Source organism: Larus michahellis, chromosome 2 (genome assembly GCF_964199755.1).
Source record: "Larus michahellis chromosome 2, bLarMic1.1, whole genome shotgun sequence".
Lineage (NCBI taxonomy): Eukaryota > Metazoa > Chordata > Aves > Charadriiformes > Laridae > Larus > Larus michahellis.
This window is the reverse complement of record NC_133897.1, coordinates 142,010,089-142,150,044: the sequence shown is the minus strand read 5'-3', so window position 1 is coordinate 142,150,044 and position 139,956 is coordinate 142,010,089. Positions and strand designations below refer to the sequence as shown.

At 41.3% G+C, this 139,956-nt stretch overlaps 3 protein-coding genes across 4 annotated transcripts in view; 2 read left to right on the top strand and 1 right to left on the bottom strand.

Moving 5' to 3' along the window:
* The first annotated feature begins 15,076 nt into the window (after positions 1-15,076).
* On the top strand, positions 15,077-33,033 carry C2H8orf88 (chromosome 2 C8orf88 homolog). The gene is made up of 6 exons (XM_074577408.1): positions 15,077-15,154; positions 19,413-19,505; positions 20,344-20,414; positions 24,327-24,411; positions 28,066-28,172; positions 32,995-33,033. The coding sequence occupies exons 2-6, from the start codon at positions 19,427-19,429 to the stop codon at positions 33,031-33,033; spliced, it is 381 nt and encodes a 126-aa protein (XP_074433509.1). The 5' UTR covers positions 15,077-15,154; positions 19,413-19,426.
* A 3,058-nt stretch (positions 33,034-36,091) lies between these two features.
* Positions 36,092-107,876, bottom strand: NECAB1 (N-terminal EF-hand calcium binding protein 1). 2 transcript variants are annotated; one of them, XM_074577406.1, is made up of 13 exons: positions 107,732-107,876; positions 102,665-102,689; positions 89,609-89,717; positions 72,461-72,486; positions 69,968-70,065; positions 54,326-54,462; positions 51,806-51,915; positions 49,382-49,458; positions 44,642-44,695; positions 42,689-42,801; positions 40,500-40,577; positions 39,370-39,461; positions 36,092-36,454 (listed from the first exon to the last, which is right to left on the bottom strand). In XM_074577406.1, the coding sequence occupies exons 1-13, from the start codon at positions 107,771-107,773 to the stop codon at positions 36,426-36,428; spliced, it is 990 nt and encodes a 329-aa protein (XP_074433507.1). In that variant the 5' UTR covers positions 107,774-107,876; the 3' UTR covers positions 36,092-36,425. The 2 variants fall into 2 exon arrangements, with proteins under 2 accessions (XP_074433507.1, XP_074433508.1); XM_074577407.1 differs by having other exon boundaries at positions 69,968-70,103; positions 107,732-107,809.
* Positions 107,877-135,200: 27,324 nt separating this feature from the next.
* TMEM64 (transmembrane protein 64) overlaps positions 135,201-139,956 on the top strand; it is a 12,855-nt gene continuing 8,099 nt past the window's right edge. The window contains exon 1 of the mRNA XM_074577405.1: positions 135,201-136,233. Coding sequence (XP_074433506.1) covers positions 135,469-136,233 — 765 coding nt within the window. The 5' untranslated portion in view covers positions 135,201-135,468. The remainder of the gene's footprint in view (positions 136,234-139,956) is intronic.

Below are 139,956 nucleotides of genomic sequence, written 5' to 3'. Positions count from 1 at the left end.
AGATATATTGACAAAGTAACTCATTTTTGTCTGAATCAGGATAATAGCACAGTATTTGCTACTGCTTCCTTTTGCAAAGTGAACCATTGTAGTTACTCCTATAAAATATGAAATGTATTGTGTCATGACAGTTCAGACACATCTGGGGACATAAGAATCATGATATTTTGACCATGTAAGAAAAATAATGGTAGAATCTGAAGGGCCTCTATAAAGGACTGGAATAGATCTGACTGTTTGTGGAGCAGGCTTGTTTGCAGCCAGTCATGACGTTCTGCGCTGGACTACTTCTCGCTCCGTTAAACTTCTCTAAGCTTTAAGCCAAAAAAAGAAAATTAACATAATCCTGTCCTGTCCATACTGACCACTAGAAGAACCTTCAGCTTTTATAATCATTCATTTCTTTCAATGACTTTTAATAGTCTTTTCCTCGATGTGTTATTTTTGTGTTAGATGGGGGAAGGAGTTACCCAGCTTCACAGTGAAGGGCTTCTGCGCTTTCAGGTTTTATCTTCCCCCTTCCCTGCTCTCCTTCCACTCCGTCCCGTCAAAGGGGTTTTTATACAAACTTGAGCGTTGTTGACTAGGAAACACTTCAGACCTTAAACCGTGTTTTTTAATTACGAACCTACTGATGAGTGAGTGTTTCACTGGGTCTTGCTTGTACGCATCATACATCTTGATATGTTGTATTTTAAAAATAAAGACTAGAGGGTAGTGGTTTTGAAAATTAGATTATCGGGAGATCTTTGTCAGGAGTAGCATGTTGAAAGAAGCTGGAGGTTTCAATTGGCCTGATAAGAAATTCACTGTGAAGTGCTTAGAGGAGATGCTGAAGCAACCGTGGGGTCATTAGTGGTTATTGCTGCGAGAGGGATGATGAGCAATATTTGCTTTTTCCTAGTCTTTCAAACTGTGTACGGCTTCGCAAACAGAGGGAAAGCCGGGGCAGCAGCTTAATATCAAGCGTTAGAAAATCCCTGTAACTAACAACAGGGACTTGAATAATAAATAGGTGAGTAGTAGCAAAGATGATTTGTCACGTTAGATCAATCTAACTGCCTTTTCTGATGGCAAAAATTATGCACTGAATGCAATATGCTCTCTAAAAAAAATATCTGTGAAATGTTCTTCCAAGCAAGCTTGAGAAACATATCAGTAAAACTATTCAAAGATAGTGATTATCAGACTAGGAGGACGTGGCAAATACATGCCAGCAATTTGGAAATATTTAATATTTTTATAAAGTTAGCGTGCTGTTTACGTCATCTACTTCAAGCTGGTAGAACTGAGGGCAAGCTGAATGGTTGAATTAAGTTAACCCATCCTGTTTTCTTACTTGTTTTTCTTATGTGTGACTCAGATTTACAATGCCAGGGACTCAGCTTTCCCTTTCAAAAAAACCTGTTATGAAGAAATACGTCAGTGTTGGAGAAATGGGTGTTGCTTAACTACTTGCAATAGAAAGTTCTAATAACATGTAGTATAACGTGTCATGTTCAAGAGGTGGACTCTCATTATACTCAAAATACGCTCAGTAGCCATATCAGGCTAAATTGTCTCCATTCCTCACCCTTCCAGTTGTATCCATCCCTGTACCGCGGCTCGGCAGCAGAGCCGTACTCCCGGAGAAGCATCAGCGACTGCACTGTACACCCATCACGGGACGGGGGGGAAGCCTGCTTGAAAATAACTTTAAAAGTGCCTCCTTAAAAATCACTGAAAGAAATCTGAATTATTGGTACAGTCGATGCGCAGCAGGTTGCATGAAGGTGAAGGAACAAAAGGCTGGAGGTCATGAAGGAGAGAGGGGAGAGGGAAACTTAATCCGATTTAAGTTATTTGCAAGATTTTGTTATGGTTATTTGAGCCAACAAGAAAAGAATATCTAGGCTCAGTTTCCTACAGTTTTAACCACAAAAGGGCTTTTATTTTAGAACAATAAAACTACTTGTTAGCCCGATTATCTAGCAACTCATCATGTTATACTTCACTGGAATCTGGAGAGGTCGACCAGGGAGGTATCCCTCTATCACTCTGCTTTTAGATTCATCTGTGGGCATTCCCTCTTCGCTGCTTTTGGGTGGGGGGGTGGAGTGGGGGGCAAGGACATCGGGCTAAACGGATTTTGGATCTGGATCTGTGCAGCTGCTTTTATGGTTCCTTTCTAACAGGTTATTAGCGAGAAGCGTGTTCAGCTAAATCTTGTGAACAAAAGTAACAGCACAGAGTGTGGATTGGAAATTGCTGATCCAGATGATAAGTTGTATGTCGTTGATAATGACTTAGTAAAATGATTATCAAATGGGTTTAAGAACACTTATTATAAATAATGGCTGAAAGATAAAACTGGATGAGACGAATGGGACAGTTGCATATTATGGTTTTGTCCAATAATAGCATAGCTTGTAATGGAGAAACAACAACATATTTCAAAGTGTATTTAATACTAGCTCTTTTGCATAGCTTTTTATCAATTTGTAATGATGTGGTTATAGTTCCAGCTTGCTTAAATTCAAATGTGTTGCTTAGTGTTTAAAAAAAAAAAAAAAAAAATTGTGGGAGGGACAAAGAGACTGAGGTTAGAAAAACACCTCTGGGGACATGCCGCTTATTTTTCTTGCAATATTTCCGAGGGAAAATGATGTGGCTGATGAAATTTCAAGGCCGATTCACGTTAAACTGCGTGAGAAAGAAGTTACTAGCAGACTTATGGGTCCAGGCCAAATGACTTACAGCATATTATTTTCACAGAAAGATCAGACTGAATTTCTAGTATTTCCAAAAGAACATCTTTAAAATTTCACTGTTATTTAATGAAGTCTCTTACCCACGCATAATACATCTTTCTTGTCATACTTTCCATTTGTTAAAAAAATAGCATAGTTGCCTAGATAAGAAATAGGTAAAGTTGATTTCTATATTATTTGCCTTCAAAATTTTGCTTATGTAGTGTTATTGGAGTATTTTGGGTCCTCTTCAGTTTTGTAACGTGATTAGTTTCACAAGTTAAACTTTTGAAATCCTTTGAATTCTTGTCCGTTTAAGGGGTGCCTTTACAACATACTGAACGTAATTTTGAACCATTTCAGAGAGATAAAACCTAAAGCACCTTGAAGAAACGAGTCATTTAGTACGGGATTTCTACTGAGCATCCATTTGAAAGGTGTAACACACCTCCCGAGAAGCTCTGCACCCCGAGCTGAACCCCACGCAGCCAGCAGGCGGGCCATCGAGGGACGCGCAGGTTTTCACAGGCGTTCTCTGGCCGTGTGTCACTGAGAATGCAGTCACCCTGCGAGCCTTCTCTTCAGAAATCCGAGTTTGACAAACTGGCATTCTCTGATTATTATTTCTCTTTTTTTTCCATCAAAAATTACTCAGCTAGTTCTAATCAGTGCTGAAGAGGGCTGAAAGAGCCTACCGTGCTATTTATAGTTTCTGTACCGTTCTTATTTAGGAGTAAGAAAACAGCACTTTACATTCCTGTTAGCATAAAGGCACACTATTGTTATTTTGATGGAAAGGTCAATGAACTAGAAAGTGTGCTTTAAAAAAATATTTAACTTGCCTAACATTTCCATTCTCAGAGCTTTAATTGTCTCTTATTTCTATTTTCATGCCTATAATGTCAAATATTAATCTTTTAGATCAAAACTTTCCATCCCAGGTGTCTGTCTCTGGTATATTTTCTGTGCAGACTCAGTTTAAATAGTAGTGTTTTTCCAGGAATGAGAGCAGGGGGAAAAAATTGTTTATTTGTTTACGCTTAAATAAAACCACACAGCCAGAAAATTCCAGCCATCCCTGCTGCATGCATTGGAGCGGTTTGGCAGGATCAGTTGGCATTATGTCAGGCACGTTTTCAACTCTCCTGCGAAAGCGAGCTGAAATATGGCTGAGTTACAAGACTCGGAAAAATTTCACCTGTGTGTGCTCAGTAGACGTTTGTTAGAAGTAGCTAAAAAATCTCAGAACGTCTCTCTTATACTGGTTTTTTGCTTCCTCTGAACTGGTCGAGTTGGTACTTTCATTCTGGAGGTGCAGGAAGTAACACGTGGCTTGTCCATAACTCCTCCTCCTCCTGTACCTGAAAGAAGAGAAGGACTCTCTCCTCCAGTACCGCGGACCACTTTGTTGGCATTGGGCAACATGAAGGAAGAAAAAAACGTAACAAGGAGTCAGGATGGAGAAGCAGCCTAGAGGGGGACAGTGATACAGAACAGATGCAGAAAACACAATCTGCGGGAGTCAGAATCAAGGAAAGAAGAGAGGAAATCACACCATGGAAAATGAGGAAGAAACACCTAATAATTTCTTAACAACGTTAAATTCTCTTTAAACCAACCTTTATATACAGATTGCTACTTTTTTTGTGTGTGTGGTAAGCCTTTTGGCATAATACCTAGTCCACAAAGGATTGCAGCATCCCTGAGAAGATGCTTTTAGTACTCCTGATCGTTTTCCATCTGACTTCACAGCAACAGGGTGAGAACGGAGATAACCTGGGCTACGAGCTGGTCTTCTGGGCTTACGCTGACGTTGTCACTGTCTGCATCAGTCTATGCTGTATCAGGTAATGGGAGCTGGAAGACCTGTAGAAGCAAGACAGTCCCCTCTCAGATGAAAAGCACACTTGTGATCCCCTCAAGTTGCCTCCATCAACACTGTCCTATGTGACCAAGGGACCTTGGAGTTCCTGGCAGGAACGCCCTGAGCTTGACAGCACCCAGGGACATCCAGCATGTCCCAGGAAAAGAGGGAGCCAATGTAAGCTTTAGTGTGAAATCCACCCCCCCAAGAGCCAAAACAACTAAGAAACAAAAACTACAAGGGCAATTTTAATTTTTGCATATTTTAGATTATAAATGAGTAAATGTCACTTATAAAGGTGTTGTTATTTAATGTTATATTTAGATTGTCTAAACTGGACGCTAGGAAACTAATGGAGCTAAGCAAAATTGTTAAAAATGCATGCACAGTACAAAACAAAACAAAAATAAAATCAGAGCCTGCTACGAAATAGCTTAGATTTTCCTCCGAAGATCTGGCTCACAAAAAAAAAAAAAAAAAGTTTATCATCATTGTTATGTATTTTTCTACGTTTGTGTGCTGTCAGCCCTCTTCGCTAGCCCTGAGAAAGCTGATGAAACATCGCTGCCGGCATCACTGTGTACCTGCTGTCTCATGCAGTGCTAGCACGAGAACTGTCCCCAAATTCATTCATTTTATTCTGATTAGAAAAACACTACAGTGGTCTCATTTACATATTGCTGAACAGAACAGATGCTGTGGGTTTCCTGAAAAAGTGTGAGAATCTGCATTTCTATTGAAAATACTTCCAGTTTTGTTTAAAACGCCCTGTCACCAGTATCAGAGGTGATACGCAGTAGACTTCATTGACTGGTAGGCTTGCAGCAAGTTAACACCTTTTGTGATGGCTAACAGTGAAAAGAAGACGCAACCTCACAAATGAGTTTTTCTTTCCAAATTTGGAAAACACAGCATAGCAACTATTATTGATAATAAAACCTCAGTTGTACAAACATACTGTAATTTACTTTGTGGAAATGGCACAGTTCTGGTATCACATCTATGGCAGGAAGCTTAACAAGAATGCTTTTTCCGCATTACAAAGTAAAAATGAGTGAGAATAAACCTTTTTTCTTCATCTTTGTTTTAAGGTAAAATGCAGAAACCATAATGTATTAAATATAGTGATTTTAAACCAATGTCATTAAACCAGAACAAAACCACTCTGCAGTCCTTCTCTTTCAGTTTAGTTTAAAACAAAGATTTAGTGCAAATGGCTTGGAAAATAATAAAATACTTTTTTTTTTCTTTAGAAAAGGTTGGGATATATCTCATTTTGGGAGACATTAAGTGGAAGCTTTCCATAGTTCCCTACCTGATGAATTACAGAGGCTCCTCTCATTCAGGCTTTGTCAAACAAGCTATTGAATTTTCCTGTGCCTTTAGCATTCGGAAGACAGAGCATGTCAAGAGCATGGAGACCTCAATGTCACGCTTCACTGCGCGTGGGAAAAGCAGCGCTGCTGTCACGCACAGACCGCGTGGCGCTCTGTCGGCCGTGAGACTGCCCTTCTCCACAGCAGAGAAGTAGCCCGGCTGTAACAGTAGCCGGCCATTAGCACAGCGACCGGAGCAAGAACTTCTAGCACGGACACAAAAGACGATATTATCATAGCACAATTTATAATCTTGTTATGCCCAAACCAGCTCATGTATTTTTAATACAGCATTAAGTGTATTGGACTGTTGCTAATACTGATTTGATTTCTGAGAGCAGGCAGAGGAAGAAGAAAATGATACGATTTACAATTTAAATGTTTATATTTGTGAAATTTAATTTACTTCCCTACTAGGATTATCTGCTTTTAGTTGCACACTTGTAAGCACAGGCTGGCTGAGCGAGAAAGCTTGAACGGAATTTTCAAATAGCAGCAGATCCTAATCTTGGCTTGAAGGAAAGCTTTGGTGTGAGCTGATTTAATGAGATATTTATGCGAGCTGACTGAGACCTAAGTTTCCTATTTCGTTATTATTTATGGAATCTCTGTCATTCTTCTAAGTCTACAATATTTTCTAAATTGATGGGGAATATATATTTTAATGAATATATCCATTTCTTCCTCTTTGATACTCTGACTAGAGTGACATAACATTTTCTGTTTAGTACAACTACCTGTAACATAGTTTCAACGATGGCCATATTGCTAACTTTGCTTGCATCCAGGACATCAAAAGTTAGGATTTACTTATCCTGCAAGAAAAGGTATTGCTGATAAGAGCGACTGATACCACTGGAGTCCTTGGAAGTCGCTTTCCAGTAGTAAGATCAGACCGAACAACAAATTCCTGACCCAGGGCAGCTTAATGTTCATAATGGGACACCGACAGCTGGGTTTATCTTTCAAAATACGTGTATCTACCCCTGGCTGGAGGGGGGCAGGGGGGAGTGAGAGGGTCCCAGCAGCTCACGGGATGATTTCTCATTGACACCGATAGCCACGTAAGAGACTTCTGGGAAGAACGGCTGGGGAGACCTCCTTCAAATTCTCAACTTCCTAAATGCTTTTGTGCTTAATTAAAAACTTTGGATTAAAAACGAAATAAATGTGAAAACAGTTTGTATTTGTTGATTAAGCTGCGGTTAATATGTTATTAAAAAGACTATCCCAGAAAAGTTCAGGTTTCTTATAAACCTTGGTTTTAATTGGCAGTGGCAGTTAAAAGACAGCATGAAAACTGAAATACTCGCCTAAAAATCTTTTTTTTTATATTTCCAATCTTTGAGGAGAAATGTCATTTTTTTGCTACCTCTTATATAAACAGAGACTTTCTTTTTGCAAATTTCTTTCACTACACTTGTATGATAAACATTAAATCTAGATTAAAGCTCTTTGCAAAAATGTTTTTCCCAAAACATTTTTTAAAAAACTTGTAATATAAGCTGTGGTAGAATAATATAAAATAGAGAGATACGATGTACTGGTATAAATTTGTCCCAGACCAAGGCATATTATTACTCTAATACCTTTAAAGCCCTAGAAAATAAGATTTATAAATGAAAATAAAGGAATACCTGTTAACTACCTTGTAAGGCCAAGTGCCTCTGTAAGCATATGCTCAGAGACTGATTAACAAACAGTATTTCCTACATAGAAATAAGAACTTGTTCTAATATTTTTTGATGTTTCCTTTTTATATTTAGTAAGATGAATCGAAAATCCTTTAGTTGTTTTTGCCAGTTAGGGGGCCACATTCGGTGCTTATTCTCAATGTCACAGAGTTCATCTGTTTATTTGCAGGCAGCAAATTTATTTTCCAATTCATATACTAAACAAGAGACTCTTGCATATTAGAAAAATCAAATTAATTTTGGTTCCTGTGGTGACTGTATGGCTTCAGTTCCAGAATAAGGTTTCTAGGCACTATTTTTGGTTTTGTGTGTTGTTTTTTTTTAAACTATGTTTGGTTAATGTCAGCAACAATTCTTTTGTTCCTGGCCTGCTCTTGTTCTTTTTTGTCATTTGCTCTTTGGTGACCTTTGCTTTCCCCCTACTTTTGCCAGTGTTTAAGAGGCACACAGTAAATTACAGGATAAGATCCAGAGCATCTGGGTGAGAAAAACAATCTTCTTGGCCAGAAGAACCTGCTGTCCCAAGTTACGTAAACAGCTGAAATTTGATGGGGCCATTGCTACAATGAAGTGGCAAGCTTAGATAACTGACAGTAAGTAAACCAGGAGTGTACTGGAGCATAAACTGTACAGTTTCTGGCTTCTGTTAGCAGGGTAAGCTCCAGGAAGCAAAGCCAAGCCAAGCCCCACAGTGGATTAACTCCCCCTTGATGCACCCTAGTGCAAATCTTCACTTGCCAGAGCATTCCTGCTTCTGGCAATTAGTTTCTATTGCACAGAGTCCCTGCTCCGGCAGGAGTAATTTCACTAACTCCATCAAACTGCTATTTCTGGCAGAGAAAAGGCAGCCACTAAGTGAGTAGACTAAACCTCCAGTGCTAGACTTCTCTGTTGCTCTTAACTGCTATTTCTCAGATCACGTCAATGCAGCGTGTTGGTTCTCTCGTGCTAGTTTGCATGGCAAGAGATCGCAGTTCCACACAGCCAAGCAGAGAATGATGTTCTTTCACCGTCTTCACCAGCACACACAGCAGCCCGCTGACCTCTACGCTGTAGGTGGGTGCATGCTCCAGACTCTGTTTTAGGACAAGACTATGGTTCATCCCCTGCCTCTTCCTTGTCCCGCTTCCAGGGAAAATGGGGAGTGTGTACTGCTAAGAAGCTGCAGTAGTTTTCCCTGTCCTTTTCCACAGTTATAATGTCTGCTGGATGACACATGAAGCATTATCTGTCCTGCAGTATACATACGGGTGCAAAGACAGAAAGGACTGGAAAGCACATTTGCTGTAAGCTTTTAAAACCCTGATACACATACACACAGAAGAACACCAAAATGGAGACAACTCAGTACATAATGAAGAAACATCAATATGTGCTGAAGTTATACTGACTGCTGTCTTGGTACTTCATCATTACAAGCTATTAGATATACGCTATCACCTAGAAGAACAGTGAACTGGCTCAAGACAGATATCAACTTAAAAGCTATGGAAATATTAATCTCTTTCTCCTGTAAGTAAATTAAAATTTAAATGATAACACAAGTAAGAAACTTTATTCTGATTCCTTAGAAATCAGCTATACCTTGCATCTAGAAAAAGCTGAAGGTGGTCAGAATTATTGCATTCTAACATGTGGTAATTCACATTTAATAATTTTAAAGTAATATATTTCAAGCTGACAAAGCAAATCTGATTTCCCAGGGTGCATGGCAACGGATTAATTTGCAAAGGATCGCTAATTTTCACTTAGGTCATTCTTACCCTCATATGTATGTACATATATCTGAACACATAACAGTTTTATTATCTTGCAATCATATTTGCTATTTGGCATGTAAACTAAAATTGTCAACAATTTTGATAACCATTTTTCCCCGCAGCTGTGACATAAACAGATTATCTCAATCCAGAGAAGCATGAATGCATAGTTTTAATGTGTGTAATTTTTATAATCACTACTCTTTTGCAGAGCTAATACGTGTTTCCTTGTGTCACATTCCAAGCTTTGGTCTTTTTTTTTCCTGTTATGCTCTTGGTCATGACTCCTCTATCCCATTTTTACTGTATCCTTATTTATCAGTACAGGTTTTGGTGGCACTTACTGAGTCATGCTTTATTTCATCTGAATCCAAAGGTAGCAATGTCTTAGTCATAAGACACTATATATACTTCTGGTATTAAAAACTATGACAACCACCTCAGTCAGCACAAGAACTAAATCCAATCCCCATGACTGAAATACTGGGAAGCAAAATTCTGCATTCTATTGGAGCATGGGTCGACTTCTCTTGAAGTTTCTTTTCAGGTTCAGAGACTAATTCCAGAACATAGGATTTTTAGGCCTTTTAATTCAGCTATGATAGATATATCAGATGTAAGAATTCAGAGTAAAGGAATCTATACAAATAGCAGGTGATATTCTGGCCCAAACTCAGAAAAAAATGCAAAACTTGCACTAAATTCATTAAGCCATGATTTCAAAATTCTGTTCTCCTGAAGCAAATCGAATGCTTCTGGGATATTATTATCAACTATTAACTGTGTGAGTCTCTTTTCCTGTATATATATATATATTTTTTTTTAAAATCTGGCTATTACTAAGTGTATGTATACCTAGATTATAAAACTTTGTTGTTCTGGATAATGACAGATGTGGATGAATTTTTATTGATTGATTCATGTAGGACCACAACCCTTTCTTACCTTCTTTTTCCTATGCTTTTGGTAATACAAAAAAATAAGCAAACAGCAGAGATCTTGATACTCTGTGACATCCTCCTTCATATACAAAGTTAGTTCATCACGCTGTTAGCTGCAGTCTAGCAGTTTTCCTTCATAGGGATCAACTGCCCCATGGCATCTTCTTCCACTATCCAACACAATCACAGCAAAATAAAGCTCTGCATGTGAGATGTGCCCTCCACATGCTAGTTCCTTCAACAGAGGCACAGTTTAGCCTACCAAAACCCAAAAGAACAACTCTGAGAAGCTGGTCCGGGCAGTAAGAGCAGACCTTGCTACCGGGGCAAAATGCCAGTGACATAACAGAGCCTACAGGTTCCATGGGCGTTTCTGCCTTTCCATCCTCCTGCCAGTAACTTCTGAAATCCCCTTCAAGAAGAAGGACGTGCAGGTGGTTTTTCAGAGCATACAAAATAACGTCAGTTGAAATTTTCTTGTTTGATGTCTGCAGTTATTGAGAATATTCAGTTCACGCATCCTGAATGCCCTGTTCAGTTTAGCTGCGGTAATTGACCTCTGCAATTCAGTACTGCCATCTCTCAGGGATGAGAGACGAGCAAGGCACTCCTCCCCCCAAATAATGAATGCTTAATTTTGGCATTTATTTTATATATTTATTTGTAGCATTCATTTTATTTGCTATTCAGGGATTTTTTGTTACTTGTATGGTGCTTTTGATCCTTGCTGTCAAGCTTTTTCTCCACATTCACAGAAATCAAAATTTTGGAAGAAAAACGATGAGAATCTGTTATAATTAATGATCCCAGAAAATTAATTTTAAAGAAAAATACAAAATCCTTCTCCTAACAGAAACTTGACAGTTGACAGAAGTGAAAGAAGTTTTGCATGTGAAGAAAAGATATCTGCATATATTAATGTACATAGTATTACATGGTGATCATAAACATTCAAACCTCTTTTTAGTTACACTTGGTAAGCACTAAATACAGCAAAATCTTCCCACTTTTAATTCAACAGTTTCTCTAGTCAAAAAGAACAAGATTAATACCCATGATTAATTTTCTGAATTCTCAACTCTATTGAAAGAACAGCATCAATATAGTAAATAGTTCAACTTCAGGACCAGGCAGGGGGTAAAAAAGCTTTTGCATTCTTTCCCTGCGCTGCCAACACAGGACAAGTCACTAGGTTACCTGAAGTAGCCACTTCACAAACGTGCAATGAAAATATTCTGTGTGCACACATAAACATTTACATGTACATCCTTGTCTCTCAGTGTTTGTTCTATTGACTAATAAAGCATGTAACACAGGAAATAATGCTTTTTGCTTTGTGATGAAATTCCTTTGAAAGTGGCTTTAGAAAAAGTCTCCCCCTAAAGTACTGATAAATAAATCACAATTACATACAAAAATAGGCTGATTACATTTGGCTGCAAAACTGAATGACAAATTACACTGAAAATGGCTTTTTAAACTTGCAACCACAAGTCTGCCCCCAGGCTGACCCAAGAGTCCTTTCATTTCAGCACAAAGCCATTACTTTGCTATCAAGTGCCATCCATTACAAAACTACAGTCATGTGCAATTACAATTACACGCTCATTTAGATGTGCAATTGCTCATTTTTACACGTGCAATATTGATATTGTCTTCCATAAATGTTTTATGCTTTCCTGAACCATATCAAGTAAAGGGAGTAAGTTTCTGCAATCTATAGCCTTCAGGAGCACAAGCAATACAGTAAAAAAAAAAGGAAATAATCTCTCTGATTAGTTCGCCAATTAGAAAAAGCCCGTTGGTTTTGGGGTGGGTTTTTTCTACTTATATGCATTTTGTTTACACAGCAATAAAACCTGTAGTATTTATATTTTGCTATATATAATAAATCTCTCTGTCCTTAGCTCTTTCAATTAATTATTGTGTATATATCACATATTTGAGAGAAGACTAGATTATCATCATGTAATGTAAGAATATAAACAATACCAAATGAGGGAGAAGTTTCCAGTAGGGTAATAACCAGCAGCAGGCAAACTGGGAGACAACTGATAAGGCAGAAAAAATGTTAGCTTATGTTTTCATTTCCCACAATTGGAAGCAGGATTCTCTGTAGGCACAGGCAAAGTTGCTTAAGGCAGCAGGTTGCTGGGATCTGCGAAATGGCTTCAGTCCAGTGCTCCCTCTGCCTACGCCAGACGGTTGGAAATCTGGCCTCGCTGCTGCTGGTGGTATTGCCAACTCATGGGGGGCAGCGTGTGAGGCGATAACTATTCCTGCTGGGACAGTCAGTGCCTCAAAAACCAGCCATTACCAGCCCTAATATTCCCATCTTCCCAGCAGGCCCAGGAGCAACAAGCATTCAAAATATCTGGCACGCTCCATTTCTTTCCTCTTGCCCTATTTGTGCTCCTGCCTCTTCTTCTTCCCTTATATATTAAAAGCAGCTGCCCAGTTTACAGCTCCTATGAAATACACAAGTGAAGTTTTTTACTGTTTAATTCATCCTTAACATATTTAAATGTGCAAAAATACTGGAAGGATATGTAGTTCTACATCACTCTACGTGGTATCATTTCGGTGTGTCAACCACAAGAAGGGTGGTGTTGATCTTGTGCAAACCTGGTTTGCAGCACCTGGCATGCTTCTTTCAAAAACCACAACAGCCCCATGAAAAAACATACTTTTATCTTGGGTGCCCCATTGACTTTCCTGTCAGTAACTGTTATGGAGTAACAGCGGGCATTTAATATTTATGTGCACTTACATATTAATAATTGATAATTAGTGCTGATTTAGCTAAGGGAAATGGTTGACATGAATAAGGGAGTAACTGTTCTACATGATAATCTTCCAAGAATAGATGACGGGTCAGAAGCAGCATGATATGTCTGAGCATAAACTAATTCACTTGGGAGAAATTACTTCAAACCAGACTTTAAATGGCAGCAAGTGGGTTAGTGGGTATGCAGATACGCTGCATCTGTGTCTGCATAAAGAAATGTGATGGTGCACCATGCACCATCAATACAGGAAACTAACTGGAAGATGATGTGTTCTGAGAGAAGGCTATAGGAGCATGACATCTATATATTAACCTCTACTTCAGGGACGGTATTCTACTCTGCATCCGTGACAACAAAAATAACATTCAGAGATTGCAGCAAAGAAGAACAACAACGCCTGGTGGAACAAAAAAGTCTTTAGGTGGAACAAACCAGGATTGTAAATCTTAACATTGGATATTAATAATTAAATACCTATTATTTAAGTACTTGCTATTTATATAAATAAGTTACATACTTGATGTTACCCACCTATTCTGAACCTCTGGAGTCAGAGTTAATAGCTGCTATGAAATATTAAAAAAAAAAAAAAAAAAAACCAAAAAAAAAAAAAACCAAACCCCAAAAAACCTGCCCAAAATTTAACCAAAAAGTTAAAAGACTTTTCATTATCGTTATGTACTATAGTAAGTAAGGCGGAATCTAGCAAATTAACATCAGGGAATTTTAGTCTGCCCCTTTGGGAGCTAGCAGGGCGTATCCATTGTTATTGCTGATTGCATGTTTTTAGAAAAAATACATTTAGATTTCCAAAACATGCAGGATGCCATCACTTATATAAATGAAAAGCCAGTGGCCATTCTCTGGTCCATCATACTTGTGTAACTGGTTGGTGCAATTGGGCAGGTTGGCAAGGGCTGTTTTCTGGTTCACAAACCACACTTGACGCCTTTCCCAGCCCTGCGGATTTTCATTTTCTTTCTGGATGAGTCTAGTTGTGGAGACCTCACAGCTGTGTTCCAAAGTCACTTACTTTCTCCTAATTTCCACTGTAAGGCGTTGACGAGACATGACTACACTCTATGGGATGCAGTAGTTCTAAGGATAAACAGACTTAATTTTTGAAAGAGGGGGGAAATCTCATTAACTACCAACAATGGTAGGGAGGAAGAGTGCGTGGAGAAGTGCTTTCTGTTCAGCCATTAAATCACCCAGATGCAAGCTGACTCCTAAATTGCGCTTTTTATGGGCATTATAGTGATTGAGATCAGAAAGTACCCACAGTACAGGCCTCAGAGTAAGAGCACAAGCCGTACCACCCTCCCCTCACATACACCCTGGGTTTCCTGCTGTTTTCACGCTGGTGGTGCACTAGCTGCGATAAGGTAACATACACTTTATCAAAAAAAAAAAAATAAAAAAAACACATGAAAAATACCCTTAGCAAAAAAAACCAAAACAAAACCAAACCAAAAACCCAACAAAAAAAACGCATAACCACAAAGCACTCAGCGACCTGAAATGGCAAAACTTGAAAGGCGAAGGGAAAAAGAATCAGCTAAAGCTTACTTTACAAACGACCCCACCTTTTATTTCCAGCCTCTCTCAGTCCTGACACGAGAGGGAGCTGTCAGTAGCACCTCACCTTGCCTTTTCCACCCCCCCACCCTCCCCCCGCCTCGGCAGGGCCGGCACAAACCCGCCACGCCTCGTAGGGCACCCCGAAGGGTGAGGTTTGTACCCCCCTCCGTAAAAGGCGGCGGGAAGAGAAGCAGCCCGGGCAGCCCCGCTGAGGGACGCCCAGGTCGCCACAAGCCCCGCTCGTTGACGGCGCGACCGTTAAACGCCCGGCGGCACGCGGCTCTGGCAGGCGCCGTCGCGCGAAGGCCAGCCCCGCCCCGCCCGGCGCTGAGGGAGAGCGGGGCCGCAGAGCCCGTTCGGGGTGCGGGGGGCGGAGGCACTGCTGGCGGCCGTGGAAGCGGCCTTGGGAGGCGCTTATAGGTGGGCTGGGGCGGCCCTTGGCATTTCTCGGCCCAAAGCGGGGCGGGAGGGGCTGGCGAGCGGCGAGGTGACAGGCCGGGGAGGGCGGCCGCGGGCTGCGGAGGTACCGCGGATCCGGGAGGCGGCTTCTGTCAGGCGGGTTTGTTTCCTTGCGGGTTGTGGTGGGTGTCCGGGGGCTCTGACTGAAACAGTGCGGTGCCTCTTCGGGCGAGGGGAGATGGTCAGTTTCTGGTTACTCGTGGGCCTGCTGGGCTCGGGGGATATTTCATGAAAAAGTGTCTTCATTCTCTTTCATGTGTCCATGGAAGAGTCTTCCACAGAACGTTTCTGATGGGCCCTTGTAAGCTGTCTACTGGGAATGTCCCGACTTTTTAAGATGCTCAAAAAAAAAAATCATACAGAAGTCCTGCTGGGCCTGATTGCTGCTGCAGAGGGCTTGCTCTCTGGTGGGCAGGTCACAAACTGGAGTAACTCTTGAGAAGCAATATGGGCTTTGTAAGAGGCAGGGGAGGTCTTGGAGTGCAGGAGGTAGCCTGTAAGCAGTTCGTTTCTCATCTATTAAAACTATCCTTTCTCCACTCTTCTTGATATTAGTCAGATAGAACACTGTATTAATGCAAAAGGTTGGGTTGGATAACTTGTTGAGATCTTCTCTAGCCTCTTCCTTCAATTTAAAGGAGGAAATAGAGTGGTTAGAACACTGTACTTGATTTCACTCCTGTCCAACTCCCCTCTTCCTGTCATATTCTCATCTGTTTTGCATTCTTTGGAAGTATGTGGTTTCTTAGACATCCTCCTTGTGGAAATTGGGGGGAAGGGAGAAAGTGGTGTCTTGCTGTCCCCACAAGTCATCTTACTTTCATCGACAGGAGAAAGTTTTAAAAAATACAGGTGTGCTACATTCTAGAAGCTAGCCAGCCTCTTAAACAGTTTTTCCTGTTTTTTTTAAAGAGTGTGTGTGTATCATTTGCAGTCGGGGTATGGAGGAAAACTTGCCTTTTTTTAATCTTATGAGGCAAATATCATTATTGTATTGCTTTGTATGGAAATTTAGTATGTAGTATAAATATGGCTGAAACAAGCATTTCTAATCTGGATAAAATGAAATACATCATCCATGTCAGTAGTCTCGGTTCACTGACCTGCAGGAATTTTCAGTGTTGCTTTTGATTATAGCTTTCAAATCTTTCTTTTTTAAGTTGAGAAGGTAGGAAAACCAGAGAACCAAACCAGAACTTTTTTCCTAGCTTTAGCTCAACTGTTCTAATTCAGACATTAACCCTTTGACAATTGGTTTCTAGACCTGAATGGGTTCAGACTGGCTATGTTGGAAAACTGTTACTTGAATATAGTGGAAGTTCAGTGTTCAAGTTCAAAAGATTATAAAGTAGTAAATAGTTTTTTTTTTTCTATAATGCAAAGACCAAGTAAAGTGGGGAGTGATACTGGGTCCTATTTTAAATAGCCTAACTTCTGTTTTCCTGTTCCATACTGGAATTGGATAATCTCTTTAGTTTTAACTCTTGACGTCATGACAGTTTCCTTCGAATCTTTTTTTGTTACAATTCTTCCCTTGTCTTGTTTCCTAGAGAAAATGGAATTTCAGTACCATAATTATTGCATTGATTGTTGTTTCTGCTATTCTTTTTCTTTAAAAGAAGATGAAGTTCCTTCAAATCATGAAATCTTGCAGTTGGCAAAGGAAGTGGGGGTGGGAAGGAGAAGAATTAAGATATAGATATTACAAATTAAGATATTGTGACTGCTGGTTTATTTATGGGGGAGATTTGTCAGCCCAGCACCACCTTAGTAGGTTTTGGTGCTTCTATAGCAGCTAAACTGAGCGTGAAGATGCAAAACTGTATTAATTTAACTAAAGTAGATATTAAAAAGAAATTATGCAAGTTTATGTATATATAAGGAACTCCTGGACAGCCAGTAGACTGTAAAGGGTACACTGATGAAAAGAAAGGTTTATGGCCTATGGAAGAAGGGGCAGGCCACTCAGGAAGACTACAAAGATTTCGTGAAGCTATGCAGTGAGAAAATTAGAAGGGCCAAAGCCCATCTAGAACTTAATCTGTCTACTGCTGTAAAAGACAATGAAAAATGTTTCTATAAATATATTAACAACAAAAGGAGGGCTAAGGAGAATTTCCATCCTCTGTTGGATGGTGGGGGAAACATAGTGACCAATGATGAAGAAAAGGCTGAGGTATTTAATACCTTCTTGTCCTCAGTCTTTAATAGCAAGACCAGTTGTTCTCTGGGTACCAAGCTTCCTGAGCTGGAAAACAAGGATGGGGAGCAGAATGAAACCCCCATAATCCAAGGGGGGATGGTTAGCGACATGTTACAGCACTTAGATGCACACAAGTCTACGGGGCCTGATGGGTTCCACCTGAGGGTACCGAGGGAGCTGGTAGAAGTGCTCACCACACCACTTTCCATCATTTATCAGCAGTCCTGCCTAACCGGGGAGGTCCCAGTTGACTGGAGGTTAGCAAATGTTATACCCATCTACAGGAAGGGCTGGAAGGAGGATCCAGGGAACTACAGGCCTGTCAGTCTGACTTTGGTGCTGCAGAAAGTTATGGAACAGGTCATCTTGAATGCCGTCATGAAGAACATATAGGACAACCAAGTGATAAGGCCCAGTCAGCAGGATTCTTGAAAGGCAGGTCCTGCTTGACTAACCTGATCTTCTATGACAAGGTGACCTGCTCAGTGGATAAGGGAAAGGCTGTGGATGTTGTTTACCTGGACTTTAGTAAAGCCATTGACAGCGTTTCCCACAGAATTCTGGAGAAACTGGCTGCTCATGGCTTAGATGGGCATATGTGTTGCTGGGTAAAAAACTGGCTGTCTGTCTGGGCCCAAAGAGTTGTGCATGGAGTTAAATCCAGTTGGTGGCCAGTCACAAGTGGTGTTCTCGAGGGCTCAGTACTGAGGCCAGTTCTCTTTAATATCTTCATCAATGATCTGGACGAGGAGATCGAGTGACCCCTCAGTGAGTTTGTAGATAGCATCAAGTTGGGCGTGAGTGTTGATCTGCTTGAGGGTAGGAAGGCTCTACAGAGGGATCTGGACAGGGTGGATCGATGGGCCAAGGCCAATGGTATGAGGTTCAACAAGGCCAAGTGCACCCAAGTGCACTTGGGTCATAACAACCCCATGCAGCGCTACAGGCTTGGGGAAGAGTGACTGGAAAAGCTGCCTGCCAGAAAAGGACCTGGAAGTGTTGGTCAGTAGTTGGCTGGATATGATCCAGCAGTGTGCCCAGGTGGCCAAGGAGGCCAACAGCATTCTGGCTTATATCAGAAATAGTGTGGCCAGCAGGACTGGGGAAGTGATCGTCCCCCTGTACTCAGCACTGGTGAGGCCCCACCACTGTGTTCAGTGTGTACTGTGTTCAGTTTTGGGCCCCTCACTACAAGAGAGAAGAGCAACGAAGCTGGTGAGGGATCTGGAGCACAAGTCTTATGAGGAGTGGCTGAGGGAGCTGGGATTGTTTAGCCTGGAGAGAAGGAGGATGAGGGGAGACCTTATCGCTCTCTACACCTACCTGAAAGGAGGTTGTAGGGAGGCGGGGGTCAGTCCCTTCTCCCAGGCAGCAAGTGATAGGACAAGAATAAGTGGCCTCAAGTTGTGCTAGGGGAGGTTTAGGATGGATATTAGAAAAAATTTCTTCACTGAAAGGGTTGTCAGACATTGGAACAGGCTGCCCAGGGAAGTGGTTGAGTTACCGTCCCTGGAGGTATATAAAGGACATTTAGATGTGTTGCTGAGGGGCACGGTTTAGTGGTGGACTTGGCAGTGCTAGATTAACATTTGGACTTGATGATCTTGAAGGTCTCTTCCAAACAAAACGATTCTATGATTCTAATTAAAACCCCACTGAATTAAATTAACTGTTAGAAAATACCTTCATTTCCATCACGTGTTCCCATCTCCCTTCTCCAAGTGTACAGACGTATATGTAGGAAAAAATCTTCTTGAGAAGAAGCTAGGGTAGGTCAGTTGGAAGGAGAAATGAGAGAGATGTCTGATTCTGTCGTTATGCAAATTGTATCCAGCATATTCTGTTATTTAAGAAAACATGTGTATTAGGCCTTTCTTCTTTTTCCTGCCCAGATAGTAAAAAATAGTATATTGTCTTGTCCAGTGCAACTAACGAGTGGTAGACAGACTGCTCTTCTGACTTAACATCCATATGTGAAACTGAATGCTCTGTATGATTTCTTCTGCCTTTTTAAAGTGTGATGCTTCAAAATGTTAAAGGAAACTAAAAAGTTTATTGGTAAATCCCTTCAGCCAGCACGACCTGTGCATCATCTGCCTTCTAAACAAGGTGAGTAGCATGGCTAAGATACAGTTTACTCTGCCAAAGCTTCAGTTGCTTTTACGGAAATAGCAAGGATGTGTAAAGTGATGGATTTTTTTTCCAAATGCCTTTGTGCAAAGACGATGATGTATAAATATCTTGCTGTGTGTTGATCATCTCTGTGATAAAACCTGAATTTGAACTGCATTAGATTTATGCAGAACTCTTTTTTGTGTTATTCTTCTAACTTGACATCCGAAATTCTGGCTTCAGAAAGCTGGATCAGGCCTCTCCATTGAATTTGGATTTCTTGAGTTAGTGGACTCCTGCTATTGAAAACATAAAATACGCATAATTTAACAAACAGGTTATTGTTTAGGTTTTATTGCAAGTACAGTATACTGCATTGTACGGTTCTTGTGTAGCCTTCATTCGAGTTTAAAACAAACAAACAAAAAAGCCTAAGGAAAAAATCATGCAGTATTTGTGTCAGGTGTGTATATTTTGTTGTTCTTGTTTTTTTGTTTTTTGTTTGTTTTTAAATCTCTGTATCCCTTCTGGATATCGCAGTATTACAGCTTTTATTATTGTTAAGTTAGAAATTTTTGGTGGCCAGGGGAACGATGACAGCAGTGATGGTGTGGACAGAAGCTAAGTGACATGATAAATTTTTATTTTGTTTAAAATTCATGGAAGAAATGGAAAGGTGGTACTGTGGTGATTTAGAGCTTTTGTGAATAAATGCCTGTATAATATGAATAATTTCAGCAATGTTCTTGCGGCAAGTATCACAAAATAAAAATGTGGAGTCTGTTTATTTAAAATATTTTTTCTTAATTTTTTCTCTTATCTTCACCGGCATCAGGCATTCCGTTAAACTTTCAGACTGAATTACCTAGCAACACTGAAGTACATTTGCAGACTAAGGTTGACTGGGTGAGTATTGAGTAAATAGTAGATGACAAAGTTGATGGAATATGTTCTGGAGTGCTATAAATTGGAGGTCAGCTGATCCCTTATTTTACCAAATGAAAAGTAAACGGTATTTTCAGCTAGGAGTGTCCTTGAATCCGTATGTTATAAACCAGTAGTGTTAGAGGTGTTAAAAATGAGTTTCATGAATGTGTTTCCCTGATATTTGCATGCACTGGTAGCTGAAAAATACACCTTATGAGTTACTTAAGACTCTTATGAAAGTTTGTGTGGTGTTTCTTTAGTCTTAATTGAATTGAAGACAGCTATTTTAAACTTAAAGTACACATATTCAGTTTTTGCTTACTATGTGTAAAGAGTAACATTAGAAAGAATTATTTTTTTTGTTAGCACATGCACAAATGGATGTGAGGCAGCAAACGTCACAAAAATAGATAATTACACAGTTCCAGTGCATTCTGTAGTTCTGTTTCATTGACTCTGCTGGATTGGGCAATAAATGGGCCTTAGCATTCAAAAAACCAGAAGCACTGTAGTGCTTTATTGACAAAAATACTTGGTTTTAGACATGGTACAATGTGTTTTTCAAACTTTAAATTGGTTGTAGCCACTTGCTGCAAAATGCAGTTGGCAGTGTTCCAACTGGAATTCTTGATGTTTCATAGTCTGAATTTGATTTTCTGTTGATAATGATTTGAATGTTTTTCAGAGTGTATTGGAAGTTTTTAATTATTTTTTGTTTTGTTTTGTTAGGCCAAGTGTCCATTTTTTATTTTAGAAGAGGTCTAATAATCCTGAAGTCCTTAATTTATTGTATGAAGCTTTTGGAAGCTACCTTTGACTTTTTCAGAAATCAAGATGTTGACTGCCTATCCTTGATCCCATATGGAGAAATTAACAGCTATACTTGTCTTTTAAGCAGTGTGTATTTAGAAGAACAAGCAATTCCCTTTCAGAATAGGCCTGTGGTCAGCAATGTTGTAGTACTCAGTTTCATCAATATTTGGCTACATGTATAGCTATATCTACTTTTTAAACTTTTTCTTTGGCATAGGATGTTGAGAAGGCTTTTTAATACTTTTGACTGTCAAGCTGTTTCATGGGTACCTCCAAATACCAGCTGATAAGTACCCTGTGAACTTGTTGATTTTAGTTGGTGGGCAGCATTGGCCTGGAGGCTGGCATAACAGCTTCACAGAATATTTTTCTAAGCAGAAACATGCAGCAGCTAGTTCTGAAGATACTGACACCTGAATCTGAGGATACAAAGTTGTGTATTACCACTCTTGCCAAAGTCTTGCCAAACATCCTCTGTGTCTAAAAAAGCATCAACAATGATCTGAGAAAGCTGTGCATTGTTACCCATTTGCTCTCCCCATTCCTTGAATCATGTATGTATATCACTTCAGGAACCTGTTCTTCAAAATTGTAGTTGTATTTCAGGTGCTTTAAATCATACTGCTTTTTCGATAAGACAGAAGTAGTGCTCTGTATGTACCATCATAAAACTTTAATTATCTTTACTCCGTTTCTTCCGCCTCCAATATGTTTTACAGAAGATAAATGATCACAGGATGAAACAGACTGTAAGGTGAAAAACAAGAACAACTGTTGACATAACACTTGGTTTTCCTTTCAGCAATACTAACTTTTTACAACTTTTTATCCCGGTCATGGTCTTATGTAGCGATGGTCTATTAAAGAGAGAATAAATATTCAAGTTGCGATAGGTTAGGTTACAGGAAATGCAGGTTACTTTTTGGAGAGCTTGGTGAACAGTGAAGATTTTTTAAAAATAAAGCAGATTGTATGTGCCACTAACTTATAAATAGATTTAAAAAATAAAATAGGCTTTAGAAACAAAAAAAAAGCCAACTCTGACAAACCAGGTTCTTAAAGCAGTGAAAGAGCTGAAGAAGAATCTGGCAACTGAATTCTCCAAACTGCTTTACTCTGTGATATTCAGTATGCATGCTTAAACCTGCTTAGACTTCTGCCAGAAAAAAATAATCATCATTATGGCACATCAGGGGTGCTACTGAGTGTTCGATTCAACTCTGCATAAACAGTGAATTAAAGTATTAAACCTACTGTCTGAAGAGCTTATAGTCTAAAACTTCTAGTCTTAAGTCTTAAAGGAAGTGGAGAAGAGGTAATGCTAATAGTGAGCACAGTGATAGTGCTTGTATCTAAGATGTTAGCCTTGATTTCGGGGAATTTCCATCAAAGTGGTGTTCAGAGTGAGAGTGCCTGAATACTCACTGTGCCCTAACCAGCTAATGTAAAGCAAAGAATAATTTTTATTCCTTCACGGTATGCAAATGATACTAAGCTTCAGAAATACATGCCCTGCTCTAGGGATAGTCTTTATAGACGGATTCCATTCTTTGTAGATGGATTTCAGATAGGAACACATATAAGAGTTTTGTTGTGAGTGGTGATACTCAAATGTTAAATTTGGACCAAAACCCAAGCGTAATAGAACTTCTGATATTATAAAGCCATTGGCAAGATGATGTTATGGGAGATGGTGCAGGAAGAAATGTAAAAATATTGTGGTGACATTGTCTGGCACATGGCTGTAAATTCTGCTTTATTATGCATGTCTTTTTCTTGTGGATTTGAGGACATGTTAAATCCTTTTTTGTACTTGGAGAAAGCGTTTGAATAGCTGAGACCTGCGAAGACTAGTTGAACATCACAAAGCAGTTAGAAGTATGGCCCTCTTCATTCTCTGAAATCCATAGATTTTTCAGATATTTTTTCCCCCTGTAAGTTTTAGGCAAATCAGGAAAAGGTAACTACATTTGAACCACAGAAAATGGAACTGTGAGCAGGGTGGGTAATATACTAGAAATATTTTACCATTTCTCAATTTGTCTTAGTGCACCATGAAAGCTGGTGGTGCGCTTACAGTACAAAGTATTAACCGGTGTCTCTGTCTAGACAATAGGATCTCTTCCACTTTTGACAAACGCTTCCCAAAATTTTCTGTTCTTCCTGCCAACAACCCCCTCCCCCCCAGTCTGTTTCAGAATGATTCAGAATTCAGTTTTCCTCAGCCAAACATTTTGGGAGCCAAGACAAACTGTTGAGGATACACTTCTTTCCTACTTTCCAAAACGCTCACTTCAAGGTTTTGGCAGCTGGAAGGAACTCAGTGTTATATTGTAGATGTTGAGTCTTGATGTGTATGAAACCTTTTGCTGAGTGAGAGAATCCAAGTCTCTCTTTTGGTCTTAAGGATTAAGTCCTTCCTGCTGTTATTGTTCCCCAGTGTAGCAGCTTCTGGCTGTGTTCTGGGTGAGATGAGAGAAAAGGAGGAGATAATTGTGTTCATTTTGAAAACTAGAAATAGCACTGTAAAATTCTGTCTAAAAAATTGCTGTCTCAAATGTGCTTACCTATACTGTTTTGTAGGTCGTTGAACTATTCCTTTATAGTGTGTAATAAAGAGTAACAAACACTCTACAGATTCAAATTAAACTTCTCAGGCATTTTACGTTACCAGTATTCCTATTTACAGTTAAAATTATTTTGCAGAACCTTCATCTTTCAAGTTAGAGATGCATCAACTGTTATAAATAGCTACAGTTCTGACTATGGTTTCATTGGTGCAAGAGTGTTTCCTTTCAGACTGTTCTTAAATTGTAAAGAAGATGGTGATTCAATTGCAAGGACTAGAAAAATTGAACAGAATCCAGTTTTCTTCATGCATAGAAAATACTAATTGCCCAAAATCTTGGTGACTGGTGAAAGCAAAACTGATTACTGAAACTGTGCTACAACTGTTATTTTTAACTAAGAAACCCAGAAACATACATCCTTGTTTTAATATGGTTAAAGGAAACAAGCTTCATAACTTAATTTTGTGAAATATATAAAAAAAGTTTAACTCTTTCCTCCCTATTTTAGTCATCTGAAATGACTGAAGTGAAGATTTTAACTCAAACTATGATGCCTTGTCAACCAAAACAACATGAATCAGAAGCAAAAAAAGGTAAAATACTGCATGGAGATCTGTGTCAGAATTGTAATTTCTGTATGGAAGACAGTTGAACTTTGAAGAGATATGGGCTGCATATTATTTTTTTCCGATTAGCCAGGGCTTTGAGAGTCTGGCTTCCTTCTGTACCACAATTTGAGAGCAATATGAAACCTTCCTGTTTTTCACATAATACTCTAGAGAAAGTATACAGTTTGGCCCATAACTGACTTGCTTGCGTATAAGGGTGTAGCTGTCTTGGGTTTTGGTTTTTTTTTATTAAAAAAACCCCAACGAACCAAAAAAACCCACAAGAAAACCAAGTAAAAACAAGCGCCAAGCATAAAAAAAAATCTGCACACAAACTCCTGGTTTTGTGTAAACTTTTTCTGTGTGTAGAAGTACAGGTTTGGGTTGCGTCCCTGCCTGTTGCGGTCATAGCATACTATCTTTAAGACTATTGCATGCAACCAATGTAAGAATTCAGTAATTTGGCTTTCTTTTACTCCTCTTACCACGGTTCTTCTGAAATACCTATTTTCTGATGGTTAGAAATCACTTAATTTCTTTTATGATTAGTCCTGGACAGTTTGTTCTTGTGTCAACACAAGACCTTAACACAGGCCCTCTGTCCTTAAGGTTTGCTCCTTTTGCTTTTCTTTCTGTATGCCTGTCACTTAGTACTCATAAAGCATAATGGTGTTTTTGTCATGGTTTGGTAGTTTAAGCAAGCCAAACTTCTACTCTTTTTTCATTAAGGGATAATCTCAGATTCCAAACATATTCTCACAGTCGTTCTTTGCACTGCTTCCTGCTTGATTCTTCATTCTTAAACATGTCACAGAAACTGCGATAGCGATCACAATGAAGTCATCAATTCATTGAGACAATTTTTTCTGTTAATGTCTTCCTTTAATTGGGCATCTCAAATCTCTATTGGTAATCTTCAATCCTTAAGTAATCTCTGGAGACTCGGTTTGTTCTGTTGCTCTTCGTACTCGAGAACTGAAAGAATTCTGTTAATTTTCATTGAGCCTTTCCTACTTTTCCTCAGTCTGAGATTACCATCATCCAGGTTCTTCAGCAGTAATTCTTCACTGTTGTGTGTTACTGGCTTGAAAGTAAGCTTTCTGTGTTTTCCCTTTCAGGCTCAGGTTCATTATTTGATTCTTGATCTTGGTAAATAGAATAATGTTCTGTTCTTTGGATCTAGTTCGGTGTCTGTTTGGTGGTGACTTCGGTCAAGTTCTGTCTGTTTGGTGGTGACTTTCTGATCCATTCTCATTGATTCTGCTTGTGGTGTGTAGAGGTTACTGTGTTCTACAGGATTTTCAATGGCTTCTCATCAGATCCTGGTCTCTTGTATAAGCCAGCACTTTGGACCCTTTTTAGTGGTTAATTGCTCTGTGATGCCTTCCTGGCTCTTCTCTGCATTTGTCCATAATGTCAGAATTTTTTCAGCACTTGTTTTCAAAGGGCTTTTGTTTGTTTGATGTTTGTTGTAATCCTTTCTTTCAGAGTAACACAACTTTAGAGGTCCTGTTGTTCAGCTACTGCCTATACATAAGTCTCTTTTTTTTTTTTGTAATTTTTTTAATTTTTTTTATTTCCCCCTTGCATCACACTGTGAAATTTCCACTGGAACTCCATTTTCATCTCCAGCTGTAAATGAAGTTCTAGATAATAATTTCCATTTGATATCTGTTTGGTGGTAATATGCCCTCAATTACCTGTCTCTACAGTTGTTAAGTGCTTTTTACTGCTATCTCAGTCACTTCCTTGCTTTCTCTTAGAATCATAGAATAGTTTGGGTTGGAAGGGACCTTTAAAGGTCATCTAGTCCAACTCCTCTGCAATGAACACGAACAGCTTCAAGTAGATTAAGTTGCTCAGAGCCATGTCCAACCTGACCTTGAATGTTTCCAGGGATGGGGCATCTACCACCTCTCTGTGCAACCTCTGCCAGTGGTTCACCACCCTCATCATAAACAATATCTTCCTTAGATTAGGCTGAATCTACCCTCTTTTAGTTTAAAGCCATTACCCCTTGTCCTATCCTGAGTCCTTCTCAGCAGGGCTGCTCTCAGTCCCTCATCCCTCGGCCTGAATTGATACTAGGAGTTCCCCCGACCCCAGGTGCAGGACTTTGCATGTGTCCTTGTTGAACCTCATGAAGTTCATATGGGCCCACTTCTCGAGCTTTTCCAGGTCCTGGATGGCATCCCATCCTGCAGGCCTGTCAACTGCACCACTCAGCTTAGTGTCATCTGCAAACTTGCTAAATGTGCACTCGATCACATTGTCTGTGTCATTGATGCAGGTATTGAACAGTACTGATCCCAATACGGACCCTTGAGGGACACTACTTGTCACCAGTATCCATCTGGACATTGAGCTGTTGACCACTACCCTCTGGATGTGACCATCCAACCAATTCCTTATCCACTGAACAGTGCACCCATTAAATCCATCTCTCTCCAATTTAGAGAGAAGGATGTTGTGGGGGACTGTGTCAAAGGGCTTAGAGAAGTCCTCTTCTTCATATGTTTTTAAACAAGAGGGAAATAAAGCAAGCTGTAAATTTTCAGGTATGCTCATGTTCTTTAAACTATTCTTTTTAAAGTTCCCTCATGCTCTCATGTAAGTTCAGCAGTTATTCCAGTCACTTGTGGTCAAAGGCAGGAAAAAAATCCCATTCATGATTGACTTTGTGGCCTCTCTTGTCAGCTGCCTACAGCCTGAAAAGCAGAAACCGTAGTCACTCAAGTGACTGTATAACTGTTACAGGAGGCCCATTATTCCTAAAGGAATAAAATTCTTTGTCACTCAAGTGACTGTGTAACTGTTACAGGAGGCCCATTATTCCTAAAGGAATAAAATTCTTTGTCACCAAGGACCAGAGATAACATTTGTCCCTTCTTTGCCTTATTCCTTTCCTCTTGTTTCTGCTTTTGTTTGAGAATATCAGCTTAAAATAGACATGGGTAGACATATTATATCTGAGGCTACACTAGAGTAGAGATAGTTGTACAAACTCAAATGATAACATGCACATTCTAAGCAAAGACCCTGACTGTTGTTGATTCTGTGTAAAACCCTCAAAACTATTTAATTCGTGTTAATCCCTTTGCTAGTTTCATGCAGCAGATCTCATAATTACTTTTAGCCATTGAAAAACATCAACTTAATAGCTCCAAGAAAAGATACACTCAGTTTTTGTTATCTGTCCCATTGAAACATGTGCTGCTTTGGTGTAAGTTATAAACGTATTTTCTTCTAGGGCTTCAAGACCAGTTTGTGGTGTTTCTGTTAATTAGAACAAGTTATAGGGAGTCTGTCTGTAGTGTAAGGTTGGATTCACCTTTTTGTGTTCTTTTGTATTAAAACAACAAACCCTTATTAGCTTGGAATAGTCCTCCGTATTTACTAAGTCAATTTGATAGAGTTAAAGTGAAATGCTCTGTAATTTACTACAAGTTGTCCTGATGCAAGATATAAACATTGTAATATCAAAGGTCAGACTTAAATTAGTGCTGGTTTTAATACTGATTTTTATATTCCACATGCAGCATATCCACCCTTCTGTAAGAAACCAAATCAGTTTTCTGAATTCACAACCTTAATGCCTTAAACAACAATGTTGAACTTGGTAATTTTGTATATTCACAGAAAGGATCAAATACAGCAGAGATTTTCTTCTGAAACTTTCAAGTGTTTCTCTGTCTCAGAAGAAGCCAGAGTTTCTTCCTGATCATCCAATTGTACTTGAAAAGCCAGTAAGTGCATTTTTCATGTTAAGTGAAGTTATAAAAACAGTCATGGAGGTTTTGACAACCCATTTGATAGGAGACATTTTTCTTCAGGCTAGCCTGCCAAATTGATAAAACCTTCAAAGACAGATTGTGTAGTTTGGTTCTGTTACTTTTGTACATACCTTCCCCAGTCGGTATTTGGCATGTTACCATGGCAAGTACCATATAAAGGAAATGCTATTTTCTTTGATTTCAGGAAAAAGATCAGGTATGTTTACAAATTTAAAGTAAGTATGAAATTGTATTAAAGCTTTCTACTATGAAATCACAGTACATAGCTTTGGTATTCTATGTGAATTCCATCCCTGTCTTTTCAGAATAAAGGAGAAGAATTTTCATGAAGTTCTGTTTTAGTAAAGGTCTGATTCCAGTATTTAAGTTAAGTTGTCCATGCATCAGTGTCCACCACAAAACTATTAATGAGCTTAATGTAGTTCGTGGTATTCTCTTTGGTCTGTGTTGTTGGGGAGAAATTAATAGAAATGAAGTGCCACCTTAACCCTTGAGATGAAATAATCCTGAAATATTTTGTATGCTAAGAGAAAATAATCTAGTGGTTCGCATTCCACACACCAAGTGTGGGAAAATGTTCTTGGGTATAAACATTGTAATATTAAATCAGGCTACGCAATGGACTGCTTCCGCAGCCATCAGGGTGTGGTTCTAGAAATAGGATTCCTATCCTGGAGAAGTGTAGAATAAATCATAGAATTGTCTAGGTTGAAAGGAACCTTTAAGATCATCAAGTCCAACCGTTAGCGTAACACTGCCAAGTCCACCACTAAACCATGTCCCTCAGCAGCACATCTACATGTCCTTTGTATACCTCCAGGGATGGTGACTCAACCACTTCCCTGGGCAGCCTGTTTGAATGCTTGACAACCCTTTCAGTGAAGAAATTTTTCCTAATATCCATCCAAAACCTCCCCTGGCACAACTTGAGGCCACTTATTCTTGTCCTATCACTTGCTGCTTGGGAGAAGAGGCTGACACCCACCTCGCTACAACCTCCTTTATGTCCAGATGATTATGGTGTTAGTCACAGTTCCAGGTGGTTTTAAACTGTTTAAATTTCTACTCTTTGGAAAAACAAAGTTAAACTAATATGACAGTAATCAGCCTTTCCTGATCTTACTTTTTACATCTTTGTTATATTTTTCCTCAAGATGAAAGCTTTACTTGTTTGAAAACCTGCCAGCAGATAAGGAAGTTTCAAGTCCTGAATTTCCTGACTTTTTTCCCCCCTCTTCCTGTCGCTTGAGTTTGTAAGGGGAGAAAGTTTTGACAATATATACATTCTCAAATGGTTATGTTCATAGGTAAAGGAGGACACACCCTCCCCTCCTCCCAGAAATGGAATCAGTGGACAAATGAACTCTAAAATTGCTCATAACATGGCTAAATTGCAAATAATTTGAATAGAGGGAAAGAAGGATAGTAAAAACTGATGCAAGCCAAGATGGGTTGCATGTGTCCTAAGAGATTGTTTTGGGGCTGGAGGATCTCTGTCTGTAGGATGATGTCATAAATGTTTTCAGTTATATATAGTCTTGTCTTTAGAAATAAGAGCGTGTCAATGATTGTGAGGCCTGCTTTTAAAGTCTTTCCTCTGCTTTGTGTTTGTCATATGTATGTAAGCCCCTACCTGCAAATGCTAGTTTGTCATATGGATAAAAAAGCAGTGAGTCTTCTCATTCTATTCAGCTGCAAAAGGGATGAGTAAATTACAAACTCTTATTAGTCAGGATCTTGTGTTAGAATAACATAAAGCGTATCACTTAGCTATCATTATAGGTGTCTTAAGCACAAAGTATGGATTGTTGAGTAGGCTGAAGGAAAAAAATCCTGTTCTCATTAAAAAAAAAGCAAAAGCTAGCAAAATTGCTGTGTGGTCTTGGAGACAGTGTTGAAAAAGGTATTTCAAGTATAGTTGTCTCATTAGTATATAAAAGTGATATTATTAGCTTGCCAGTTATACTTCAGAAGTTAGTTCCACATTATAAGGATGAAACTTGGTCAGCGATAGTCTGTATTTTTTTTTTTTCAGAATTGACTAGCATAAATGTTTTGGTGTTAATATAGGATAAAACTATCCACTGTTCTGGTGTAGAATTTTAGTGTAGGCATTGCATTTTTAGTACTTGGGAGTTTGTTTAGAGGCATATTAACATGACTCAAACATGTAAGCTCTTTGGATGTGGACTGTCTTAAGATGTATTTATTTTGTATGCCAGTATGGGTATACCTTTTCACTAAGCAGTTTTCTTATTGGCAAGGAAGAGGAAAAAATTAACATTGTTTCCAAGAACATTTCAGTTAAAGTATATGAACCTTGTTAGAAATTCCATTGCCATTTACTGAAATAAAAATGTTATTTGTGGGACACATGTACCCTACCCAGCTAGTCACTTTCTATGAAGAGATTAAAGCACCTGGGGATGTTAAGTTTTTCTGTATGGTAATTCAAATATGAGAATCTTTGAATAAAATAGAAGCTGAATCTTACCCAGGAATGCCTGAGACTTGACTCGGCCTGTCAACTAATGGATCTTACTTTTACATCTTTCATATTACTGTGGAAAGTTTCATGTTGAATTTCAAGAATGAGGTGTGATAAATGAGGAATGATAAAACACAGTTCAAAATTAGAAGAAGAAACTCCAATTACTGCAGATGTTTTATGGGACAAAGGTGTGCGTTATTTCCTCTTCTGAGTAGCTGCATCTCTTGGAAAACATTACTAGTGAGAATTTAATGAAATACAGGGCTGATTAGTCAACATGGAAATAGGAGAGGCCCCTGTTCAGAATATGGGGCTCATTGGTGTAAAGCTTCTCTTAAAACAGTAAAACTGAATACCCCATTTTTCTATCCATGAGAGTGTTTATCTCAAATGAGAATAATCTGAGCCCAGTATCCCATAAAAGGACTGAGCCTATTACTTTTTTTTTTCTTAATACTTCTTATAATACATAGATTGGAGGAAAAGCATTTCATAATTCTTGACCATGTAATCTGAGAAGGAGCCTGGGATCAAAGAAAAATTGGAGATAAATTCAAAACTAATTTATCCAGAAAAGGCAGTGATTTCAGGCTTCTTCTGGTGCAATATGGTGGCATCAGTCTGTTGTGTTAAATTGCCTGCTTTGTGTGACAACTTGGTTATTGAGACTGGATGTCAGAGTTTGAGCCTTCCACACTGAAGTAAAGAACAAGTTGATTAATAGTGGAAAGCCTATGGGACAAGTACAAACAGCTTTAGTTTTGTTGCAGACAGTGTTTTCCTGGTGCTGTTTCTTTCAAATCTGTTTAGTGATGAGACAGAATTATAATCTAAAGCCTTGTTTTGGGTTTGTTTTTTTTTTTTTCTTGTTTGTTTGGTTTTCTTTCCTAAGTATTTTTTTTTGGTAGCTTTTAATGAAATTTCCCATAATCTTGTAGTTTGGAAGGGACCTTTTGAAATCTAGTCCAATCCCCCTGCTCAAGCAGAGTCAGCTAGAGTAGGTTGCCCAGGATCATGTCCAGTCAAGTTTTGGATATCTCCACAGGCAGAGACTTAACAACTGCTCTGCGGAGAGATTTCACAGCCTGTTGCAGTGCTTCACCCTTACAGTGAAAAAACAATTGGTTTGGGGAGGCTGTGAAAGCTGTGTCCCTTTCATCAGATCTTACTGGATGTTCCCATTAGTTAAAAAGCAAAAATAAATCAAAAATCTTCCTTTGTGGTTTCTAGAAGGGTGGGAGAGATACAATCTAATTTTAAGGACATCCGGTAGCACAGCTGATATGATAGTGAGACATTATCTGAATGTTGCTGTTCCTGAGATCTCTAAGGTAAGGGTTCAGGTGGATTTCTGTGCAGTTTTGCTTGTGGCATCCTGATAACAAGTCATCTAAAGACAGTACTCTTTTGGTAGCGGTAACAGAAATTATAGTAGAGCATTTGTATCCTGATGATATCATTATTCAGGACTTGTTTTCAGTGGAGTGTGGAAAACCACTTAATTTACTTAAACTGAACAGTAAGTGGTGTTCAGTTGTTCTGTTATCCATCTTCTTTCCTCTGCACTGTAGTTTCCTTCATGCAGCAGATTCTGTAGTTACATGGGAAAATTCCAGTGTGTTGATCTATCCCATGTCACCCATTTTTTCTGCATAGAAACCAGAGGGATCGATGAGATGCATGCTTAAATTAAATGAATGATGCTTACAAGGGGCAGGAGGAGGCCTCCAAATAAATTTCTAATGAGGAACAGACAGTCCTATAACATGACAGTGAACTTGTATTTAGGAGCAGGTGGTTGTCAACAGTTTGCTGACGAATTGAGTATTCGGGTGATTCTTACCCATCTTAAAACTTCCCTCGTTCTGAATTTTTGAAGTCACTGCTGAAGTAGACGTGCATCTATGAGTGAAAGCCATATTTTCAGATGAAGAAAGCTTCCTAGAGTGACTTGTACAAGGGAGATGTTGTTACAGTTAGTGGGCTGTGGGTTGTGTTTGTCCCAAAAGACATTTGGGTTTTTTGAGATGTGGGGATCAGGCGTACCTATACATAGCTCAGCATTTGAACTGAACTGATGTTACTGTGTTAAGAAAGTATGCCAGGAAGACCTCACATTAAGTCTCTCTGATTAATGAAGTAGAACTGTTTGCGTTAATTAAAAAAAAATATCAAATTGTTAAATATATGTGGAGTAGAAAAGAGTTATAGGCAGACCCATGAAAACTTCGTTTAAATGATCTCTTATAACTGAAGTAATTTGAGGGTTTTTTTGTCTTACAGGAAAAGAGCAACCCTTTTATTGACATATGCAAGAAATGACAGGTTGTTTGGAAATGACAAATCCATCAATGAAGGAGCTACCTATGATCTAGATCTTTATGATTTTTGAAGGTACTTGGGTGCCTACAGATGGAAGTAGGACCCTATGAAACTTACGGAAATGCCTGTTTCTTCCAGCAATTGCCTGAATGCTTTAAAAGTCAAACCTTTAATTTGTAATGCCTGAGATGGTAATACAATTACAGTGAAAATAAATAATTTTACATTTTGCTGTGAGAGAATTTTGTCCCTGAATTGTTTGTGTTATATAGCCATATAGTTTGACCATAAGTTCTAAACCAATACTTGACTGGGTCTTTTGGCTTGCTCCCACCTCCTTTCTTTAGCAGTAATAATGGAACAAAAAAACCTGCCTGTGTCAAATCTCAGATGTCTTAGGGTATGTACTCCTCTACCTTATTTCTGCCCCCGCCCCCTCAAAAACCCCACAATCCGAACAAGCAAACCTTCACTTGCTTGCTTTCTTCATTTGAAGTCTTCATCTTGACACAAAAGATTCCTTAATATTTTGTGAATACATACCTTATTTCAAGGTATAAACTCTCTTGTTACTAACAGTTTCACTAAAATGGGAAATCTTCTCTCATCATGGATCAGATCAGACCAAGAGAACTGTCTACGTATTCCAGTCCTTGAAGTTCTTTGTAAATAATTGTCCAGTGTTTTTGACTTTGAAATGTGTACAGAATGGGCAAAATTGAGGAACAAGACAGATTTTAATCACATCTTATAGGAGTAAATGGGTATACCAATACATAGTTAATTCCATAAGTTTTTTTCTTAAGTTAGAATAGTATTTAATAGTGAAGTGGAAAGCAGTAGTGTGAGTATTTCCTGAAAGTATCTTTCAGTTGACATGCATCAATAATAGTTATTTTGTAGGAATATAATTACCTTCAAAACCGGTATTCACACCTACAATAATGTCATTTGGGCACTGAATGCAATTTTTTAACCTCTGTCACAAATGATAATGGAAGCTGAATGAGAATGTGTTGAACAGTAATTGCAATACTGCAGAAAACTTTCAAGTTGCATTCGATAGACACTGAAATTCTTTCCCTGAACTATGCAAATAAACTTGTTTGAATTCAGTTTCTTTTATGTTTAGCATCAGTTAGTCAATTAAACGAAGCTTCCAAGTGTATTCTCTTTGCATGTTGTTTACAAGTAATATTACAAAGAACTAAAATCTTTTTTGCTTGTTTGGTAATCACTGGGAGTTTTTTGGAGTGAGTCCTACAGATCGTTTTCCCCAGTATGTGTTGAAGGCAATTTCTGTGTGTAGGTCTCGAAACTCTTCAGTGAAACTTCTTAAACTTGTTCTTGTGTATGATTCATCAAAGTGGTGTTTTTACTAGTAAATATACAAAGGCGAATAACTGTTAGAAGGACATATGACCTACTAGAAATTTCCCCCTCCTCCCAGCACCTAATTGACATGAAGTTCTAAAGCAGGTTATTTTAATATGTGTTATCTAGTGAAAAGGAAAAATGTCATAAGCCTCAGCATAGTGTGTCAGTTTTCACTTACGGATTTACCCTGTAGCAGTGTCACATGTCACTGTGTTTCCTCTGTCAGTAGATCAGTAGTGACAAAAGAAAACATGCCATACACTAGACTGACATCTTGTCATAGGAAAAATCCAGCCAGATCTTCAGGAATATGAAGCAATTTTAGCAATTACTTTGCTAAAGATAAGAAACCTTTAAACTTTCACTGCTCAGTCATTTGTGAGTGTAGTATGTCTATTTGGGTGCTTTTTTAAGAATGAGCAGATCTGTAGCTGGATCATGTCAATATGGAAGGCTTTGGACTTCAGCATTAAAAGCATTCACTTTTGCAGTTACTCTAAGAAGATTTAAAGGTGAAATTTGTCTCTAACATGGGCACCAAATTTAGGTGTGTAGGTATGACTTTGATATCCCCGTTTGCTTAGAGAACCTAAGCTACATTGACTTTATTGGCAAAGGGTTTGATTCAGTTGCCTGAAGGTAGGCATCCGGTGTCATCTGAGACAGGTAGGATATCTGAAGGAGCTGCATGGGGCTGGCATAAATGACACACAACCTAGAGGTAATTCATGTCCCTCTCAGCTGGGAGCTGGAGACCAGTTGGGATACCGTAGAGCATCTCACGCATACTAGATGCCTTTGTTTAGCCACCTAATTTTGCCTCAGAGCTCCATTGATACAATAGGACCTAAGATGGCTTGGTCGCATGCAGGTACCTAAATGTGACACCTTTCTTAATTTTGAGCTCAATCCTGGTCATGGTTTCTAGCATACGGAACGTTACTGCAGTGAAGATAGCTCGTTTGTAGTCTAAATTCCCCACTTGTAATTACGTCGGTAATGTGCTGGTTGAGTTGAAATAAAAATAGGGAAATCCTACAGTGAAGATTTTTTTTTTAATTGAATATGACTTTCATTTTACTTTTTGTGTACTGTTTGTAACTTTGGACTGCTGAGATGAGTGGAGAGAGTGGTTATTTAGCATGTAGCGTTTGTCAACCTGTCACAGAGGTGTGAGGTTACCATAGTCACTTGCCTTTCATTCTTGGTCTGGAGGACATACCTTCTGCTCAGATGCAGGGCACAACAGCAAGACTTCTTAGGGAAGAAAGTATTTCTACTTTGAGGTTTATGGCTATTTATGCTCTAACAGCAGTTTCTCTAATGACTTTTCAGTGAGCTGATGGTGATAAAATATTTTCTGAGTGTTCAGGACGTAGAGTTCAAAGCAAATTGGTTGTGAAATGTTAAGTTTGTGGATCTGAAGTGGGTTGGCACACAGGCAGATGTGTTTCTTCTTGCGAGGGTAGGGGCTAGAGGCTGTGAAGGGACAATGGTACTGCCTTGTCTTGCCGTGGGCAGAAAATTTCCTGTATGAGTGAAGTTCTGTATTGACACAAAAATTGTCCCTATGTTTATTCTCCTAATTAATGACTTACTGCTTCTCTGAAGCACAAGACATTTTGAAAACGTGTGTTCATGTTCATACCTGTTTCTTCTATAAAAGGAGAAAACAAAAGCATTAAGTAACAATTGTTTATTAACATAAGACTAAAACTTTTCACAAATATTTAGTCATACCAATCAAGATGCACTTTTCTGTGACAGTGTTGACTGAATATACACAATAAACAGTTTAGCATAGTTGTCTTATTTCAGCTTTTAGGATGCATCATTTCACTGGAGAAGGTAATAAATGTGCAGTTCTCCATATTTTAAAATGGAGAATACCACATCCATGATAACAAACAGTATCACAACATAAATTCATAATCCAGCACACCTGTACAGTGCTATATGGAAAGTTACTGTAATGAAGAACAATGTGACATTAACAGTATTTGGAACCACAGCTTCTAGTTGTTATTGAGGACCCACCACGATGCTGAAAGAGAGGAGAATTTATTTATTTATTTGTTAATATAAACAGTATTTCTTTCTCTACCTCTTGTAAAAAGCCTAAATAAAATAGCTATAATGTATATAAAGGAACATTAATTTATATATGAAGCTAATACTACTTCATTTGAAAACTGCATGCTTTCAAGGATGAGACCTCTCCAGGCAGGAGAGGAATACTTAAAATCTAGCAGAGCTGAATATAAGTGGTGGTGGTGGGTGGCTTTAGTGCAAGAATTTATATCGCTTTTTGATAACATACAAGGAAGCACTAACGTGTCATAGGTGCAGCTGCACAGAATGGAGTGCCCAGATCCCCAGAGAGCAAAACACATAAATCCTCGCTCCTGTTTGGCGGTGTGTGTCGGTATTTTCGCTGAGCGCTGTGTCCCCTGGGGGGTTGTGCTGCCTGTAATGACTTTCTTTCATGGTGACATTATTCAAACCTGGTGCTGTTCTTTTTACTCAACTCTAGGAATTAAGAGCGGTTTGCCCAAAAAGTAAGAGAATTGATGGACTTGTAAAATGTCATTGCCATAAAAAAAGGTCTGTAATCACCAGATTATAGTCAGGGCTGGAGTGAAACACGTGTACTTCTTCCTCACAGTCCCTCCCTTTTGCCCTTTTGAAATTGTATTTTATGCAAGACAGGAACCACAAGATTTATGGAGAGAGACAGGAGGAAGGAAAGGAATTGTGACTGTATCTGAGATGCCAAGGCCTGTTAGCAGAGGGGTGTTTGAGGCTCAGTAGGTTTTGCATTATTTGGGGATTAAATTCGTTAACGCAGCTTGTTTCTGTGAATTTGTCCATAAATCCTTCAATTTATGGCATTTTTATGCAAAATGTTATTTTCGAAGAAGAATGTTGAAAAGATACTTAAGAAGCCTACCTGAATTTGGCCTAGGAGTGGATTAATCAGTGGATTAATGAATTTTGGCCAAAAAAAATGCCAATTTAAGAGTTGATTTCATGGATTACATTGTCATAAATGTTTAACGGTTTTGCCCTAGCTTTTGTTTTCTTCACCAAAAGGTTCTCTAGTGTCCTCAGGTCCAGATCTTCTGTATAGATTAGGCATTCACTGAAGATGAACTGAGTGATTGATGCCACCCTGGTAGATTGGGCAGAAGCAATTTGGTGGGTTAACAAGTGTGGAAGTGATAATAATAGGTTTTGGTTGCTATTAACTTATGGTAGATGAATTTACTTTAGGATAATACTGGATCTTGAAATTCCATGTCTTCCTGAATCATTCTTAGCCAGGTAAGTGTAGCCTTATTAATTTTAATTAATCATGTGAGTGAAGACTCTTGGGTTGTAATCTTTGAATCAGATGCACGTTACAGTTTAGAATTGTTTCAGTTCTTAGTTAACCAGACGAGTGAAAAACTGTAGATGCATCTGAGCTAGGGTAAATTTGGTTTTAAAACAGAGCCTATCTATGTGCTAGTTGCAGACAGGTTGGGCTTTTTTTCCTGATTTTACGCTGGTATTACTTTACGGTGTCTAAAATCCTGTCCTAAAGTATACTGGTAGAGCTGAAGCCATCATGTTTTACTTCTTTCATATGTCTACACAAATACGATTTGTATAGATCACATATGCAAAGTACTTTGCATGAAACAGAAGTTCAAATGTCTGCACAGATTTCTAAATAACAGATAATCTATAAAACTGTAAAAATAACCGTGAATGCATTACTTACATTGCCCCCCCAGCAAGGACCACACAGTGAGAAATGCTGTTTCTATGGCAACCGCCTGCCAGGATAGAGCGCTGCAGACTGAAATCCTTCTTAGCAGGCAGGCGATGCTTTAATGAGCATTTTGAACCCAATTTCAGACACTTCTATATTTAGGCATTTGTAAATGATGTTTACATTTTATTGTATGTTAATTGTGCTTTAGCTGTGAACACTCCTGGGTCATACTCAGTCAAGCTCTTGGACACAAGGAAGTTTGGGAAAAGACCGCATTGTTTCCTATATCCGAGTTTGTATTAAATCCAGCAATTTCCCAGTAAGATGCAAGATTTGAAGGGATTCCTGCTTCACTAAGTGCAATCTCCTGACACTGCAGGAATCCCGGGCATATAATTGTGTGTTGAGATTGGACTCATGAGATCTAAAAGCGTCTTGGCTGGTTTCTTTTAAGGAGAAACACCAGTTATAGGACTATGTATATATTTTTTTCCTATTAGATGGGGTTTTATTATTTTAAATTTAGTCTGTACTCAGACATAGGGGAAATTCATTGTAATAGATTTGTGTTGCCTGAGATAAAAATTTTGCTGTCGTCTCTCTGAAAATACGGCCCTGATGCTTGCTTTGCCTCATCCGGCACTGTGTCTTTTAGCGGTCATTTCTCTGAGGACGAAGGTGTTACGTGCTCATTGGTTTGTATTAGAAATAGCAATTTGGAATCGTTAACACCTTGCTTTTTCAAAGTAGTTTGTTTTTTCTGTGTTTTAATGTAGCACAAAGCATGTACAAGAAATTGGTTTGTAAACAGAAATTATTAGTAATTAAGGTTCATGTCAGTCAATGTAAATATGATTAAGTTGAAGTCTTCATCAGCAAGCGATTTTTTGCCTGAAAGTCTTAAACAGGGCCTATTTAACTAATCATAAATAGTATTGTTTATTCTAGATACTTTCTTAAATAGCATATGCTAGCCGAACTTTCCATTGTATAAAATAAAGCACTATGGGTCTTATTCTTGCTGATGCATTTACATTTTGATGCTTAAAATAAAAACATTTGGAGTCCCTTTCTCCATCATACCTTGCCAAAGAAAATCTAAGGGTGATATTACACAGTGGTCCTGCATACGGAGCGCACTAATATAGCAGAACTCTTCACATGGAATAAACCAAAGAACGTGAAAAATTGGTATTTACCAGGGACTAGCATTGTTGTGATGAGCTCTGGAGTTTCCAAGAAGTCCACGTTACTCCTTTGGAATGTCTTGCTGTAATTCATTTGAAGGTGCCTAAATAGTTGTAAAAAATAAGAATGAGAAACAAGTTTTTTAAAGGGGCTAAAAATCTTTATGAGCATCAGAAATTTTACAATTAATGCTATAACAGAGATTCTGTGCTTCAAAACTTAGAAAATTATGACAGTGGGAGAGGAGACCAGTTCAGCTGTGAAGTTCCTGCATGTTATATTAAACACGCTTTTTCTTCTGCGTGCTTAACTGTTACCCTGATGCTCGTCTCTCGGTTGTGACTCCGTACAGCAATTCTTGTTCCAAGTGTGTTGACGTGTTACCGGTGTTCTCAAGTCCTTCTGAAAGTAAACTTTGAACTGGGGCTTTGTTCAAAAGGAAAGAAACTAAGCTTCAAGAGACTTCTCTGTCTTCCTTCAGAATGGTTTCTGTCTACAGGTTTAGGATTGTGGGGTTGGTTTGGGTTTTTTTTTAATAGTGAAAGTGGTTAAGGCAAATGTTTTTATTTCTACTCAATTTCTTAGCCATCTGCCTGCTGCAGGCTAGAACTCAGCTGGTAGGACTCTTAATCATTATAACACTTATTTTGGGCCCAAACCAGACATTCTTGGAGTCTGTTGGATGGGGTTTTGTGATGTGGATTTGGGAAGCTTTGGGACAGCCCCCCATGACTGCTTGCAAGCTTGAGTGTGTTGCTGGATGGCGTGCCTCCCGCCTCATTCATTTATTTTATTGTCATCATTGCACTATGGTAATATTGCTGTTTCTCTGTTCTTTTGTCTCTGATCACCTACCGTACATCTGATGCCGTACCTTTCTGTGTTCACTTTCAGGCATTTGCTGTTTCAACTAGCTGTGTTTTTCTGACATTTTTATTTATACATTTCAGTATGTTTTAGTCTTTAGCGATTGAAATATTGTTCTGAGGTGTTAACTATTACATATTTAGCAAGAGATGAATTAGCAGTATTTAAAGTAATTTATATTCAGTCCTTCTATGCAACAGCTCTGTAACTTTTAAAACTTTCTGTAGTCCAAAAAAAACCCCAAAACAAAAAAAAAAAAAAACCCAAAACTTACCTATTCCAGGCATTGCTGTTCTCCCAGAACTCATAAATAATGAAGCGGGAATCACTTGGAAGCTTCTGTATGGAAACACTAAGAATTGTAGGATAGAACTATTTAATCAAACACAGTTATTGGACATATGCATCTTACTCCAAATTGCTTATAAGTATGAACCAAATGCAGTGATTTTTGGAAAAGCAAACAAATTAAAACCCCCAAATAATAAATTTAACAAATAAGTGATTTGGGGAAATATACTGTGAATTATCTGAGCTTTTTTTTTTTTAAACTCCTGGAGTATTTTCACGGCTTTTTATTTATTAATATTTTATCTCAGTACACTTACGATGGACTCCTGAGAAACTAGTTTTTCATATTGCTCCAATAGCGCCATTTATCTAAAGAAATGCTAATCAGTAATACAGAAAATTAATCAAACTACTGTGGTTCAGGGAAAATCAGCTAATAGAGCATATTGCACATAGAGAACAGTTCAAGTAAGTTTGTAGAGTAACTTGTGCTGGTTCATTGAAGAATTACACTGAGAAGTCATCCTTTTGTACTAGAGATGCATCAAAGCGGCATAGAGTTTAGGTGCTTTGGAAGTGGCTAGCAATGGAGTGTAAAGACAGACAGGCTGATGTCTGCTGCAGATTCACTTTTAAAATAATACCTTTTGGTACTATTTACTTGTCCTTATGTCATTCAGCTACCAATTTATCATGGGTGAAAAATGACCCACAGAATATCTGCTGATCCTCTACACAGAATCATCTCGTTTATTATCCTGAGCAGAACAGCTTTCTCGCATTTAGGGTACTTAGACAGTTGGGTACTCAAATTGGTGTTTAGATGTATATCCCCCCCAAAATAAATATATATATATATGTGTGTGTGTGTGTGCGTATTTCTTTGTGTCCCCAAGTGTGAGATTGCTGATCTTGCTACTGATACGCTTGCAAACTGGCCTCAGATTATATTTCATGCTGCAATAAGAAATTCCATGCGATTTATTGGTTTTCTCCAGCCGTATGCAAACATACATTGTAAAATAGCAAAAATATCAAGAACTGTTGGAAAAAAGTCTACCATAAACAGCTACACTGAAAAGCAACCGGTAGGTGGCATTATAGACTTACCAAATGCCTGTGAACTTCGGAAAGAGTAATTTTTTGCCATCCTTTGTTAAGTTCCATTCCAGAGTCATGCAAGCTCTCCCCCCTGGCGTGTTTGCAATCACTACAGTATTTGGCTGGATGTTCATTTTTGGAAGGGGGCTACGGGGCTTCTCTTCTCTGTTTTTTTCCGGCTCTTGGCCCACAATAGAATTTTATTTTCCTCATCAGACTTCCTTTACAAGTGAACCACTGCAAAAAGGTCACTCGTCTTCCAGCTTAACTTACTTTTTCTGGTCTGTGTGGACACTAGTGATACAATCACCATTAAGTGTGATGATCTCCCAGCGACAAGGCTCATAAATTAGGGATGTGATGGGCAGCCTTTGAAGCCTTTGTATATATAGGAAGATCCTGTATTGTGTATACATTATAAAAATATTTATTTCATAATGGTCAGAGTGTGTACGGTAGTAGCTTTCTCAAGTATGTTAAATTTAGAAATTCAGTACAGTGGTGAGTCCTCAAAATTTGTTCTTAACCCAGTTCTAATATTTTATTTAATTCTAAAAGAAGCAAAGCAGAAATACACTATTTCATTGAAAATTTTGCTTTTTAATTTTTCACATTCTTTATTATGAATGAAAATTTTAAAATGACAGCCTCCCCTTGAAAGCTTCCAAACAGAGAACTGTCAAACAAGTTGATAAGTTGCTCTCTTGCCAGGCAAGCCCAAATGAAGGATGGCAAATGAGTTTTCCAATAAAGTGTCAGCCAGCCTAGGAGTGGCCATGAATTGATGACCTGCAGAGCTGAGAAGTCTTAAAAGATTGTTTAGCATCTTTGGGATAGCCTGTGTCATCATTTCTGATACTACTTAGAGTCTGCACATATATTTTGACATCTCTTTCTGATTTTAGTTGTCTTTGAAAAGCTTTGTCTTAAACACATACATAACCAGCCAGGAAAGAAGATGTTACAGGTTCTTTCTTCATAAATAATCCCGCTCCACTTATAGGTTATTCAAGAAATCGGACTACATTCCTTCCTTCAGCCCAGGGGCTGTACTTTGTACGTTGTACTTACTGCAAGCAGCCACCCTGCGAAGAAGCAGATTCCACGTACTGCTTCAGAGCAAGCCGGAATTCCTCGATTTCTTCTTCTATCACAGACATTTGACGTTGAACAATCATTATATGCTGATACAAAAACATTACAATATTACTGCCATGTCATCTTCTGAATTCCTTGTACTTTAAACTCCGAAAAGTCTGCCATAAAACAATGAAGCCCACAATCATCAAAAAAACCTCCACAGAAGTTCCTTTGAAGTTTGCGGTCCCTGTTTTAGTGCTTTGGAGTGGGTAAGTAGAAACACTTGAGTGTAGCTATTACAGAATCATAGAATCACAGAATGGTTTGGGTTGGAAGGGACCTTAAAGACCATCTAGTTCCAACCCCCCTGCCATGGGCAGGGACACCTCCCACTAGACCAGGTTGCTCAAAGCCCCATCCAGCCTGGCCTTGAACACTTCCAGGGATGGGGCATCCACAGCTTCCCTGGGCAACCTGTTCCAGTGCCTCACCACCCTCACAGGAAAGAATTTCTTCCTAATAGCTAATCTAAATCTCCGCTCTTTCAGTTTAAAACCATTACCCCTCATTCTATCGCTCCACTCCCTGATAAAGAGTCTCTCCCCATCTTTCCTGTAGGCCCCCTTTAGGTACTGGAAGGGGCTATAAGATCTAGAGCCTTCTTTTCTCCAGGCTGAACAACCCCAACTCTCTCAGTCTGTCTTCATAGCAGAGGGGCTCCAGCCTGCGGAGCATCTTCGTGGCCCTTATATCTCATCAGGCTGAGGCACAGAATGGAAGCTCCCAAAATTAGTGTTGATCTTAGAGAAACTGGGAGTTTTCAGAAATCTGGATGAGAGAGTCTTTTCAGAAGAGTCCAAAGCAAGTGTTTATCTTTGGAATATTCAACAATAAAGTCAGTGTGTTTCCTTGGATTAATCCTTATGCAAGCAGGGGTGAGTTTTGAGATAAGAACAATCTGTATTGGATGGAGTCTTACTTCCATAAAGTGCTCTTGTAGTCTTTTACCTCTCAGAGCTCTGACGCACGCCTGAATGAGATGCCTAAGGTAGCCCATGTTAAATGATGAATAGAGAGGGTTTTTTTTTCCCTCCACTGCAAAAACTGAACAATCTTTATAAGCAGGACTGTGGAAACATTTGGCAGTACAGAAGTCCTATTTATCCTGAATTATTATGGTTATAATTTAGTTAATGTAAGTACTTTACATATTGATTAATCCATTGGAGCATGTCAGTTTTTTTGCTAATGAAATATATAAAGAAACACCAAGTGCTGCTTAATTAATAAAACCTCCTGTCTTGTACAGCTTTTTAACTTGTTTCTGCCTTGATTATTGATACTGTTATGGCATGGATTATCCCTCCATCATAAGCAGCAGGAATGCTAGTGTATTTGAAAACTGATCTTGGGACATGAACTTAAGTTGATTTATGGTTATGATTTTGGTTTTCTAAGTTGTAATATTGATTACTGCTTAAGAGTAGAATAGATGCTCCCCCGTCTTGCCTGGTATGGCTTCCTATAGCAGTTTTAGGAGGGAGGGAGGGAGGCTGATTGTACAACCATGATTTAAAGCATGCATGCAGCATTAGGTGATCATGAGCTGAGAAGCTATCACCCTATAAACACTGCTGCAAAATTTGGTAAATCTTACAAATGACACCTTTCACTCCTTATGTGAGCTGACGTTTTGGCTCACTGTATCATTTGAAAACAATGCAAAAATGAATATAAAAGTTTCTCCTGCGTATTCTAAGTGTTGGTGTGTTTCATCTTACACAATGTCTTCTGCTGACTACAATGGATTCTTACCACTGAGAAAAGGGAGGATGGTCATTTTTTTATTTTTATTTTTTAACAAAAGAGATCACATGAGATTGTCGTCTCAATAGCTGGCATGGAAATCAAATGTCAAAAGTCATTATCTGGAAAAGCACTTACAGATTTTGCATTTTCTTCCAAAACTTCCTCTTCAAATGGCTCAAGCTTTAGGTCCTTTCAGGCAGTTGAAAAGAAAATAGAAATATGAGGCAATACTACAGCTGTATCCTGGTCTTACCTTTTTAACATGCTATTCTAGTAGCTAGATTCTGTTATATCTCCAGAAGTTATAATTAAATCCCTTCTTTATTAGCTGTAAGTCAAACACAAGCACTGTTTGCAGAATCTTGCATGTTTCAGTGGTTAAATCCAATCCAGGCTGTTCTGTAAAGTTTTATTTATAATGCTGAGCAGGTAATTTTTCATTTGTAACAAATCTGCTTGCTCACAAATGTACGTTGGACTGAATTTAGAAAGGACAGATACCTTCCCAAATTGACACATGGGCTATGGAAATGCAGAAGGACGGTCATTTGACATGAACGATCAGCTGTCGTAAAATTTTATACAGAAGAAACTTCTCAGGGGGAAGGGGTATGGTTGCAAGGGACTGTTTTCTAGCATTGAAAAAGATCCAGGTCAGGTTTCCGAACTGCTGCGCTTGCTTCTGAGGACAGACTGGGCAGCAGCAGCACAGAGATGCCCCTGTGAGGCAGGACTATCCTTGCTTATCACGCACACTGGATGCGCACTTCGTGAATCAGTGATTCATGCAAACACCACCTAGTAGCGCACACAAAATTATCACTTGCATGCTAGGCACGTGCGGTATCCTCTAACCCGGTGCCATATGGATACTCTGAAAAATATCCATACGCCTGAAAAAAAGCAGGTCGATTTGCAATAGGCGGTTGGAGCAAAATGTACTGTTACTGGTGCTTTGCTTCTCATTGCAAACTGTTGTTGTGTAACAAAGATTAAAAAACATTCTACTTGCAGAAGGGTGAGGATTGATTAACCTCAGAGCGGCGGGCATTTTGCCTGCACAAATACTGTACTGGCTGAAAAGCCAACAAGAGGTGCGCAGGTAGAATTCAAACGAGCAGGGGAGCTCCACCAGCAGCGGGTGGCAGAGCAAGGCAGGCGTGAAGCAGCGGTCACACAGCAGCTGCCGTGCAGCTGCGCCTCGCCTGCAGAATGCGCATAGAAAGGCACGAAATGGGGGTTCTATACTTTCCGTGCAATTTTTTTTCTAGGGCTAGTTATGGAAAAAGAGAGGAAAGGAACGACTCAAGCTGTACTGCAAACTTTCTTCTATGGTAGCAAGAGAAGAATATTTTTTCCGGTATATATAACTTTAGAACTTGAGGAGAAAAAGACAACTTATGAGACTGATTCATGGTTAAATTCATGTTTAACAGAAAACAGAAGAGTTAGATAACACCAAATCAGTCATTCACCAGGTAATTTTCTGGTAGAAACCACAGATGGATAACTTGCTGGCCCCCTCAAGAAGCTAAAAATACTCTATACAAGTTCTCCAGTAATATTATGTCATTAGACAGGGCAGGACTACACAGATGAGGTAAGTCTACACAGACAGCTTGCTGTCACCTCGGAGCATGCGAGCACTGGCACAGAGTCCTCATCCCTGTGGAAGGAGCACTCAGGCATCGGCCAACTCAAGAGAGCCCAATGCAGAGATGAGAGCTCCTGCCAGACAGTAACCATGCAGCCTGGAAATGAAAACTGACCAAGACTGCAGCTCACAGCTGAGGCTCTACGGTCCCTCCTCAGCCCAACCTCACCTCTGCTGAGAAGCAGTAGCTTCTGAAATTGCCTCTTAGTGTGACCGTGTGATCCTTCTGCTCTGCTTCAGGGCAAAGTCAAAAAGAAGAGCTTCGGTAGCTGCTGAAAGACAGCTGAAATGTAACACTTCTGTGGATGTGGTGGGCTAACCTGGAACATCAGCTGGGCTAAAAATTATTAACTTACTGCTGAGAGGTGGCATGTGTAATGGCTTTATCCCAGGTGGGAAGTGATGACCAGCACTTGGTCGTCACTTGATGTTTCTGTCTAATTCATTTCAGTCTGAAGTCCGTGGTGATCCATGCAATCAGCTCTTTCTTGACTTTGCCTTTTCTTCACTTTGCTTTGGAACAGAGTAGATGGGCTGACAGTCTCCTACTGCTAAGAGGCACCGACATCCTTTCTGCAGTCCATGTCCCAGTCATGACCCAGACACTGTTTTGCTAAATTTTGTTTAAACATGGATCACAGGATGCTCCTACTGTCATAAAGTGTAAGATTTAATAAAATGAGGACAAGAGGGAATGTCATTACTACAAAAGAATTCTCACAGTCTTTTTAATATGCCTTAGGACACTTTATAGGACCAGAAGTTTTACGATTTTTAAGTTGCATGCCTAATAAATTGTGGTTTTTTAGTTCACAGAGAGAAGTGCCGAGAGAAGAAAAATCAAAGGAGGTGGTCCTAGAGAAGCTGTGGAAATGGTGAACTTCTCACCTCTCACAGTTAGACCTGGCTGTGAGATACAAAGTCAAGCAGATGCAAAGTTAGGCAAAGGTGGATATAGTCTATCTATTGGCAGAAGTAGGTTTGTCTAGTTGCAATGTTTTATTAATCAAGTTTTATATCAATAAGGAGATAATTACGGAAGGTCTATGCCCTGCCCCTGTTTCCCTTTGGCACTGAGCTCCTTTTCAAACTGAGGTTCTCTGTCATCTGTAGCAGATTGGATCATTTTATAACATCCTTGTTGTAAGTTTATTTACTACAAAATAGTTGACTGCTTTTTGTAATTCTTGCATTACCAAGTTTCTTTTTCTTTTTTTCACTAACATTCGTTTAAATGTTAAGTTTCCTTAAACTCCTTTTGGGGAGGTCGCTGTGGCAGGCCCAGCGAGCTGCTGCGTCCAAAGCAGAGCTGGGAGTAAAACTGGACCACAAGCGAGAGTTACATTTCATGATGGACTTTGACATTTCAAAATCCAATTTATAGCTGTTCAGAAGAAAATCAAGTTGCTGCTAAAATGTCATTAACGTGGCAACTGCTGTGTAATTGCTTTTCTCATGCAGAAATGACCTCCAGGAGAAAGCTGGTGTGTGCAGGCAGAGGAGTGTGCCCTGGCCAGAGGCTTAATGGACTGAGCAGACCACGAGGAGCTGCTGAGCATAGCAAGGCACAGAGTGAGAAGCTGACAGAAGTTACAGACAGTGCCACAAGGAAAGGCCGAATTTCACAGCCGAATAAGGAGAAGCGATGCAAGAGACTGTCAGACCTCAGGGATAACCAAAGGGACTACTGGGCTCCTTTTCGGGAGCGGAGCCTTGCAAGGCCAGCAGGGCTGGGGGTGACCGTATCAGTAATGCAGCTCATCAGTAATAAGGCTGAGATGACAGAAATACCTAATTTTGGTCCCAAACTGGGACCAAAGGGGAAAAAGTAATTAGCGGCAGTTTGTTCATTTGGAAGGGAGCAATGGCAGAGAAAGGTCAGCGTGCTTGTCTTGCTGAGCCTTGTGTTGGATCACCACTGCTTATTCTGTCTTCTTGTTAACTCCCTTACTTAACTATTTTCTAGGTGTATAATTTGCTCAAGTTAGACTAGCGGGTGAATAAGAGGAGACACTTCTCTGTCAGGACCCAAGGTCTGCGCCGATGCTGAGTTACAGGTCATGAGTCCAGCCACAAATACTAGATGGACTTGAAGCCCATGATAGCGTTCATGGGGTGACTGTCCATCCTGATCAGCTGGAAAGAAGGAACAGGATCAGGCTGTTGCATGTTCATGTTTCCGCGAGTGCTGCCGGTCTGTTTGCGGGTGCTTGTGAAGGCACCTGTGCTGGTGTGTGTGGATCCATGTGTTTGGAGCACATGCAGAGCCTTGCTGGGATGGGCAGCATCAGCCTCACCAGGACTTGGACCAACTCCCGCCCTTCAACGAAAAACCTGGTCTCTTGTGGACCTGGAGTAAGAAATACCCTGGGGCCTAAGATCCACTGAATTCAGCCACTCCCTTAGCACCTATCTGAAATTGTCTGTTCTTCAATTGGGACATTTTATGTAGAGAACAACACAGGAATTTATAATCTTACTTTTTCTTCTGCTCTTCTTTCTCAAAAAAAAAAAGTCACCATACACAGACATAAACCACCTTTTATAACAAAAGAAATAGACATTTTCTGTACAGACAGCCATAACTCCAGTTTTTACAAGCCCTGGGAAGCCTTGGTAGTGTTGGATCCGACGGGTCATTTGTCAGACTGCCGGAGGGCTGTGCTTTGGCGTGGGAACTGCAGGCAGCCTCAGGCCTCTGGGGGCCAGTGCAACCCTGGAGCTGGGGCAGCTCCCACGACTCCCAGGTGGGATGGTGGGATTTGCATCAGCTTTTGTTTGAACTGCACTTACTAGGAAAGTGGTTTAATCTTTATAAATTAGTATTCTCTGACAAGGACGGAAGAAACAAAACTTTTTGTCAAGCTTTAGTGGGAAAGTTTGGAGAGGAAGAGAAAAAAATCAGATCCTAAAGTGAGAGGCTTGTCCCATGTTCCCCAAAAGAAGCGTAACTAAATACAATAACATCCTCCAGTCATAGAGTAATGTGACGTTTCAGTTCTTTATGAAAAGTTGGATCTGTGGTGACGGGAAAGGGAAGCCCAGGAAAACCACATCATGGTCTCATGAAATAGGAAAGAAGAAGGTGAAAGGAATAGGTGGTGTTGAAATTTTGCTCCTTATTGATTGGAAAGACTGCAACGGGGACATCGAAAGCATTTGTGGTTTAAGGATTGTCTTACTGAAAGTGAGAGAACAAACAGGTGAAAAGAAAGACATACCTTCTTTTCCAGCCTGTCAATCAGCTTTTGGAGTCTGTTTATCTGTGTCATCCACTGGCTGTCTTCCTCAGTCCAACCTTTGGAAAATATAAATAACAAACATTTATGAAATGTTACTAAAAGCTGGAACATTGTTTATTCATTTATTTTATATTAAAGTGTTTAGCTTGGCTTGCAATTTATTTTGCTTCTTAAAGATTGTGCTGTAACTTGTTTAATGTTCATTTAACGTAATGAAAGCATGGTTTTGACTACATTAATTATTTTCTTTTTTTTCAAGATACAATAGAAATCCAACACAGAATGAAAACTATATTCTAGATTAATGCCAGTGCTTTTGAAATCATGCTGATACCTGAAGAAAGGAATGTTCTTCTCTGCAGATGGAACCAGCTCATAACTTGAGCACCTCCTGCTCCAAATGCAAAATCATCTTGGCGGGGTGTGTGGGTTAAAGCTTTCTCTGTCTTAATATTTTTCTTAGTTTGCCATTTCTTAATCTTCTTTACATGAAAGTTTTTATAAAAGTAAGAGTTAGCTCTTCTGCATCATAGCAAGCCTCTCCCTGGGTCTCCTTTCAATTACATCCCATGGAGGGACCATGTGCTGTGTCTTTTCTGCAGTTCACCCCTGAGAGCACTGGTGAAGGTGAAAGAAATGCAGTCAAGACTGACTTAAACATGCTGGCATGGGCAGTACAGCTTAGGCGGTAGGATCTTTCTTCCTCCTGTAGAGAGACAGCAGACCTGCTGTAGGGCCCTGACTGCAAGGACATTGCCGCGGCCAGCCTCTTGGTGACCCCAGGGTTCCTGCCACAGTGCTTCTCCCAGCAGGACTCCAGAATTATTCAAAGGTTCCTTCCCAATAAAAATTACATTCTTATCATCAGCAGAAAAGAGTTAATTGGGGGTACATGTGCAGCTAAATGATTTAGGTTTCTGGCATGATATGTTGAAGGATCTGCAGGAGCCTCCTAACATCACAGAATGTCTCGTATGCATTAGGAATAAGGGGCTTTCTCTTCGTTCAGAAAAGTTCATTTAGCTGCAACAGATGCTTTTTACCTACACGCTGAGGGGTTTTCACTTTTGTTAGTCATCAGCAATATGATGTCTTAAGGGTTTTCTCGTGTTCTTCCATTAATTATGGATATAATCTTGCAGTGGACTCCATGGCTGATTTAATAACATTAACTTCTTCGCTGGGTTAAAAACTGGCTGGATGGTCGTGCCCAGAGAGTTGTGACTAATGGGGTGAAATCCTCCTGGCGGCTGGTCACCAGTGGTGTCCCTCAGGGCTCAGTTTTGGGGCTGGTTTTGTTTAATATCTTTATCAATGATCTGGATGAGGGCATTGAGTGCAGCCTCAGTAAGTTTGCAGATGACACCAAACTAGGTGGGAGTGTTGATCTGCTTGAGGGTAGGAAGGCTCTACAGAGGGACCTGGACAGGCTGGATCGATGGGCCGAGGCCAACTGTATGAAGTTTAATAAGGCCAAGTGCCGGGTCCTGCATTTTGGTCACAACAACCCCAAGCAACGCTACAGGCTTGGGGAAGAGTGGCTGGAAAGCTGCCCGGCAGAAAAGGACCTGGGGGTGCTGGTGGACGGCCAGCTTGACATGAGCCAGCAGCGTGCCCAGGTGGCCAAGGCCAACAGCATTCTGGCTTGTATCAGGAATAGCGTGGCCAGCAGGAGTAGGGAAGTGATCGTGCCTCTGTACTCGGCACTGGTGAGGCCTCACCTCGAGTGCTGTGTTCGGTTCTGGGTCCCTCTGTACAAGAGGGACATTGAAGCGCTGGAGCGTGTCCAGAGGAGAGCTACCAGGCTGGTGAGGGGTCTGGAGACCAGGTCATATGAGGAGAGGCTGAGGGAGCTGGGCATGTTTAGCTTGGAGAAGAGGAGGCTGAGGGGAGACCTCATTGCCCTCTACAACTACCTGAAAGGAGGTTGGAGAGAGGTGGGTGTTGGCCTCTTCTCCCAGGTGAATAATGACAGGAGCCGAGGAAATGGTCTGAAGCTGTGTCAGGGGAGGTTTAGATTAGATATTAGGAAGAATTACTTTACTGAAAGAGTGGTCAGGCACTGGAACAGCCTGCCCAGGGAGGTGGTTGAGTCACCATCCCTGGAGGTACTTAAGAAACATCTGGATTTGGCACTTCAGGGCATGGTCTAGTGGCAGAGATTGTAGGGATTTTTTTTGTGTGTGTATGGTTGGACTCGATGATCTCAGAGGTCCTTTCCAATCACGAAGATTCTATGATTCTACGACTCTATATTAAACTGAAGATTGATTTCTGTCAGTAAAGTACCTGAGTTAGTCACCATGTCTAAATTAAAGTTTTGAGAGGAAGATACATGTACATTTTTCTGTGTGTGTGTGTATGCATGTTTTTTAAATATATTTAAAGTGTAAAATACCATACCTGTGTTAAAATGAGGGCTATTTGGCAACAGGCTGTTCTTCTGAAGCCTTCGAGCTGAGCGTTTTCCTGGCCATTGAACCGAGAGCACTTCTGGTTTTGTTGGGCCTTGTCTGCACAGAAACACAGGAGACTTCACAAGGTAAAACATGTGGGAGAGCTCTCCTCTCTCTGCTCTCACAAAATGTCCTGGCGTGTTCCATTTTGAATTAAAAAAGGACAAATACCTATTAAGACCAACTGAATTATTTTCCAGATTTTCACTATTAATAATCAGTTGTGTTTAAGTTGCTAGTCATTAAAGAAGTAAAAAAAAGGAGGGTTAAACTGGTGTAAATGTATCTTTTAGGCAGAGAAAGCGCGAGGTCAGTGCCTGTCCATGATGTGGTTCTGACCTGACCTAAGGAACCCTTCACGCTGTTTCTTCATTCGCGACAGTTTTGTAGCATCTCTGCAGAAGAACTGAGGTTATAAGAACAGCCAAAAGTGAGATATGAACTTTAAACATTGACCTCTTCAGCTTAAAGATTGAAAAGATAAACAGCAACATGTATCTGTTAATGAAAAAGGAAAACTGATGAGAATTGGCTACTACTGGGTGGAGGGCAGACACATTTCTGGGAACAGTATTGAAACACAGCGGATACAGAAATGACTTATGTTTGTACTGCAGCAGCAGAGATGTTGAAGCCTGAGAGTTTGTGTGGGGGCTGCGGGCTGCCTCCACTTGGTTCTTCATCATCCAGATGGAGAGCAGTGAAGGAGCAGGGCTGCGGTTTAAGTTTTGAACAGTCAGTTGGACGAGTGACTGCAAGGAATATTGGACAAAAGTCTAAAAGTTCAGTATATAATTCAGATTCTGGTCACTGCTTTGGAAAGCTCTCTGGTCTCCTGAAGCACACAATGAAGGTCCACCAAAAGCTCACACGCTATATTAAGCAGATGTTTTAGGGTGGTATTTTCTGCAGCAAAAAATTCCTTCACGGTAAGCCAAATTATGGCAGTTCCCCACTGTGAGCACTCTTAAATTAGCTTAGGAACATCTTAATGGGATTTTGATTCAGACAGTTACGTTAAACATAATTGAAGACAATTTTACATGGGGACCAGGGCATCTGCATTAGGAACTAACTAATTTTCTCCAGAATAGTTGTAGTTAAAGTGCTGAGTTTGCCTGGGTTTTCCATTGCTACCTCAGAAAAATGGGGAAGATGGTATTTGGCTTAACAGCGGCATACCTCTTTCTCATATTTTTTTTAGACATAAATAGCGTAACTATAAAAATTCACCATCCAAGAGGATATTTCTGAACAGCTGTACTAATAAAACTGGAGAAAGAATTCTCCACAATGCCCTACCAGTCAATGTGGACAAGAAAGCTGGCAGCAAAAGGAAGGTTCATGTCACCCAGTTCTATGCACCCAAGTGAGTGGTTTGAGGTGATCTTTCCAGACTGTATTCCTAGTGAGGCTATCCTCACTGAAGTCAACTCAGAGAAGAAGCCAATGATCACTCCAGAGGATGGTTTAGATGACCTAAGTCAGGCTCCAGCCCTGAACTGGCCATTCGAGACTTCTTTCTCTCCCATCAGGTGTGGGGAACCTGGAAAGAGGTACGCATGAATGGAGGGGTACATGTACTGTGCACACTCCGTGCTCCCTCAGCCTTTCAAAACCTGTTTGCTTCCTGCAGTCAAGCTGCCAGCAAAAAAACCCCAGGGTGTTATTCATGTACTTCAGAGATTGCACAGCCATCAGCAAAGCAAGCAAGAAAATTACGTTTCCAAGAGAAAGACTGAAAAAGCAATGCATTTTAAAATGTTGAGATCTTCCTTGTCCATGCAACCCAACACCTTGTATTTTGCTTTCCTTATCATCTTTAACAATAATATACTGAGGAAAACAAATCCATGAAGCCAAGTACCTTTTCAAAAATGCTTTGATCCTTGATCTATGAGGTCATGATATTAAATTGAGCTAAACGCCTTGGATGGATATAGGTTACCCAGGTGATTGAGAATTTATAGAGTTATATGTTAACCAGTACTATGAGCCCTGTGGTCTAGGAAGCAGCTGTAACAAGCAAGAGCCTGGCTATTTCTCCTCCTAACATTGGGATGTTGTGCATGCAGGAATTAAAAGAAAATCATAAAGCTGGAAGAAACAAACAAGGAGACAGTCAATATTCTTAGTAATTTCAGAGCCCTTCACGCTGCAGTGGTCTGGTTTCTGCATTTGATATTAAATAGTCGATGGATTTTAAAAGAAGTCAAAGGAGCAGAGCCTCAGATGTAACAAAATGCTCCTCCTACATGCAACCCACCACAGGATCAGATTGGAACCTGCTCGTATTCAATTTCAGGAAAACTGTTAGTGAGTTCATATATGGAATAAAAAGCGTATCCTTATTTCTCCCATTACTCCCTACACCAGGTTGCTGGGTGAAATGTAAAATGGTCTCGGAGGTTCACAGTGACCCCATTCTTCGCCCCCTTCACCGCAGCTGGGCAGAAGTTTTGCTCACCTCTCCTGCCGAGTCTGCTCCTCCGTGGTTTCCATGGCACACTCCAGGGAGCTCTGCAGGGACTGAAGCTGGTTCAGTGTTTCCTTCAAAAGGAAGCGAGTCACAAACTGCTCCAAATTAGAAGCTTCCTGATAGTCCTAAAAATTACATTGGAGAAAAAAAAGAAAAAAAAGGTAAGGATTTGCCTACTATGTTAGAAATATGGGAGGGAAGATTCAGACTTAATTCAGAAAGGAAGCAGCTTGGATGCTTTGGTGTTTTTACACGCAAGCCACACAGGCAACCTTTATGTTTCTGGACAAATTTTATACATATACTCTGAATTTCCAGGTGTAGACGCTGATCCCACCCAAGATGAGAGAGGCCCAGCTGCACAATTGCACAACATAGTTCCTACTAAAAAAACCAACCCCTTTTCCTTGCATTTCTCAAGTCCAGTTGATGGCAGTACCACATTACTTTTTAAGCATGGAAAAGCCAAGATGTGATTGACAACCATAGCAGTGAAAAGGCGTTTATCTTGCTCACTGGTCTGTCTCTGACAGTGATTATGGGAACAGTCTTTGATCAGGAAATACTGCCCTGGAAAACTCCACCAGCAGTTTGGCTGAAGGACTGCCTCTGCCAGAGATAGTGCCTTTTGAATTTAACACTCTTTGACTGATTTTTGTTCCTTTAATTCGTTTCATTATTTTTGAAACCAAATATCTATCTATTCCATAATCACATGAAATGCAGCTAAGTGTTCTTTGTGTTGGAGCTTGGCTATTAGAAAAGTTTGCACCTCTATTTAGCGGTCGCTAAGGTTTCTTTCTGTAACTACATTTCCAATATATTTTACGTATTCAAAAATATGCCTATTTTGCAGAGATAATTTCAGAAAGAAATTCTTACGCCTGCTCTCTCCCTCCCTAATATGAGGTAAATAAAGAGTCCCTCCCCAATATGCAGGTAAATGCTGTATGAGGGGGTGACCTATACAATAATATAAACATCCCCTTTGTTGTCTTCTTAGTAAATGTAACCAAGAGGACAGAACAGACTCCTAGAGCCTCTGCTTACTGTGTACAGCTCCCATCAGGAGCAGAGAAGGAAAATGGACTTTCATCTCCTAAACTCAGAATTACTTTGTTGGCTCCTACTTTGATGAAAGCATGCTGATATTCATGTTTTTGTATACTCTGTTTATGTGTGCAAAAAAACTATTCAGATGATTTTGAAAGCTTTTTGGTACAAGCCCATCTAAAATGGTTTCATAAAATATGAGGGGCACTGAAAAAAGATTTCTCTAGTCACCACATCTGAAGATAGATTATGGTCTGTTATCTCTGAGCTTTGAAAAAAACCTGTCGTTTAAATGGCGTTGCCTCCTACTCTAGCTGAGAACCCACTGAATACTTTTGGCAATGCTTGTGGGGTTGTTTTAAGCTCTTCCCTATGTGAATTACAGCTGAAATGCCTTTTTCACTTTTAGACTTCTCTTTTCATGTATGTGTTTGCAATCAGAATACAAATACGAGATGTTTTGAAATTTAAATGTAAAATAAAAGATTGTAAGATAATAGCTTTGAAGCACTTTTCTCTCAAATGAGAGCAATCTTTTCACAATATATGTTATTAAGTTAGTTCTTATTGGAAGACTTCTGCTACAGAAATCTCAGATGTTAAACCATCTGTGAATCATCAGTTACTTATGTAGCCAGGAGCTTCACGGTCTTCTATATTTACTTCTGTCTTCAGATTAATCAGGTGTGAGTCACTCTCCAACAAATAATTTCTTACTTATAAATTTTTAAAATACTCATGAGAGATTGTTTGTCTGCCTTTTAAGTGAATACCTGAGATTCACACCAGTCCTGTAAATAACTTTTATGGCAACCTTTATAATTAATACATCTTATTTTGCAATAGGAAAGCTGATTTTTTTTCTTCTTCTAAGATGTCTCCATTGTAACCGATTTAAAACTTTGGTGCACCTGGCAGAAATAATTTAATTTCCAACAATTTTGATTCTCTGTTGCATGTTAGAACAACGCGTGTGAATCTGTGGGGCACGGACAGCCAAATAAAACCCTGCAGTAGAAATCCAAGATGTGTTTTAATTTTTCAGCTTTCACCAGTGCACTTGGAAATAAATGAACAAAACATGACAGAACTGACCATTTCTTGTAAGTTTTTAAATGCCTAAGCAATCTCACAAGAGAGGATAATCAAAGTTTTTTTTTAAATTCTGGGCATCCAAAAAGTAAATGCTACGGATACCTCCATATGGCTTCCTGCTTATAGTCACGGTAAATCTGATTCTGGCATGCTGAATTACGACTTAAAATGTACATCAATACTGTTTTCATTTTGCAAACTGTTCAGGTGGGCCCTGGCTGGCAGGAGGATGGTGTAAATACGAGCTGTGTAATACTTGCCACCCCCTGAGGCTGCTTTTTGACTCCTGCAGAAACGCTTTCCTGCATCTGAGAGTTTTTAAGGTTGTTTTTTTCGTTTTGTTTTTTGTTTTTTTTTTTCATCAGAACTACTCCAGGTTTGTGCATTGCACCAGAATTTAGTCTTTTTTCTTCTAGTTCTGTTGTCCCATAAGTCTTTATGATCTTTAAATATGGCGTAGAGTTTCCTTATCTGGTACACAGAGCTTTCAGGTAAAGATGGGCTAGGGAGGCAAGATGCTAACATCGTCTATGGGAGACTAGAATTAGCAAAGACTCTTTCCTTATGTATATTTTACGCAAATATTGATTGTTTACAACTCTTCTATGCAGAACTACTGAACTCGCTTAATGCACCCAGTTGGGCAAATGGCTACTCAATATTTTTCTTTAAATAACGGCTCTGAGGCCAGCAATTCTGAGCTCACAGCAATGTTAGATAACTTCGACATCTTCCTGCTGAAAGGTAACTACTCCTACCTGTCCTTCTAAAATTCTTTGTTATGGAAGAAGGTATTCAGCATATATAAATTATTGGCATTATTATAATTTAAGTCATGGAGGGAAAAAGATTGTCTTTTACAATTCAATTTAAACCTCAACTCCAGTTCTTGGCAATGAGGAATTACCAGCTATGCTTTGTTATCGTTACACCACCTTACTTCCTACAGAAAAGTGCTTTCGTTTGCATTTTCTAAAGGCACACTGGTACAAGATTTCATGAGAAGAAGGAATATGTTAATTCTGAATTCAGAAAAATATGCATCAATTTATTAAGCCTATGTCATTGTAGAATCAGCTTAACTGGCATGCCCAGCATTTGTATTGTCAGTACACTGCACCACCACTGAATAATGCGACCCACTGGTGGTGTCTGTACATAAACTAGAAAAATTGGCCTGTTTCTTGAATTTCATTAGCTGTAAATTACTGTTCATTAGCATATACATTATACAGCACAGCAGTTTGGGCAGTCGAGATGAAATAAGTCTGTGTTAAGGTATCATTCTGCTTGTTAGTTTTACCGGTTGTGAGTGAATGAGGGTAATTTTCCACGTCTTCCTCATCAAGAGACAACTGCGACCTTTGTAAGCAGCTAAGATTTGTGTTTCCATTAATGCAACTGAAAATACACATAATTAGTGATTTCCCTGTGGAAAAGGTCACTGTGGTCTTTAAAACTGGCTTACGGCTGCCTTAGAAGGTGCAGAAGAGGTTGTCCTTCCGTAAAAGTGGAAGAGGCAGGGCTTAGGTGTCGCCTAAGAGAGTTCACATCTCAGGGCTACCATGGGTTCAGCAACTCTCTTGATTGTCTCAAGCCCTGGTGCCAGCCCCGATCCTCTCCCCTTGGGTGACCTGACACCACGCTGATCCACTTATCAGGAGAGCAGCTCCTTGAGCTACTCATGAGCTGAGGAGTCAGATACCCGTGTTTGCTTATTTGGTGCTTGCAAACTAAACCTGGTTGGGACAAAAAATAACTCAGAAAGGGGTGTGAGTTTAGGCAAGAGCTCCACAAACTTAATGGGAAAGGATGTCTGGCTGTCATCTAGTCCAACCCCCTATTCATAGCAGGGCCAACTATGTCCACCTGAGTTTGGAACACCTCCAAGGACGGAGATTTACACCATGTCTATGGGCAACCTTTGTATCACCCCCTCTGTGCAAAGTATTTTCGGTTATGTCTAGTCAACGTTTTCCCTTGTCAAGGTGTAGCCGTTGATTCCTGTGCTTTTTCTATGCACCCCTGAAAAAGGCAATGTTGTTTTGTTGTCTCTGTAACCCTCCTTTAGACAGTAGGATTACCTCTTCCCAGAGCCTCTTCTCCAGACTGAACAAACCTACTCCTCTTGGCCTCTCCTTCCTATATTGCTATTTTGCTATATAGTTGTTTAAGTTATATAACACTTTACAACTTATTTATTGTACTTTATTATTTATAATGTTACTTATAATAATTATTTATTACTGTTCTATTACTTTGCATTTTTCCGTTTCTTATTTTATATGTTGTATCAAAAAAATTTCATAAAAGTTATTTATGCTTATCTTTACAGAAAATATCCCCAAGGCAACTGAAAAGTAGTTATCATTGAATAAAACTCAGTAAGGAATAATCTACTTCAATGTCCCTTGACTATGGAACATCTCCTGCCCTGTGTGTTTAGATCCTACATTTGTGGGACAATGCCCTGGGTTACAACTTTAAATTCAAGAAATAAAATTAGCCAGAATAACTGTACTAAAATGATAAAGAATTCAAGCCTTTTTCATTTCAAACACTAAGATCTAATTCTTCAGACTGTAGGATGGAATCAGAACAGAGTCAGAATAAAATTATAGTTTCAACAGAAGCCAGATCCAGAGGAGCTCACTGTGTTGACTTCACACAAACGGAACGTTTACAGCATCCTCGTTGTAAGACTGAGCAAGGGCATAACAGGCCAAACTATTAAATTCATTCAACTTCCATTTTAGAATGTGGCACAAACTTTACAAGTTTATTGAAGTATTACATTTGGAATAAATGGCGTGTTTAAATTCTGCCTAGAGAACTGGAACAGTGGCAGTCCCTGCCTACCGCTTGCAATGCTGACAAAAGCAATGAAATAAAATAGGTAGCCATGGGTGACTGTGGGAGAATATCGAGACACGCTTGTAATAGCATCCATCAGAAGAATTCATGCATGGATAAAAAGTAACTCCTATTTAACTGCTCTTAAGTGCACCGTGTAGCTTAGAGACAAGAAACGGTGGTTTGGCTGTGGTTTCTATCAGCAGGTAGCAGGGATACGTGTAACGCCATTGCTCCCGGGAGAAGGTTGTAAGAATACAAGGAAAACATCAAAGCTGCTGGTGGTTTTGATAGGTATTGACATGAGAATGGCTAGGTTAAATGTTTCTTTTTCTGCTGTGAAGTTATTTTTATGTACTTTTATGTTTAAAGATATGGATTTAACTTAATTAAGGCTATGTTTGGGGTTTTTGTTTTTGTTTTTTTTTTTAATTTCTGACTATTTAACACATCATCTCTGCTACCAGCGAAATTCGAGTGATGTCTTTTTCTTATACCTGTAGGTATAAGACTTCCACAAAACAGATCAAAGAAGTTCCCAAGAGTTTTCATTACTCTGATAAGGAGCTCGGAGGAGACTAAGGGGGTGAATCTCTGGAACATCCCTGCACGACTGCTCTGAATTTATCACTTGCAGCTTTTTGAATTTAGCTGTGTTTGACTTGACTGCGCCAATAGTCACCATCTTGAATAAATTTTAAAGATAGAAAATCCTATGCAATGAAATCCCCAAATTTCCTTTAAGAATGTCCCTAGACATCACCTCTTCAGTCATAGGGATCTCTGCCTTGTGGCAGGGTGCAACTGGTGATATATTTAGCACTCCCACCAGCATTGCTCTCTTCAGGTGAGTTTACAGCAGAGAGCCGATGAACAATTGAGTACATGGATTTATGCAAAAAGGATCCAGGTTCCAACTGTAACCACTGGGAAGTCTGTCTCATCAAAAATTAGGGAGTGCAAAAAAACAACAAACCAACCTATGGAATTTAGGTCAAGTCATCCAGGTTCAAAAGCAAAACAATTTCTGGAGGATTCTTTTTAGGAATTTACAGACTGCATTTAATCAGTTTTATAGGTATTTTTGCTACAAAATAGACTATGAGAAACAACTATGCCTGCAAATAGGAACAGTTTTTAAAAGCCGAGTGCAGCTAGAGCTTAGTAACAAGTTCATTTATTACTCTGATATTTTGATGTTACTACTTTTTATCCTTTTGTCGATTTCTGATTACTCAAAAAGGATTGATTGAAAAATTCCTACCAAAATTTTAACTTGATGAACCTTTGAAATTTAAACAACACAAAAATGCGTTGAAGGCATCTGCTTTTTTTTTACACTGAAAAACCTTTGACAATTCTTCAGAGTTCAGTCAAGACAGTCCAGTCTTTAGGACTTCAACAATTGCTTTAGAATCCTCTCTCATTTTGTAGATCTAATATTGAACACTGATGATCAGAGGGCTGGAGCACCGCTGCTATGAGGACAGGCTGAGAGAGTTGGGGCTGTTCAGCCTGGAGAAGAGAAGGCTCCAGGGAGACCTTATAGCGACCTTCAGTACCTAAAGGGGGCCTACAGGAGAGATGGGGAGGGACTCTTTATCAGGGGGTGTAATGATAGGACAAGGGGTAACGGCCTCAAACTGAAGGAGGGTAGATTTAGATTGGATACCAGGAAGAAATTCTTTACTGTGAGGATGGTGAGGCACTGGAACAGGTTGCCCAGAGAAGTTGTGAATGCCCCATCCCTGGAAGTGTTCAAGGCCAGGCTGGATGGGGCTTTGAGCAGTGGAACTAGATGATCTTTAAGGTCCCTTCCAACCCGAACCATTCTGTAATTCTATGGTAATATTTTAGGGGGTATGTTTGGTCTGATATTAGAGCTGAATTAAATGCCTGTGAAAAATGGATGTGGTGAACGGCACCATACCTGTCATTTCTTTGAAAGAACAGTATGAAATTTTGAAATTATTGCTATATTTTTTCTTAGAGTGAAAAGCAAAACTATTGTTTTGATTAAAAGAATCTTCTTTTGTTCTTCTTTTGGCCCAACAATTCATGCATTTTTTGCTGCAACATAGCCAACATCTGCCCGGAAGGGCAGGATGTTTTTTTTCCTCCATTCAACTTTTATTCTTGACGTTGGGAACGGGCAGCACAGGGCATGTAATGTCTAATCTGTCTTCTGTTGGTTTTCTGGCTCTGTCTTTCCCTTTGTCTCCTCTGTGAAAAGCATGAATTTACAGCAAATCTTTCAGTCCTCGTTCCCCTCCATGGTATTAACTTATAACATCCATGCTAGTGGTGCCTAGCCACTGAATGTACCTGAAGACAGCTGGTAGGGTGTGAAAACACACCGTTAATGCAAGAAAGACAAGTCCTGAGTCTGCAGTTTGCTTGACTAGCTGGATGATAAATATTCTGAGAGGATGTTTTCTGATGTGGAATTCAGAAAGTACCCACTCTCCCTGAAACTCTCTTCTTCATCTATGATCTTTCAATCAGTATCTTACATCTTCTAAGTAATTATGAGAATCAAACCCCTTAGACACTGTAACGGAAGAAGATACAGTATATGTCCTATTTAACTAGTGCAATAGAGCTAACTGTCATTAAAAGACAGCCGGAAGCAATCAAATGTACAGAAAGAATTTACTGTGTGCAGCTAAGAAATACATTAGATTGCAGTATTTTTGTCAGTTGGCTTACAGTATTAAAAATAATCATTGCGTGCTGCAGTATGTACCATTGCTGTCTTGAACCAATATCTGTCTGCCTTCAGTGTTTTGTGTAATCTTCACCCTGAGCAGATTTCTATTTCTTTATAAGGAATAATAAAATTAATAACTCCTTTTTGTTCTGGCTTTTCATTTCCAGTGGAATCTGGATATTTTGTCCACTTTAAAACATCAAAACAGGAGCTGGCTATGGTATTTTAGACTGATGCTCACCTGAAAAAAACTTTGTGATGAACGCAAGGAACGAATGAGCTGGATTCAAAGCCAATGCATGAAAATTAATAATCAGGATAAACTGAGTAATACCTGCCTTGAATTATTCTTTGGGAGCAGCTATTCATTACATTCATTCTGCAAAAGGTGCACTTGTAAAATGAGATTTCAAAGACAACTAAACTAGATTATGTGGAAACTGTTAATAAATTCTAATCATGTGCAAAAAGTGGTGCCAGCCAATTTAACACAGATTTTGAGAAAACAAAGCAAAACAATTTTAAACCTCATTTTTTGCTGAAACAGAATGTTAATTGTGGAACTCCATTGTCAACATATGGTTGGATAGCTTTTTTTCCAGTTGTTTTGTTTTGTGATACAATTTACATAATCGCTACTTTTACTATTACTTAAATATGCAATTAAAAAAATCTGAGATTTTCTGGTTTAGAATGGGTATCAACCCTCCAGAGTGCAGTGATTTACATAATTACTATAAATGCACCATCAGTAACTAAATTGCACATCCCTGTGTTACTCTTTCAGCTCCTGCAATCTTCTCTCTGACTGGCTCCTATTTTTAGACTATTCAAGAAGCTTTCCAGTAATAACCGGCATTGACTTCACTTAGGTTTGGGGTTTTTTTGAGCACAGCAGAAAAATGAATGATTTCATAGGAGCAAAGGATTAGACATGCTGTGTCAGTCACTGAATCCAGCACCTTGCTGTTGCACACCACGCACTCCCTTTTTCTACGTTTTTCCAAGCAACATGTAAAAAAACACTTAGGGTTTTTTTTGCCCCCAAATGCTTGGAAGGCCATTCCAGAACCTGACTGCTCTAGTGAATGAGAATTATATTTCATTTCCATTCCAAACTTAATGAAGTCTGAATTATGTTTTGCATATTTAAATGCTGGGTATAAACCACTCATGGTTACTGCTGCTTAAGTGATGCTTGCTAGTTCACGAGTCTGGTCCCCAGCTGTCACAGACAGATCATTTGGTGTCCTTCATAAAATAGTTGCAAAGGAGGGAAGAAATTCTCTCCAAAGCAAAGAGCATGAGACTTTAGAGTCTGGAAAGGAGACATTTGGTAGCGTCTCATCCCTCATTTCCTATGTTTGCCAGCCATTCCTTTCCATGGAAGTTTGTGGTGTTTTGTCTCCAAAGAACTGCACCCTCTGTAGCGACAGGAGGAGTGTGCACTCAGAGGTCGTCTCTCTCTTGATTCAACTTTGAAAAAGTGTACCTTCACTATTCCAGCCAAACCACTTTCTGGCCTTCATCTATGGAAGAAAGATCTTGCTGTAATTTTGAGGAAGAAGAGAGATGTAAAGAAATGGAATGAGAACAGAGAAATAAAGATGATGAAAAGAAGACACAGAGGAACAGATTAAGGAGGGATCTTCAATATTTGTTTAAACAATTTCCTACTGTGCTGAGAGTCCTTCTTGGTTATTTTGATGTTCCCTTTACTTTAGATTTGAATTTTTCATGTTGCTGTTTATAGAATCATAGAATCATTCATAAATGTTTTCTATCGGCTGTACAAAAGCCCTACTCAAGTCCATCCAAGAGGCTGCTGCTGCATTATAGTTATTGGATTTGTGCTTCAGATATAAAGTTTATAGGGTCCAGCTCCACTCTCATTCACTGGATCAAAGTTTCATCTTCTTAGCACTGTTAACCATAAAAGCCAATTTCAGTTTGCCTTTTTTCTTTTTTTTTAAGTCGCTTTTGAGACAGCTCATAGGGTGGCCTGCATTTGCAAGGGAAAAAGAAACAACTACGTGGGCACTTAGTGCCACTCTCCTGAGGAAGCATCTCTGCCGGGATCAGTTGTTCGCAGTGATTCCCAGTTCCCATCCTTTCACCAATGTATCGATGCAAAAAGCCTGAATTTTGGTAGTTACGCCAGTAAGTTAAGAGCTGGTACGCTGCGCACCAAGACCATCATCAGCTCTATGATAGACTAATGCATTAGGTGACGCTCAAGCCAACAGCCACGGAAATCATGGAGCAGGAAGCAAGTCCCATCCTGAAATCCCCTTGGCACAGTCGCTTGGCCACCAGCCAGCTGTGGTTAGACTTTCACCAACACTGCAGCACAAACTGCCCTGGGGAGCAGGGTCTTTAAAATAATCTGCAATGGTCCCTTCTTCCCCCCAGGCCTCTGCTGCCAGCCTGCACTGTGCGGGTGCCAGCAGTCCTAGCTGGAAAATGGGGATACGTCCTGGCTGGAAAATGACCCCGTGCTGTTGGCAAATGGGAAAGAGGGAGGCAGGAGAGGAGGGGCATGCGCTTCAGCTGGTGAAAAAAAAGTGAACTTCAAATGGGTGTTATGACTTTGATAAAAGGCACTGTTGGATCAGGGTAAGCCATTGTCAGCTTTTCCTCTATGAGACAGTTCCTTGGGAAAAATCCTTTGGAAACCTCCAAGTTCTTAAAGTACCTTAACTAGAGTTTGGTGCCAAACCCACCTGGTTTCCAGCTGCTGACCAAGAAGGATGTCTCCTTTTGCCCATAGGTCTCCCAGAAGTCCTGTATGCTCTTTGTCAGGCCTGTGCAGATATCTTCGACACCCTTGAACAACCCAGGTTTTCTAAAATACCACTAGGTGCCTATGCGTGAACTCATGAACACTTCTATATAGTCAATTCCATTTCATATGAAAATTACACTTTTGGTGATTAAATGGGCTAATTTACTGAGTACAGAATAGTTCACCACCACCAGCAGGTTGCATTTGCAATAAACTATAGCAATACCAGAAATAAAAAAGATAGAGCAAAGCTTGTTTTTACTGAATAGCTGACAAATAGCAACAATTTTATGGCTTGATAACTTAAGGGAGACACGTTCTTTGGCCTGCCAGTTTTTGATTTTCAGTATTCACAAGTCGATATAATCCAGATGTCAAGCATCTTAAAAAAAAAAAATGGGCCTATTTTTATCTACCTACATCATTACTCAGTGGCAGATATTATTTTCTGTGCTGTGGGTTGCAAAGCTTCTCTTCATTGTATTTGTATGTGACTGGAAGCTATGGATTGGAATAAAAATGCAGCTTGCTGAAAGCGTTATGGTTATTTGGCTAATAAAAAGGTTAAGATTAAATATTCTAATTAAATATGCTTCTGTGTTTTGTTATAAAAGATGTCGGGAAAAAAAAAAGGCTTAAAGGAACAAGCCTTCCAATGCTTTTGTAAAGGTTTGCTGACTTTAATTTTTAATGTTTCCCATATATGAGATGAAGAAGAAACAACATAAACAGAACTATCCCAGCTTGTACTTTGATCAGGAAAATAACAACCTGGCAGGTACAAGAAAAACGACTGTCACCAATGAATAATCCTTCCTAACCACTCCTGCATAAGCAACTCATGCAGACTCTCCACCCTAAGGAGACAAATGATCAAATGCCACAAGTCCCTCTAAAAATCCTCAGATATACATTTCCCTTCCTTGCATAAGGATAAATAAAACACAAGAGACCAGCACCAAAACAAAAAAACAAAACCAAAGGAGATGCCCCAGCATCCTCTGGTAGGATGTTTTTTGTATTAAATGTATGTTCGTTGCAAATGCAACTCAGTCTTTTCCCTGCTGAAAGATGTTCCTTTCTATGTCTATTTCTCTGCATTTTTAGCTTTGCACCTTCCCACCAAGCAACAGAGCATGAACCATTCCTACACCCACGAGGGCTTCCTGTCTTCTCATCTGACATGCTGCCCTGTAAGTTTACCTTAGTAAAAGAGTCTGCAATTGGGATTTTGTTCCCCTCACGCTCATCGTACAGCGTCCAGACTTGGGAAAACCCCTAATTGTTTGAAGGAGACCACCAGGCTGGAGCGATCTGACCCTAGGATGGTGAAAGGAAGTCTGGTTTCAAAGTGTCCTGAAAGTGCTGAAAGACTGGAATGTTATGTCCTCTAGATGACTTGATATCTTTGATTTCAGATAGCACGCGACTGGAAGACTGGAGAAAAGCTTAGTTCAGGAAAGCTGTGCTTTCAAACCACAGAGGGAAATAAAGTACACAGAAATTATCCTGTCATTACCTTGCGGGAGTCAGTTATCTGCTAATCTGTTGGGCTAAAAATACCTACACATGGAAATACTTTGGAGCGATGAGGACAATTTGGTTCATCCAGATTTAAACCCAGGAGTCCGTACCCAAGCCAAACTCAGGTTGCTCTTAGTGATAGACCTTTCTGACTAAAGGCTGAACAAGTTGGGAATATTTGTAAACAAAATCTAAGGTATTTGTTCATTAATGTTTGTGATTTTCAAAAAAAAAAACCCAAACAAGGCAACATGAAGAGTCAAATCATGTGCAGAAGCTACTTGGTGCACACTTGCATACTAGATTTATGGATATGAGTCAAGTAAGGCCACACACTTTGGTGTTACCAAACTTAGATTAACATATGCCAAAAAGTAAAGAAAACTATATTAAACACTACATTTTAGGGGGGTTTAATTGCTAGTTATGTTTATATCTGGAATAACTAGGCTTTATAGATTAGGGTTTTAGATTTTTCAGACATGTTGATCCACTGTTCAGCTTTTTGTTGAAGACTGATCCATCTTCATTCTCTGGGTTTTCCTTGGAAACTGAAGCTGAACAATTTGTCGAGGGTTCCAACTCCACAGCTGCCTCTCATGCAAAGTACGGCAACATAAATTGGTATGAAAGCAGGAATTTTCTATAGGAAGGACTGAGTGGTGACTGTTTATCTGACTCTAAAGTGGATAAATAAAATGAATGAAGTACCAAGTTTCTCTTTTTTCCCCCTAAATACCTAAGACTGAATGAGCTGCCTATCTGAAGTGGCATGCACTCTGGGAAAGTTTATCAGACATTGATAAGAGGTGCTAAGCTTTCTCAAATCCACGAAAAGTCGGAGGGGACGGAAAGCTCACAGCAGCCCTGAGGACTGGGTCCGTAATCAGCCCAATGCTCTGCAGAGCAGAGTTCAGGTTCAGTCTCAGCAGTTTTTACTTTTGCTTTTTAATAGGAGAATTCGGTCCTTGGAAATTTGGTCCTAATCATTGGAATACACCATGTCTTTGTAGGTGTCAAAGTGTAGATCTCCAATTCTGAGCTTTTTTCCTATATATGATGGCTTGGAAGATAGTAATAAATGCTCCCATTACCCAGTGACTATTCAAGGGACTAGATTGCTGCAATGGCAGAGCAATGACACAGTTTTAGTCTGTACTAGGAGGGGAAAGCCAAGCCTTGCTCTGCATACATGCCAATGGCCACTCATAACCAAACCACCCTTTTCTGAGCATCTGCTTGTTTGAGCTGGGGAGTCAACTTGGGCTACGAGCTACATCCCATTTTGTGTGCGTCCCTGGCAATGAACATCATTTATACATGCTATGTCAATATGTTAACTAGCTTTTGCTGCACCTCCAGCTCTGATCTTAGGTGGATATGTTCCAGATTTTAGACTTCAATAAAAGCGTGGACTAATTAAGATGGAAATTTTATTATTTGCACTCCAATGATTTATCAGGTAGTCAGGTCACATAACCTATTTGTTTCCTGAGAACTGAGTTCCTCTTGCCAATAATCCCAAACTCAAATTGTGAATTTAATTTCCATACAAAGCCATCGTTGCTGGGCATATTTGTAGTAGAAAGCTCTATGTTAGAATATTTGAGGACACATTTTTTGTTTGACTGTGTTTACACACTGTGTCTACTAACTGGAATTAAAACTATTTTTTCCAGTGTTAGCCTTGTTCTAGTTCTATCATGTCTAACAAATAGTCAATTGGGATATTCCTGCAAGACGGAAAGCCCATTAAGCTTGAATCTTCAGTCAGGAAAATAAAATTTAAAGAAATAGTGTTGGGTTTTTTGGTTTATTTGATTTTTTTTTTTTCCAGATAGGTACTTCAGGCAGACAAATGAAACACTTATTTCAGATTTTCTTATCCATTTTCTAGTCAGGCCAATGCTTACTTCTTACAAGTCTGATTAGTCTACTGGGCCTCCTCCTCTGTAATTAACTTCTGAATTCTTAAGTGCTGTGTTCTATTTACTTCCAGTAGGTATCAGATGACGTGTCCTGACCTTTAGCAGTAGTTTATACACATAGGTAATTTTTTTTTAATTATGCATAGCTAGAATAAACTAAGCTGTTGGTTTTCAGTGTCCAGCCCAATGAGGCAGTGAGTCAGTGTACGTTCACTTCATTAGGAGTGGAAGATGCACAGCACGAACAGAGAGACATTCAGTTTACTGGCTCGAGCTCTAAATAAATAAGCTACACTTTCAGGTTTTTATTTTGGCAGTTCATGTAAAATGTATGAGTACTGCACTCTTGCAAGCACCTGAATGCCAAAGATAACAGCTTCGTTAGAGAAGCACAGATTTCTCCCCATTGACTGACTGAAAAAATCAAGTTTTTTTCCCTTTCATGGGATCTTACTGGAAATTTTTGGCTGCAATTTCTATTGTTGACTGCTCGCCTTCCAGTGAATACCCTTGTGGTGTGGGCCTGGGGTTGCGTTTGGAGGATCTAGGTTCACTTTCTTCCCTGATTTGTGCTTTCCCTCACCTTTTGAAGCTGTTCCACCTTGCACAGAAATATTTAACTGTTCGGTCAGGGAAAAGGAGCATACTACCCAGTGTCTTGATGCAGTTTTGATCAGACATTGAGCTGGGGTGCGGTATGAATGAGCAGGTCTGAACATACGAGCAGGTATGACCATAATGAGTTGAGTGCTGAGTGAATTGGCCACCTGTCATGTCCTGCAGCACAGCTACATCCCTTGTCAGATGGATGGATGGATGGAGAAACCAAGCTCCTCCTCCTGAGAAACACCTCCTCCCTCTGGGGTGAATGCTTACTTGCTGTGCTGGTGAGCAACAGCCCTAACACCTCCTCCTTGTTGACTCTGTGAGCGCTGCTTTTGTTTAAAATGCCTGAAATGGAAATCTTGTTCTTTGTCAGGATGTTTCATTCAACCCACATTTATATGTCTTCTGTTGTTTACTATCAGAAATACCTTCAAGTGATTTTCATTGGCCAGTTATATTTTGGGACTAAGTAGTTGGGACACACAGATGCTGCCTACAGTTTTTATAATCATAAAAGTACTGGGGTTCAGCTTCAGGGAACATGGGGAGAGATATTACAGCCCTTTTAAATCTTTTCAAACTATCCTGGAAACTAAATTTAACAGTAACATAAATACAACTCTTCAGTATGTCTCCAGATGACTCTCGCCTAATTTAATGATAGTTGTCAATATAGTTTAAGTCGTTAGCATCTTTTACTAACATGTTTTCTACTTAAAAAAAACCTTGGATTATTTTTTTCAAATTCAGACTAATTTCAAATGTTGATATGCTGATAAAACTTACCCACATTTGGCACGGGACGTGGAACCCTCTCTTGGGATGACAGTATGAAGAACCATCCTTCAGATCATTCGCAAAGACAATTTTGGTTATATCCAAACTGTAATACTTTGCAGACAGAGCTTTACGGCTTTGATACTCAACCTTTTCCGACTGAACTTTTGCTACAAACATATATATGTGGAAGAATCTAAATACAAATTAGTAACTTTATCTAGATAAGAAAAATACTGGCTACATGTTCAAATAAACAAAATATACAATGTAAAGAAAATTTCACGATTTTTACTTACTTTCTTTGTTTTGTCCATTGCCTTCAGTATGGTTATGTTTAAGTCTTCCAAGACAGATAGAACATTTTCATACTCTCCTAAGTGCTGAGAAAAATATTCTAAAAGAAGAAGAAAACCCATGTCACCTATTCATGACCTGAAAAAAAAAATCACTATTTCATTAAATATCAATTTTATCAAATTTGAATTCAGCTACAGTATTATTAATTATATAAATATATAACATGAACAAGAGTTACAATGACATGGGTGAACTTATTTTTAAATTTTGTTTAATTTCCCTCAAAATCATTCCTGGAGTACTTAAAATCTCAAAATCACTGTTTCAAAACATTTTTTTTAACAAATGAGTTGTCAAACTGACAAAAATTTTAAATATCAGTTTGAGAGCTGAAACAGACATAATTTCAAAATATCTACATTCTCTTTCTAAACTGGATTTTCTGTCCAATAGTCTATTTTACAGTTACCAGTAGGAAACACAGTTGTCATGTGTATGTACCAAATCTGATTACATTGATACAAAAATGAATAATTCTGGTAAAGCGCTTAGAGGAGGTAAGATCAAGTGGGGGCTGTTGCGAGTCAGGGTCAGCTGAGACCAGCTGTTTTGCTCTGAGATGAAGAGACCATGAGTTCGCCAGGTAAGCTTCTAGTCCCAGGCACCGTGATTATATTTTCAACAAGTATGATGTATGCAAGATACTGTTAGCAAAAATCATGGCAATAACATAAGTTGCAGGATGTCCTTGCATAGCTGCTTAAAGCAAAGGATGCTTTAATGGAAAGAGCTGATGTAAAACCAGGGGGCATAATTCAATCAGAGGGATTACGGCAAGAGTTGGAGGCAAACCTGGGAAATCACGACCCGAGTTCCCATTTTGTCGATGGGGCGAAATACAACAGAGGGAGGCACAGGAAGGGAAAAGTGTGGGAAAAAAAGAGACAGACAATTATGTTAAAGCTAGAGACTGTGTTAGACAAGGCATTTAGACATCAGCTCAGGTGGAAGAACGTGAAAAAACAACACCTAAATGGCAGACAGGAAGAACAAGATTAGACAGGAGCTTTTTGAAATAATAAATAGCAATGCTTTGAGGCTTTGAGGAGGTCAGCGTGAGCTTCTCAGGGGAGTCGCGAGAGCATAAGGTCTCGGGAGCGCTGCGACATAACTTGGTATTGCTGAGAGGCTGAATGAAATGATTTAGAATGAAAACAAATTGTGAATTAGTATCCTGGAAGTGAAGCATCGTTTCCGAGGAGAACTCAGGCAAGTCAGAAAAAGCTGTATAATCAATAGCTTAAACATGTGTCGAGTAAACTCAGTACCAGATTCACAGATGAGAAACACCCTAGCAGCAACCCATGAAAGATTTAAAAGGCAGATAAAACAGCCCATATTTAATCAAAACAGCCAGCAAACAGAGCCCCTCTGAGGCAGCCACTGGGCTCAGGCGTGAAGCAAACCTACAAGCCCCCAGTGCAACATCAACAGCACAAAATCCCTTGTAGAACAAAATCCCCTGTCTTCCTTGGGCAGGTTTATATAATTTTGGCCAGACTCTCAACCAGCAGAAGTCGTCACAGCCCGATTCACTTCATCTGAGTCTCTTGTCATGCATTTATAAGCCACGGGCTGTGGTGCCTCTTAGTGGGTTCTTGAGCTATGGGTGGAGCTGCCTGTGGGTGAGTAAGTGTGTTGGTGTTCAACTTGGCAGTATTTTCAGCTTTTAAAGGTCTTTGACATTGTTGACCATTGGGAAATTTATCAGACTACTATATTTCTCTCAGAAATAGGCTGATTTTGTCAAGTGTAGCTATTTTTTTTTTTGATGCTTTGGGGAAAGAGTTGCAGAATTTTTCTGTGAATTGTTTTCTGCTGTAAGCAGCATTCCTGAATCAGGTGCTGTAAGGCCAGCTGGAGAGCAAACAGGGTTTTGGGGAAATGACTCACAGCTCAGAACAAGGCATGGAAATGGGTAACTGGGCCAAACTTTAGGTCTTGTGGGAGGTTGTTTTTTTTTTTTGTGATGAAGGATGACAGAACTTGTCAAACTTCTGTTCTTACTGGATCAAGTTAGAGCAAAGTAATGAACTTTTTCCTCCAGTGGGATACTTTTCAAAATTGTTAAAAGACTCACAGCCTTGAAAGTGATGAACTAGCTAGAAAAAAAATATCTCATATGAAAGGGAAAGGAGATAAAAGTTATCTATCTATCTTTACATCAGAACAGCACTTGAAGCTCAGAGAATGTGAACTATGGATTAGGAAAAACATTTTCAAAGTAATTTCTGCATGTAATGGATGACAAGAGTCTGGAAAGATTATAAGCCATCTGCATTCTCCCAGGAGTTCTTTCAATGGAAATTATTTTCTGTTTGAGCTATGAAGATTAAACAGGAAAAAAAGTCATGTCATGTCACATGGTATGTTCAGTTGCGCAGGGCAGCTGCAGGCATGGATTATGTTCTTGCCTAAAAAAAGGAACTTACCGCAGAGCTCTTCTGTGTCAAGATTGCTGGAAAGATAAGAGGATAGAAGGTTAGTGAGCTTAGCAGTGTTTTCTGTTGGATTGGTAAATAGTAGGAATCAAAGATTAGCCTGACTGGCATATGAAGCCTGACTGGCATATGAAGCCTCCCTGCCCGGTCTGTAGCAGATGTGAGGGCCTGGCCCTTGCTCTGCTGCCTTAGGGACAAGAGCCTTTGGCTGCTTCTTTGAAGTGGAAGGCTGTAGCTGGCTGCAGGCACCCTTCCGAATCATCTTCTCACCAACAACCCCCTTTGAAGTTCCTCACCTAGCCTTTGTGCATCATGGTGCAGAGCCACCGATCCTCAGGCTTTACATGCTTGGTCCCAGTGCTGGCAGAAATCCATCTAAACACCAGAAACTGTTTTTTTTTTTTTCCCACCTTTCTGCCTGCATTCCTCTTCTGTGGCTGCCATGCTGGGTAGTGTGTCCCGGAGACCTCAGCTCTCCATGCTAAATGAGGGGAAAACCCAATGCATTTCTCCTGTTTGCAATCTGCAGTAGTGCTCCACAGGAGAGACAGTACAGCAGGAGGATAAAACCAGACATAGCCCATCAGCACGCATAATTTCTAACTTGTCCTGGCCATGCAAACAGTTTCACCAGTACTAACTTCAGTCAAATTAGTGACATGAAAAGAATAGTTGCATTGCCATATTCCCATGCCAACATTATATAAATACATAAAGGTTTGCAAGTTTCCATACAATACAAAACTGTTCATTTCAAACAGATTTCATCTTGATCAACTCTTAGGCAATATTTTCTCTCTGAGGCTTTAATAGGCAAAAGATAAACCACTTCACTTACTGCTCAATTCTGAAAGTTAGCATATTGACTTTCTTCCAAGGAGGAGAAGAAACTAATTATTAAAGAAACTTAAAAGCATGAATGGCTTTTGAATGTTGCTGAAGGGTGAATATTGAATGGCTGATTGCACTTAGGATTTTTTCACTTATCCTTTTAATGGGCTTCCTTGTTGACCTTTTAATAAAATGATGACACAGTATTATTTTGAATTCATTTTCACCACTTCTAACTTCCACACATCTGGCTTTTATTTCATAAGGGGGAGAGACAGAAATCACAGGATCCTTGGTTGTCAAAAACTTGCATGCTCAGGGCTATAAAAACTTCTGAATACTTTTAATTGATGATGTAGATGAGATTTTTCCCACAACTTTTATTAACGAAAGGTGACCTGATCTATATTTGAATGGGCCAGTTTGGATGGCTGCAAATGGGTCTTGCATCTGATTTTTCCAATGACCTTGGTGGCAGGTATAATGAAAATTATAGTCTGTAAGAATCGCTGCTGATGCTGAGAAACTGCTGAGAAACTTAACTAATGGTCAACAAACTATGCGACGGGAAAAAGTCTCTGCAACTCCTTAAGGCTGTTCACCACAGATCACTATGGCATCAATCATCAGATGTGTCTGACCAACCACTTCTGCAGTTCAGCAGTCATTTTTGGAACAGTCCTGATGTTCCCTCCTTGAATGCAAACTGAAACCCTGAAAGCTGGAAAATTGTCCAAGTCAAAAAGCAGTGACAGAATATGATGATGTTAAATGACAGGAGTTTGTTGTTACGATGCATACTCTTTGTTCGTTGTCCCTGCGTTTTCTGCCCCTTCACATCATCTGCCCTGATACCTTCTCTTTGTAAAAGGCATTTCTGCATTTTTTAACGTACAGCTTGATAACTGTGTTTAAAACAGCCTTTCATATTGTTAGCCAGTCAAATTCATGCTCTCTTTTAAAATCTCATATCAAAATCTCTTCTGGTCCTTGTTCTGCAGTATCCTCAGCAGTGTGGTAGTGATAGAGTAAGGGAGCGGCTCAGAGGTTTTGTCCTGGTTTGAGTGACACAGGACTAATTTCTCTTCTAATGTTTGGGGAAACTGCACTTTTAGAATACTCTAGTGTCTGAATTCCTGAAACTATTTGCTTTATAGCCAGCTAGGCTATGTGGGATTCAAGGTCTCAGTGTTTTCACGCCTTGCCAGGTGCAGGGATGAGGAGGAGCCAGACCCGGGCACTTGACCCAGGCTGGCCAATGGGATTATTTCATACCGTGAACGTCACATTGGTATAAATTAGAAAGTTTGCTGCGTAGCGCGCTCTCTCCCTTGATGGTGGTGGTCCAGAGGACTTCCTGACCCAGTGCTTTGGGCCCTTCCTCCCAAAGCCGCGGCACTCTGTGTCCGACATTTGCTGTCCCCTGCTGGGAGTACACAGCTTCCTGTGATAGAATGGGCTGAGTATAATCCTTGTATATTTTATATTGGCTACCATACTGGTTCTTTAGTATTATTAATGTTAATTATTTAGTCTTATCCTATTAAATCTATTTATTTTTCAACCCTCATGTTTCTTTGTTTTTCCCCAATTCCCCTTCCCGGGTGGGGAGGGGTCATCGGGTGATAGAGTAATTATCTAAACAACAATAAGTTGATATGGGTTTCTCAAACCATAACAGGCTTTCAGCATTGCTGTCATCAGAACATCGCTCTTAGTCCTATTGACAGAAGTGATGCAACCGCAAATGGACTGTGAGTAAAAATGGAAAAGTATTTAGGTGCTGAATTCATTTTCAGTTAGAATTGGGCACCTGAATAATGAGAAAGTTATTGTGCAAAGTGATTTGTGCAGCAGCTTTCAGGAAGCCTGTGACAGAACACAGAAATTACAGAAAGAGCATGGATTTCAGTCTAGCATACTCACAGTATTTCCTTCTCTATTATGAATACCATCTGAGGCTCCATTGTTCTGGGCATCCTATTTGAAGGGGATGCTGTGCTAGGCAGGGGAACTATAATTTTGTGTCACTGATTATTTCATTCTTCCAGAAATAATAACATGCTACTTCAAACACAGTTGTGAACAAACCTAGAAATCCTTTTTTCTGTATACAAGCAATTTTGAGCTCCCTGCTATGGAAACAATTAATGAAATTTGGAATATATTTAATTGTGCAGGAGTAAGGTGCACACCAGAGGGCTGTTTCTGCAACTCAGTACACAGGCGGGCACCTGTTCATCATGTCGGTGGGGACATCTGACAAGGATGCTTCTGCTTAAACCTATAATCTAGCAATGCTGAACATGTTATTTGCAATATTTGCTGATGACTCACATCCAGGCACCAGCACTCCACTCCTGATAAGCACCTGAAGCACAGAGTGCTGCAAAATGCGTTCGCGTCATGTCAGCATGATTATTTTTTAAACTTCTGCTCTTAATTTGCTTTCTGACTACTAAGTGCAGTCCTTTTACACGTCTGACTTCATGTCTAAAATGTTCCCTACCTAGTACCATCAGCTGTTGTTAAAGAACTATTACAAATATTGCACTGAGCAGTCCTGCTCACTGCAAAGTTGCTCATACCTGTTGCTCAGTGACAGAAACATAAGCAAATTCACTTGAATGAACTGTGGCAAAAGTGCCTACTTGTGGTACCTCTGGAAGTGGCCCAAAATGTAGGAGTGCGAAGCAGCTGTCATCACGCTCTAGTTGTGCCCCCCATAGTCAGCTGTGGACTGGGGCCAGCCAGGGAGGAGGGAAGGTTAAAGATATTTTCCACCGATCCACAACACCATCCACTGGCCTGACACATACAATTCTCTGGGATGAAAGGCACCTCTAGGCAGAGGTACCAGCAGAAGGTCCGTGAATATTCCCTGGACCACAAGAAGAGGCAATGACATACAGGAATTATATATAAAGAACAGACTCTGTCATCTAAAGCAGTTATTTTATTGAAGAATCCAATACTATATGAAAGACTTCATCAACTAACTTAATTTGGGAAAATCATTGCCATGACTATCATAGCTGGAGAAAGATAATGCTTTCTTCTTCAATCTCTCTTCATTCTCAGATATGAGAAGGATTTATTTCAGAGGCTTGAACCAACTCTTTTTTGTGTCCCATTTGCACATCTCTTTGCTAAATTTGGTTTTAGGGAGGAAAGTCTGAGGCTGGTATCTCCAATTGTTAAGTAGAGGCGTATAATTTGTGACTGAAAGGGATTAAGCATTACATAGACTGTGCAAGGGTCACTGACTAATCATCCATGGACAATCTCTGCCAAAAAGCTGTAAGCTCTTTGCAACAAGAAAGCCTGCACACCATCCCACTTCTAGTCAGCAAAATGAGGTAAGTGCTCCAACACTACAGAGGGTGTTGTGCAAAGGAGTTCTTACGTGTGCACGTCCATTTTAAGGATATTCTGTTTCACAGCTCCTTTGCAACAATGAAGACCTTTTCACTTGGGTTTGCTCAAGATTTCTTATCAGTGGAGGCAAAACTGCCTTTTGCCATCAGTAGGATATGGACTTGGGACAAGCCCAGGGGCTGGCCTCTTCCCCCAGAAAAAGGAGAGGAGGAAGAAGGGGAAAAAGTGGGATAGAGCTCCTGGGGCTGGTCCATGGGAAGCCAAACTTCCCGCTGCCCTGAGGATGCCGCTGGCTTTTCAAGCCCACGGCTGGCTGGACTGTGCACCCTCTGGTCTTTCGAAGGCAGCAGCCAGCTCGGCTTTCTGGGCTCTGGTACAGGCGGTGGGGTCACAGTTGTTTTAATGTCCCACATTTTGCTGCACTAAATAATTGCCTACTTTGCTGATGCTTAGCTCCGGGCCAAGTGACAACTTCAGAAGCATCACTTACTGCTCTGCGTGTGGCAAGGCTACAGGAGACAAAGGGTTTTTTTACTGACTAACAACTCATCTGAAAAAAAAAAAACCCCACAACCTAGCCCTTTGCATCAGACAATGATTCACAGGGATGCGATGACTACATATCTGGCTAGCCCCTTAATCATCCCAACTATAACAGTCTCTGTGTTGCTAAAAGAGTCTTAATAATACTATTAAAAGTTGCAGCGCTTGCTAAAATCTGTAGAGAACTGTACAAGGGCTGCAGAGCTATGATTTTTTTAGCAGAGTCTGAATCACACCAACGTAAACAAGGAGATGGGAGGTACCGTTGTGGTGGCTCTTGTGCCACAAGGAGCAAATTTCAGAGTGTGCACCCCGTAGAACATGATAATGTTTCAACTTCTGGTTTTGCCCCAAAATGATTATTTTTTAAAATAATTGAGATTAAATTATATATTGTTACACAAAATAAAGTGTTTATTTTGCTTTATTGAACTCCTTGGAAATGCACGTGTTGATAGAGATGCCAAAACTGCTGTGGTTCACTGAGAAACCCAAATTATGGAAGGGTCTAGGCCCTCAAACTACATCTACCATCAAGCAGTGAGCTCACTGCTAGGAAGCCAATGTTATCTTCTGAAGAACTGAACTGAAATGAAACAGTCTAGGTCAGCTCCATTTAGGTCAATGCAGTTGAAACTACTCATTATGACTTGACTTTCACAGTATGACTGATTCTCATTTTTTTTCTGCAGAAAGCTGAATTTCCCATTAAAAATAACCACTCATATGGAAAATTTCTAAGCAACTCTATTTGCAGCTTGTCTGGCTGATCAGAGGATCCATCAGCATCAAGACTGTGTAGATTGTTCTCAGTGAACTCGTTTTGTTCAATCATGAAATACTAAACTGTGTAATCAGCTCATTCTGACCAGTATCTTGCCTTTTTCTCTGTACTGCATTTCCAAACTGATTTCTGTAGCTCTTGTCTTGAAAAGTCTGACAGTTAAAGTCAATAGCTGCAATTATCTCTCTTAAGGAGCAGCAAACACACCTTTTTGATGTCAGTGCTGCACCATGTGCCTGAAATTCTTATTTAATCTAAAAGATCTAGTTTCAAAAAATGGTCAAAACCCAATGTATTATTTTCCTCACACAATTTTTTGCATTCAATAATTCATTTTTAGAAAAAAACCCCACTTTTTATTCACCTGCAGTTCACCTAATTAAAGAGCCTGTCTGTATCTCATTCTGGTTTTAATAAATCATTTTTTTTTCCTCATTGTACTTAGAAGTTAATTATTTTTTTCTCTGCACTTGTATTGAACCCTGATAAATCAGCAATAGCATGAGACTAAAATATGCCTTCCAAATGAAACAAAAGCAAGCTATCCAAGACATGGGTAATTACTATCCTTGGGCTACTATCACATTACTGAGGGTTTGTCATTATTAGCTTTACGACCAGAGTCTCGAAGGAAGCACTGTAGTCCCATGTAATATGCATTTTGGTTTAGTTTCAGTGCACAGTACTGGGTTGCAGGCTGATGCAGTCGGATGGGTTCCCACAATGACAAGGACAATGCTAACCAACCTCTTGCTCTCAGACGTCGAATTGGCATCCTTTTGGAGTTTACTATTAGGGCAGATGGTCTCAGCATTTCTGTTTTGACACAAGGGAGGAACGAGGGCTCTGCTAATGAAGACCTGGGCAGGTGGGAGGGAGGTGGATTCACTTTGGGGGTCAGAGTCCTAAATGTAGATGACCATATGTGTACAAGGGTATTCAACCTCCCTTGCCTGGCAAATGAGCCCCAGTGTATTCAATGGAGTAGGTTTTTTTTTCAGTGGGCCAGCTAGCAGGAGCCTGAGCAATTGAATATAACGCAGGCATCTAGTGTTGTTTCAGATGCTCTGGCATTTCTCCCACCACTCATGTCCCAGCTGCTTCTCCTGTGCCACCCTGTCCACCTTGGGCTGGTGTTTCAGGTGGGGGTATCTTAAAGGCCTTATGCCTGGGCAACGCAGCTGAAGCCTGGGTGAGCAGTATTACTTCTTAGGCGACTTTATTGCCTATAAGGGAGCCTTAGACACCCTGCTGATACATACACATGCAAGAGTAGACATCTCTCCATAGTGCCAAGTCCCATTCTTACATGCAGCATGACAGACTCTCCCAAATGGCCAGCATAAGCTCAGAGCTGCAGGTGGCCAAGACTGTCAGGTCCTCACCAAACTCATCTCCGGTTTGTGAACAGTTTATCTTTAACTCGTGCCACACACAAAGGCTTAATGGGATACCTGCCTTTGGGAGGTTGCTGGTGCCCCAGGTCTACCTCAATAGTCCTAGCATCCCTCCTACCCTGTAACTAAGGTCCTGGCCAAGGATTTCATTTTACCAATGAGAAAAGCGAGAAAAACAAGTCTGATTCCCCACTGACTCATATGAGTCAGTAATCAGTGAAGCATTTATCGCACTATCTCTCTGACAGTGCTGCAGACTGAATCCCCTCGAGATCCTCTGCAAATCTCTTAATTTGCAACTTTGCCAAATCTTCTCATTATCTTCTGACACCTTTTCCCTGAGGACGCCATTATGCAAAAACAATTTCCGTGGAAGTTATGAGGGGGAGGGAGGGAAGGGAGAAGGATGAGAGTAAAAGGGAGGTTTACATTTGCAATGACTGCTAAAACCTATTCACTAAACCATTAACCGTGTCAAGGATTCTTGTTCTGCTGAAACATGGGCTCGTCAGAGTTGACATTAAAATTAAGCAGGGGTAGATTTACCAAGGAAATGAGCTGTAAAAGCATTTACCCCATAAGCCACAAATTTTAAACTTTTCCTGCATACTTCTCTCCATGTATATAAAAAAAAAAAAAGCTGTGCTGCTGATGCTTTTCTCTAATTTCAGCACAATTATTCAGGCAATGACACATGTAAGCAAAACAGCTATATTTCCACCGAACTACCTCCCCTGAAGCTGAACTGTGCTGCAATACTGTCTTGCATGCAAGCTGTTTAGCATTCAGTAAGGGCAGATATGAAGTCCAGGTAATGCAATCTACTAACTGTTTAGAGAAGGCTAACCCCCCAAGCTGGGGTTTTCTGAGTTGGGATCATTGGGAATTTAAGTAGTTTCTTCAGCAGTATTACAACCCCCAAGCAGCTGCGCCGAACATATGCACACATTGGATTTAGAAACCAGATGAAAGCTCATAGAAATGTTAAGATACAAACTAGGCAGTAGAAATGATGCTCACATGTTAAAGAACTTAAAATACCAAGTTTACAATAAAAATACCATTTTTGTTCCTGATTAAATGCAAATATGGGAGGAAGAAGATTTTCAGATTTGGGTTTGGAGTATATGTTGTGATTTAGTGATTGAAAAGAAATGAAATAGCAATGGAAATAACACTGAAAAATTATTGAATATTTTTCAAGTTGAAAGTCAGCAAAAGCCAGTCACAGTCAATGATTCTTCCTCCTATTTAATCTGTAAAATATTCTTGGCTCCAATCTGCTCCTAAAAATAGTGCTTAGGAGAATATGTTAAGACACACAATGCTTAAGGTTGCAAGACAACTCCCTCCTCAGCCCTAAAATTCCCAGATACTGCTTTGCAAAAGCCCGCAATTTTTGAAAACATACAGCATTTCTTGTAGGTAACATCACCAGCTCACTTCTCCTACCTTCAGATGGCTTTGAGCATCAGTGACTGATAGCCTTCGCCTTGAGCTGTGTGTATTGATTTGCACTCGTGCCATGATTGTACAAATTGCTACCCAGCCAAAATGGGTGTTTCACATTCACTTGATCAAGGAGTTAATAACTAGGATGCTCCAAGACAGCAGAGCATGTGGCTCTTCAGCTTCAAAATTACATCAGCTATGACCTGCAGACCACCTCCTCCATGAGCTGTGTGTTGTCCCCCTGTTTGTCAGCCCTGGGAAAAATTTCTGGTGCTTCTGCAGCAGATGCGTTTGCCTCCAACACTCTGCCTATTGCTCCCACCACCCTTGCAGGCCTCGCTGAACACTGCATGGCTTGGACATGAGGTCGGGAAGGGGAGAGAGGAGCAAAAAACCACGTGGCCTTCCTTCAGCCTCCCAAAACTCCTCCAAAAAGGTTACCTCAGCTTTCACAAAGACTGCATTGAGGTTTTCTTGAGGGCTCAGGACAAGCACTGACAAGGACAAGCACTGACAAGTGCCCAACTGTGACGTCACATATGTATAACATAGATGTTGTGTCAAATACATGCCAAATCAGGAGGCAAAGGTAAGCTCTTCCTCTTGCTCCTTCCCTGCTCACAGCCATGATGTCACGTAGGTCTAACTTGGGCTGTGGTGCCTTGACTCCTACCCAGCACACTGTGGGGATCTACCTTGGCCTCCTGATACCTTCAACAGAGCTTAAGATGTTGCCCAGATGCTTATAGTGTGTTTATTTTGATGCTATCTGCAAAACACTTAAACCACTATGAACAATCATAGAATCATGGAATGTGTTGGGTTGGAAGGAACCTTTAAAGGTCATCTAGTCCAACCCCCCTGCAGTAAGCAGGGACATCTTCAACTAGATCAGGTTGCTCAGAGTCTCATCAAGCCTGGCCCTGAATGTCTCCAGGGATGGGGCCTCCACCACCTCTCTGGGCAACCTGTTCCAGTGTCTCAGCACCCTCATTGTAAAGAACTTCTTCCTAATGTCTAATCTAAACCTGCCCTGCTCTAGTTTAAAACCATTGCCCCACGTCCTATGGCTACATGCCCTTGCAAACAGCCCTTCCCCAGCTTTCTTGTAGGCCCCCTTCAGGTACTGGAAGGCTGCTATATGGTCTCCAAGGAGACCTTGTAAAGGGAGAAGGATCATTGTACAACTCTCGATTGAAGCTTAACACTTTAATAATCACTGCTCTTGATTCCTTGCCTATACGTTCATTTTTTTAAGGGTCTTTAAATACAAGACACTGCTTTGCAGTAGATGCAAGTGCTAAGTGTTGCATGCTAGGAAACGAGAACCTGGAGACCTAGCTGTAACAGCCCAGACCTAATCACTGCTGCCTCAACACAAAGCCTTTTTTTACAGAGTGAGAGCGTTTGAGTGGGGACCCCCCATAACAGCTTTGTTACTGTTCTCAGTATTTAATAGTAAGTGATTGAATAGGGATTGCCCAAAGGTTCCATGAGATCCTGGAAAGCACCAATAGAAGTGACTTTCAGTGGAAGTCAAATGCCTAATTGGCTTTCAGCTTCAAACTGAAGTAACGACAATACTGGAAACTGCATTTAAGGAAGAACAGTTAACTCCTACTCCCCGAAAGCTGTCACCTTGTGTTAATTACACATCAGGAATGCTGGTTGTATGGCCTAATCAAAGCTACTGTCTATGTAGCTTTTGAAGCACAGTATCTCTGAATAATCCAAACTTGCTTGTTTTACCGAAGAACACTAAAATTAATTTAATGTATGACTTAATTCTTGGTATTATCTCCCTGCATTGATTAACAAACAGGGGACTGGTATTCACTAGGTCACCACAGTGGCCCATTGGTCCAGTGTCCTCTTGTTTCTTTGTGGTCATAGTAGACTTTTTAAAAAAAATACACCTAAGTTCTTGTTGAATAGGTATGAGCTAGTCTGCCCATGGGGGGAATTTCTGTGTAACTCTGTGTATCTAGTAGTTGGCCTTTAAACTAATTATTATGTTGGCTTATGGTTCAGTGGACAGAAGACCCTTCCACAAATTTAATTGTTTACAATTTCTCTTCTTGATCGCCAGCTCTTACAAATATAATTCTTATATTAAAACACCTTCAAGAAAGGTAAAACTTTGTAGCAGTACTAGAATATGGGAAGAAATACTTCCTTTTTGCATGGACACACTACTTCACCTGATCTGGTTGTCTACGTAGCGGTAGCATCATCATTCATCTATTTTGTACCTGATGTATATTAATTTATGCATTTGTTTCAGGCTGTATCAAAAGGAAAAAGGAATGGAAGTTAAAACAATCACACAATCATTTTTTACAGTGTGTCTTTACTGGTATTGATTTAATGTTTAAAATGTTTAAAGAGGTAATGTAGATTTTATGAAATAGAAAGAAAAAAATAGCCAGTCTACACACAAGTACATTCATAAATTGCAAAATATATGTCCAAATGATGTATTGAGGAATGATCCTTAGCTAATGCAAACTTTCAGTAAAAGCAATGATCTGGCCTGGATGAATAACCTGTACTTTAGGGCCTAGACAAATTGTAAATATAAATTCTTCTTGGCATAACCAATTCCTATTCTGCTTATCTTTTGGAAACTTTATGTGGTCGTAACTGATTCCTACTCATCTTTTTTTCCTGGTGATTCTGGTCACTGCAGTACCAATTGACTCTTCTCTTACTTTGTAAAAAGATAACACCTGTCTGCACCAAATAGGAAGGTGCAGGGATCATAGTGGGTTAGGCAGACACGACCTTAATTACTGCGAAGTTAAACCCTCTATTATTTGCCCTGCTATCACACTGAAAATGGCAATTGCTCGTTTTATCAGTCTTCCGTAGCCTGTCTGCACGGTAACAGGTATGTTACATTAGCTGGGCTTGGTCTTTTTAAAAGTTAATAACAAGACTGACATTAGGACCTGTGTAACAGGGGGGTTTAATACCTGGTTAATTTAGTTCCCTTAAAAGTGTTAAGCCAGTGTAAGTCTTCCATGCTTTGAATATTTTTTGAAAGATTGCTGCACCAGAGCTGAGAAGGGAATTCAGATTTCCTGAGCTTGTGGCCCACGGATATTACCCCAAGGCCATCTCTCCTTTTTTATCTTCAGGCTTTGAAGTACATGGACTCATGCACACAGAGAGTGAGGTTTTGAATGCTGGCAGAGCTAAAAGATCTAATGCAGGTGGAAACAACCCAAAATCTGCTCTTGTGACAAGCTAGATACGAAATCTTGAGATACTCCAATAAATGGTCCAGCAGATCATGACATGCTTCCCTAGCCATTTGTCCTAGGCATTTACAAGTAGTGTAAATCACTGCATAATCTCAATGCTTACAAAATATTTCTGGGATAGGGCACTACAGTCTGCATTTTGTAAATAGTGAAGTGAAGCAGAGAGAAGATAAATGATTTGTCCAGAGTTTGAGTCTGTATTTTAACTGGATAAGAGAGACAAAATAATCTGTGCAAATCTTCTCCTACTAGATACACAACAATTTCTCACCCTCCCCTGCTCAAAACCAGCCATAAACTACTTAGGAATTATAAACACAAACCGTGATTTTAATTTCATTCCCTTGGGTAATTTGCAAGTGAAAACATCACAAAATAGGTGATTTGGAGATTGTTTGATATGTAGATCATCCTCCCAGTGCTTGCATTACAAAACTTCCCAAGGTTCAGTGAACATTTTGCTGCTTTTCTTAGCCAGCTGGTTAATTTGAGACATTTTACATAATCTGCCCTTTTCAGCAAATGCCAGTGAGTAAAGTTTTCACCTCCTTATTATATCTGCTTCATGTGATTTTTGCTGGAAAGCTATACTAACAAGGAATTCATATTATACTGTCCATGCTGTCTCTCTTTGCTATATCCAACATTTGGCACACTCCATCTTGCTGCCTGCGTGACGGCAGGGTTCTCAAAAGCTTTCAAAGGTACCAAAGGAAAGCTTTTAAAATGTATTAAAAAGAAAGATCAAGCAGCGTAGAAAGCTTTTCAGCTGCAAAGTCGGGCACTAAGCCTTTTACCAGTTGAAGACTTCATGAAAAAACACTCAAAAAAGCATCTTGTTGCGTTTCCTTATTTATATCTAGGTCCTACTCTATAACAAATGCTAACCAGTCAATAGAAAGCAGCCTTTCTTCTGGTTGGGAAAGGTGATTTAGTAGGCTTTCTTAGTTTTCCACCTGTTCAATTCCCTGAAATACATGACAATATGATCCTTCACAGTACGTGTTCTCTGTGACTTTTGCGCTCTGCTTTTTGCCAGGCTTTTCCTGAACAGTGAGAATGAACTCTCTCTCAGATGGCTGCTCTGCCAGTTTCATTACTTGTTCTCAGCACTTGTTCTTGAGAACAAGTTGTTCCTGAGAACAACTTGTTCTCAATTGTAGCATTCGACAAAGTTGCACCTATTCTTCAGGTATGCCTATCTCCTAGGAGGAAAAATGTAATGTTTTTAAACTTTTCAACGTATTTTTCAGGCCCAGATAGTCTCTGCTAAAGAGAAAAAGGGTTATAAATAATAAAAAATAACAAATAAAAATATTTTACAAATTAAAAAAAGGTTTTACAGGTAAAAAGAAAGAAAAAAATAGACGTAGAACATCCGTCTTTTTTCTTAGAAATCTTACATAGTCATCGAGGATATTTGCCCGTATCAGCATGCATCCTCACAAATGCAGACACATGGAATCATAGTACAATAAAACCGCTCTCATGCAGATATGTGGTGCACATGAGGAAGGCCAAAGGTGTATGAATCAGCCTTTTGCTCTCAAATGAGTCTGACTGTGGGTTAAAAAAATTTTGTGAAGGCCCTTAACCTGCTAAGCAAATTCCCATGGTGTTCTAAGAAGCACGTGATTCATTTTGCTAGGAATAGGTAGACTGCATGTATTGTATTTGTCCAAGACCATATTTGTTTCTCAGTCTTTGCCGCTGATTTTAAGAAACCAGAGGAAATTAAAATGTTACGCTTATTTCTTCTGTACACAGCACCTATTTATTTAGCAGCATTTCTGCAACCTTCTGCTTTATAGCATGTAAATACTTTTGACAAATTAGAGAAATATGGGAAATTAGGGAAACAATGATAGTTGTCTCTTGTTTTCTTATGATAACAGATAAGCTGTTTATATTGCTGCTCCTCCTGTGTTGTCCGTTAAAAAAATGGTATATCTGGGAAACCTGTTTCTCTGTTGCTTTCTAGTATCAATAGTCTTCAACACAAGATGGTTTACTGGATGCTTTGGGATTAGGAGTCCAATTCCATACTTCCATTATGTGCTGTCTTAAATCTAATGACTCTGGGGAGGTTACACCTGATTTACAGAAACATAAGTGAGATCAGAGGTAAAAAACAAATCCACAGAGTTATTTAGGCATTTACTCCTAGGGGATATATTAGTCTGTTTATATGAATTAGGTGGCTATGTGAATGCTTTTAGGATGCAGAGAACAGATCTAAAAGAGGATTCCTAACTGTAGGCATTTTGTGGGTCCATATAATCACACAGACAATACTGCGCATGGAAAGTACTTCAGACACCTTCATAAAAAAAGCAATCAAGCTCTTAAGAAAGCAAAGAAATGTGGTTCTGCATACAGACTGTATTTTTAAATGGCTTGAAATAAGCAACAGTTTAAATAGTTTATATCTGAATTAATTTAATTATTGATTTTTTTACCAAAATATATTTGCATATTGACTAATGAAAACCTGGAAACTTTTCTAAAATTTTAATGTTTTTCTTCCTGGAAGATGTTCATAAATGATCGTAAACTGAGATACATGTTCCCTAGCATACACATAAGGGCATGCTCTAGTGCCCAAGATTATTGGTTTGTGGTGGGGTGTTGTGTGTGGGGTTGTGGGTGTGGAGTTTAGTAGGTGGGTGGTTTTTTGTTTTTGTTTTTTTTTTTTTTTTTTTTTTTGTTTTGTTTTTGTTTGTTTTTTTTTAATGTGGTTGGACTCGATGATCTCAGAGGTCCCTTCCAACCACTAAGATTCTGTGATTCTGTGATTCTGCAACATTGATCCGATTTCAGACTTCAACTGATTTCTTTCTTCACACTTTCTGGCAAAGGCGAAGCGGTTTAATAATTCCACCTGGATTGGAGGGAGGCAAAATTTGCAAGGCAAGAATATATTCATTAGACTACTTGGTAATGGTGGAAAAAATGGACAAGCTTCCAAGCACACAAGGCCTTCTGTGAGGCTTCTTCTGAAGAATGAGCTTTGAGATGGTTCCCAAAAAAGCCCTCAGCTGGGCTTCCAGGCCTTCTGCTACAAGGGTAGTTGTCACGTCAATGGCCAGCATCATGCCTGGTCATTGACAGGCCTGCAGGGTGATGGGCCTGGGCTAGGGTCTGCTTTGGTGGCTGATGATACACAACTGTCACGAGAACTGGGTGTTTGCAGAGGAAGCAAAAGCCGAGGAGGAGGGGAAGGAGGAGGGATACAATGCTGTGACACAGACATCCAAAGGTGAACAAGCCATAGGAGAGTCACTGTCAGGAAGAGCTGGCCAAGGGGAAAGGCCTGTCTGGAGCTACCTGGGGTAATGGGCAAGTCCTGAAGTATTGCGGTGATGGCCAGATTCATGTGTCTGAGGAACAAGGCTACTAATATCTTACTGTGACTTAGTGTTTGGATGTTTATGAAGTACAAGATAACAGCATGTTGTTTTTTTTTCCTTGTGGGAAGTAAAAAAACACAGAGTCACAACAAAGTTTGGCATTGGTTGAGATAAGACCCTGTTACACTACTTCTACCTGGGAGCCAGGCTGTGATAGCATTTTAGTACTCGTTGCTACACTGTATGCAGCTGAGAAAAGCAATACTGACTTACTTTATACTCACTCCTTGTAAACAGAATCACAACACACGCTGTGATTGCTACACGGTGTCTTCACAACCTTTTTGCAAAAGCAATAAATGGTCTCTCCTCAGGACTTTCTCTACCCCAGGAACAGTCCAATTTAAAAAAAAACCACTAGCTTAGTAACACATTCCTAATTAACAATAAATGGGAGACCTGCTGTGAATAACTGCTGATGGCCAGAAAGCATATAAAAAGGAAATCCATTCTCGTCTTCAGTCATAGAATCACAGGATGGCTGAGGTTGGAAGGGACCTCTGAAGGTCATGTGGTCTAACCCTCCCTCCTCAAGCAGGGCCACCTAGCACCAGTTGCCCATGACCATGTCCAGGTGTCCTTTCAATATCTCCAAGTATGGAAACTCCACAATCTCTCCGGGTTACCTGTGCCAATGCTCAGTCACTCTCACAGAAAAATGTGTTTCCTGATGCTCAGAGGTAACCTCCTGTGTTTTATTTTGTGCCCATTGTCTCTGGTCCTGTCACTGGGCACCACTGAAAAGAGCCTAGCTTTGTCCTCTTTGCACCCTCCCTTGAGGTATTTATGTACATTCATGAGGTCTCCCCTCAGCCTTCTCTTCTTCAGGCTAAACAGTCCCAGTTCTCTCAGCCTTTCCTCATAGGAGAAATGGTCCAGGCGCTTAATCATCTTCGTGGCCCATTGTTGGACTTTCTCCAGTAGTACGTCTATGTCTCTCTTGTACTGAGGAGCCCAGAACTGGACACTACTCCAGATGTGGCCTCACTAGTGCTAAGTAGAGGTGACCCCTGACCTCCTAGAAATACTTTGTCTAATGCAACCCAGAATCCCATTTGCCCTCTTTGCAGCAAGAGCACACTGTTGGCTCATGTTCAACTTGGTGTCCACCAGGACCCCCATGTCCTTTTCTGCCAAGATGCTTTCCAGCTGGGTGGCCCCCAGCATGTGTTGGTGCATATATTTGTTCTTTCCCAGGTGCAGGACTTTGCACTTTTTGTTGAAATTCATGAAGTTCCTATCAGCTCACTTCCCCAGGTCACTCTGGATGGCAGCATGACCTTTGGGCATATCAGACACACCTCCCAGTTTTATATCATCAGTACACTGTGCCCCATCATGCAGATCATCAATTAAGGTGTTAAGCAGGACTGGGCCCAGTATTGACCCCTGGGGTACAACACTATTTACTGGCCTCCAACTAGACTTCATGCCACTAATCACCACCCTCTGGGCCTGGCCATTGTTCCAGTTTTCTATTCACCTTAATCACTGTAGATGATAGGAAAAGTTAGCCTAAGAGAGCATGCAATGGCACAAGTTTGTCTCTGTTGAAAGCAATAAGTAAGGTTCTTCACACCCTCAACCTGCAGCCTTGTTACACCAAATGGTAATGGGGATGTCTAAACAGCCTAAGTGACAACACCAACACAATAACCATGCCAGCTCCAGATAGGATGGCTTTTTCTGCTCTTTACTCTGATTATTTCATTTATTTTTTCCCTCTCAACATCTGCTCCAAGTATTCATCTCAGGTAGTAGAGTCAAGAATTGAGGAACTCATATTTAAGCCTCAAGGAAGCCACAAACCCTTTTCTTCACTATCATGGTTGGGGAACATAAAAGGCATCCAGTTTCCACCCTGCGTTCTCAGTACCCAAATCACAGTTATTGGAACATGCAGGTATTTCTACAAGGTCTAGAAACACTTCTCTCATGCAGTTTAGAGCCATTTGACACAGCCTAGCTTCCCTGAAGAAGCTTTCTTCTTAAACTTGTTTTCTAAAATCAGTCTGATGTCTTTTTTTTTTCCATTTTCAGGTACAGAGAGTAGCACTCTGTAAGAAGAAGACACTTACTCAGTATTTTGTGTATCGATTGTGTGGAAAAGTTCACGCAGTTCTTCTCCACTCAGAACTCCGTCAGCAAAGTAAGCTTTGAATTCATCAAAGGACAGTTTTCCATCATCTGAAACAGTGAAGAAATAGAAAGTGCCTTAGTTTAATTTATGGTTTTGCTTGTTTACTTCATGCAGTAGAAGAGGAAGTTATTAAAAAACCCTAGCTCTTCAGATTTAGTGTAGAAACTTTACATATTATACCAAGACGCATAAAGAACATGATGTTAAATGCATCAGTTGTTGCATTGGAGTTCTCCGTTTGCCTGGTAACTGTTATTCTTCCTCCTTCTCATCTTTCAAGCAAAGATAGTTGGTTTTGGTGAGTCTCTATTGACAAACACATCAATATAGCCCTGTCTTTGCCCTGATCCCATTCACTGCAGCTTCTCCCTGTTTTGCCCCGTGCTTCCCCTGCTTGCTCCCTGCCAACGTCCTCACCTCTGCACAGAAAATCAGGGACATCCTCAGATAGAGGGGGACAGAGAAAATCCAGGGAAATGCAAAAGCAAATATTTGTGGAAGGAACATATTAGTTCAATGAAAACGTCTTCAGCTATCTAGAGCTATCCGTTTATTTCCCTTTCCTTTTCCTCCTCTTTCTTTCCTTTCCCACGTGCGAGACTGAGACTCAAGTGCACAATTCAATAGCAGTGGGGATCTGACCCTGGCTCTCCTCTCTAGCTAAGGACACTAATCAATACACTGCACCGATTTGCAGCATTTTGATTCTCTCTTTCTTCATAAAATACATCTTTCTCAAAAAGCTCTATGCTTGTGGTGGAATTAACAAAATAAATAAAAGAAAGTTTGACTTTCATGCAATAGGAAGCCAGCTGCCTGTCCTTTTCTGCTGGAAAGAATTTCGGCTCATTTTCTTGGTTAGCATAGAAAATAAATTTCTGTTTGTCAGCATGTAATTTGTCTGGAGATCACACCAAAATTTAGGAATGAGAAAACTGGTTTTGGACATATATCAGAGGTCATACAAAATCCTCAAATGGATTTTCACATGGAGTTTGGATTGGCCATGTAATATACAGTGAAGCCCAACTATGAAGAAGTTGACTTTATCTTCTGAGTATCTGTTGTTCTCATTTATTTGGGACAAAACCAGTCATCACCACATGGGTCCTGATCATCACCGATGACATGTTCATATAGTTAGGAAGTGTCTACAAGACTAATGGGACTCAGAGGGAGGGGTAATACCATGTGATAACATTTAGAAGAACAGTAAAGGGTTATAAATTAATTCAAGAGGAGTAAGTCCTTCTTACAATCTCTACTACATTATTTAGTGGAGTCTGTTTCATCTGTTCCTTAATTTAGCCAAAATCCTTGGCTGAGATGTGTTAAGCAGAGATTAATTCATCCGGTATTTTCAGGATGTCACCACTTAAGACTGAAGCTTTACCCTCCTTTTGTTAGATCAAACTCTGCACAACCATCAATGCTTTCTAAAGGGCATTCCAATAAATACTACAGCATTTCATTGAAGAAGGGATCATACTTGTTTCTCACCTCACCTATGCATGTCTGAAAATCCCGGAGGAGATGCTGTACTGCAGGCTTCCCATACTTTTCTTTTTTCTTTTTTCTTTTTCTTTTTTTTTTTTGAGAGGTAACATCAGAAATGGATAATATGTACCATGACTTAGACAGCCTGTCCCACCCACAGGGTGGCCGTAGCTGCACTGACAGAAATGTCAGACTTAGGCTGTTGTCTGTTTTTGAAGGTTGGACCTTGAGATGTGAGCAGCATTAGACTCTCTTGACTCTGGCCTCTAATCATATCACAATGACTATTTAAACAACATACGACAGTCAGCACAACTAATTTGTTCCTGTGTATGTGATTCAAGGCTGAGAAGAAGGAATGAATTAAAAGAAGAAATGTAAGATAATTATGTCTTCTGAAATGAACTAGAGCCTGGATGGGACTTTGAGTGATATTGTACAGAAGGGAAGGTGATGCGAGAAACCAACCAATGCTTCCCAGCAGGATGTAAAAAAAATGAAAAAAATAAGTTTGTAAATGGGGATTTCATCGTGGATCCTTGAACAACAGCTGATATTTGCTTCTGTCCTGAAGAAAAGGTGTCCTCTTTTCTTTGCTGTACAGGCATGACTTCGGAAGAGGTGCATGGGTCAGGATAAGGCAAATCCGTAATTTCATTAAAACAGTTATGGGAATTTGTTCCTCATTGACTAGTGTATCTGAGTGAGCTTTAAATGCAAGATTGGTAATCACCAAACAGCAGCCAAAGAAAATAAAACACCATTTGCTTTTACTTAGAAGCTGGAATATTTAAACAGTAGTTACATAATAATTTATCTAAACTGATTGACCCTTTCCATGAAGCACAGAGAACATTTTCAGAGCTTAACACTTCATAACTCTCTTTTGGTTAGCACTAAATTTAAGCTCACATCATTCTTTCTCTTCCTTCAGTGACATACTGAATGACTCTCAGGGCACTAAACAACCATAGAAGATAAGACTATGATGCCCTAAGCACCAGAAAAATCAACAACATATTGTGGCTTAATTTTACAGTGGCAAAGAAACTGTTATAAAGGCAGTATCTGAATCATGTAACTACCTGCTGTACTACAACATAGAGATTTGAAGAGTAGAGCTGAGGAGTTTCCTCAGTCTTTTACTTGCTCTTATTTAATAATTTCTTTGACTTGAATATATGGCTTCAAATATGTAATCTTCAAGAGGTTTCAAAATTGGACAAATCGAATGTCTGCTTCAGCAGAAACATTTTGAAATGTTTAATATGAAAAGACAGATTGTAGCTGGAGATAATCATCATTATGATCAAAATAAAATGTCAGGATCTACAAGAGCTAAAAACCAAGATGGCACAATACTGTGTTGAAGGTAGGCAATTTTCTTTGACAGCACTGCCATAATTACCTAATTGAGAATCTAAAAACATCTGCCATTTGGCAATGGCTACAGAGAAGGAATATCAACTATTGAGTGCGTTGAAATGAGCTTCTTTTCACAGCCTTGCTTCCTTTGGCTCGTACAGATGCAATTGTTTAATCGAACTGCCTCTGCAGCTTTAAACTTTGCTGGGAAGGGTGATTTGCATGCAAGTTATACACATATTTAAGAAACTTGTGATTTTTGGCAACTTTTCTGATATAAACATATTAAGAGTTTACTTACAGAAAAGTCTGGGAATGACAAAAACCTGAAACATCTGTCTGTTTATCTCTGTTCTTCAGGATCATTGGCTTTACATCAATCCAGAAAATCAATGATCTGTCAACAGCCGGATTGGGCACTTCAGCTGTTTTCTTTAAATTTTACCATCCAAGAGCAAGCATTGCCTTTTGCTTCATTGCTATTTATTCGCAAAAACATTGTGAATGTTATTGACACTGACTGACACATCCCTGAGCTTGTTGCTGGCAAAAGCCAAGGAGATTTGAACCTATTTGGTTACTTACAGAGTTCATAGAGTTACGTTTACTGAAAAAAGCTCTGATTCTCCAGTGTATTTCTCTGATTTCGTATGAATATAACTGCTTTGCTAGTGCAGGCAGAGACTCAGCGGCCAGTGGCCCAGGCCACCCCTGCACTTCCTCAGTGCTCAGATGAAGCTCAGACCCAACCCCTAACAAGCGCTCCTTGTGCTGTTTAATTGAAGACACATTTGCCTAGCCAGGATTATTTTCCAAGTGTTAAGAATGGTTTTAATTTTAAAGGCTGCATTACGTATCCCCAGCGCTGCCTCCCTGGGGCACACCTCGCTGCCCTCGGAGCGCCCGGATAAATACTGTCTGGTTTAAGTGCTTCAGAGCAGCTGAGCAGAAACCTTTATTATAGATGCTTCAGTCCTTGTCACTGGCAAAGTGACAGGGGATGGATGATTTGTGACAGACAAACTTCTCTGAAGCCATGCATCCCTCAGACAAATCAATCTTCATCAGCGTTTGCCTTGGCAACGTTATCTCAAAGAAGCTGTTTGGCAAGCCTTGCTTGCTTCTGTGTGTCTTCTCTGATGTCTTTCAAAAGCAGGGTTTCTTCAAAACCAGGCACAGTTGCCCATCCTCCTTGGCGCCAAAACACTCCTGACTGGCAGACAAAAATATAAACAATAAACTGAATCTCCCCGTGTAGCACTTGCAGGTTTCGAAATGTATTTACATGGTGTTTTAGAGGAGCCTTCCTTTGGGTTACAATTGCATTCTTACATTTATTTCAGTAAAATTCACCTCTCTATTGAATAGATGGTTTTATGTGTAAAATGGGCTCAAGTGATATCAAGTGGTCCACTCCAGAAACACTATCTCCAGGACACATTTTGAATAGCTTATGACTTCAATAGACAACAGCATATCTGACAAAGGAAAGCCACACACATGCTCTCTTTTTGAGTTGAAAGATGACTTCAGTGAGTGAAAAGATATCAAGCAAATAATGGACAAGAGCACGTACATATTTGGAGTCTATGTGCCCAAAGACAATGGCAAATGTGAGTCTGCAGCCAGTGAAGGACGCTACAGTGATGTAGAGGAGCAGGATGTCTCGCAGATGCCAGCAAATGCTGGAGGGCAACAAAACAGCTTCTGCTCCCACCTATTTCAGGCTTCTTGTTAGGACTGTGAGCCTTTCCTAGCAGTTAAACATGCCTGTGGGCTCCACGGAGGACATAGCAGGAGCCACACCAGAGGGAGCTGGTATGGCTGAATGGCAGCCCTAGGGCCTATGGCAATTGGAAGACCCACATGGAAAACTTATGGCAATTGGAGGGAAAAACCCCACTGGGCTAAAGCTCATCCTGGGGTTCACCTTGGTGGAATGGAATATGGAAAGCAGAGCCCATGGCACTGTCCCAGCTCAACCAGACAGTGCCCAGCCTGCCTCCAGGCTGGCAATATGCACACTGCCAGGGCAGTCGGGTGATTTGGGGTCTGGGGCTCTATGAGCTGTGCCCTTGTAGGGCAAAAATTAGCAAAAGGAGAAGAGATAACAACAAGTGAAACCAATAAAAAGAAAAATCCGCTGTGGCAGAAAGTATTTACTCCCCAGGAAGGTGCAACAGCGACTAGGAAATGACAGTGCTCAAAATGAAGCAGTCATGGGAAAGGCAAGGGCCAAAACCATAGCCCCATCCAGGCCCTCACAGTTCTCAATGGGAGCCGACTTCCTAAATGCCTCGTGGGAGTTGTGACAGCCCTTTATGTCTTTTTGAAATCTGGCTGCCTTTGAAGAACTTAAAGCCTTACAGTGCCTCACTCAGGCCACAGTGCCCTGCATGGCTCAAGCAAACACAGTGGGAAGGCAGCGCAAACTTGGGTCCTCCTCCCAGATCACCTGATCCTGGGGACCTGCTGCGTGACTTGCCTTTTTGGAAGGAACTGATAGTCCATACCTGCTGTAAAAGATTTGGATCAGAGCACTTGAGTGCTAAAAGATATTGCCCTGTACACAGAGAAAATGAGGTAGTGGGAGGGGGCACACGACAACAGACACAGATGGACTGAACCAGATGCAAAAAGTTGAAAAAGACCTGTTTTATTGGCATATGGCACAGAGGCTGGAATCAGGCCAAGGAAGAGCTGCCAAAATAATAAATTTCAGTGTGCCAAAGAGTATGCTGGTAATATGTACCAGGTCCCAGGCATAAGGAGTTGCATAGGAAGAAGCAGAGACATAGTCTGAAGCTTTAAAGGTTCTGGGCAAGTGCACTAAGCTTTCATTGACTGATCTGTACCGAGTGTTGATATAACCAGAAATAATGATTTTAAAGCCATTATTCCAGCTGTTACGCTGGAAAAGCTTAGCACATGTAACGAAGCAGTCCCAAAGGGAGCAGGCTAACAGGGAGGGGGGTTAGGTTTAAAAGCAGGCATTTTATCTTTATGGAAATAATAACATTTGGAGTCTGGAGCACAGAGTTCACCCTGAAGCACCTGAAGGACCCAGGGAGGTGGGATGGGGAATCCCATCCCAGACAGAGGGTATCTGCAATGGATCCAGATGGTCAGGAAGCAAACAGCAGCGTGGTGAGGGTCCCTCAAGCCTGTGCTACAAGGGTTTTGCCTTATTAATCTATTTTACCAATACTGATTCAATCATTTGGGACAACAAACCAGTGATGCTGCAGTTCAGAGAACTTCGGTGCTCTGGCTCCCATTCAGAATATACATTCTGTAAAGTCATCCAGTAAATGATGTAAAAAAAACCCTCAACGTCACCACTATGGCCTGCTCAAACCTGTCCCTTATGGGTATCATGGCACACAGACCTTCCCTGAGGGATTCCTGCACATAGCTGTTTTTCTCAAGGAAGGGCACAGAAGAGATGGGTCACCCTGTCATGCTGTGACACATCTGGCCAGTCCATGTGTATGGAGGGGAGAGCCCATGCCACCAAGCAGCGCTGCTAGGGACAATCTATGGGCTAGCTGAAGACCTCGTGAGATGTCAGGATGTTGTGGTCCCAGATTAGGAGGTACTGGCCTATGAAAAAATGCTGAAATCAGGAACTTGGCACATCTTGCTTTGGTGTAACTCTAAAATTTTCCCTGGAAATAAGTTTAATCCCCTAAGAGGCAATCTTCAGAGAGCCTCCAGGCCAACTCTGACAGTCCGCTTTAGGGTGATTCAAGAGATCCCCTTCCTGAGGTGCTTCCCCCGCCTCTCGCAAGCATATTCACTCAGTCCTCTTGGATGGCACAAATTAGGTCTCTGGGCTACAAACTAGAGCCCCTGAGAAGTCATCGTCTGAGGCTTGCTGTAGTTGAGACAGCTATCATCCTGCCAGAGCTCACCCTGGAGACACAGGAGCAGATGCAGCAGGTAGAAAACTCACCTGCAAAGTCAGTGTTTGTCCTGCAATGGCACTGTCAATAAATAATGAATATGAAAACACCTATTTTGATTTCTGCAAAACTGATTCTAGAGTAAGCGTTGCGAGATTTCCCCTTGATCATCGTACAGGTGCGGCTTGGTGGTTTTTTGGTTATTCTGTGGAAATCTTGTCAGGTGACTCACCTGTGTATGCTCTGTGAATCCGTCCCTTTAGTCACTGACAGCAGTGGAAGCACTAGGATGCTACTGCTGCACTTGCCTTATTTTAAAGAATCCTTTATTTATGACCCACAGATTTTTTTGTTGGGCTAATGTTCGCATGCTTTTAGAGCTGGGCTGAAATCCCCAGATCATTGCAATCAACAATCAGTTTTGCTACTGGATGTATTATCGTGCTATTTTACACAGTTTTAGAATTCTACATTTAAAAGTGTGATGTCCCTGCTCTGTATCATGGACATCACGGGCTGCTGAATGAAGACATATGACAGAATGAGAAGATTAGTCTTATCTGACTGTATTTTTCATTTTGCAGATTCTAGTTCAATGACATTATAAAAGATATATTTTTAGGAGGGGAAAAAAAACCTTTCAGTGAGTGCTTGTTGGAAATGTCAGGGAAAAAATGAAATCAGACATAAATGCGCTGGTTCTGGCATTAATAACATTTTGTTGCTGGTCTGCACTGGGTATTTGACATCCAGGTTTGGCCACCTCTGGAGCTCTAGTCTTCTTTTTTTCAGTCAGTTTTTAATTTTCCCTTGTTTGGTGGCAGTCATTCTTGACTGCCTGCAGCATACTGTTTACTGTGTTCCTTGTAGTTAAGTTTGGGGGTTTTTTTGGAGAGTCTCTGCTTCTATAGCAGACATTACCTATGATGTTTTCAAATATCTTCCCCTTAGGAGCTTCAAGGCTGTTTGAGATAAAGCTAATACTCAGTGCTTTTTCATAATAGATGACTTGTATTTGCAAATCAATGACAGCATCTATATACAAATAATCTTTTCTAAACACAGAATCATAGAATGGTTCCGGTTGGAAGGGACCTTAAAGATCATCTAGTTTCAACCCCCCTGCCATGGGCAGGGACACCTCCCACTAGACCAGGCTGCTCAAAGCCCCATCCAGCCTGGCCTTGAACACTTCCAGGGATGGCGCATCCACAGCTTCCCTGGGTGTCGTGGTTTAGCCTCAGATGGCAACAAAGAACCACGTGCCGCTCGCACGTCCCTTCCTAATACAGGAAGGATCGTAAGAAAAGGCAAGACTCTTGGGTTGGGACAAAGGCAGTTTAACAGAACAGCAAAGGGAACATGCAAACAACAACAACACGGATAGGGGAATATACAAACGCGATTACGGAACCGCCGCTCCCCGCCGCTCGCCGACCGGCCGGACCCGGGACGCCCCAGCCCGCTTTTAAGCAGCAACTTCCTGCCCCCTCCCCCGGCAGCTCAGGGTGGGCGTGGCTCACATGGCATGGAATACCAGGAAAAGTTAACCCTATCCCCACCGGAACCAGGACACTGGGCAACCTGTTCCAGTGTCTCATCCCCCTCACAGGAAAGAATTTCTTCCTGGTATCCAATCTAAATCTACCCTCTTTCAGTTTGAAGCTGTTACCCCGTGTCCTATCACGATACTCCCTGATAAAGGGTCCCTCCCCACCTTTCCTGTAGGCCCCCTTTAGGTACTGGAAGGTGCTATAAGATCTCCTTGGAGCCTTCTTTTCTCCAGGCTGAGCAACCCCAACTCTCTCAGCCTGTATATTATTCTCTCAACCTGTCATACTAGAGCTGCCCTTTTTAGGGCTCCAGCTTGGAGCTGCTCCGAGAGCCTGGGGGCAGGAGCTGTAGGTTTGGAACAAGGCTGCAATCAAACACCAGTTCTAAACTTGCGGAGGAGAGAGACAGCTGAGAGGTCCTCCTTCTGGAGGACACAGCTGGGGGGTCACTCCCTCCTGCCTCCAGGTTTGACTGGCTGGCTGTTTTCACACTGAAAAGTGCTAAGGGGAGTTTTAAACGCCAGGAGCAGGAGTAGGAGGCTCATGCCTTAAAGGGCGGCTGTTGTGCTGACACACAGCAGCCCACAGCCAGGCAAGCCTGCCGCCAAGCCACTGGGCTCACAGTGATTTGTTTCCACCATCATAAGAGAATAGATCTGCAGCAGCAGCAAGGCTCCCCTGAAGAAAAAGCTGGAGATGATAAAGCAGAAAGACTCTGATAAATGGGAAGAGCAGCCCTCTTCTTCCCCAGGAGGATGGCAAGAGAAATGAGCCCCACCTTGATGCAGGCAAAGGCAGGGCACTGCTCTCCAGTTATTTGGTGGTACGCCTTGACTCTGCTCAGTGTTGAACCGTCAGTGTTGAAGCACTTTCCTTTGGCTGAAGGAAGACTGTTACGCTTGCAAGATTGAGTTGCTTTCTCAGTAGATTATTACCTTTTTTTTTTTTCCTCCATTTTGACAGTCAGACTGTTTGTGATTGGATTTCTGCAACATCGTCTATATTTGAATTTCTATTCCTCTGCTAACAGGAGGGAATTATAACATGAGGCTAAACTAATAGGGCACGCATCAAAGCTGCGTGGTCAGGAGAGGCCCCTGGGTGACCTTTAACTACACCGGATATAATTTCACTTGACTGCAAATCACTTCAAGGCTAATGGGGTGTACCGTGTCCCTCTTAGCATATCAGAAGATATGAGAAACACCTCATGCAGACAAGCACGTAGGGGTGCTGCAGTCACATGTGCGTGGGGCAATGACTGTTGCCTGTGAGGTTAGGGAGGTAAAAAATTTTCTTCATTAGGAAAGACTGCATTTGGCAGTTCCAGTTTCCCGTACTTTACTCCCTCTCTTGCAGGCCAGGGACAAGATTTTACTTTTTGAGAAGAATTTAATGACTTTGATTTTGTTTGAAATAGCAAAAGGAATGAAATAAATGAAGAACTTTCCTTTTATCTGGAATTTTTCCAAATTAGTTCTGTGTGAAACTCAGATGCTTTCCTTTGAATACATGGAGTTTTGTAAAGTAAACCTGAACAAAATTTCATTTTGACATGCAAACCTGAAACTTCTCTTTTCCAAAAAGGTCAATGTGCAACATCTCACCTTTATGAAATTGCTTTTTTTTTTTCCCCTCTCAGGGCTTTCTGTTGCTTTTGTCAATATTATGAACCTTATTTCTTAGAAATGTGATATTCCTTCCCTATACCTTGTTCTCCCTCTAAGAAAATCACATGACCTTTTCCATTATGGGAGGAGTGTGGATCTGCTCCATACAGAGCAGAGGTGCTCAGCCATGAAATAAGAACTATAGATAAAGCTTATGAAGCTGATCCTCTTGTGGAAGCTGTGCACAGCTGCTATTTCCAGAAACAGGAGGGTAACAATGATATATGTACCTGGGCTGGCAAAGAAAGATGCCGCCACCCCAGAAGAAACAACATTTATATGCCTTCTTTCAAACAGGGGAATGACTGTTCGATGAAAAAATTTCTCAATTAAACCCAGCTGTCACAAATCATTGTAGCATTTTTGAGTAACAGCAGTTCAGCAGGATTTCTTGGCTCTTTTCGTCTCTTATTTTGTATTGTCTTTGCAAGAATAGTTGTCTTTCCTTGTTGCGGAAGGCTAACTGAAGTCTCACAGTCCCTAAATTCATAGTAAGAACGTTATCTCCTATAATACTCCTGTTTATCAGCCTGATCCACTTTTTTGGATGTATTTTTTTCTTGCTGTTAAGCAAGTACCTAGTAAGGTTTTTGATGATAAATTTTTTGGTGGTATTTTAATCCCACAGAGAGAATGAATATGGCAGATCTCAGACAGTCCTACTAAAAGTGTATGGGAGACCTTAACATGGCCATGTCATAGACAGTAACATAGTATTTGTTACTTTAAACCAATACGTGGGTTTCTGTAGCACAGAAAGGTGACACTGATCCTAGTCATTAACAAAAGCTAATAATCTGTGTTGCCAGCAGTGTAAACATTTTAGTTAAGTGTTCGCATATCCACTAACCTTTCTGGGAAGGTACTTAACTTCCCAGCCTGAAAACAAATCTCCTCCCTATTAATGTGGGACCAGCCTCTGCAGCGCTAGATTAGCAAACTGGAAGTCCCACGGGCAATTGGTGGTTGAGCAAATACAATTAAGCACGTAAGAGCTGAAATCATTTCAAGTTAATGGACTTAAATAAACAGAACTAAAGTGACTGAACTTAGCCACTTTTCTCCCAGTAATGTTGTAAAGCATCCATACACAGGTATGGATGCCAGTGACCAAAGTCTCTGGGGCTGATGTGGTTTCGTATTGTTCTGGAACAAGCAAGTTTGTCACTGATCGTGTGAGCTGTCTCCCCTATTTTAATAGCAATGTATAAATAATAAGCTGTGGGGTAACCCCAATGAGGGCTGGAAGTCTTCCTGACCCACCAAAGTGCTGTGGATCCATGAGAGCTGGGACAGAGCATGAGTTCAAAGTCCAGGACAGGACTCTTTTTGAGTCCAGGGGGATGACGACCACTGCTCTGCACCATGTGCTCTGACTCTTCAGGGTAGACAGATAAACATCTATTCCAAACACCAGGAGAAAGTCTGCGGGGGACACCAGCAGAGTCTGGCTGTGGTTGGCATGTAGTTAAGCTGGAAAAGCACTGCTGAAGGGACAGGTCCTTCTCCTCCCCATCCCAACGCTCACCTTGGGATTCAACTTGTACCACCGCTGCCCTTGCATGCCACTGGGAAGCTGACTGAGGGAGATAACAAAAAAAACTACCAAAAAACTCTCATAGTGATGGATTTTGTAGCTCCAGAGCTCTTTGAAGGAGCCTGCCATGGTTTCGTGGGAAGTGCCAGCTGCCACACAGGAGGTGGGTCAGGAATATGCAGGTGGAGGAGGTGTGCTGTGGATGGGACTGCCCTCTTAGCAACAGTAAGCGGTTATTCAACAGGCTCAGCTATACCATCAAACTGGATGGTGGCCCCTTACTGTCCAACAGTTCTTCCTTGAAAATTATTCTCTCTGATTGTCTCAATGGTATCCATTTGCCTTCAGATACCTGTGAGTACATGTTATTGAACGCACATAATACCTGTTTTCTGAGGATTGACTGGGAATTGCTCATCAGGGTTAAACCTGTCTGAGCTGTGGGTTTGACACTGTTCAGTGCCTTCAGGAAAAGACCGAAGTCCGGCCCGTGCTTCTGCAAGAAGTCGCATCTCCCTTCTTCCCGTACTTGGGTACGACAGTGCTAAATAATTGCAAGCGTGTATTTCCTTCTCGTCCTGTGAGATCTAACTCCGGTTATGTGAGTTAAGTATAAATACTATTACGATAACTTCGGAGCTACAGAAGCTCTTTATAGCCTCAAACATACTGAGTCTCACACTCTGTGTGACACAGGGCCGTGGCAGTGGCTTCATTTCTCTGCTGGGGTATGTGGCACAAACCCGACAACTTAACTTGCCCAAAATTGTGCAGCAATTCTGAGATGGGAAAAGGAGTTAAAGCCAGGTTCAAGACCGTGACTATGTATACCAGCAAAAAAATCCAGTCCTTACAGCAAGGCCCTTCCCCTGCTGAGGCCAGACTGGGAGCATCTGTGAAGCCTTGCAGTACTATGCTCCAACTTACTGAATTCAAGGAAGGGAAAAAAATGTATGTGGAAGGAAAATCAGTCAGTAGCACAAGGGAAAAACTTGAGATAAAGAACATAATAAAAAACTCATTACTTTTGTGTTATGTGAGTTGAATTCCAGGCTTTATTCTGCCTACTGACATGCTGAACAAATACATAACTGCCAAATGTAGGAAACAAGCCTAATTGCTGGATATAGCCCATGGTGTTTTTAGAAAGTAATAAGATGGGGCTACTAACAAGTATTTCAAACCTTCTTGTAAACACAATGTCACTAAGAAAACTCCCACATGCCCCCAAAGTGCAAATCAAGCACACATGCCACATTGCGAGAGCACAAGATCTGCCCTTAAAGAAGCTGTAGGGAGGATCAGTGCACAACAAAATACATTGCATTGAACCTGTAGAAAACATAAAATGACATGAGGGATGGCTGATTTTTCTGTTAGGATATTTAAAGCACGACTTAAAATGCTGAATCAATGATGGATTGTTTTTTCCCGAAGGGAGGGGGGAAGACACATGACCGCTCTTACCATTCTTGTCTGCTCTTCTTAGTATCTAGACAAAAAGAGAGAGAGAGAACAGAATCACTTTTTTGGTACAGATTAATAGCACACAATGCTGTATGTAGTGGGCATTTACAGTTTGAGCTCCACATCGTATTTTCATAAGGCTGCATAAAATTGAAAAGCCCTTAGTGTGTCTCCATCCTTCCCTCAGACTATTGCTTTCTTTAACTCCTCCTGTGCTGTGCTCACTGAAAACCAAGACCCTAGTAAGAACCAGCTTTGTTTTCTAGTTTGTGCATGGCTTATAAGGATGATGTTCAGGCACAAAACCTGGTACCATATGGCTACCATGGTACTGGATTCGGGGTTGAGAGAAGTGGTTTAAAGAAGCAGAGCAAGGATGACAGCTGGGAGGACGCGCTCAGCAGCCGAGATGGTGAGAAAGGCTCGGGGTTTGTGTGGGTGGAGGAAGCAAAGGGATAAGTCAGGAGAGGGGACGGCTGGCGTGAAGGGATCGCGTGTGGGAGGTGAGATCAGGTGTGTGGGAGCAAATTTGAGGACTGCTCTGATGGCGAGTAGAAAGCAGATACAGAAGGAAGGGGAGAGGGAAATCAGAGAGGTTTATAAGCTGGGAAGGCAAAGGCAGCGCGGGGGTCCCTGCTGTCGATCCTTCGCGGCAACGCCTCTGCCATGCAGCCTGTGTGTGACCCCAGCTTACCCGCGCGGTGTGCAGGGATGCCTTTTCTCCCCGCTGCAAATGGCACCGGCTGGAGAAGCTATTTAAATACGTAGGTGAGAGTCTGTAGCTCCTCGTGCAAAGAAGAGGGTCCTGGGGGGTGGTGCATCCTGCAGGGAGAGGTGGCAGAGCCTCCCAGGCCCAGGAGGCACACAGCACGAAGCCACCCGGGGCTGCATGTAGGTGCGGTGGCCCTGCCTCACTGCTGGTGACACGCCAGTGTGCCCGCCTGTCCCTGCTGGAGCCCCACCGCAGGTACCACCACATTAGTCCGCGCTTTGAAGAAGGGATCAGGGATAGGTGGACTGGAGGCAACAGAGGGGCTCTCCTCCAGTTTCTTTGCTCCCTGCTCTCCAGATGAGGTGGTTTTGCTGTGGCATCGGTCACCATTTGGCATTTCAGACATGTGCGATTGCCATCTGTTGTCACCCTGCTGAGTTTCCAGAGGTAGTCCCCATCGCCACTTCAGCCTAAACTGTAATGGGGAGTCGTCCAGGCAACAGTATATCCAGCTTAGGCAGGCGAAGAAAGCAAATATTCCGAATATAGTTTCTATTGCTGCTATGAATATCAGTAAAGAAAAGAGTTTCAAAATGGGCACATATATTTTTGAGAGCTGACAGCAACAGAAACGTTCTCTGGTTTGATAAACAACTAGTAGCATTTAAGCAGCTTGTCCAGCACACGCCGTAACTGCTCTGCTCCTAGAGGTGAAACCAAATGAGAAACACAAGGATGGAGGTGCCAAGCTCTGTCAGAGCATCTTGGTGACAGTATTCTGTAGGTTGGGGTTTGTGGGCAATTAACAGAACTGTGACCCACATCCAAGACTTCACTGATGGTCCCTAAGCTGAACTTTGCATTGGACCAAGTTCATAGCATGTAAAGTATGAAATAAACTTAGTAAGATGACATCTCCCCTCCCTATATATACGAATAAATCATACATTGCAACTCAATTTTTGGTATGAGGATTGGAACATTTAGGGGTTTTAAATTTTCACTCTTAAACTGGAAATTTTCTCCTAATGAGAACTAAAGACTAAATGGCAGAGCAAAGGAAAGATCATTAAAAGCATTATTAGAATAAAATAAAAATTATTTGTATAATCCTTAACAGGCAAAATACAGTTCCAGATTCCTGGAGGGTTTGGCTTGATTTTTTTGGAAACTGTTGTTGACCTTTCTCCTTTCTCAGTGGCAAGCAGCCTTGTTGTCTTTTTGTGTCACCTGAAGGACCTGCTTGTCAAAGGACCCACCTCCATGCTGCCTGTAGGACTTGGTGCTGCTCTGGGGTTAGTAACTATATGTTAGCAGATGGCAAAGCCAGCGTGCTGAAAGGTTCTGCAGATTTTCAGCTGGAAGTGGAGAGATTTGTGAAAATTGGGGAGGGCGGCGAAACACGATGCTCTGAGATTGAATGGCTTCCTTCTGCCCGGTTGCACCTGATAAAAGGGAGCAGGGGGTGCCCCCGAGCAGAGGGATGCTGAAGGGAATAGCGTTACGTGCCTCGCAGATGCTTGGGCTGAGCTGCACGCTGTGGGCAGGCACGCAAGCATCTCTGATGGGACAGAGCAAGGTGTGCTCCAGCGAGGTGATAAATACGCCCAGCATGGACCCAAGCAATATTAACAGATGACCGGTGACTTGTGCCACGAACAGCAAGGGCCTGTGAAGAGCCACAGGGGTGACACAGCCACACCAGGTGACGCGGAGCCACACGGATGGTGTCACAGCCACACCAGATGACGCAGAACCACACGGATGGTGTCACAGCCACACCAGGTGACGCAGAGCCACACGGGTGTCACAGCCACACCAGGTGACGCAGAGCCACACGGATGGTGTCACAGCCACACCAGGTGATGCAGAGCCACACGGGTGTCACAGCCACACCAGGTGACGCAGCCCACACCTTGGGCAAGACTTCTATGCAAGCAAGAGCGCTGGCTGCTCAGGCTTGGCTTACGGATGTATGGGCCTGGGACTGGGACTGAGCGCCCCATAAATATGGGTCAAGGGCGGCAAAAGTTTCTGCATAAGTAATTTTTCTTTTTTATTTTTAAATTAATTTTAATTAGTTAAGCATTATGCACTTATTGATTTATTAATTATTATTTAAAATTTGGATTAATTAATTTTAAATTTTTTTTTCAACCCCAAAACTTAAGGAAATCTTAAAATCCTTCGGATGCTTGATAGGGACTTTGAGACAAGAGCAGGGAGGAGGTCGCATCAGAAATCAGGTCTAGCTCTCATCAGGTCTCTGCCGATTCCCCAGTGGGACCAGGACCTCAGTGCCTGCCCTTTCTGGGCAGCCTTACAGGCAGTCTCTTGTTGCCTGGTCTAATTTACAGTTAGGTGTTTATATCAGGTGGAGGTACTTCCCTGAGGGGTAATCACAGAGCTGCACACCCCCAGATATCTGTGACATGGGTGCACTCTCACAGGAGGAAGGGCCCCCAGGGTCCAGACCCTGCTTTGAAGCAGGCAGAGACAAGGTTTGAATTTCGGGTTTTTCTCTAGATGTAGGAGCAGAAGTACGGCAGCAGCCCTCCTCTCTCCTCTTCACCAGTTTTGTGAAAGGCATCTGCTTTTCCATAAATATGAACCTGACGCTGGTTTAAGAAATTGCTGAAAATTAAACAAATAATTTTCATTCTAATTATTTTTTTTTACTTTGTGTGAAATCGAAAGTTTTAATTTTACCAGATATTCTGACCACGTGCAGTTTTCTAACCCAGTGTGCTGAGTTAAACCGGGGAGTTGGCTGCATTTAATGTTTTTTAACTCTTTCCTGGCAACTTAGCTTTCTCTTCTGTCTTGGTGATATATGCCTGTTATTCTCCTGTTTCTCTTACAAGTGTTATTTATAAGACAAAAAAGCTGCGTTTTCGTTACACACTTCAATGGAAATAATAAAAATGAACAGAGTCTAATTTAAATGATTTCTCATGGAGGTTAGAGAAATCAGGAGATGAGCAGATGGGGGCTGCTTGAAATAATTTGGGGAAAAGGCTCTGGAAGTTAATGTGGGAACATTAGAGAAAAACATCAAGATAAATGGTCCTTTAATACAGAATATGTAATTTCTGGTGACTAACACCGGTACAGAAGTTGGTTTGAAGTAGATCAGAGTTGATAGTAAAGCTGTTCTGAAGATTTGTAGGTCTCATTAAGGACAGGGGATACTTTGGAGATCTTTGGTTGGGAGTTTGCCTTCTATCAGGACTTGCCTTGGACCAAAGAAACGCCCTGTGCCAGGCAAGTTTAGACAAAAAAATTTACAGCTGCATCTTGTGAGATGCTGAGCCCTTGGTGATGGTCTAGCACAGCACTCCTGAGGGGCAGATGGCCAGATGCACAGGAGGGCACCTTGCTGGGCTCCCCCCAAAAGGCTGAGGGTTGCTCTGCACATCAGCCCTGGGCACCTCAAATCATAGAACCATAGAATCATAGAATGGTTTGGGTTGGAAGGGACCTTAAAGATCATCTAGTTCCAACCCCTCTGCCATGGGCAGGGACACCTCCCACTAGACCAGGCTGCTCAAAGCCCCATCCAGCCTGGCCTTGAACACTTCCAGGGATGGCGCATCCACAGCTTCCCTGGGCAACCTGTTCCAGTGTCTCATCCCCCTCACAGTAAAGAATTTCTTCCTAATATCCCTCCTAAATCCATCAGGGTCTAACGGGATGGGAGAGAGCCTGCACAGTTTGGGAAAAAAACTTTGTCAGGGCGAGAAACTCTTCAGTGAAAAGCCCGGAAAAAAAAATTAAAATAATATAAATCCAAGCAATGCATTTTGAAAAGTGACAGCATTTTTACCCAGCGCCTCTCCTAACCACCCCCAACTGCTAACCTGCTCTCCTCACATATGCACGCCATCGATGCAAACTCGTTCCCCTCATTAACATTTTAAATGGTAAAAACAGTTAAGAAAAACGAAAGGGAAAGGGAAAGGGAAAGGGAAAGGGAAAGGGAAAGGGAAAGGGAAAGGGAAAGGGAAAGGGAAAGGGAAAGGGAAAGGGAAAGGGAAAGGGAAAGGGAAAGGGAAAGGGAAGGACTCACAGCCTTGCTGGCCTTCGCCCCCTTCAACCCCAGGGAGCAAATCACGGCTCCAGAAAATAAGAACAAAAATAAAGAAAAAAAAAAACAAACAGAAGAAGAAAAGAAAGCGGCGGGGGGGGGGGGGGGGGGGGGGAGGGGGGGCGGGGGGGGGCGAAAGAAGGAAAAAAAAAGGGGGGGGGGGGAAACGGGGGGGGGTGGAAAAAGACGCCTCCCCCCCCACCCAGCCCCTTGCAATTGCTGCCTGTGCTGGAGGGAAGGGTTGATGCCACGGACGCCGCGTACTCACATCGCGGAAGATGCGCAGCCCCGCTCCCAGCTCCGCCGCCATCCGCCCGCCGCAGCCGCCGACACCGCCCGCAGCGGCGGCGGGGCCGGGGGGCGGCACCGGGGAGGGAGGCTTTGCCTGGGGGCTGCGCTCTGCAAAAGCGCTCGGGCTTGAAAATAAGGTCCTTGAATATAATTTACCCCTCAAAGTGGCCTGTGGGGACCTGGGAGTGCTGGTGTTTCTGGGGGGGAGCAAGACACAAGGTGATGGAAAAGGTGGCCTCTAGCACCCGCTGTTCCTGCTCACATAACAAGCCATGGCCACACGCATACCAACTCTGAAATTTATCTTTTTTTACAGCTTACAATCAAGAAAAGTCACACGGGAGCGAATACAGGGGACAACACTTGAGTACTCAAACCAGAGGCTGGTTTGGGGTTGGGCTAACCAACAGAGCACCAGACCTGGTGGTCAAACCGTGACAAAGACAAACCGCGACAAAGACAAACCGCTCTCAAAACCGTTTTGAGAGCAGAAGGGAGACATCGTATTATGCTAACTTGAGTCTTTACACAGGTACCAATCAACTCGTATGGTGAAAAAAGGATCGTAAAGCAGATCCATTGCCTTAACCAAGGGCAAATAGTACTTCTCGCTCCAGACCTGTGGGACACCCGAGCACGAAAGCTGTTCTTCTGCTGGGAAGGTTATATTTTGACATAAGCATTATAGAGTGTTTTTCCTGTCATTTAGAGGCAACACACATAGCTAACCATCATGGAGTGATTTAGAAACTTGATTAGACAGTTAGGCAGCTTGCATTTCCTCAGTAAAAAGGAAGCTTTGGTGTCTGTCTGCCTCGGCATCGATGGCTCTTGTTGCACAGTCCACTGCACACCAAGTGTAAGGTAGCTCTTGCTGCCATCTTTCATTTGGTTGTTTTTCCCAGATAAAAGGGCAAAATCATTTTTGCAACACAGCTTACACTAGAACACGATCCCATTCTTTTTGTTTATTTGCATGCTTTTCCTATAAATATTTGGCAAAAAAATCACTGAAGACCTACTCATTCAATCCAGTTTTCATGTAGGCTCCCAAGCCTAATTTTTCTTAATAGTTTGGTGCCTTTGACAGGCTCTTCCCAGATGGTGGGAAACACCGAGCCTACGTTCTCCTGGCATCTAAGGCAGGCTTTAGACCAGCAGCTATGAACCTCAGCCTCTCTTTACCAGCCCCCTTTCTGTCCGTAAGGGACACATAATACTCCTGGGATGGATAATTATCATTATAAAGATAAACATAGTAAAGACAGAACAGGTCTGGATGTGAACAAGACGCACAGCGGTGCGTTAGAAGTGCCTAAGTAAACTATATGCACGTCACTGTACACGGAATATTGGTTGTTCCCGGCAAGAGGTAACACACTTTTTTTTAACACACTCTTTCACGTAGATCCAGACAATTTGGTAGATTCTAGGAGAACTTTTTAGGGACACGTGAAATGTGTAAGATGTGTGGTGATAACTAATACCATGTAGACTCCTCTCCTATGCACATTCCGTTTATGACCAGCTCCGCAGGAGCATTTTGGAAGCAAGCAGTGTAATAAAAATGACTGTAATGGGGCATCCAGCAGAGACTACAGTTCATGTTGAGCAAAAGCCTGCGGTGTGGCTGGATGGTTAAGTCGGGTATTTACTTATGAGATCTAAGACAAGAAACAAAGGCAAATGTCAAAACAGAGAGTCGGAAGTGTAACAATGCAACAGCACAGTAAAAAAGATGCAGCTTCATTCTTTGTATTTGCAACATTCACAGAAAAAAAGGTACAAGAAAGCTGCTGTTGTTAGTCCGCGGCTAAAAATAATTTCATATTTAATCCAAACCCAAAGAGGTCCAGTTCACAGTACCCGTCAGACTCAGATGTGAGCAATCGTCCTGGGCTGGGTCTATACACCCCAGCTCCTTTCCCCTTCAGAAGGGCAATCATAAGGTTAGTGTTGCAAAGCTTTAGTCGCTAATTTTTTGTCAAACCTGGGAGGGCAGTTTTCCACACAGCTGAAGAGAAGAGTGAGGCTCCACCACAGGGTTAAGTCCAGTCTTAAGGGTCCTGGTCTATATTGGCTCTGAAGAAGCTGATGACTACAGAGTAATGTTAGGAGCCTGGTTAATTTATTCAAGTGCTTGAGACTTGCTGGGGTGTGTAAATACTTACTGTTTCTGCTTCCATGCCTGTGTACCCTCCCACCAATGCCAACCTATGAGTAATATGTTTTGAATTAGGAAGCGTTTGAGGACTGTCACTAAGAAAATGCCAAAGGCTTTTTGCCTCAAAGCTGGGCCAAAAGTAAGCACTTATATACATGTAACAGACAGCACAGAAATCTGGGAGGGTGTCTGAGACCTATGACATGGAGTCATGGCAAAACTCCTGTGCCTAAGCTCTGCTTCAGGTGCTCAGATATTTTTCTAGGTGCAGGCCATCATCCTTCATATGCAAGAGAGATTTAATTACAGTAATCCAATAACAAGATTATAGATTTGAGAAGGGTATCTCACATTAATTTCTATAGCTGGATTTGAGAAAATTTGAGTTATTTTTTTTTTTTTAGAAAAATTGTATTATTCCAATGGTTTTGTGAAATGAAGAATTTTCCCTCTACCATTCCCAGGCTGCCGCTGCCGCTGCTCCTAAGGTTCATATCTCCCATGAAGTAGTAACTGATGTGATGATGCCAGCTCTTGTCTTTGCTTTTCAGTTTGAAACCCCCCGGCAGTCGTTGAAATTCTGCTCTCAGAAATGGCTACCTGCCTTATTCCAGCTCAGTGATTTCATCACTTACAGCCACGCTTACAGAGTCTGCGGGCAACCCTCTCTCCCGCCGCGGGCAACGCTCATGGCCTGGTGGCACATCTCCTGGTACTTCCCAGCTGAAGGAAAGCCAAGGGCTCTTCGATGTCTTTTTGACTGACATTTGTGGTCGTACTGTTACAAGCAAGTGTAGCTGATACTCTGTTTTGCTTTCAGAGGATTTTTTTTCGGGGACGGAATTCTTGCAGGAAAAGGAGATATGGAGCCATCTTATACCAAAAAAAATCTCTAGCGACTTTATATTGCCAGAGCACTCAGTGACAAGCACTCTGTTTGCTCCCCAGCTCTTACCATGTTCAATCCTAGGCTAAGGAGAATAATGCAACAAAATGCAAAAAAAAAAAGAGGGGGGGAATTAGGGCGTGATGTTCTCTGTTACTGATTTTAACAATAGTTAGCAATTAATAGGTCAACAATTAAAATAATTAATATGTGTTTACTTGAAATAAAAAAGCAGTTCTGTTAAATGGCAGAACCAAAACCTTTAATCCAAACAGAGTGCAGCTTTGGAGAAATTTCTATCCAAATGCAACTCAGTACTAGAAATCGAGAGAATTTCCTGTAATAAAAGTCAAAGTTTTGGCCTGCTTCTGAATATTGGAGAAATTATACATAAAATATTCCCAAGGAAGTTCTACTGACAGATGATATTTGAGACTGAGAATAGCAGTAAGGAACTTGGACAAACACATCCCACTAATGCTGTCCTTATCCTGGAGCCAGGCCTGCGAAGGCTGGATCAGCGTCACGATGCCAGCCTGACCCCAAGACAACTAGGTGAAATTCCTGGCCAGGAGCCCCTGGATCAACGAATTACCTGCAAACTTGCTGAGGGTGCACTCTGTCCCATCATCCTTGTCCTTAATGAAGATGTTCTATAGCACTGGTCCCAGTATCAGCCCCTGTGGGGCACCACTAGTGACTGGTGGCATGGAAAGGGGGAGAGAGCTGGGACTATTCAGCCCGGAGAAGAGAAGGCTCCGGGGGGACCTCCTCAGTGTGTATAAATATACATATAGGGGCAGGAAAACAAAGCTCTACAGATAGGCATCTCAAAACGCACTCGCTCGCTGCAATACTAGCAGGGAACTGTAAACAAGATTTTAGGATGTGTATTCTCTATAAAGGCCAAAATACACAAACTTAATCATCAAAGGATGCAATAAAACAACAGGGACATTGTATGCATTTCACTGTGAGAGGCATTTTTAGCATTCAGGGACTGATTGTACAAATCACATTAAAATTAATGGGAACTGCAAGACTGAGTTTTCTACGTGGGATACTTACCCTCTCTGTGAAATTTTAAAGACTCTGTATTACCTTCAGTTAAAAAATAAATAGACAGTTTATACTTCTTTGGCCTGTTTCTGTGATGAGTTATATTAATATAAGAAAAGAATAATTGTATTTTTTGGTGTCAGTCTTTTGCACTCTGGAGAGCCCCCTGAAGCAATGCTGCTGGTGTGAGTAGAGGATCTAACAGTGGGAGATATGAAGTCGACTCCTTTCATTTCAGTTAACATGAGCACTGTAGGAATCAATCACCATCTCTTCCCTCCTTTTCCTTTTTTCCCTTTTTTCCTTTTCCTTTTCCATTTAATTTTTCATTCTTTTCCCTTTTTCTCTTTTCCTTTTCCTTTTTTTCCCCTTTTCCTCTTTTCCTTTCCCTTTCCCTTTTCCTTTTTCTTTTCCATTTTCCTGCAGAGCTCTGGGTGTGCATTCCTCCCCTGGGAAAGCTTTTAACCTGAAGACTCGCCCCCCTCCATCATTACAGGCTTCCTGGAACTGCGTTCTGTGTTTGGAGGAATGAGCCCTGAAGTAGACACAATACTGCAGTGGCTGATAAGGACAGCAATATGGGAAGAATTAGAGGGGAAGAACATTATGTGTTCAAATCCCTCAGGCTGTTTTGAAAATCGTATCCATGATTATTAGCGAATGTCAGTGACTTCAATTCTTACTTACTAGGGCATTCCTTATAAATATTATACCAGGCATAGCAAGAACAGTCACAGGCATTTCCCAGTTAAAATAAGGAAGACTGTCAACCAAAACAAAAAACTTGCTAATTAAATTTCAAAATTTATCATTTTTCAAAATATCATTTAAAAAAATGCAGGCTTTTGTGAATCTCCTCACTCTCTAAGTCAGAGAACAGCTTGCCTGAATGAAATGTAGCAAATTTGGAAAGGCCAGTTTTTCTTTTGGATCCTAATCAGGAATTCTGATTTCCTACAGGAGAACCTGACTAATAAAATTATTTTCCTCCCTTCTCGGTATTGATTAGATGGCTAGATATAGATATTTCTGATGGACATATAGCAGCATTTAGATGAGTTTAGATTCTGCCACAATGGGACTGATACAAATCTCTGGCATTTGTGAAAATTATCGATGAATATGGCAGTACATAAACAGATGGAAAGTTAATATTTTTATTGGAGACACTCCTAGAAAAATTAATCACAGATCATTACTCTGTTATGCCAGATGCTGAACAGCTGCAGGACAAATGGCAAAATTCACTGGTGAATGGTACAAATCACATCATTTTTGTTAAAAAAGTCCACAACAAAAATGTAATGAAATTCCACCTCCCTGCATAGTCCTCAATATATGTCTGTTGCTTTTTACCTCAAATAATCTCCTCAGTAGTTATGAGATAATAAAAACAAATATCCTGGAGACAATAAACCTATATTGTTCAGTTCCTTGTGATACGCTGCCAGCGTAATGATTGCGTTAAATTTCCATAATATTTTCTGCGTCATTCACAGCAGTGAACCTGGATCCCACAAATCCATATTAGTAACATTATTGTCTCACAGATTGCATTCATTGCCTTGTGGATTATATCATAAAGAGACTATTTTCAAAAGGTCATTGGTATCTGACATCTAACTAGGGATTGTCCTCAAACTCTTTTGCTATTCAAAGATTGAAAGTGGTTGCAATCGGAATTGACTGTGGGATAGAGAGAGTTTGTTGGTATTAAAGAATTTTTCAGCTTAAAAAGAAAATCACTGAAAAACTATTCCATAATCATTGTAACATTCAACTGAAAATAATCTAAAGTCACAGGACTCTATTACATCTCAGACAAAACTGGTTTCCATGTTCAAAAGTCCTTTCTGCTTTGAAATTTTTTTTGTAAATATATAAGCAGTTGATTATTGAAAAGATTTCAGCATTCTCTGTTCATCAGTTAGAAGTAAGAGCTTTTTCACCAGGACTGTATATTTTTTGCTCACCCTCCCCCTCATCTCTAACTGATATTAAATATATTAATTTTTATTTTTAATCCGTTCCTGCCAGGCTGCTTTATCCAGCTCTATATAGCTACTACAGCTGTGCCATCTTGTGGTCTGCACAAAGCTTGTAATGTTTTGCAGCTTGTAAATTAATCAGAAGTGTAACAACTTGTCACCGGCCACCGCCAAGGCAGCAGGAATCAAATGGCACCCCCCTAAGCAATAGCCCGCCCACTCTGTTCAGCAGAGGATGCTTCCCAGGAGGATCCATGCCCAAAAAAAAGTTTCAGGTCAGCAGGCTCCCGGCTTGGCTGGCAGGGAGAGCAAGGGCTGTCGTCACTGTAACATCCAGAGGTCTTTTCACCCTCGAAATGCACGCATGTCCTACCTGGACCCTCAATAATTCATAGAAAAAGTGTATGCAAGATTTTCTATAAGGTTGTGCATTTTTTCCAAAGCAGAGGATTTACTACCAACCCTCTGCTATTGCAGTTCAGCTTCAGCTGTGGATCTGAATTTTAGTTGAAGTTACTTATTGTGGGCTTCTTTTTGCCTTTCTTTGTTTTTAGGAGGAGCAGCAGATGGGTCTACAGGCACTAGTCAGATTTGATTCCAGTGTCACTTCTAACTCCAGAGCAAAGAAATTACTTACTCTGGTGTAGGACTGGCCTTTTAATCCCAGCATTAATAACCTGTACTTAGAGAGACGTTTTTCCTGTTGAGAGGAGAAGAAGTGGTTTTACTTACTGCCATGCATTTAGGAATCCCTTGGGCTTCTGTATAGAATCATAGAATCTTCATGGTTGGAAAGGACCTTTGAGATCATCGAGTCCAACCATACACACACAAAAAAAAAAAAAAAAGCCACAAACAAACAGCCTACAATCTCTGCCACTAGGGCATGCCCTGAAGTGCCACATCTAGATGTTTCTTAAATACCTCCAGGGATGGTGACTCAACCACCTCCCTGGGCAGGCTGTTCCAGGGCCTGAGCACTCTTTCAGTAAAGTAATTCTTCCTAATATCTAATCCAAACCTCCCCTGCCACAACTTCAGACCATTTCCTCTGGTCCTGTCATTATTCACCTGGGAGAAGAGGCCAACACCCACCTCTCTCCAACCTCCTTTCAGGTAGCTGTAGAGGGCAATGAGGTCTCCCCTCAGCCTCCTCTTCTCCAAGCTAAACATGCCCAGCTCCCTCAGCCTCTCCTCATATGACTTGCATGTCCATTTGCAAATTAGAAATGCCTTACAGCTTCTTTTTCCTGCTCTAGGATGCCAATGTTCAAGGTGTCCCTTCCAGATGCTGATTAGGTGCTGTCCTAAAGTCTCATATGCTTTCATTTGCCTCTACTTGGAGACAACCTTCTCCCTGATAGTTAAAAATCTTTTCCTGTTTTCCACATTAAACATATTCATGGCCAGTTTATTCCCATGTATTATTGTGTCAGCTAAAAAGTCTTTTTCCTTCCCTGAGGTTTGACCTTGACAGCTTTACAGAGAATAATTGCTTCCTCTTTCAGCATTGGTTTTGCTAGACTAGCTAAACTAAACTAAACTAAACTAAACTAAACTAAACTAAACTAAACTAAACTCTTTAGCTTTCCTCTCACTCAGAAGCTGTCAATCCCCTCGTCATGTCTGCGTTCTCTGTGCTGGTTCATGTTTTCTTCTCTTTTTCAAAGCAAGGGACTAGGATTTTATGCCATCTTCCAGAAGTAGCTCACAAGGAAAATGTCATTATATGTTTATTTGCTAGAAGTAGCTCAAACAATACTTTCTAGGTATCTTTGCTTCTTTGCAAATGCATCCTTGGTCCATCATCCCCCCAGACGATGAACTCCTAGTCTGTAACACAAATCTTATTGTGGGTCCTTACAATATATTTGATGGAAGCTCATTGCGTTGCTGTGACTCTTTAAGGTCATCTGGTTCCTTCTGAATGATATTGCAGTCTTCTGCTTTGTCACATCAGCAATTTTTATTAAAAATTTTAAAATTAAAAATTTAAAAAATTAAAAAATTATTATTAAGAACGAAAGCTCTGTGTTCATTATTTGCTTCCAACCAACACAGGAACCTATTTTCCTTACCAGTTGAAAGATGACCTGGCAGTGCTATCAATTGGACTTGAGTCCAGAAGGTTTTGTGGTGTTTGCGTGGCTGTGTGGAGCTCTTCTGAAAGTGTCCATTCTCTAGGAAAGTGGGAAGCATCACCACCCCTGCACTTGGTGGGCATTGAAGCCCTCCCTGGAGCAAACATTTGCACCATGGGTGAGGATTCCCCAGGGAGGCAGGGATGGGACTTGTAACATGGGCACCCACCAGCTGGGTGACACAGCCCAGGGTCCAGGGCAGCATTGCATTCATTTGCTGAGCAGCCTTGGAGCATCTGGTTAAAAAAACCCTCAGGAACCTACAGGGTTGGGGGAGGAGGAACAGCGTAAGTACTGCTATAAAGATGACTGAACCCACCACAAATCCTCGAGGATCTCTACTGCTAACCTCCTTCCAGCATTGCCGTTTTCCTTTTAACAGAATGAGATTGTCATCTGCCCTGTTCCAAACCTCATGCACTTTTACAGTTCTTTTATGAGTTCCTTTCTCATTCATCTAACGGATATGGTCCCAAGTGGCAGCACATTAAATGTTTTCCTCAAGTTCAGATAGATGAGATCTGCATTTCCTATTCAGATCTGTTAGCACATCAAAGAAGCTTAGTCTGGCATGCTCTACCATTGGTAAACACATGCTGCCTTTGATCTCATTTTCTATTAACCTCTGTGAGCTAAAATTATAATAGCTGTGCAGTGTTTCTAATTAAAAATCAGAGTTCCCACGAGTCTCATTTTTATTTCTACTTTAATGGTTTCCTTTTGTTCCCTTCACATTTGCTTTTACATTCATGAGTATTGATGCGAGCATAAATAAATACACATATCGTGTTCCTGAAAAGTGGGAGATCAACAGCTGGGCTTGCTGAACTCCATTAATTTACAGCTCAGGTACGGCTCAGGCTACTGCCTTAGGAGATGTTGCGCCCACATCTGTCGCAGACTGCACCGGAGAAGTCAGGACAGAAACATCCCATGCAAAGGGTCTAGAACTAGGGCTGTCCCTGTCCCTGTCCCTGTCCCTGTCCCTGTCCCAGCTGGGCTGCTTGGGCACAGACACCGGCTGCCCCCTGCCACAGAGGCAATTGCTCTGCCTCCAACACTATCGAGTCTCTGAATTGCATGCAGCTCTCAGATTTTTATTTTAAATAGTCTACTTTTGCCTTAACTCACCGAGATCTGTTGCTTTTCTCTTCTCATCTGTTGCAGTTTTGTTGTAAAAAGCAGACAAAAGCCAAATTGTTCTCATCTTTCGAGCAAAATGACCCAGGCAGCATGCATGCTCTGGTCTCCCATCTGAACTCTAATCTGCTATGAGAGGGGTGCTCCTCCTTTAATTTAGATTAACTTTTTTTTTTACTCTGCAGCCTAATACTGTCTAGCCAAAAGCTTTAGGGAATTTTCTCCAGCCTCTCCTAATTACAGTGCTAGAACAGCATATTTTCAGCAAACATGCCTTCTTCTGGCTCTCAACCAGAGTTGGTTGCAAAGAATAATCGTGTTTGAATAATCTTTCCACCTTTCCACACTAAAGTGTTTGCTCGGAACTAAACAAGTAAACCATCGAACACGCTTGTGAATAATGCATTTGACAAAAGTTGTCAAACATTAAAATGACATCGACAAATACTCAGATCACTCTCCCCTAAAATGTAAAAGGAATGGGAAATTTCTGTTATCTTTTTAAAAAATAAGAGTTTATAAACCTCTAATTTATATTTTGAAGTTTAAACATGGTGTCTATATGCATTTTAACTCATTTTGAGCTTTTTATATTGAAATAAAAATCAGAATTGTAATCTGATGAAAACGCATGAAGGTGGTTTGAGCAACGTAACTTCTTTCTTTTATTGGCTTTGTCATTCAATCAGTAAATTTCTGAAAGTGAACACTTTAGAAATCCTGAATCTTACCTACTCAGTCATTAAAACAAGAGATTTAAAGCTGTGCAAAGCTAGTCTCTTATTCCTGCATGACATTCAGCAGTTTTGTTTGGCCTTTAGAAAGCTGTGGTGCATGGGAAGAGTCTCCCAGTCACATCTGGTTCCTATCTTATATTCTTTTCTTTCCCTCCGTTTTGTATTTAAATTTCTACAACTGAGAGGATGTGAACAGGTTAAATGAGAGCAGCGGAAATAAAATGCATAGATGTACGAACTCCGCCTGCACAAGGAGCACTGCCCACACTAAGCCTTCCCGGCAGGTAAGAATTTGGGAGTTAACAAGGGTTTGGGAGTTAACAAGGGTTGGTAGTGTTTGTGGTGTATCTGATAAAACCGCCAAAGCAGTTAACAGGATCAGGACCTAAGATACCTGCTAATGGGCTATCAATTTCTGCAAAGCACAAATGAAAGCAGGGGAGGTGCTTACACAGAGAGCACTCTCCCCATCGGCCATATGAAGACAGGGATGTGCGCCGTTTGCGGAAGCTGGCACGGTCCGTCGGATGCTCCTCTCTCCCTAGCAGCACTGTGTGTTTAACGGGATCAGCTTTAATATCTCAAAGCTGTTGGCTCCCGATTCTGTTTCTCAAGGTAGAAAGTGACTGAATTATCTGAAAAAGTTACGAGGAGGGAGCTTTAATTCTGGTGAATATAAGACAAAATTTGTTGGCGGATACGATGCACAAAAAATTACAAAAGTGCCAGATTTAATCCTTTCCCCATCTGTCTTTACTCAGCACTTGATTTGTTAATGTGAATATTCTTCGACATACCCAGTTTCTTGACTGAGAGGGGATTTAACGTCTGAAACCCTTGTATGGATGAGAAAGTTTATGGAGATGTATGGCAGCTGGATTTTTGCCCTTTTGTATTTTTTTTTTAAAACATTTGCAGGATCCCATCTGATGTCTCTTTTATCTATAACAGACAAGATTCTCAGAGCCCCAGGGCCTTGGTCCAGAGGAGTCTCTCTCTTCAGCTGCCTCTGCAGTGGGGTTATCCCCATGCCAGCTTCCTTCCCACAAACCTTCTTGCTTTGCACTGTGCAAAGCCTTGTACGGACCATCCAAGTCCTGACCATCCTGGTCATGACCACCCTGCCTACCCGCTCAGCAGACGTAGGTGGAAAACAGGAGTCTGCCTGGGAGGTGAGAGGCACCAGAGGAACATCTACATGGAATTTAAGGACAGCTGGCAGAGGAATTATATAAACTACCCTCTCACGTTTTGTAGCTCACGCTAAGACGGTCTGCGTGGTGCTTCTTGGTTCTGGCGTGTGGCAATAAAATGGCCATTTATGGCAGAGTCCTTAATTCTCAGCATAGCCTTAAATGACAGCTAAGGTTTACCATCCCTTCTTGCTTTATGTTGTCAACAATGAGGAACATACACGCAGTTGAACAGTAAATGCAAGTGCTTATCAGGTGGCTCTCACTTGAAAAGGAAGCAAATTATATCTGAGGCATTTTTAAGCCACTAAAGCAGCCCTTAGTAAAAGAACATCACCGCCATCCCTGGGAGCCTGGGAATAACTCCCCTGCTAACTCTGGGCTATCTCAAGTAAGGGCATCTTTGCCCTTGTGTCTGCAGAAGTTTGAGATGCTGGGCTTGCCAGAGAGGCGGTGGCCAGATCTTACGCGTCTCATTGACTTGGTGAGGTGCCAGAGCTGCAAAGAGGGTGTGCCCCCACTTCTCTCCCCAAGGACAATGTGCATTATGTGCTACGCAGGTGACGCGTGTAGAATGTGTCAGTCTCCACTTTATAACCCCAGTGTACTTCAGCCGCTGCTGCTTCTTCTGGCGTCCTCCTTTGGTGGGAAAGCCATGCTGGCTGCAGCGTGCGTACTCTGTCTAATCATATCTTCTTGCCAAAGGTCAGATTTCCATTTGTGTACTCACAAATAAATTTCTGTAATCTCTGGCAAATAAGCCTTGGTTCTTGTGTCGATATTTGTTTTACACTTGTTTTTTTCCTGTCCTTCAGAACAGATGTTGGGTCTGAATCTACCAAACCCAGCCTGGCAAATATTTGTCAGTGGTTACCTCTGATTTTCCCACCCACAAATCTTTTGCTTCGACTCCCTTTGGCCCTGCTACGTCCTGCCTGTACCTATAGCTGAGCATTATTTCTTAGTTCTTTACCCTGCCTTAGGGAAAACGGACCTCCAGCTAAAGCAAATCCCCATCCACTTCATTTGTAAGAGCAGACAGGGAAATTACACAACAGGTCTGCAATGCAACTCTCTAATTCCCTATTACCCTAAAGAAAGAGAACCAATTAATTTTTTCACCATGCTCCAAGTACATCCGTTCTTTGGAAAGCTTTTTCCTCCTAATTGAGAAACTGTCTTGTATTTTGCAACCTCAAGCCTTATTCCTGCCTCCTAATTTTTTTAGTTAAGCTTCTTTTCCTAATCTACCCATTTCTCTCTGAGCACCTCTTAAAAAAGCAGAAGGGCCTCATTTAGCTAGCACTCACTTCAAACATAGAAAACTAGATTTAAAGCTAGATTTACAGCATTTGCTGGTAAAGTTTGGTATCGGTATTTAACCCTCAGACAATTTTCAAACTACTAAATGCCATATATGAGGAGCTGAAATGTCTGTGTTGTAATACACATTTACACTGGCAGATGGAGTGAGAGGCGCATACCTAGAAAAAGTGGCCATGGTTGTGGTACAAGCGTCTGTCGGCAGCATTTGTACAATCGAGTTTCAGCTGAACAGAGTACATAAAACAACAGATAAAATTAAAAAGGTAAGAAATTTACTATAGAAAAATTTCTCCTTTGGGAAATGAAGCTTCATTTAAAACTGAACCATCTGAAAAATGCATTGCTTTTCATGAAACTCTGATGAAAAGAACTGCAAAGCATTTTAACATCAGTGTGATTCATTTTGATCCTTTTCAGAATAAATTGTCATGTTTGAAACTCAAAGCTCTTTACTAGTTAATTATCTTAGGGTAATGCATTTCAAATTTCCTGAAACAGCATCTCCTCCAGAAACTTGTGTTTTGAGAAACTACAGAAAGTTGATTTTGTTCCCATTCAGAATGAGCACAACTTTCAAAGAGTCGGAATTTTTCTACAAATTCTAATTGCTGAGCAGCTGAAAATAATTGGAATCTTGTTATAGCAAAAATAATTTGAGACTCTCAGTGGAGACAATAATAAAGTTTATAAATTAATTCTAAGGCTGGTGAATTAGTAGCCACATTCTCCATTGTCCCACCACTTCTGCCAATGCAAAATCTTGTGGGAAAGGTAATATTAACTTTTTTTGTTCTGGGTTTTTCCAGAAAAAGCCAAGTGTTCTTGGTTTCTCATTCTCTTGCTGACGTAAATTTAATACTGATGTTAATCTAGATCTGTACTGTTGTAAGCGATGACCGAACCTGACTATGTTGTCTTAATTTTAATGCTGGGGACCTTCAGGACATCTCACAGGAATATGCTGGTGTAAAATGGTAAGCATCCACAAGTGCAATACATCATTGGGACGTATGTCAGAGCTAGTTATTTCATTGTTAATCTCACAACCCACAAGTCCCTTCTGTCCCTTACATTGGCACCAGTTAAAACTTCTGCACCTGGAAATCTGCTGATTCTGGGAACTTTACTAATAGGTCACGAGGCAGAGTAAAATACTGGCTAGTTCTGCTGCCTATAGAGTTTTAACAAATGAAGTTAAAGCTTTGCTTTGTTTCCAAAACAAGCAAATTCAAACAAACCTATACATAAGAAGGGTACGATTAGCACAAATTTCAATTGGGTTAGCACTTCTCCATTTACATTACTGCCATAGGGTAAGAAAATTATCTTTTCGTTATTGAGATGGTGACTGATTATTCGTTACTATCTGTTACAGAGCATTTACTAGTGGTAGTGGCAACAGCATTGTTGGGATAGTATTTTCCTATTGCTCTACTTACATCACTTCACCATCCTTTGTTACATCCTTGCCAGCACAGGCGTCCCCTCTTCGCATAAGTTTTAAATTGCCTTTTGTCTGGGTGACATGGTTCTGCTCTGCTTCATTCCCTCCACAACTCTTCTATGGTTATTCCTATTAATATCCACCCAGACCAATACAGTTCTTTGGAGAGAAGAAGTTGAGCTTTGTGTGCTCTTTCCACAAGAAGAATTTTTGCACCTGGGCAGTGCGGAACAGCCTTTAATTCTCCCTCTTCTTGGAGACTTTCTCTCCTTCACTCAGTGACCTGTTCCTTCTGCTCACTTTACTGAGTAGCTCACATGAGAAAACAGTATCATGGAGAGCACTGAAAAAGAGTTTCCCAAGATGGCCTAATTACTTGGCAGCTGTCCTGGTTTCACTCAGGCTGATGGCTCCAAAAGCAAGTCTTTGCTTTGGTTTTGTACCTCAGAAATAGCAACCAGAGATGTCCTTGGTGCTTATGAAGTGGTTTCCACAAATAAACTCTCCCTTCTCCTTCCCCCACTTCCTCCCCTCTTCCTTTCCCGGGTTCCACTGGCGAGTCCTTTGTGTGACTATAACATGCATATTATTCTAAATAGTACTAATTAACATCTCCATATTTAGTTTGAAGGATGAAAGTGGTTCTTGACAACAGAAGGAAGAGAATATGAGGAAGGATCATTATACCCAGAAGCTGGGGTCCGAGCTGGGGCTGGGAGAACCTCTACAGCCAGATACAAGAGGACCTGTACAAGCTGGTTTGGAAAAGCCACCTTCAGAACTGGAGGGACAGCACTCCAATTCATTGGCAAAATCCCTTGCAGTTAAGTCACTGCATTTTTGAAATAGTGGAGTTTAGCAGAGTATGAGTTTGGCAGCTGTTGAATCTTAAAATAAAAGAATAAGTGAATTTATAGTTCCTTGTTGTACAGACCATTTTGCCATCAAAGCAGGCAAGACTTTACTCCTCTCCTTCCTTTGCTTTTGTGTGTATATTGCAGGAACGACAGTTTATAGACTCTCAAACTGTCTGTAAACACTGAAAAACAATCAATCCTATGGTTTGGCAGAGGTTCTGAGGAAAAAGCAGCTGTGGAAAGGCACTTGATGCACATTTGTTGGCATAGCAGTAAATATGAATGAAACTATGCATGGAAATATCTGTGAGGAGGGAAACAGCATCCAGACACTCCATTTCACTTAGAATTTCATACTTCATCAGTGGCAAAATTACAGAAACATTCGTTTCCTCCTTTGCTAAGGATACAACAAGGGTTCAGACTGGTTCTTAGGAGCTCTGGGTGAACTGTGAATCCTACAGCTGTTTCCAGGGGTGCTAAGTGCAGCCTTTTCATTTTTGCGCTGGAAGGAGGGCCTTCTGAGGTCTGAAAATAACCTCGGCAAAATGGTGCAGATCAAAGTGTATCATGAAGATGTTGGGTGCTTTGGGGGGGAGGGGAAAGAGGAAAATAGAATGTTTCTCTTTAAAGCTCTCCTTTTGCTGAAGTTTCTCTCTGCTATGTGCTTCCTTGGGACTTCTCATTATTTTCCCACCATCAATCAATCATACTCCGCAGTGAATCAGCTCATCCACTCATCTTCAGGTCCCTACAATTTTCCAATGAGGTTAGCAACAGCAAATTGCTGTAATGTTAAGTAATAAAAATCAACCTTTTTATGACTTGGCTGTTGCTTATTTTTCTCCAGTGGATACCAATAAAATAGAAAGAGTTCCCTTGAGCAGCACATCTGAGAAGCTGGAATGCTTTTAAGTGTGACGGGTTAGAAGAGGTCTTTAGAGATAATCTCCAATACTCTTTAAAAAGAACTCCTTGGGGAAATCCTAAATAATTCTTCGTAATTAGAAACTTCGTAATTGGTTGCAGCAGAGTTACAACTACTTTATTCCCTCTGCTGTTGAAGCAGCCTCCTGTTACACTAAAGACTGGGTAAGCCTGACTGCTATTGTGTTTCCCTGCTTTTCCGCTCATGCAAGACCTCTGATGTCAAGGAGGATAACTTGTCCCACAGCTATTGTAACGCTGTTGAATCAGATCAAGACTTCAGCTATGTGACTACTTGTTGCGTAGAGTTTTTATTAATCTCCCTTCTTCAGTTTCCTATCTATCTACTGAAACAGTTCTTAATAAGAGGACAATACCCTGCGGGTAGGGTTTACTGGAAGAGGCAGTGTGGCAGGGAGGGAGGGCAGACAGGTAACATGGCCCTTAACCTTCTCCTTCTCCCTGTCCATTCTCCCTGTCCATCCTTCTTTAGCCTCTTCCAGCGCGGCAAATGGATTCAGACACACAGTATGAAGGCTCACGCACAGCAGAGTCGCCAGATCTGGATCAGGGTTGGATCCAGCCCTGCTTGTGTTTGCTGTGGATTGGCGACATTCAGTGCTCATAGCATATGTACTGTACCATAAAATACATGGTGAGAAAGGTGTAGCAGCAATAAAAATATACTCTGATGAAGTATTTTCTGCATGTTATCTAAAAGATATACAGTGCAAATAACGTCTTCTGAGAACATGAAGGAGAAGATGATGATTGGGAGTAGTCAGCATGGATTTACGAGGGGAAAATCACACCTGAGCAACTTAATTTCCTTCGAGGGACTCCATTTGTAGTTTCTGAGACAAAGGAATAACAACAAAGATGGGAAAGGGCTGCTCAAACTTAGCTAAGTAAAATGCTAATTAAAAATCAAGAGCATAAAAAATAAATAAATGCTTCACGGATTCCACATACCAATGCAATGAGTTGTTCCTGTATTTGGTATGTCCATAAAGGGTAACTTTGCAAAAAGCTTGTTGTATCTCTTGGAAATCTACCGGGCTTGACTTTATCACTACATAGCAAGTTTATGATCAGTTGTCTTAATTCTGAAGCAATCTCCAAAGGTATTGCCTCAGAAATGTAGCCTGCTTTCTGCCCAGCAAGTTTTGGGCAAATGGGAAGTGGAGGAGTAGTGGATATAGAAGTAACGTGAAATACCTGAAGGGCTGAAAGTTTAAAGCGCATGACAAATTTTAAAAAGAAGTGGCAACTGGGAAACAAGAGGGTGAAATCATGAAGACTGAAGGTCTTACACAGAGCCAGGATACTAGATCTCTGCTTTCAAAAGAAGCTCAACACTTTACATCAGTTTTCTTGACAATTTTCTGACTTCTTTAAGGAACTGATTGGTGAGACTTCATTTCTACTTCCATGCAAGAAAGAAAAAGAACTCCAGGTAAAATAATAATAGCTACACCAAAACAAACCAAACATAGAAACAAAAAAAACCAAACCAAACCAAAACAAACAAACAACACAACAAACCTTTTTAATGCCATGGATGCAAATAAGAAAGACGTGATCCTCCTCTATGCTTGTCAACCTCTAGTAGCACCTTACCATGCATAAGCCAGACAAGTGGTTTGCATTCGTAACGCAATTTTCTTTAGAATTAGGAAAACGAATGGTATTACCTGTATTGAATGGGGTCTTGACACTTTGAGATGTCTGCACATTTGATGTCAGCGCTCCTGAGGGTAGTACAGGTCCTGAGGGACAGCAGGTACAGTTTGCCCATGAATTCAGACTAGAGGTAATTTATGTCTCTGTCATCACTGGAGTGTGTCTATGATACAATCGATGAAGGCTATCTAGAAGGGAACAGCTCACAACATCTGCTGTGTGAGGAAGTAAAGGCTTTTGCACGAATCCAGTAGTTCGCTTTGGCACCTTGGATCAAGGCATGTGTTACAGAAAAAGTCATGGGTCAAGAAAAAAGGCATCACAGCCTCTCTCTTATGATTGCCATAAGCTATTGTGGAATGGAGAGGCTCATAACAGAGCATGCCACGGTTTTAATCCAGCCATAATTAGCAAAGAGCATGTTAGTTGCTATAAACCGTACAGTGTGTTTGAGAATATCATGAAAGTACATATAATTGGTTTAGCAGTGTAACTTGGTCAGCTTTCTGTGCTGAAGGATAATGTTGCTATCACACTGTAACTATTTGCTCAAGTTATTAAATGTCACAGACAACTCCAGATGTATTTGAATTATTTTTGTCCTTTTTTTTCCCTGTGAAATAATTATTTTATGAAAATTTTTGTGCACTCTAGACGAGGTGAGGTAGAGTTCACACTTTAAAATGTAACTATTTCACAGCAAAAAAAAATTAATATTCTTGTATGTCTTGCTAGATGTGAGATGAATCTGGAAGGCCTTGACATGTAAAGAAGAAAATTAGGAATACTTGAGATTAAGGCTAATTTTGTGCTGGAGTGGTGTGGAGTTGCATTCAGAACCCATGAAAGAATCATACGTATGTGAGCACATAACAGCTCTTCAGCATTTCCTTTGGTACAAAATTAGTCTTATTGACTATTATTAATAACACACATAAAGAAGAATGAAAGTAATTTTTAATGAAAAAAATACAGCTAATTAGCTTTTCCAGTTTCCGGTGAGGAATTTAGCAGCGTCGCTGCTCGGAGGATGGAATGGCATCTTGGCTGGTACTGGCTCAGGACTGGTGGCTGCTGCCCATCTGGCAGTAAAGTGATAAAGCAGCAACAGCTGCTAAGGGGCACAGAGAAGTTAATTTGAAGAGATATGTGTGCCTGAGGTAACTGGTGTAACTGCTTGAAGAAATAATATATACCTGCTACCCCACAGCCGTAGGCAGAATGCCAGAAAGGGGACAGGAGGAAGGAAAACAGAGGTGAACCTCCCACCGTTATCGACTGGAAACAGGGAATAAAGAATGACGTTAAGTGTTACCACTGGGACCGCACATAATGACGAAAGCTAACGTTTTCCTGAAGATGGAGCAGTACAAGGTGTCTGTATATTAATAAAACATGTTATTTCTTGGAGGAATACAAACTACATTGAAACAGTGATCTCAGAATGTGTTAAAGAAACTGTGAAAAATCATGAAGAAAATTCTGAGAAGTTTTCTCATTGCACAAACCTACTTAAAAAAAAATCCTCTACATTTTTTAAGAGAAAAAAAGAACTCACAAAAATCAAAATTTGTGTAATAGGAGCAAAGAACTGATTTCAAATCCCAGCTTTGGTACTAATTCCCTTTGGGTCTAACTTAACCCTTCTGCCTTATTTCTGATCACAAGAAGTAAACAAGCAAGTAAACATTACATAGAGGTTTTATAAATGTTCAGCGTTGCAGAAAGATTTTAAGGCTCTCTTTCAATGAAGAAGAAATTCTCTATCTAGGTTAGGACTTGCTAAATGGTTCACATAATTATTTCTGTTACTTTGGGAGGAATAATGGGGAAAGACTGTATTTTGAGGCTGAGAACATCTTCCTGGGATATCTTTGATATGCTGCCGGTGTGTTTATTTCCTAAGGGGGTATCTGGGTTTGCAGACTGCGTGTATTGCCTGATGACTTGGAAAGCACTTTAGAGCAGATTCATTCAAATGTACTGTTTGCTTGATTTAATGTATGCATATTTTATAAAGTCAATTTTAAGTGCTTCAAGGGAGACGGAGGCAATAAATCCAACGCAAAATGCTTACCTAGTGTTTTGAGGATGCAAAGTACAGGAGAGCCAGACAGTTGAAAAATTTGTTGTAGCCAGTGAAAACTGCTGAAATTGAAACTGTTATAATAACGATTGAGCAGCAATAGTAATAGTATAGATGGCTCAAAACGCCCAGCCAGCCACCTTCACAAACAAATTCCAAATCCAGGTAAAGATCTGAGCTAAAGAAAAGATGAGCTGTAAAGCACAGCAATGGAAACCTCTGGATGCTTTCAGGTTTTGTGGATGTCTTTGCCTGAACATGTCTACCAGTGACATGTATAACTTTTCCGTGTGTTTAATAATGCTTTTGTGTGTTTAATATGCAATGGTTTACAATATTTGTTGGGTATTTATTGGCTGCAGAAAGCACAATTTTGCCCAGAATACAGTAAAAAGAGGGCAGAACAAAATATCTCCCTGTATGATTAGAATTCATGTGCTGATATTTCTTTGCAAACCTTTTTCTGATTTTATTTAACAATATCATTTAAACCAGGTTTACTAAATAACTTCAGGTTAAACGTGTGCTTTTGGGTATCAATGTATGAGCAGTTTAAGTCAGTCTCAAAGTCAATAAACAGTTTCAACATGTCTAAATATTTTTTAACACAGCTCTTCTGGCTCTGTTGAACCTGGTAAGAGATGCAATTTGGGAATGTTTGTTTTCAAAAGTCCAAATTGCCATGCCTCCTACTTGCCTAAGCTGTGTGTCCTATAGAGATCTGCTTTGTACTCAGGCTTCGTGTTTAGCAAAGACTCTAATCTTAATTACTGTGTGCAAGGCTGTCTCTTACAGCGTTAAAGGTTCCTTCTCCTTGTCATGGAAAAGCTGCCCCCAAGTGCAGAAAACGGCGCGCGGAGGTTGCCTTGCATATAGTGATTTTGGGGATGGAGAGGGCAGGCTTTTTCATGCACAGATCCGGTCTCCCGGCCCTGCTTCTTGTACCTTCTCCTGGATAACTCCATTTAAGTAGTACTAAAAAGCATCTTTATGTTTACAGCACCTTTTGTGACTGAGGGGGAGCAGGAATGGGACTGAAAAGAGCACACAGCCCTTTTTCATGGGGTTTCAACATTAACATTCTTTAAGTCCTGTCAGCCCTCACTGTCTCCTCTACTCAATCATTTGTTTGTATTCTGTGTCTATCTCCTAAGCTGCTTGATGTGGAGCATCTCCTACGAGTTCCCCAGTGCCCGCTAAAGCCTGCTGAGCACTACTGAACCCTTCAAAAGAAAACAGAGGACACTGCAAGCCTTTGGCAAAATGTTTATTGCTAATGGATTGCTGCTCCTGGAACTACATTGTGTCCCTGGTCTCAGCTGCTGGGGTAGCTGCGCAGACACCAGAAGAACGGGCAAAAAATGGAATTTCCATTTTGCAGCCTCAGGACATAAGAGGTGAGCCCATTGTGAAAAGACTGGAAACCATTTTCCAAACTCATCCATAATCTGCCTCTCCTTTCAACTACGTGGCAGAGGAGAGCCAGGCTGCCTACCCTGCTCTGAGTTTTGGTACTTCTAGTTAAGATGCTCTTTTGCAAGGGGGTAGGCTATAACAATTAAAATGGGAGGCAAATTAGGCTTCAAATCCTGTGCATGTTCCCTCACAGGTGGTTTGTAACTCATCAGTTAGTCCATCTGGAAACTAAAAAAAAATAATTTAGTAGATATACTACAACAAGGTTTGTAAACATGTAGACTGATGTAACTGTGCTTTGTTGCAGCAACAGGGCCTGATATAGTGTAACACTCACACAAGGTTCTGCCATTGATTTTAGAAGCTGGTTTGTTTTTTTTTCAGTCCTCATCCTTCTTCAGAGGCATAAAACCCTGCTATGTTCAATGCCTGCCGGCAGTTACCACATTGTGGTTTCCCAGATAAAGGAATAACAACAAAGATGGGAAAGGGCTGCTCAAACTTTGCTAAGTAAAAGCTAATTATAAATCAAGACGACATATGAAAAAATAAACACATGAGCTTCTTTCTGATCTTAGATTGTTGTAATTGAAATTAGTGGCCTGCTTTATACCAGCAAACTTAAATGCGTGTTTGTTTATCCAACCCACAAACTCAAATATAAAGTCCTGCTTCAGTGCTGACTTGAAGCTAACCTTAAAGCTGCTTGATAAAGCTTATTAGTAAAACTCAGTCAAATATTATTGTGCTGTTAAAACAGAATCTTTGGCTCTTGGGTTAACCTTTAATGTTAAATACTCTTACAAAAATCCCTGATCCAAAAATATTAGGAGAAACTGACCTCCGATCCATAACCCGATAGGTCTATACCCTTGCCATGGAAATAGTGAAAACGCGGTACACTTTTCTTTGCAACTTAGTCTAGTATACTTCAAAAATATATATATCAAAGGATATAGATATAGCTTTTACCTATGGGATTGGATAAAAAGTGTTGTAGGTGTATCAAAAGGAATGTGGTAGCTTGTCGAAGAATATCAAAGTATATTGCTAGAAAGCCCCAGATGTGTGGGAACTGATGAAAACATGACACTAAGGATACACTAACATGTCCATTTTCCTAAGCCCCTCCCATTAAAAGGGCCCTGAGCATGGTATATATTTAGATACACTTCTTCTTTAAGTCATTTTTAACCGGAGAAGAATCTATAGGTAAAAAACCTCAATAAAATACTTTACTGAGAGAATTTCCTATTCCTCAGATATGCTTTGCTCGCTGTGCTTTATTTCATGATACCCAAAATTCATTTTGAAAGGACACCTTCTAAATGTTAGTGCTCTCAAGAACTGCCTCAAGTATTCTGTTGCATGAAAATGTAGATTCCTAGTTTGTGACCCCGATAGAAGTAAGTAACTACAGGGTTATTTTGAGGTGCATCTAATGTTCGCACTGTGCAATTCAGGAGGACACTATGACTGTAATAAACTTGGTCTTTCTTCTATAGCTTACCATTTCCTAGGGCTGCCAATGCCAGTCCGGCCCTCAAGAGCAATTCCGTGACTTCCAAACTTTAGGCTGCTCTGCATTACCCCAACAGCCCCTGACTGATGAGGTCTTTTGGCAGCAAAGCAGTCATTTCATGGAATGAAAAATTGACGGAAGTTTCGTCTGTCAACCCAAGGATATCCTTTTGCAAGGAAGAATCCCATGTGAGTCTTTAAGATGAATTTAGCTTAAGTTTTCCATTACTGCAACAGCTGAAAGCAGCTATAGATGTACCAAGTATATAGCTGTATTTTTGCCTTATGTGTAAGGATGTTTAAGTTTTCTCATTTGCTGTTTCTAGGCTAGGACACTCTAAGGAATATCACCCAAGTCATCATAAATCCTCAGTTCTACTGCAATGGACTTGTTTTATGTACGTCACCGTTTATATAATAACCAATACCAGAGTGATGTCTCAGAATCTTCCCTTCATTGTAAATATTTCTGCGTATTGCTTACTGTATTTAATTTTTGTTCATGCCTTACATATAGCTGTAGTAAAATTGGCTTGAAATGTTTCTTGTGAAATCATTGTATTAACTGTATTTTTTACGTACAAATACGTATGAAAATAAAACCATTCATTTTCTGAATTATATGAGTTTATGATACTATATCAAATCATTCAATTTTTTTAACAGGATTGTACGGCACTTGTCTGGGAGGCTGGGACTGTAAATAAAGTAATAAAGTTTCTAGTCTTATATGTAGACACCTAATCAGTCAAGCTGCAAAATAACACAGTCTAGATTCCCACCCTAAGACTTAAAAAGTAGTACTCTCTAATGAATACATTTTTTGAGTTTTATGGGCATTTCATTTTTTATGTGTGTATCTTTTATTTAAAGATCTCTTGTGATCTAGATGAAGGTGGAAGCAATACAAGCTTTGCCACACCTTGATCGATATTTGTCCAGAAAATTAAAACACTGGGTGATCCTAAGTTGCTAATTGCACCATTTCTCCTCTTGCACCTCCCATTCTTCACGCAACAACTTCAGAACCACCACCTTTTGCTGGGAATGTAACCAATCTCATATAAAGCCACAACGATGGCTTGTTTTCCTTTAGCATACTTCTCATTCGCTTTGCCAAAGCTGCAAATGCACATGTATTTGAAATATAATGGCGCAAACCAGTGGTGCCCAGCCTATAGCCTGCAGACCTAAATTGGTCTACCAGAATAATTCCTCTGGTCACAGCTTGCTCCTTGCTAATATCTTCCCCCACATCCTTGCAACTCATCCTCTGTTAAAGAGCAAAAAGTATATTCCCTGCAGGAGAAAAGTGTATGCACCTTCCTTCATGTGGATGTGAAGGAACATATGGCAAGGAAGGCTGCAGGTGAGGTGGAGGCACATATAGTGACAGCCTGCTGTGGCCAAAGGATGGTTACTCCTGACACCAATTAGACAATGTTGCAGTTCCCACCAAAGGACCTTCACATCAATGCTGATAGAATTAAGCAGCACAGGCATTTAGAAGTACGCTAGAGTTACGGTCCTTAGTATCTTCTCAAAAAAGTCCTGCTTCTCCCTCCCAAAGAGCAATTCAGAAATAACCATGGCAAGTTTTCAGGAGCTCGCAACTCAGAATTATTTTGGCTCCTGATTTGTGGCTTAATGTATCCTACTCTCTGGCTTCAGGACCCCTATTCAGAGTGGACCCATCGCATGGGCCTAAATGAGTCACGTCTTTCATTTCACTAAGATGACTCAGGTGCTTAGCTGTGTGTGTTTGCATGCTGATATTCCTCAAAATAAAAAGTGAGACAGGAGAAACAGTGTTGCAAAACGCAAAATAGCATTTCACAGTCACTCGTGCCAGATCAAGGAACTACCCTGGACTTAAAACACGGGCCTGGCAAACCACCCGTATGGCAAAAATTCTTCAAAATCCAGTACAATCTATGTCATCATGAGAGCATCTTTCTATAGAAACCTTTTCTTGAAGCAGAACAGTGCTCTGGTCGTTACCCTGTATGTCTCAGATTTAAATTGATTCACAGACAAATACCAAAATAAAATATAAAGACAGGTAAGAAATCAGCTCAAATGATAGATGAGTTTAATGAGAATCTAAGTAACTCAATCTAAGGAAGTATAGGAGCAGTTTCAGTTGATCTAACGTAACTGTTTAGACCCATATGTACTAAACCTGTAATTTTTATTCCTATTACTTCAAACAATTTCTGAGGCTAACTAGGCCAGCAGTGCTTTTTTAAAGAACAGGTTAGACAACATTTGTTGGAAATTATTCACTAAATCAACTAACTTACTTGGGGAAAAAAAAAAAAAACAAGAGAGAAAAAAAAAAGCACGTTATCTTTTGGAGCACAAAGTGTTTGCCTAGGAGCTGTGTGCTCAAGAGCTTGCCTGTTTTTCTAAGTGAAAAGTGATCGGTCTGTGAAAAGGTAACTGCTTTTCCTTACAGATCTTGCCTTGCGTCTGTCATCCGACCATTGCAACTGCATCGTCCATAGTATGGGAATATCTGACGATTCACTGGCTAGTAAGTCTGAAAGGCAGATCGTTTCGTCCAGCAGTTGGCAGATTTTCAAGGGTGTGTGAGGTTGTTTTTTTTCCCCCTTCAGAGGGTAAGAGCCCGTCGGGAAGACTCGCAGGAGCCAGCTGACGCTGCCTCTCAGCTCTGTAGCTGCATCCGCTCCGCCTCTGGGAGAGGCTCCCAGCTCCGTGGCATCCTGTTGAATTCCTGTGGCCTCGTTTGGATGTTTATCCAAAGATGCTTCAGCTCCTGCTCCATGACCATGCTCTGTGTCACTCAATATCTGACTGCGTGTCGCCTTTCCTTCCTGAGCTACTGCTCCAAGGATCTGTACAATGCCAGGATTAGCTATTTTAGGGAGGTCAGGGGATGGATGAGGTCAAGGAGTTTCAGCCTTTATATTCCTAGGGACTGGAGAAGCATCTCCAATAACTAACTAGATAAAATATTTTTATAGCTTGGAGTCTAATGTTAGGACTGTCACTTAGATAAACCATTATATTCCTCATATCCTTTTGCGGTCCCTTTTAAATATGTTCTCTGTGATTATAAATACAGAACCCTGTAGCTTTTAGGAGTAGCAGCAGGAGATTCATTCCAGCTCTGAGCATGAGGTTATGCACTTTAAATGCAGAAATGCAGGGGCAGCGTAAAGCACGTAACTCTGATAGACGTTTCCATACAGGCTTTTTTCTATTCTGTGAAAGCAACTGTACTGAGCAAAAATATACACAAGTTGAACCCACATCAGAGATATACGTGCTCTTAGTATAAAACCAGAAATTAATATTTCGTCTTCTTGTTTTTCTACTGAACTTCCAGCCATCCACAGTTTGCTGAAATGCCCTACTGAACGTGTAAGTATGCCCATCATCCTTTACAAGCTGTAATGCAGGGCTTTCTTGCCATTATTGTTATTATTATTTTGGATGCACACCCTGCCTTTGCTTGCATCTTAAGTAAAGAGCACACACTAAATCAAATGCTCATATTCAGACACACGTAACAGCAAGAAACCAGATTATGCTGGAGATATTTATCTGCATAAATAGAGTCTCCCAGAACTGTTTTATTCTGCTGTGGTGCTCAAAAGACATCTGTCATTTTCTTAGGCTGACTTGTTGGATTGCCCAGGTTATATTGTTTCTAATGGTGTATTTTTCAAGCGAACATATCTGCAGTACATTCTTCAAGATACGTTCCTCATTTTGAGAGTCGGGGGGGGGGGTTTCCAACCACCCTTTAACCTTTACAACTCCCACACACATTCTCGTTTTATATATGCTTGCAAATTTCCCAGCAGAGGAATAGAACGCCACTGGAGCGCATTGTGAAGAAAACAAACCCCTTTCTGCACTGTACGGGTCCTGCCATTAATAATGCCAGAGCAACAGCGACCAACGAAGCCGTCGAGCCTTGGCAAGGCTCCTCAGGAAACACCCCTCAAAACTGAGCCCTTGCTGCGTATTCAGACTCTTTCTTTCCTAGTCAACAGCTCAAAATTCAAGCTGAAACCACCCAAAAGTGTGTCTGAGCCTTCAGGTGTGTGAGCCAAGAACTCGGGCGAGTCGCGCTGGCCTGATGTGGAGAAGCCACCAGCCACCACCGCAGCCACCACAGAGCTGCGGGGCCCTGGATGTCGCCCCTCAGCTCAAACCCCCGGCTGCCGGCTGGGAGAGGTTTGTCTGGCCTGAGGAGAGGGGAAAAGCGGGGTGTTGGTGAAAGCAAGCCTCCATGGGAGATGCCATGGGACCCCGAGAGCAACCGCCTAGTCAGGGACGCCTCGACCCCGCGCTCCTCTGACAGAAAATAACCCGCTTTTCAGCACGGTGGCTCCAAATCCCGCCGGTCACGGCTCTGCCGCCGATGAAGGGCTTCTGAGAAAGGGGCAGGACACCGGCAAGGCCGCCGGCCACGGCCGCCTCACGGAGGCGTGAAGCAGACCCCTGCCCGGCGGGGTCCCGCGGCGCTCCGCTGAGGCACACCCGGCCGGCGCGCCGCTCCCGGGGCGGGGCCGAGCGGGGGGCGGGCCGCGGGGCCGCCGCCGGGCCCCGCAGCGGGGCAGGGCGCTGCCGTCGCCAGAGCCCAGCCTCCTTCTTCCCTCCCACCCCCCGCGCCTCCGCTGCGAGGGGCGCCCGGGCTGCCACATCGGCACCGCCGCTCCGAGAAGGCGCTTCCCGGAGCGGAGCGGGAGCCCAAGCGCGCCGGGAGATGGAGCCCCGCTGCCGCGGTTGCTGCCGCCGCTGCCGCCCGCCGGGACTCGCCCTCCGCCAGGGCCGCCGCTGCCACTGCCGGGACGGAGAGCGCGGTGCCGCCGCCGCCTAACGCCGCAGCCCCGGCGGCGCGGCCGAGGGGGGAGGCAGCGCCGAGGCCGCCGCGGCCCCTCCGCCCGCCGGGCCCCCGCGGCAGCGGCGAAGCGCGGCCCCCTCCTCCCCGCCCTCCCCGCTGCCGCTTCCCCGCCCCCGCCCGGCCCTCGGCTGGGCTCCGCCGCCGGGAGCCGGGCCATGGCGGGGCGATGAGGGAGCGGCCGCCCCTGCCCGCAGGCTGCGTGGGGAGGCGGGGAGCGACGGGGCTGGGCGGCTCGGCGGAGCTAGAGCCGGGCGGCGGGGCGGGGGGATGTGGGGCGCGGGGGCCGCGGCGCTGCAGCTCTTCTCCCGGGCCGTGAAGCAGGCGGCGGCGCAGGGGGCCCGGCAGGACCTGGGCCGCTGGCTGTCCCGAGCCGCCGGGACGGCGGCAGGAGGCGGCGGCGGGGACGCCGTCGGCTTCGTCCCGGCGGAGGCGGCGGGGGCGCCCGGGCTGCTGCTGGGGCCCTATGCGGAGCAGGGCGGGCTGCCGCCGGCGGAGCTGCTGCTCTGCCAGCTGCCCGAGGCGGGCGGCGGCGGGCCCGGGCTGGCCGAGGCCCGGGGCTGGCGCTGCTCCTGCTGCTTCCTGGGCACCTGCTGGTGCAAGAGCTGCCTCAGCGTGTGCGTGCTGGCCGCCCTCTGCTTCGCCTCGCTGGCCCTGGTGCGCCAGTACCTGCGGGACCTGCTGCTCTGGGCCGAGAGCCTGGACAGCCTGGCCGGCGTGCTGCTCTTCACCGTGGGCTTCATCGTCGTCTCCTTCCCCTGCGGCTGGGGCTACATCCTCCTCAACGTGGCCGCCGGCTACCTCTACGGCTTCGTGCTGGGCATGGGGCTGATGGTGCTGGGCGTCCTCGTCGGCACCTTCATTGCCCACGTGGCCTGCAAGCGCCTGTTGGCTCACTGGGTGCGGGCCAGGATCCAGGGCAGCGAGACGCTCAGCGCCGTCGTCCGCGTGGTGGAGGGCGGCAGCGGCCTCAAGGTGGTGGCTCTGGCGCGGCTGACCCCCATCCCCTTTGGGCTGCAGAACGCTGTCTTCGCGGTGAGTCCCGGCCCAGGCCATGCTGTGGCCAAGGAAGAAGCTTGGGCTTGAAGGATGGCTTGCAGCATGGTGGCCAGTGTCACTGGTGGAGGCTGCCTCCTTTCCCTAGAAGAAACCTTGGTTTCTTTCTCACTGGTGGAGGTTGCCTCCTTTTCTGGGAAGAAACCTTGGTTTACTTCTCTTTAACAACAGTAAAAGTAACGTCCCCCCCACCTGCTTCTGCTAGTGGCTCTTCTGTGCTTGCAGATGGACGGCAGGTTTTTGAGCCGCCTTGTTCAGTGGCACTGCACTAGAGTTGCTTTCAGGTTTTCAAGCCTATGTTCTGGTGTTAGAAAGAAGCACCAAGGTGCTGTGTAGCAAAATCTCTAGAGAACTCGACAGTTTTAAAGTGATCCGCGTGGGAGCAATAGTTTGTATTTTTAAGCGGTCTTGCTGGATCTCCCTGAAGTACTTAATCATATTGGAAAGAAAGAAGTGGACAGATTAAAATTCTTGGTCAGTTTGGTTGGTGTTTGTAGCATACATCTGGCAAATCCATACAGGGTGTTAAGTCCATGCACACGAGAGAGGTCACGGATTTTGGGCAGAGCAGTAAGATGTAGGGCTGAAAAGGGACTGTACACCTGAGTGGTACTGAAAGTTAGTTTTAACTTGAGTTTGGAAAAAGGTTAGTGTTGCTTTTTCTACTTTTAGCTGAAGATTGGTACATTCTTTAATTATTTAAAATTCATAGCCTTATTGTTCTCCTTGAGCATCTTAAAGGAGAAAGTAAAGAAGAACATGGAAGGTAACCTTTTTGAGTACCATCGTGCTGATGATCACAATTTCAGACCCTCAGCTCTTCCTGAGTGCTTTGAAGGATCTGATTTTGGCTGTGCGTTGCACCTCAGTTATGTCTTGGTGAAATCAAAACAAAGCAAACCAGATTGTGAAACATTTTAAACGTTTAACAGTAGCTTTTATGTTCTTTAATATAAGAGAGCCTCTAAACAAGTGTTTTGGTCTGTCGCTTTCTTACAGCATACTTTCCTTCCCTCATCTGCAATCCTGATCCTGTACCTATCTGAAGCGCTTGATTAATTTTGATGGAATCATGTTGTTGAAATGAGTAGGTCATTGAATAACCAAATTTGTTACTTAAGAAAAAATTAATCTACACAATTTTTAGGGGTTAACACCCACATCAAATAGTTAAAATTGCTATGTATAAAACTGTGTCTGCTGCGCATTCATCTCAGGAGCTGCAATCTCTGTCCGTAAAAGCTGTAACAATTTATAATGTCTTTTTAAGCAAATCCTTAAACTGTTTCCTTATTATGAATGAGAAAAACCTCAGCTGTTTTGTTTATTTACCTATATTATCGCAGGACCGAGGCAGCTTAGACCTGTGCAGCCGGGAGCAAAGTCTCCCTGGAGCCCAAGGTCCCGGTGTAGTAGATGAAGCCTCTGCTACAACGTGACCATCCTAAAGTGGGGGAGAGCTGTTATACTTTGGTTGCTCACAGCTTCTGGGTGTCACTTGAAGTAGTCAACAGATGTTGTAGGGCAGTATTGGATCTGAGGAGTGGACCAGAGAATTACCGAATTAAAATGATTTCTTTCCTGGCATAACCGTTCTGTTGGAAACGCAGTTCAGCAGAGTACTCAGACCAATGCAATATTAAAATGATGCTGTAAATCAGCGTTTTATTTTCTCTAAGTACTGCAGGCTCAATCATTTTCTTTCCAAGTGGAAGGTTTCAGTGTTAAAGTAACAGATAGGAAATGAGATGAAACTAGATTCTTGAGTATGCCAGATAACTTGGATGTTGCCTGCTAAAATTAGTTTGCGTTGCATTTATTACTCCAGATTTATTATTTTGCAGCATAGTAAAATAAAGCATGTTGTGTTCAATTTTTAACCAAGAACACTTAATATGAACTACTAGATTACTGAAAAATAAAAATGTTGCATGCAAATTTGGGTATTCAAGGCAGTTTCCCACTGTGAGTCCAGTTTAGGCTACATAGAGTACAAAATTCTACCTACACAGACTGAGCTGTCATTTCTTTGAAATCTGACTTACTTGAAAACTTAATGCTCTACTTAAGTTTAAAATGCAAGGGGATTTGGTGTGCCCTAACCGTCTATCCATTTCTACCGTGCTAGCAACTTCAGCAGTGAATCTGAAAAGGATTGCTCTTAATAGTAGAGGAAAGAATGGTGAACTTAAAACCTACGCATCTTTAATTTTCCAGCAGTCTGGTCTATGCGTGTTTTTTATGTGCCTATTTATAAGTAAAGTGGAGATACCGAGAATACTTAAATAAAAGTGGTACGTGAGGTCCAGGGCAAGGCATAACCTTGAGGTGAGAAGGGTCGTCTACAGGGCTGGGATTAACAAGCACTTGTTCAGTGGCGTGTACCATCTGCGGAGGGTTTTGAGGAGCTTGAATTGCAGGGGAACGTACAGAAGGAAGGAAGGCTTCCTAGCATTTGATTAGCGATGGGATCATATTATCTGAAAGGGCACAAGAAGAAAACTAACACCAATTCCTTAGTTTCTCAGCAGCCAGACATGGACATGGTGCTTCTTAAGGTCACGCTGCTGCTCTTTGGGAAAGCGCTGATAGTAGGAGCAGTGGGGTAGTGCATTTACTTGCCTTTCTGGAAGACCTAGAAACTTGTTCACTGTGAAAGTATGTTTGCATTTCTCTCTGAGTTGGTTTTGCTTAATTGTCCCTCCTGTGATGCCGGGGTGGCCTGGGCTGCTGGGGTGGGCTGATAGCTCTTACTGAAGTGTTTGCCCATGCACAGCCCTCTCCCCTTGGCAACTCAGGGTGTTCTGAAGGCAGGTCTGTAAGGAGGCCTGGTATGCAGGTTATCGCCTTCTTCCCCCTAGTGGCTCCCTGGAGTGAGGTTTGTGCAAACTGATTACTTCTAGTGCCAGGTGTAGCTTAGATCAGAATTCACGTTTCTTTTTTTTCCCCCCTTCTTTGAGAGGAATATCACATGGAAGAAATAATCTGACTAAAAAAATCTGAGTGTTTGAGTGTTAATCTCTGGTTCCGGAAATGCACACAGTGAAATCAGAGTTGAAAAAATGGTACCTGCTTTGCAGGAACATGCAGGCTGCTTACTCGGCTTGTTGGAAAGATGATGGATATTTTTGGTTTGGTTTTGTGGGGGTTTTTTAATGTTTTTTTTTGTTGTTGTTTTGTTTTAGGTTTTTTTGTTTGTTTTTTTTTTTGGATTTTTTTTTGTTTTTGAAAGAGCCTAAGAATTGTCCTTTGCTTTCAGTTGCTAAGCCTACCTGATCCAAAACACAGGCATTCATAAATTGCGGGGAGAGAAATCTGCTGCAATCCCCAAAGGTGTCTGAGCCCCCAACAAAGTCCTGACACAAGCATTTATGCTTTGACCATACTAAACCAAAGGTGTCAGCTGCAAAGAATACACAAAAGTTCTGCCGCAAAAAGCCTGCACAAGGCTTAATGGGAGAGTTTCTGGCTAATGCTCTTGTTGCCAGAGCAGTTAAGTAGTTCTTAGTTTTATTTAAATGCATTGGTATGGCCCATAACACAATTGCATCCTCCATACTTGCCTTGGGATTTCACTGTTAATTTTGCTGGCTTGAGCTTTCAGTAGAAACTGAGTCCTGGTAGCCTCTGTTTGGCAGCTTGGCCACACAGACCCCAGTCTGGTGGGTTTATAGAACAGGTAAAGTTCATAGAAGGAAAAAT

What these genes read in the sequence shown, in the direction of transcription:
- NECAB1 (XM_074577406.1), bottom strand. Translation starts at nt 107,773, where the DNA reads ATGGCGGCGGAGCTGGGAGCGGGGCTGCGCATCTTCCGCGAT. An exon ending in GGCTGCGCATCTTCCGCGAT is followed by an intron (nt 102,690 to 107,731) that starts GTGAGTACGCGG and finishes CTTTTTGTCTAG; the next exon opens with ATACTAAGAAGAGCAGACAA. An exon ending in TCGCAGGGTGGCTGCTTGCA is followed by an intron (nt 40,578 to 42,688) that starts GTAAGTACAACG and finishes TACAATTCTTAG; the next exon opens with TGTTTCCATACAGAAGCTTC.
- C2H8orf88 (XM_074577408.1), top strand. Translation starts at nt 19,427, where the DNA reads ATGTTAAAGGAAACTAAAAAGTTTATTGGTAAATCCCTTCAGCCAGCA. An exon ending in TGAATCAGAAGCAAAAAAAG is followed by an intron (nt 24,412 to 28,065) that starts GTAAAATACTGC and finishes GTATATTCACAG; the next exon opens with AAAGGATCAAATACAGCAGA. An exon ending in CAATTGTACTTGAAAAGCCA is followed by an intron (nt 28,173 to 32,994) that starts GTAAGTGCATTT and finishes TTTGTCTTACAG; the next exon opens with GAAAAGAGCAACCCTTTTAT.